The sequence below is a fragment of the Drosophila willistoni genome, chromosome 3R (assembly GCF_018902025.1).
Source record: "Drosophila willistoni isolate 14030-0811.24 chromosome 3R, UCI_dwil_1.1, whole genome shotgun sequence".
In the NCBI taxonomy this organism is placed as follows: domain Eukaryota; kingdom Metazoa; phylum Arthropoda; class Insecta; order Diptera; family Drosophilidae; genus Drosophila; species Drosophila willistoni.
In genome coordinates, this window is record NC_061086.1 from 16,069,580 (window position 1) to 16,172,990 (window position 103,411).

At 34.8% G+C, this 103,411-nt stretch overlaps 7 protein-coding genes across 12 annotated transcripts; 2 read left to right on the plus strand and 5 right to left on the minus strand.

Annotated features, from left to right (window-relative positions):
• The first annotated feature begins 1,387 nt into the window (after positions 1-1,387).
• Positions 1,388-69,095, plus strand: LOC6650922 (5'-AMP-activated protein kinase subunit gamma-1). 6 transcript variants are annotated; one of them, XM_023179949.2, is made up of 12 exons: positions 1,388-1,538; positions 1,608-1,789; positions 30,961-31,076; positions 31,144-31,744; positions 31,807-31,929; positions 39,425-39,461; positions 57,418-57,551; positions 62,549-62,597; positions 66,675-66,965; positions 67,030-67,208; positions 67,639-67,842; positions 67,925-69,095. In XM_023179949.2, the coding sequence occupies exons 1-12, from the start codon at positions 1,403-1,405 to the stop codon at positions 68,723-68,725; spliced, it is 2,853 nt and encodes a 950-aa protein (XP_023035717.1). In that variant the 5' UTR covers positions 1,388-1,402; the 3' UTR covers positions 68,726-69,095. The 6 variants fall into 6 exon arrangements, with proteins under 6 accessions (XP_023035717.1, XP_023035716.1, XP_023035720.1 ...); XM_023179948.2 differs by lacking the exons at positions 1,388-1,538; positions 1,608-1,789 and adding exons at positions 3,747-3,933; positions 26,105-27,931; XM_023179952.2 differs by lacking the exons at positions 1,388-1,538; positions 1,608-1,789; positions 30,961-31,076; positions 31,144-31,744; positions 31,807-31,929 and adding an exon at positions 37,906-38,112.
• LOC6650923 (insulin-like growth factor-binding protein complex acid labile subunit) lies at positions 6,980-8,844 on the minus strand. The gene has a single exon (XM_002074106.4). The coding sequence runs from the start codon at positions 8,817-8,819 to the stop codon at positions 7,092-7,094; it is 1,728 nt and encodes a 575-aa protein (XP_002074142.1). The 5' UTR covers positions 8,820-8,844; the 3' UTR covers positions 6,980-7,091.
• On the minus strand, positions 16,626-19,168 carry LOC6650925 (sensory neuron membrane protein 1). The gene is made up of 7 exons (XM_002074108.4): positions 18,989-19,168; positions 18,765-18,922; positions 18,558-18,705; positions 17,865-18,119; positions 17,300-17,806; positions 17,058-17,236; positions 16,626-16,988 (listed from the first exon to the last, which is right to left on the minus strand). The coding sequence occupies exons 1-7, from the start codon at positions 19,097-19,099 to the stop codon at positions 16,736-16,738; spliced, it is 1,611 nt and encodes a 536-aa protein (XP_002074144.1). The 5' UTR covers positions 19,100-19,168; the 3' UTR covers positions 16,626-16,735.
• A 3,937-nt stretch (positions 69,096-73,032) lies between the features above and the next one.
• Positions 73,033-73,734, minus strand: LOC6651731. The gene is made up of 3 exons (XM_002074110.2): positions 73,681-73,734; positions 73,454-73,612; positions 73,033-73,392 (listed from the first exon to the last, which is right to left on the minus strand). Exons 1-3 carry the CDS (start codon positions 73,732-73,734, stop codon positions 73,033-73,035), a joined length of 573 nt encoding a protein of 190 aa, XP_002074146.2.
• A 1,060-nt stretch (positions 73,735-74,794) lies between these two features.
• On the minus strand, positions 74,795-75,519 carry LOC26529196. Its single transcript, XM_015176800.1, has 3 exons — positions 75,466-75,519; positions 75,237-75,395; positions 74,795-75,175 (listed from the first exon to the last, which is right to left on the minus strand). The coding sequence occupies exons 1-3, from the start codon at positions 75,517-75,519 to the stop codon at positions 74,795-74,797; spliced, it is 594 nt and encodes a 197-aa protein (XP_015032286.1).
• A 965-nt stretch (positions 75,520-76,484) lies between these two features.
• On the plus strand, positions 76,485-82,547 carry LOC6651732 (negative elongation factor A). The gene is made up of 7 exons (XM_002074111.4): positions 76,485-76,876; positions 77,593-77,847; positions 77,908-79,374; positions 79,624-80,790; positions 80,859-81,296; positions 81,368-81,523; positions 81,584-82,547. The coding sequence occupies exons 1-7, from the start codon at positions 76,667-76,669 to the stop codon at positions 81,713-81,715; spliced, it is 3,825 nt and encodes a 1,274-aa protein (XP_002074147.3). The 5' UTR covers positions 76,485-76,666; the 3' UTR covers positions 81,716-82,547.
• Positions 82,548-83,393: 846 nt separating this feature from the next.
• Positions 83,394-90,833, minus strand: LOC6651733 (malpicyclin synthetase). The gene is made up of 7 exons (XM_047012708.1): positions 90,779-90,833; positions 85,460-86,581; positions 85,234-85,401; positions 84,394-85,165; positions 84,232-84,322; positions 83,986-84,161; positions 83,394-83,918 (listed from the first exon to the last, which is right to left on the minus strand). The coding sequence occupies exons 2-7, from the start codon at positions 86,556-86,558 to the stop codon at positions 83,594-83,596; spliced, it is 2,631 nt and encodes an 876-aa protein (XP_046868664.1). The 5' UTR covers positions 86,559-86,581; positions 90,779-90,833; the 3' UTR covers positions 83,394-83,593.
• Positions 90,834-103,411: the final 12,578 nt, after the last annotated feature.

Genomic DNA, 103,411 nt, shown 5'->3' on the forward strand with positions numbered 1-103,411 from the left:
TTAAATATAATGAACAAATTTGAGTCCCCAAAAGCAACTTTAGAATAGCTAATCAATTTATAATTCAATTTATCCTACTACTGAATATTAAAAACAAATATGATGGCGCACTTGTAGATTTTTTTTTTATAATTGGTCGACTTAGGCCTGGTACTACTGTAGCATCATCGTTAATTTGCCACTTGCTCAAATACTAACATAATTGTAGCATTGAAAAATTCAACTTCGTTTTGTTTTCAAATATTTATTGTGCATTTTGTCTTTAGACTGAGTTTTTTGTTGTTAAGTTCAATATATCAACAATTCCCACCAGAAGTTAATATCTTAGCGTTTTAGAGTCTAGAAAAAGATAGCAAAAAATATTAGTTTTAAAAAAATTGTGGAAACTGTAAAAATGAGCTAAAAGTTACTAGAAAAATTATTTAATACAAGAAGGTGATTTGGAACGTTTTAATTGATCGTCGAAAGGTTGATAAAGAAATATGTAATTTAATAATTGTTAAAGCAAAAACATTTCTTAGATAGAAATTAATTCCTTTTTGATTTCATGCCGGCTAATTGTCTTCTAATTAAAAGAAGTAAAGTATTCTATGTTAATCAACTTATGACTAAAGTTACTTCGGTTGTGTGAAATTTGCTTCCAATTCAATTTCTTTAGATGTTTCCTTCTAGTCGATTCGATTTGATGGGCTTTGAAATATAAATTTTTGGATAGGGTTAAATTTATTGTACATTTTTAGTATCTAATAGTAAACATTGCCTAGCAGATTCTAGTCTTAAAGTTCTGTTTCATCTTTGGTCATAACTATAACGTATTCTCATTGTTTGTGTATATCTCTATATGTATTTCTCATTAATTAGCGTTGTTATGGTTCTGGGAGTGCTTTGATTCACAAAATGCTTATAATTAGTCATCATAAATAAACAGAGACAAAAATATTACAAAGAATAAGGCCAAAGCGGTAAAAAGATTAAATCAAATGGAAGATGAATGGAAGAAGAGCACACAAAACGTTTCAATTGACAACGCGGAGCATTAAAAATAATAAATTATTACACATACGCCGCATTGTCGCGTGGCCATGCAGTCTCACTCACTCTCCCGTGCTCTCCCTCTCTCTCTTTTTATTTTGCTTTCTCTCATTTGCATTGGATTCAGAAATGGAAAAAAAAGTGTTGCATGCTTAGAAGGGTTCATGAAAGAGTTCGCGTGCAAAGGCCCGAGAACTGAAGTTGGTCATTTCTATTGATTTTACACGCCCCCTCTCTTGTCCTCTCGCTATCCCCCTCTCTCGCTGTTCCTTCCCACACTGTAAGTGTCGCTCTCTTACGTACTCTGTCTTATTTTCTTGCTATCTCTTTCTTCCATTGCAGTTTAGTTTTGAGTTACTGAATAAGTGCAATGCACAGCAGCGCGGGTGGCGGTGGCGCCTATGAAGATGTGGCTGCTGCTCGCCGTGGGCGGTTTCGTGTCACATCGTCTAGCCCACAAGGACCGCCGGAAACGACATTGGGACGCTTTCGTCTAATACCCACATGTAAGTCAAAATCAAAATGCTAAAATGAAAGAGGAATATACCTAATTGACAATCAATCTTGCTTTACAGCTAATTATGGCGCCATTTCGCCTATCTTGCAACGGGGTCGTTTTGCCGTCATACCCGAAGAGCCGCAGGCTAGTTCTCCGGCTTTAGGCACCCCGCCGCCTGCTGGTCGTACCGGTGGCACCGGTGAGGGCAGGGCAGAGGGACGTTCACCCTCACCTGAATGGGATTTCGACATCGACCAGGTGAGTCGCATTGACTATAGTTAGAGTAGTAGGAGTTTAAGAAAAGGTTGCTGCTATGTGTGCTGGTGGCGTCACTTCGTGCGGCCTTTGTGCAATGCGCCATTTTTATTGATTTTGATTTGCCTCAGAGTTGGAGTTGTAGTGTGGGCCTGGCACTGTTGGTGTCGGGGATGCCTGAAGGACAGGCTAGCATATGTTCAGCTAAGTTTGTTAACTAACCTTACAGTACTTAAATATAAAACGCATAAAAGAAACTAGAGTAGTTGTTCTAAGGGTGTTTCCTCCTAGTTTTGAAAGTATATATTTCTTTTATTTACCATTTTAAAATTGACTTCTCTCTTTGTTGTAAAAGTTTTAAATATCAATTTAAAATTTAAAATAATTTGAATTGCCGAGGCTTATCGGAATCGATAACTAGTTCCCACCTGTTGCCGCTATTTACTCAAATAGCGGACTCTATTGAGTAAACTATCGAATACTGGTATTCTAGCTTTTGCTGTTTGCATTTTGCCAGTGTTGCCTTTCGATAGCTGTTTGAGTTGGCATCGTCTCATCGGTTCGGCTCATCTGTTGGCCTCAATTGTTCGATGTTCGATGCTTTTGCTGCATTTTCTTGCTCTTTTGTTCCATGTTCGACTTAAATGGCTCGAGTTCGACGTGGTTGCAAGGAGTTCGGTGGTTCGATGTGGCTTCTGGTGGTTCGTATCAAACTCACCGTTGTTGTTTTTTCGCGTTTTTTTTTATTTGTTGTTGTTTTTTTGTTTTTGAAGTGATCGGACGTGTTCGATTTGCGGGAAATTTGTAGGCGCGTTTTTAACAACTTTACTTCTTGTTTTTATCCTATTTGCGCGAAAATGAAACAACAAAGGTATTAATTAATTAAAGAGTGTCTAAGAAAAGTTAACTTTCGGACCGTGAACCGCTGTTGTTTTCGTTGTCATGCAGAAAAGTCGTGATCCGTTATCCATTCGTGAAAAAATCGCTTAATAATACAACGTACTGTGTGTGTCGAGTTTTTTGATCGCCTGTACTGTCTTTTCGCGTTGGAATTTTGTATGTTTTCGGTAGATATTTCTATATAATGTGAAAGCCTATTTGGCCAAAGGAGCGGGCCCAAATTGTAAGGGCAGCGCAAAATAAATAAAAGAAAAAGGCGCGGAAAACGTCTCTGTGGATAAGTGAATGTGAGTGAATGGGAAAGCAAAGGCAAAGGCAAACTGTGTGTGTGTGTGTTTGTGTTTACCTGTTGATATCCTTTTTGGATAAACATCGAAATAAATAAAATCTCTATACCCGCATATAGAGGGGGCAAAGTGTGTGCGTGTGTGTCAATATTATTAACACATTTTTTTTTGTGATAAGCTAACTCTGCTTGGCGTACACAAAGCTTTTAATTGTAAGCGAATACCAATGTTAGCGAGAGAAATTGCTATTACAACTTCAATAAGCACAACAACAATAACAACAATAATAATATTAATCAACAACAATAACAACAGTAATTGCAAAATTCAGTAAATTAATGCAAAAACAAAGTTCTTGTAGTTCATTTTGTTTTATTGAAATTGAATCAGAATCAGCTGCCTGGCGAAATCAGCTGTTGTTGCACATATACATACATGTACAAAGTCTCTCTCGCTCACACATACTCACGCAAAGATACATTCATACAACCAATGGCTAGCATTTTTTTTTTATTGGAAATTTTCCATAGATCGCGACACTTTTATTTGTTGCTGGAGCAAATAATTAATTTTGATGTTTTCGTTTTTATTCATATTTTTTAAATTCTATTAACTGAAAAGGCTGTTGTTGTTGTTGTTGTGCTTACTTGTAGTGAAAAGAAATAAGAAAAAAAGTGTATTTTTTAATCTAATCTTTCAACTATTATAATTCAATTTTAATCTGTATGAAAAAAAAACGTATGTACGCCGACATCTGTACCTAAAAAAAAAAGAAATATATATGTATAAAAAAATCCTCTTCAATGTGTTTGCTGTGTTTCAAAAGTGGCAAAAACAAGCTAATACACAATTCAATTAAGTAACACAAATTAAAAAAAAAAAAAAACAGAAGTACAACAACAACCAAAAAGAAAAATTTAGCAAAGAGAATTGATTAAATACTCTTAATACAACAAAAAGGTTCGTTATTGACATTTATTTGAATTGTTTTTTCCCCTTGTTTTATACATTTGATTAATAATTAATCATTATTTTTATGCCTTACTTTCATTTTGTGTTGATATGAAGCAGATTTATTTGTGTTTATTTCGTTGGTTTTTCCATAAACAAAAAAAAATGAAAAAAAAAAACAAAAGTTATTTGAAATTCCTTTTATTGTTTAGTGTAGAAATGTTTTTTCTTTACTTTTTTTTTGTGTTGTTCTTATCTCTTAATGATTACACAAGTCGTGAAGAGGAGGCACTCAAATGGATTCGGTTAATATCATTTTTTTGTGTGTTCTTTAAACAAATTTACCTAGAGAAGTCTAGCTGGGCTAAATCATAGATTTTGTTTATTAAATTATATGCATCGATCAATAAAGGCGCAAAAAATTGCGAGGTTTTTCATTTTCCATTTTCTTACTACAAATGAAACGTTCGCTTTCTTATTATGTGTATACAAATTATACTTAACAAATTGGTATACTCTTCAAGTAATTGGGGTATATTTATATTTAAGATCACAAAATCCCTTATTTCGCCCCTAACTTAGTTAAAACTCAGAAAAAAAGAATCCCTACTACAGATGAGATCTTAAACTCTTAAAATCATTAAATGATCTACAATTTAAACTTTAAAGAAGCAACAAAAGTAATATTTATCATTTCACAAATTTTTTGAAGCATCAAAAATACTTATTTCTCATTTTACATTTTACGAATTTTATAAACTCGTTTTTTTTCTAACATTTTACTTTATTTTTCAATTCTAAAAATAATCTTATACATAGTATTTTTAGAATTCTTTAATATACTCTTTATTAAGGCTCCAAGGTTTTTTTATATTCCTTTATTGTAACAACAAAAGGAGCAAATTAAACATTTTGAAATGACTTTAGGATAACAAGTGGAGAGTGATTTGAAGTTAAGATCATGTCATGTCATCAATTTCGGTTTCGTTAACTTTACTGGAAATCCAAAATTAGAATATGTAGACCCGAATAATAAGTTACTTAACCAGTTTCACTTGAAAAAAAGATGATGATACGTTAAAATGTTATAAATCAAATACTTATATCTAAATATAGCATGTCATATACATAGACGTAACTTTTTGCAATTTTCTACTGACTCAACCCTTTTGCCATAAACTATAATTGAAACTCGCGTCTTTCATAAATTTATTCCCCTTCAGTTCAGTAAACGCTTTCCACAGTTTTTCTGTCTTTGTTCAAGTCATAAAAGACTTGAGGGCAAAACGAATATTTTAAATCTTATTGTTAGTGGTAAAATTTTAATTTCCAAGCCCCAAATTATGACGTAGTTCTGTAATTTTTAGGCTATGAATATTTATTTACCATTTACTTTATCTATTTCTAAAGTTTTCTTTTGGGTTTTGAAAATTTTTGTTAAAATTATAAGACTCGCACATTTGAAAAGGTATAGGAAAATCAAATGTTCTAATACTTTCTGTATACAATGTGTGCACGTAAATACAATAAATTTGTGTGTATTGAGCGATTGGCACGAGTTGTTTTCTAACAATTACCGTTAAACGGAATCTACATACTTATACATACATATGTATATATATATATATAGAATCGATCACATGGTTTTGCAAAAAGTAAATACACGAATAATTTTAACCCAGATGCTAGCTATGTAGATATTGAAGCCATTTGGCCACGAAATGCTGATGCTCTAACGAAACAAGTCGACGGATTTGAAATTGAATTTTATTTGTTTATTTTAACAATTAGTTAGCCATAAATTGCCAAATTGAAGGGTGGAGAGGGGAGAGGAAATGATAAATTTATATTAAAATTATTGTTTATTTTCATAGCCAGCTCGTTTCCAGCATCTTTCCCATAATTATATAGTGATTACATTTAATTTGCCAAGTTGAATGAACCCTTTTGTTTTCTGTCCATTCTGTTTGCTCAGATTTGGCTTGGCTTGGACAAAATCAATATTTTTTTGTATTAAGAAAAATATTTACAAAATGTGCGAAAAAAAAGGAAAATGTTGGTTTCAATTCTTCTTCATTGTTTGTACAGTTGAGTCAGAAGGGATATGAGTCATGGCATTGCCATGTTTAATGCTTTATTGATGATACAAATCGAATGATATAATGCGGATCATGAAAAAAGTGTCTTATTAACATGGGACAAGCCATTGTTATTATAAACTGTTGCTATATTGATATGATGAAGAGGCCTAAATGGTTGATTGAGGTGATAACTCCAAACAATTGCCAGTTATCCAAACTTTTTGCTTAACGGATGGCACTTTTGAGTCTCTGGGTCCTAACAAATCAAAGGGCACTCACGAATCTATGTATGTTCAAAAGCTTCTTTTAAAATCTCTGGAGGATCTGAAAGCTGCATTGTTTGACTCTTAAGACACTGCAAGACTGCAAGAGAGGCCTCTGGTTTGACTTCGGGGTAAAGAAGATTGTAGGCAAAGCATAGAGTGAAATAAGGATAGAGTTAGGTCTACAGGATACAGATGGATTTTACTGGTTCAATAGAGGAGAGTCTATTAGAGAAGGTTGCTTAAAAGAACTGATGATAACAATTAGCTTGTTTGATGGTCTGAGTTGGGACCTGTGTCCGAGTAATCCATTCATTTGGTTTACTTTGCTTGTGAGCTGATGATGAAGATGACGATGATGATGAGGATGATGAGGCCAATGAGGAGCAATTTGGTGACAGTGACGTCGCCAAAGATGAGGAAGATGAGGAGGAGGCAAAGTTAAGTCAATCTGGTCAAGTTTATAATCATTTAATGGGTAAAATTAAGGCCAAGGGGCCGGAAGCAAGTTCGGCTGTATCGTGGACCATCGTTTAACCAGCTAAAAGACAAATATTAGCCTATCAAAGCTAGTATTAAGATGTTTAACAGTTATCTCTAAAGAATGTCTAATCCTTCTAATCAGTCAAGGATCTAGAATGGCTATCTGCTATATATTATGTAAAGATGATAGATAAAAGTCAGAGACACACCCACAGAATTCATAATATACTTTAAAGGTTTTTATTGTTTGTTAGCAATTTAATAATTAAAAGTCAAATGTGTTGCTTATACATGTAGAGAAAATAACATGAATTACATGGTGAGGTTATATACAGAAAAGTTAATTTGAAATCGATACAGTCATATCTTTCCATAGCGTATTATTTATATTCTCAATTGATTTCATTTTAAGATTTAATTGTAGTAATTGCTGAAAGACATTATCGAATTTGGCATCAAAATGTTGCACCACTGACTTTAGCTCCTGCCGCAATTTATCAATTTCCATTTGATCCCGCTCATGTTGTAAATTTTGTGACTGTGATTCGAGGCTAACATATTCTACAGATGAAGAGGATGCAGATGCAGATGCGGAAGATGATTCCGATTCGGTTTCCGGTTCAGTCAGACGATACATGCAGGCTATGCCAAAAACATATTCACCCGGATAATCCGTATCATATCGATCTGGTGTATAGGTAATACCAAACGGACGTATTAGGATATTCATTAGATTATTGAGATTATAGCAATTCCAATTGTTCGCATGCAAATAGAAATGTGTTAGGTGCGAGAGTTCCATAAAGGATGGTGGATCAATTTGACTGATATTATTCGAGGATATGTTCAATTTTCGCAATTGCGGCATGCCCTTGAGGGCATCAATATCCAATTGCTGTTGTCCTGTATTACTTATGTCAAGGTATTGCAGGGCCGGTGTCTGCCAATTCTCGGGCAAGTCACCCAAACCGGGATTATCGCCAACATCCAGATAACGTAAACGTGGCACTCGCGTCAATGAGGACAACTGTCCCAATGAGTTATTACGCAAAATCAAACGTTCGAGTATCTCTGGCTGAGTGAAGTAAAGCTCTCGCAAGCGATTATCACTTAAATCGACATTCGTCACCGAGCCATATAAATTGACACGGTCCAGTGAACAGTTCCGAGCACGCAAATCGCCGGCATTTAAATTCAATAGCAATACATTCAGTTGATTATTGTGCGAGAGATCCACAGCCAAGAGTGGAGGTGAATTCGTGGAACGACGAAAGGCATTTTCCTCAATGGCACGCAAATGATTCGTATTCAAGTTGACGGTCAATAGATGTGAATTCTGACCGAATAGTTCATTGCCCAAGAAACTCAATTGATTATCAGATAAATCAATTTGTTGTAATCTCTCCAAATCATCAAAGATTCCCACAGCTAATTCCGTCAAACGATTTCCACTTAAATCCAAATGTTGCAACTTTCTCAAACCTTTAAAACTTTTGCGATTCAAACGACTGAGTCGATTCCCGCGAAGAAATAGGAATTGCAATTCACTGGCATAGTTGAAAGTGCTCTCATCGATCTCTTCAATATTATTTTCCGATAATAACAAAATTCTCAAATTATTGGCCATTAAGAAACTTTCCCATGTCACATGTTTCATTTGACAATTACGCATATCCAGCTCACTCAATTCCAATGAGTAGAACAAATGCAATGGAAATGTATTGAATGTTGAATTTTGAAATATCAGGACATCCAAACGCGGTTGATTGCCCACCTCATAGGTATCACGATCCGGTGATATACGCACCGGAGTTTGCAAATCAAAAAACGCCACCTCATTCTCTTTATCGAATGTAAAACCACGACAACGTTTCACATTCTGTTCAGTCTCCACCAAAATACATTTATCGGCCATTGTGTCGACTTTAATCAAACGTTTGGTCAAATCCACATCCTGTTGGACATAGTCCTCATCATCGTCCTGCTGCTGATCTTCAGCTTGAACCAGGGCCAAGAGCAATATTATTGCCACCGTATATACAAAATGTTTTTTTTGTTTAATCAACATTGTGTTCTTTCTACTCGTTGGCTCGTTCACGTTTCAATTGCAACTGAAAAGCGATCATGAAATTTGCCAAACGAATTACGAAGCGGAGATAAGCTCTATAATATTACTTTTTGTGTATATATAATTTTCGTATTCTATTCTATTCATGGTGTTTTGATTTCGCAAAAACAAAAACACAGACACACAAACACACAGAAAAAAAAAAACCCAAAACAAAAGCTCATGAAACACTAAAAATAGGTAGAATTTTAAATGCTCTATTGAGAGTATAGAAAGATGGGCATTCCCAAGTTTCTAAAACGATTATGTCCAACCTTTCGTCTCGTTCTATTTGAGAATTTGAATTAATTTTTGAAATATTTAATGGTATTTTTACGTTCTCGCAAGGTAATTGATGCAAATTTTTGTGTAGTTTCGACAAAAATAAAGGATTTCATACAAGTAAAATAGAAATATATATATATGAAATTTTATATTTTGTTTATTGTTTATTAATTAATGTAAAAAACATAGAAGAATCTTCGTTGTCAACAGCTTTTCTGATAGATTTCGAGCCTTAGCTACTGCTGATGGGCAAACATTGCTCTACTTGTATGATCACTTTTGCTCATTGAACATGTTCACTTATTCCTTTTTTCCATTTGAGTAAACTAACTCATTTTATTCAGTTGCTGACTTTACTGCTCAGTAGTTCAGTTGTTTACTGAACTTTACTGCTCAGTTGTTCACGTTATCGCTCAGTTATTCAGTTGGTCCTTACGTTGTTCAATTGCTAACTGCTCATATCAGTTGCTCACTAAAATGTTCACTAAAATGTTCAGTACATTGCTCAGTTACTCATCATAAACCTTCTGAATTTAATTTTGATAATTACATAATAATTTGAATTTTATTCACAATAATTTTTGATTTATAGTTGGTAATCAAAGAACAAGTGAATTAAACAGAGCCAATGAACAATTTAGCAAAAAAGAACGATTGGAAGTGAACCCGTTCAGTTGTTCAGTCTAGTGAACAACTCTTTTTTGTTCTGTCACTCATGAGTAACTCATTTTGGCATTTCTAAAGTCGAATAATAATGGTAGGTTAAATTACACACTAATCAAAAATAGAAAACTTCAAAAACCAAGAAGAAAACTTCATTAACCAAGTCCTAAAATGTCAAAAAAATATTGACTTTTGATATGAATTTCGAAAACGAAAACTGAGCAGTTCAAAAACGTTCTATAACCTGAGGTGAACCATGAAATACTAAATAAGAAAACCACGAATTTAACTTTTTAGAATATTTATATCAGAAATAAAGTAAATAATTATTTCATTAATTTTATTTGGTTTACCTCACTTTAAAGAACGATTTAATAAAATATAGTTTATGGTAAATAAAATTACATATTTCTGATTTATTAAACACAAGCTCAATTAAAAAGTCCATGGACTCTCTCAGTAAATTAGTAAGAGTAAATGAAAATATAGAAAATCAAAATTTATATTATAACTATACATCATCTTCCATGTATAAAGTCATACAAATGTGTATGTGTATATGTACAATATATATATATTTCATTTATTGTTGTCATGTATTATAATTTCATTCATTGTTGTTGTTGTTGTTGCTGCTGCTGCTGTGGATTTGGTCTAGCAGGTCAGGGAATTGCCACTAGCAGCAGTTAATTGAAGCCTCACATCCGCACCATATAATGGATTCTTTGAGTACAATGTCGTTTCAATGATTTCCCAATAACATATGGGCTTAGTCAGCCAGCTGGCCAGAGCCAGTTTGGCCCAAATCGAAAACAAAATCAAAAGCAAGTTCAAGTCAAGTCTTTACGAACGAATAGCAGAGTTTTCTTATCTTTTACTGATGTATGTATGTATGTATGTAGTTGAGAGTGTGTGTGTATTTACCTTACATACACACAAACATTGAAGTAAAACGAACAAAACGCTTTTGTTGATAAGAGAAAAGTAACAACAATATAAAATACATATTATACTTTACCAGACATTCAGGCAAATCTTAACCTTAGAAGTTTTCTGGATTTATATAAGTCGGCATAACGAAGAACAACTAATTTTAGAACGTAATAGTTTATGAAAAATGTTTGTGTTTCATTTCTTAATCAGTTTTTCGTACATGATTCATATGAGTTTTGTTTGACAAAATGTTCTAATGATTAGCATAATATACTAATCTATATATATATAAAAATCGGTAGCCCTTTTGTGTGTTGTTAAATTAAACTGAGTCACTAAATGTTAATTTTCTTTTTGCCAGATCATTAAATACATTCTATGGCAAAAGTACTTGTACAGGGTTAATAGAATGAAAAATCTATGCAAATTGTATACTCTCTCTCTGTCTCTCTTTCTCTCTCTCTCTCTGTCTCTCTCTGTCTATCTCTCTCTCTCTCTCTCTCTCTCTCTCTGCTCAACTTGATAAAATCCGAAAGGGAGCTTAATTGTTACACAATTCTTGACGTTTAAATTAAAATTCTTTACTGATGCATACTTTTCATATTGACTGTGAACAAATTTTCTGCCTCATTTTGCACGCCTTGTTTACGATTGTAAAATTTGATTTTGTTTACGTATGGATTTTATATTTTTACATATTTTTATATGTATAGTAAAGATTTTTGTTTTGTTTTTGTTTCTTTGGCATTTGTTCAACACAGAAGAGAGAAGAAAAGATCCCGGAAACTATGCAGATTTTATAGTTAAACATCGAATTGCATATACCCTTTGAATAAATGTTGCCAAATGGCAAATATATATGAGAAAACAAACTATTTAAAGTGTTTAACCTAATATTACTTTATTCTCAAATCTTAGAAGGTCCTCCGAATTTACGTTTCAAGGTTCGAGGATCACAAGTTGCATATGAATTCTAAATTAATCTTTGCAAGGGTATTCCAATTTATATGCACAATAATTGGCTGTCGAAAGCATTTTACATATAGTAAACAAAAACCATTTTGCCGGTTGTTGTCATCCAAACAACAACAACAACAACAACAAAATCCAAAAAAAAAGGTGCTAAGAAAAATTTTCCATAACAAAAATGCAAAAGTAATTTCTTTATATAAAACACGTTCTACCAGCTTTTGATTTCGTTTTCGATTTTGTTAAACAAACTAACAAAAGAAAGCTTCAAAAAGTAAGCCAAAAATAATTTGTATGCAAACAAATTTATTTGCCAGTTGAATCTAATTAACTTGAAGCCATAAGAACTTTTTAAGCTAAAAGTCTAAATAAGTGGGTAAATAAATAATGGAATTTGTTTTTTGTATAAATCATAATTGATCTACTACTAGTAGTTATAATTGTCGCAGGGTAAATATATACATACTATATATACATATACTGTGTATATGTCTAGATATGTATATATATAAATTTTTCAGTTGGTTTGTTTGTTTGTTTGCTGACGATCAATTGAAACGGCATGACTTCGTTTAGCGATAAATTTTTGTTGTCTTTTTTTTCTTGCCCCTCGTCTTTTCTTTTCAATTCAATTTGCCGCAATTACTTTGCATATACACAACACACAAACACACATACATACATATATATATATATATATATGTACATATATTCTATGTACCCCCATAAAGGGGCAGACTTTGTTCTCTTCGCTTGAACCGATTCGATATTCTCATTGTTTGGTTTTGCCCCTCAACTTGCTGCTCCCTCGCTCACTCCCTCATATCCCTTTTGGCTGGGCAGCCTGCATTTAATTTAAATCAAATTTTCTTCAATAGTTTTGCTGTGTAAACAAATGCGTAGACTCAAATAAATACAACAAATAAGAATATTCTTGATATGAGTATACAAAAAGAATACTATTTTTGCCTGAGTCGGCATCTTTCTCCCCTTACTTGAAGAGTTATGGAACTAAACAAATCAAGTGAAATACATAGAATGAAAATGTCTCTAGTTTATACTTTGTTAATTATATTATTCCAAACACATTAGTTACTCGACATTCTTTCATTTCAATTCATACTTATTTGAATGTATTCGTATTGATATACAATGAAAGCACAAAATATTCCAACTACTTTTTGATGTCTTTGTTTGTTTGAGAAAGACGTATTCGATATATGAATATATGAAACTCCATTTGTTCTCAATTTTATTCTTAGTCCTCTAGAGAGATCTATTAGGTTCATAAGTGATATATGTAGTTTAGTAATATATGTAGTCATGGACAGATCGAAGTGCCCCCCTTCGTTCGTTGTTCAGGACACCCACCAAAATGTCAATTCGAAAATCTAAGACTCTTTTCATCTCTTTATAACTCAACGAGGTCTTCCAATTCTCATACAAAGACAAAACGTCTTACCAAAAATAATTTTAAAATTACTGAGCCAAAAATATAGATTCCCAAAAATATTTTCTAAGTCCGTCCATGTATACTACTTATATTTGGTTTGATCAAATCTTGCTGAATCTTGAATACTTTCAGAGCATTGATAAGTCTTCTATAGAAAATGCCATCGTGTTATTTTAAGAGTATCAAACATTTCAAAATTGATATATAAATCAATTTTTTATGCCCAACATTAAATTTTTATGCGTTTAGATCTTGAATCATAATGTGTTTCTTTCTGTTTCACTTTATAATAATGATAAATTTTCTCAAAGAAACCATAACAACAAAGTCTTGAGACTTTTGACTTGCCTTGGATTGAATATATACACAAATGCATAAAATAAATAAAGAGGAAACAGAAATCTAATGTGATTTTATGCCTAATCAGAGAAATAGAGTCTCAATTAAAATTTTTCTACTACAAAGTATGTCGACTATTGCAATTCATTTGACAAGTATTAGTTATTCATACATTTCAATGGAATTTCTTTATTCTTTCTTTCTTTGTTCTTAGATATAGGAACAATGCATTTGGAAGTCATTATAGTCAGCTTCGGCTTGTTCATCGAGGGGTTCACACACCACTGCCTTGTCTTCAACATATAAATCGTAGTCATTATCTCTTAGGTAAATCTCATGCATATCGTTATGGAGAATATTGAGATAACTCAGGTTCTTCAAGTGGGGCAACATGGTGGAAGAAAGGCTACTTGATATGCTCAATCGTTGCAATTGTTTGGGGAATATGGAGGATAATGGTGTTGTCGATAATTTGTCCATGCCCGTTAAATCCAATTCAATCAGCTGAGTGGCATTCGAGAGAAAATCCAAATTCCTTAATTTCGTATTGGCCAAGTGCAATTGCCTCAAGACCTGAGGTTGCTTCACTTTCAAAGTAGCCAAATGGAAATTATCTTCCAGCTGAACATTGACAACATAACCATCCAGTTGAACTCTTTCCAAATCGCAATTGATGGCCCAAAGCTCAGTTAGATTAACAGAGAGATGAAGATTTTTCAGTGGCTTATTCTGCGATATGGTTAAAAGTTGCATATTGGATGGAATAGCGTTTGGCGAAATTGTCTTCAGACGATTGTTGGCCAATTGAAGTCGTTTGAGTTGTGTTAAACTTGAAAACAATTGCGATGACAGATCTTCCATTAAATTATCAGATAAATCCAATTCCTCGAGTCCTTCTTTGGCCAATGAAAAAGTCTCCTTATCCAGTTTGTCAATTAAATTGCCAGCCAAACTGATTTTCCTTAAAGCTTTTGCATTTTCAAAACATTTTCGATCGATGCGCTTCACTTGACATTCCCAGACTAATAATTCCTCTAGATCGACAAGTGTGTGGAATATATTTAAAGGTAAATTTGTCAAATTAGAAGTGTGTAGAAGAAGAGTTTTAGAATCCTTTATGTCCTTTGTGGCCTTTGCCTCGAAATAGGCCACTTGCGAACTGTTGGGATAATTGAGTCCTTCACAGAAATATTCCTGACATTGCAAACTATTGATGGGAATCTCTTCAAGTGTCTCGAATTTTGCACTTTTGATGAGAAGCATCAAACACAAATTGATATAGAAAGGCAACGACAACATTTCGAGTCTAGCTTAAAGATTTAACTAAAAATCAAATGTCTAAAACTCGTTCAAAGCTCAGAAAAGTCGACCTTCAAAACGCAACCCTAAAATGTGAACAGGTCTTGAATTTGCTTTTGTTTTTGCTTCATTTTGTTTTGTTTTGAATTCACAATCAAGTCAACACCGCCTCGGCACCCGGTTCGAAGCTAATCAAAATTTATGATTGTACTCCATTGAATATTCGTGTCATTTATAGTTCTGCACGATAATTTAGTTTAAAGTTTTTTTTTTTCTTTCTGTCGATAAGCACGTTCTGAACGACAGAGAGAAAGAGAGAGAGAGCCAAATTTTGTTTCATAAAAAGTTTGTTTGTTCTTATGTTTTTTTTTTGCTTTTTATTGTTTATGACATCTGCCGCTGTCTGGTCGAGTGGCTACAGTGGGTCTAGGCTAAGGCCCGATAAGATCGCTACAAGGGGAAAAAATGCATCTTGTATGATGAGTGAATAATGTAAAAGATAATTTTGCCACTTAACTGGGTCAACTTGGCCCCCTAGAAATAACTTTAAGAGTCCATCTGGCAATAGTTTGGTTTTAATAGAAGCCATTTGTCTATCTATATGAATATTAATACGTTTAGTAACACTTGAAGATGCTTTAATTAAGACAATAATCAATTCATTTATCAAAATAGACATGCAAGAGGGTAAATTTTGTATAAATTGACAAAGTTTTTCCAAAAAGAAGTCATCCAACAAATATTTTTTAGATGAACAACTAAATAAAACCCAATTTTGGCAAGTTTTTCTTTTAAAATTCTTATGATGAATGCGTTTGAATGCCAAAAAAAGAGGATTGTAGTTCTAAAATATATGTAAATAAGAATTTCAGTATTTTAGTTTATATTTTTCCATTTCTCAACAATGTTTAAACCCAAGAACTTTATAAATTTTGGGTTTGCAAACAGTTATACAGGTTCTATATACGATTCAATGGGTAAAATACCAGACTAAAGGCTGTGTTTATGACACTAGTTAATGACTGTATGTTTGTCGAATTATCTGTCAATATCATAAACTATTCGCGTCATCCATTTCCAGACATTTTCAGAAAGTGATCTTACTTGCGAACAACGAGAAAATAAAATTTAAAACCTTCTATTAAAGTTTTGTGATTTTTAGCCAAATCTATTCCAGAATCTTTGCCTAGCTTGGTAAAAAGTGTGTATTGTTGGGTCTTTAGTCTCGCTTAAGTTCTGAAAGCAGAATAATGGAAACTCAAAGCAACAACCAAGACATTTATTAATAAATTTAGTTAGTACGTACATATATAAGACCATAAAAATACCTCTAAAGGTTAGTTTTGTATGCAACTTGAAGTAACTGACTGATTTCCTTATTAATATCAAGTTTCCGTTTATGAATCTGACCGTTAAATAAACATTAAATACTTTAAATTATCATAGAATAACCATTAAGATAAAATGCAGCAATATGCTTTAAAGTTTTTAATAATTTATGGTCTGGCCAAGCAATATGTAATATTATTATGTGCCCAAGTAAGTCTTTACAATTGCATTTCCATTTTGAGGACATTGGCCTAATAGAAGAGACAAACAATAGTAAAATGGAAAGCAATTTAGTTCATTTATTGCATTGTCTGAGATGGTCAAGTTGTCGCCAACGATTTCACCGTCGATCAGTGCGATTATTGGTGTCATGGTGGCTGGCAACGATCAGCCATTAGCAATATATAGATCACTCACCCAAGATGCCACTCGAGAGCGAGTTAGTCATGTGCATTGATCTGGGCCTAAACAAGTTTGGCGGATCTTTTCTAATTCGCTTTTATGTCATGTTTCTGTTTTTGTTTTCGTTTTATTATATTTTTGGATTGGACTACAGGTGCGCTGCTACAGAATAATAATAATATGATATGAACCGTATAAACTATAATTAATAGCGATCTTTGTGATGCGATTGATTGGCACCAGGTAAAGATGTTGTTATTGATGAATTCTGTTCAATCGTTTTGCTCTTACTCGACTCGACTTCATCGGCCACCTTATTAGATTCTTTGATAATTTTTGGTGGCATGGTTATATCGAGACTATCATATTGTTGATAAAATAAATAAGCCGTGGACATTAGACCCACCAGAGACATGGTGATAATCGTCCAACGTAAGCCTGAATTAAATTTAAGACCCCTGTAACAGAAAAACGAACATAATGATGATTAAAAGTATAAATTGATTTTCTTGATTTAGTTTACTTACAAGAACAATGTATATTTCACCATATTGGTATAGGTCTTATTCAAATGAACTCCCTCTTCGACCCAAAATAGTGGGAGTATTAATTTTGGTAATTTCTGCATTGGTTCTATGCCCTCAACTGGTTCCATATCTAAACTGAATTGTAAACGTTTAGCAGCCTGAAATGGAGTACCAGACATCTACAAAGACAGAAGATTCAAATTTAACTGAATCCGCCAATTCTATTTGATTTTCACTCTTACCAATTCGAAATCAATATAGACTGCATGATCCTTCTCATTTGGATTAAGACCATCGACAGCTGCCACAAGTTTTGGATCTGCTTTATAGAAATGGGGCAATGAAGCTATCAATGGCCCACCCACACAGGGTGCCAAGTTCATTGTGCCTCGTGGTGGACATGTATCCAAGTCCTCGGGATCATCGCAGAAACAATGTAGTTTCTCATCGGAACGTACATCACCCAAGTCCAAGTTATATCTCACTGCTGGCATGCCATGATACGATGATTTGCGTTGATACATGGCGCCCAACGAGCGACAAATATCCGGTGTGAATGCCCAGAGACCAGCTTCACGCTTAAGACCCGGGGGAAAGACTGTTGAATCGGTGCCCACAAATTGATTACATTCATCACCAGGCCATGCATCTAATTCCGGTTCATCGGCAAACTTGACAACTTTGCCCAATTTCATATTGTTTTTGACACCACGACAAACCGTAAACCGTCCAGCATCCGAGTGATTTGCCTAGGAGAATAATCAGAAATTTTAGACTCATCAGAAATTTTTGTCAGCTCTTTCTTACCTGCCCCATGAATGAGAATAGAAAGTGAGTTTGATTCATTTGCTTGGCCTGTTTCACTTCACCTGTATAGAATACCGTGCAAAGGGCCTTGGCAGCAAATTCCTCTGATGAGCAATCGACATCAAGGCCACGAAAAAATATATCCATAAATTTACCACTATAGAAAGCCGTTGCATCCGGAAATACCAATGTCAAAGCCTTGGAAATTAGTTCCATCATGGCGGCTCTCTCACGTTGCACCGTAATACCGATGGGCTGTCAAAATGTACAGACATTATAAAGTTACTATATAAGTAAGTAAGTTCTATATGAGTAGTTATGTCTGTAATTGCATTTCATTTGCTATTCACTCAAGGAAAAAAAAATGAAAAAACGAAAAAACGTCTCGCTGTAATTCATTATATTTTCTCTTTGATAACTTAATTTCATTGCTATAACATGGGAACTTGGCTCAAGTGATTTGCATAATCTAACAATGGGGTCATTAGGGGTTCTTAAATGTGACTTGTCAAAGGGTTTTGCATATCAGATATTGTGTGAATGAAATATGGAGAAATAATATAAAATTGTAGTTCCATTTCAAAATTACATAGACCTTGAATGTAATATTCTTATTCTAAATTTTAAAACAAGCATATAATCCCTAAGAAAATCCTTGAGTATATCTATTATAGGCTCTTCTTACCCTCTTACCTGCATTAAAGGATGTGGCAATGTTATAATTTCTTCACCTGTCAAAGGACTTGAGGCCTCTTCGTTGAATATAAAAGTATTGCGCATATTATAGGACACTGTATCTTCGACCACGTCATCAATTAAATCAAATTTATCCTTCCATTCGCTAAGAAATATTAAAATATATCAAGAAACTAAAGTAGATTGGCTTCAAAATTTACACACTCGAATACAAAGGGTCCGATTTCTTGAAGTTGTGGTCTGGCTCCTCGGGCTACATCATCAGGATTGGTGACATTGAACACATAGATATAGAAATGTAAGGGAAATGGTGTAGCTGACCAAAGATCTCGTATATCTGTGCCAGGTTTTAGGGTGACTTGCTATCAAACAATTGAAAAATATTAAAATTTTTAAAAGAACACAAACAAACACGCACACAGACACACCTTTGATATCATGAATTTTAGAATTTTGGGAAATATAACCCAACCAAAGATAATGCCAAATAATAGGCCACCTCCCGAACCCATTAGCAATTTCATTCGATGCACTTGCATTGTGTGAAAGTTAATACTAGTTATAGATTTCGAATTTATATATATATCTATATATCTTCTAACGTTTACTGGATACGTTCACAGTCGCGACGCAACTGAATTGTTCTGTCTCAATGCAAAACGCGAATCGTTCAAGCGAATACCAAATGGCATACGTGCGAATTTTATAATAGTCAACAGGCCGGAGAGAACTTGGAAGACATTAAAAACAACAAAAACAAAACGGCAATCTTCAACGCATGGCATTACTTATAAAAATCAATAATTGATTCTACATATATACATTTTCTATTATGTAGTTGCCCAAATAAAATTCTTGTTTAACTTGTTCCAAAATTATAAATTCAGCCAACGATCTGTATGTCATATAATGATCTTTTTCATCCCGAAAATAGTAGGAAACGAAATATAAATGTTCTATTAAAAAGCACAGGGAATCTAATGTATAGATTATTACAGATAAATTTCATATATATATTTCAAAATACCCTGTCGATTCATTCGTGCATTACCTCCCACATGGTTCGGCCCCATTGAACATCTTTCTATATTTGCTACTTAGTTGTACTATGACCTTAACGGCGACACCTGGCTGGTATTCCATTATTATAGAAATGGCAGTTATTTAATTGTAGCAATTATTGAATCAAATAAAAACCTTACCATTGACCCAAAGTGTCGGTAGATGGCTAAATAATGTGAAGCAATTGGAGGGAAGAAAAAACCCATTGTTAACATTTCAATAAGCCAAGTATTGTTACGCCCCTTGGGGGTGGCAAGGGATCATTTGCAAAAGAAAAGAAAACATATTTAGCCCTCTAAGTTATACTCTAGAATAATTTCGAATTGGTGAATTTAAGAAAAGATAAACACTTTCAAGGACTCTCAATATTTAGCACTACGGAATTTTTCATTTATCTCTTAGGGTCATCTTTGTCTTAAAATGATATACATAGTTTTATTGTAATAAGTTTACATATAGTTTTGGATATTTAGATTTTACAACTTTTGATAGGCTTTACACAACTTTAAACTGACAACTTGAGACTTAATTCGACAAAGAACTAAATTCCGACCGAGAACTGACGACTTCTGCTACTGACGCTTGACTCTTTCAACCTCATGGCAACCCACGACCGAGAAGCCTGCCAACTCTTTAGGGATGCCACACAGTCGGTGCATATGTTATTGCCATATAATAATGCAAAAACTAGTTGAGAATTGCAATTGAGTAAAACGAAAAAAGTTTGACAAAGCTTACAAAAACAAATCAACGAAAATTGTTCTTTAAGGGAATAAAATCTGTATTTTTGTGGGTTTAAATGTGCTAATTCTACTGTTAATCCCACAAAACTACAGATTTCATTCTCTTAAAGGACAATTTTCTTTTGCTACTTCTACTTATTATACCACAAAAAATAAATTTATTAAATTTAAAAAAAAAATTCAAAATATTCCACATAGAAAGTCGTTAATAACCAATAGCCATAACCAATAAGAATAAATCAATGTTGATATGATTAATACCAATTGGGTAAATGAGTTTAACTTAAATCATATTGCTATTTCGATTTCGAAGGGACTTGAAGATAATATGTTGTAATATTAAACTTAAGGCTAATAAGATGAATAAAAAGTTGGAATTAATATCTTTTGTATCAAACCAAAAACAATTGCTTTAGTGGACTCTCAAATTCTAAACATTAACAATTGAATTCCCTTTCAATTTTCGTAATGGAAGGGATTAAACCAACAATGTTAGGGTAAGAGTGTGTTTGTGTGTGAAGATGCTAAAGTCTAAAGTATCGTTTCGTATTCGTATTGAATGTGTTAAGAATAGAATAGGTTTTGTAAAAGTAGTAGCCACTATATCATTATATTAGTTTTGTTTATTTGTTGTATTGCTTATAGAATTCATCAATTCATTGAAAGGACTAGTTTGAGATGCATCTTTTGGCATTGTAACTATTCTTGGAACAATTTAATTGAAACAAAATGAATTACACAACGCAGATTCTAATAAGGAGCTCTGTTTTTCTGGGATAACAAAGCATTGCTCATTTATCCTCTTAATTAATTTAGATAAAAAATAGTGTTGAGCAACCTCTAACTATACGTTGCATGAAGCTTTTAGGATCCTCTGCTCCTATACCACGTAATCTGCTCAGCGTCTTCTATTCCTTTTAAAACATCTATCCTCTTCTATTTAGTTCAGAATACTGCGGATTGCACGTCAACGTCTGCTAAACTAATAACTATTGACATATATTAACGGTCACTAATTTGGGCATTGCAACTAGCTTTTGTTGCATTTGTTGTGCCCTTTCATGACTGCAAATTCTGTCTGTCTGGGATTACACTAAATGCTTAAACTTTTGTCTAGTTATTGCATTATTTGCATTAGTTGTTTGGCTACAACAATGTTATATCATGTTTTCTACGTTTGCCACCTTGACCGGCCACACCTCGTCTCGTTGTCTTTATATTTGTATGTATATATCCCACGTTCGCTCTCTGATCTGTTGACATAAACAGAAATCGAAACTGCACATGAAAAATTCACAAAAAAAAGAAGAAAAATGAATAAAACAATAGCAAAACGCAAGACACGTGACGCTGACGTCGACACATATAAAAACAAGTTGAGCAAAAATCCAAAAAACAAAAAAAACAAAAAAACAAAATTAAAATGAGCAGACAACAATTCAAGAGCCAGGTCTTTAAATGACACACGATTTTCTGCTGAGTAAATGAAAATTGCTTAATAATTTCAGTTGACAAAATTGAAAAATTCACAGTAAATTGTTGACATTAAGAAGAAATTGTATTGTAAGTAATGAGTTGAGAAATGAAGATCCTGAACTTGCAATTATATATCGAATCTCGAAAACTTTTCCACCCACACCTAACGATATTTAAATAATTAGCAAGTTTCTGCTAAAAAAATCTTCATTAGATACCGCCTACAACATTTTGTTTCACTTATTATATTGTTAATTTTTAAAAATTAATTTATTTATTGGATGGTGTCACCCACGATAATCTTTAGCCACTCTTAGTGGCATTTTGGTATCTATTTGGCAATGCTTTATGACATACATAGATTAATGAGAGTTGTTTTTGTTAAGGAATCTTTTTTTTTTTGATTGGTATATCAATTATATTTTCACACTTGTCAATTTGACAACATCGTTTGATATAATGAATTACCCTAGTGACATGCCCAGTAGTGTCTCCCTGCTCCCGCCCCTCAAAAGTCATGGGCAAAGCCAAGTGGTGGTGGGCATTTGATTTCAATTTGTGTTGTCACGTGAGAAATGAATTGAAATGAAAAGCGAACTCAAAACGAAACGATACGAAACGAAACCTTAACCATTGCATTCGAGGACAACAACCGAGAGAAGCAGTTGGCATTTATCCTACATCATTTAGCAGCAATTAAAGCCCACTCATTCATTGGATAGACTTGATATCATCATATCAAGTGGGCAAAGTCAACCGCAATTGCATTTACACAATTTCGTATACACTATCAAAACAGATAGGTATGATGGCTACGTAGTGGAGGCACCTTTAGGCAATTTCTATGCATTTCTATATCGATAGAGTATGCCATAGTCGTTTATCTCTTTGGTGTATGGCATTTTAATTGAACTTGTGGCAATTTATCACTTACTGTAATCTCTCCTTAGTACCCCTTATGTCATTTTATGGACTGAGTGTGTATATAAAACATGTTTAATGTATGTATTTGCATTTCATTTAGAAACAGAATTGGTTAGAAAGAGATATTCATATATATATCGACATTTTATATACCCAAATGAAACAACAAAAAAATTGTTTGAATGCCATTTTTATACCAAGCATATGACGTATTTTTGTTCACATTTGTATTGTAAGCGGTTTTCTTTAATTAAACAATCATTTTAATTACGTGATTGTCATTAAAATTATTTATTATTATACAGAAAGTTCAATGTTTCAATATCTGTTGGCCTTTTGGGATAACAAACAATGCAAATATTGTATCTTGAGTGAATTCTAATGAAGAATTTTACTTATAATGTTGAATAAGACTAAAACTAGCATCTATGTTAGTTTGTCGCCGCAAAGTCTAGTCAGCTTAAGCAATTGATATATATCTGCATCTGTATGTGTTAGCTGTATCTGTACATCGGTATCGGATATAATTACAAGTTAAGTTCAGTTTTGCTCTACTGCAGTTTTGCTATTGGCAACAATTTCATATTATATAAAATGAAAACGGCGCCCCAAACGGAAAGACTAACTGACTGACTGACAATTGTATTTACAAGTCAGTCGTCAGTCATATGATAGATAAACTGGAACTTGGAATTGACTCAGAGAAGAGAAACGTGTTCGTGTTGTGGTAATTAAGTGAGCAAAACAAAACGAAACAAAAGTTAGAAACAAAAATTAAATGATTTTGTTATTTAATTTTCCTGGAAAATAAAAGTGCCCTCTGCGCGTCATCGATAAAAAACTATGCTAAACTGAACCTGCATTAACATATATATCTACAAACATACATCTGAAACATATTGTCGGTATTCATACCTAATTGCCATTAATTGCTGCTCACTGGTGGCTGTCTGTGTCGATATCAGTTTGTATATATATAAGTAGATATGTATATATATATTTGGGTGCGTTTTGCCAGCCGCTCAATTACACAATTTGCGGTTTCTTTTTTTTTTTTGATTTGGGAAGGGGTTCACTTCAAAGGGGGGGTTTTTCGCTGTCATATTATAGCTTGTTTCCATGTTGAATCACTTTCTTTGGAGGGGCCTACATATATTTTTTTTTTGATTTGAAAACATCTGAACATTTTTGGTTCTTAAAGATATATAATTTATTGCATCACTTTTGTTCAAGAGACGAGAAATGTTACGGGGGACTTTCCAAAATACCCATTACTCATCTAACAAAAAAAGGTGTATTTTTAGTTTATCTATATATTTTATCAGGAGGTTGCTATATCCAACTCTGTCAGATAATACTGTGATACAAAATGCCTTTATCCGTATCAGCTGCCGCAATGCAAGGGTTTTTTAATCAAAATGGTATAAATATTGTCATATTCAACTACTAGATAAGACTGTTATAAAACAACGCATATTCTGTTATACAATAGTCTATAATTCAACCGTTATATTTAGATTATAATTGCAATGCATTAAAGTATCGATTGTGTGTGTAACTCCTAAACAACAAGTAACAAGAATCAGAATATCCTTATCCGTATCTTTACAATTCTTGAATATCAGTCGATGGTCGATCTCACAATTCCTTTTACGATTATCCTTGACCGCATCTTTTATACTTTTTCGAGTTCAACTCTTATTAAAATCTTTAAAGGCAAAAACTTCAAATTTCAATAACACAATTTCTGAAATACCAATTATCTGCTTGAATTTAAACTCTTTATTCTTCAGTATATTTTTTATTCCATAAACATATACAAGTTGGTTAAAAGTTTAGGGTGTGCCAGTTAAAAACGTCAAACATTTTGATTGAAAAAGGCATAAGACAAGATACATATGTATATCAAGCTATTTGATTAAAATTTGAATTTAAAGATCCTAGAGAGAAATCATTCTAGGATATCGATAAAAAATTGTCAAGGTCGTAAACTAAATTTTTAGTTTAAACTTATATACCTATGTATGCAGTGCATAAATTGCCTACTGATTACATTTAGATCAATTCGTGGTAAGATTTTCAATAATAATAAGGATATTGTGTGGACCCGCTAAGTATTCTGACACAATCGGTCTTATGTGGGACTTCAAATGGAAGTTTACCGGCTGAACGTAACCTAAGATATTTGATTTTCGAATACAGTCACATCAATTTTCAGAGGATACATTTTTTTTTTAGTACAAGGCGCCTACTTCTCATATATTGCAACTTTTGAATATTTCTTTTCCATGCCAAAATGTCAAGAAAGCCATTTTAAAGAATATGTAGACTTTTTTCAACCTTTCAAAAATAATATTTAATATTAGAACGAAATTTTTGAATCAGTTTTCTACAAATAAAAGTGAAAAATGTAGAAATTAACGTATGTATGTCATAAATAGAAAACATTTTTAAGAAATTCCAACTAGACCAGCTAGAATTTGGTTGATGAAGTAATCGCCCTCCTTTTCCAGTGTCATACATATATTTCTCGATTACATCGCCAGTAAGTTTTATGTGGGCATGGCTCCATTTTACATACATTTTACATGTTGTTTATAGTCAGATATAGAATCCTTTGATTTAGAAACCCAAAGCGATCGTTTACTGAAATGTAGAGACAATTTCATTACTTCCAGAATTGACGAACATCATTGTTTAATACAAACTTGGATTTCGAACTAGAAATTAGGTTCAGAGAATATGGAATTTGTGTAGTTTTTGAGTGGTTTTCAAAATCTACTCTATATATACACGTGTTTGCCAGTCGATTACTGTAATGAAACTGTTTTAATGGGCATTATAAGTGTCGGACAGGGAATTTCGATATTGCTGAGCTTGTCTCATACGATGTTTAACCATAAATTTTGCGACATATGTTAACATTGGGCAATGTCTATATATACAAACAAACATACAAATATATGTATGTACAATATTGTGTATATATGTATGTATCCATTTATTTTTTCTCTTTCTGTTTTGTTTGTTGACAACGGACTCTGGCAAAGTAGAGGCATAAATAATTAAATTAGCTTTGTTCGCGTTTTTGTTTTGTTCATTTTTCCACAGTTTTGCCTTCGAGAATCGAATGAATATATGTATACAACCAAATGTATTGAGAAATTTATATTCTCTTTTTCTATTCGCTTCTCTTGAGATGAATGTTTGTCGGCCTTCACCTTCGCTCTATATATTTCTCTCTTCATATCAACACAAAAACCGAAAGCTAAGGGGTATCAAACGATGCCATGGACCATAAGAACTATAAAATCGAATACGAATTTTACATTTTTCCAGGTTATCAGCCAATGTGGACTCAAATGTCGTTCAAGAGAAAATATAATTTGGCTTAGAAAACAAAAAAAAAGAAGAAAACTAAAAGGAAAAAAAGGGAAGTATACAGAAGATTAAGTTCAATTACGGGAAAACTAACCAAAGATGGCCACAAATTGTGAATACATTGAGCAAGGTGGCAAAAAGTCATCCAATGCAACAGAAGCATCATCAGCATTAGCCATGAATAGCAGCCAGCATGATGAGAAAATGGATGAGACTAAAGAGAAAAAACAGCAGCAGGTTTCTTCTCCATCCAATCCGTCTCCAGCGGGCACCAACTCCACCCCCTCCGCCTATAGCCATGAGGATAGTTTCGAATGCGCCTTTGAGTCGACAATGGATGATTTGGAGCAAAATCTATTGGATGGCTATGAATCTGATTCGGAGGCCAGTGCCAATGATCATTCCTCGGCTTCAGCATCGGCGGCCAGTCTCTGTCCCACTATAGACAGAGAAAGGGAGCGGGAACGAGAAGGTCTATCGATTCTTAAATGTGATCAACAGCATATAAATGAGCAGATGCTCCAGTCCATACCTCGCACCAACTCGTTTGATTTCCACAGCAGCAGCAGCGGCACCAGCTCCGACGATGAATTCGACGACGACGATGATGATGATGATGATGCTGAAGGGGATGGGGGAGACGTCTGCCTGAATCTAAGTAGCAAATTTTCAAAGAATTTAAGTGGAATTGGCAGCGGTGGAGGTACTGGAGGCTATGATCTATATCATCCACAGAGATCTGGTTACCTCCTGCCACCCTTCACTGAGCGACGACGTCTCTCGCAATGCAAAGAGGAAGATGATGAAGATGAGGGTGACAAATCGCCGCAACCAGGCAATGGTGAAGCACCCAAATTTGAGTCTCGCTCATCGAAAACTTTGCCACCGAGACCACCAACACCACAGGACGCCGCCTCCAAAGAGAAATTCAAGGATCTGGAGCGTTTGCGTCAACAGTTTATGCATAAAATTGATAGGATAAACACACAAAATATAGAGGAGTCTAAGGCCAAGCCACCACCGCCGCCACCACCCCCACCTATACCGGCCACCATATTACCAAAGGCTCTCAAAGAACTATTGCACACAGAAGAGCAATCAGCCCCGCCGGTGGCAGCTGCAGTTAGCTTAAAAATACCGTCTCCAAGTCCTGAACAAGCAACAGCAGCTCCTTTGGCCCAGGATACACCTGTTTCACCCTTGCCCCGACCGAATGAGCCACCATTGATTATCAAGGGCAAATTCAAAGTTAGCCTGGCCCAGGAAACTCCCGAGTTGCGTGTTGAGGCCAAACAATTGAGTCAACTTAAAGCCACAACGAATTCGCAAACCATTAGTTTCCCCTCAAGTTTCGGTGGCTATTCCTCGGTCCAGGGCCTTTTCTCTCAACGTTATGGCTCAAATCGTCATCCCTCGGCTGCTCCGCATCTTTCCAAGCAGTTCTTTGACACATCCCTTGTCCAAATACGCACTTCGGATCAGAGTAATAACTCGCTAAATATCAGCAACAACCAAAGTCAAAATGAAAATTGTGATACAAATAGCTTAGCCAATAAGCCCAAGACACCCAGCGAACGTGAGCTGGATGAGATTTGGATACGACGAACACCACCGCCAAGCAATTCAATCGAAAGTCCATATGAAGGACTTAAAGCGGCAACTTTGCCAGGAGCCTCAACAATGCCACGTCTAATGCAGCGCAACGAGAGTGAAGCGTCCACAAATACAAGTCCTTCGCAACAGTTGAGAGCTTCCGGTTCGATATCGGTATCCGTATCGGAAGATGTAAGTAATAAAAATCGAAAATGGATCCACTAACACTACGAATCTAAGAAAATGGGCTCTGTTTGGGCAAATAATTTGTTTAAAGTTCCAAATAAGTTAGGTACATTGGAACTTCTAAAGAAATTCGCATATATTTCACATGAACTTGATAACTCTTTGACGTCATAGCTAGATTAAACAAATTTGAATGTTTAGTTTATTGAAAATCCTTTCTTTTTCTAAACATTTCAACAAAGACTTTTTTGTTTGTTGATCTGCTCAATGATTTTGACTTTCTCGTATTAGCTCTCTTGAAGCGTCTACTCCAAAGTTGTCTGTCTAAAGCACTTGCACTTAAATGAGGTCTGTCTATCAGGTCATGTCTGACTGTCGGGTTTACTACAATTACATATATATATGTATGAACATTTTCCTATATAAGCACACATATATTTATTTATAGCCCCACCAAAAACAAAAGCAGAAAAAAAACAACCAAAATCAGTTGGGTGTTTTCGTATTTCTCTTCATTCTTTTCTTTCCTGCCTTTTGTGGCAGCAAAAGGTAAACAAATAAAAAGCAATGACTCAATTTTTGCCCTATATAACGAAGTTTCTATACCCTTAAAGACTCACGTATTTAAATAGAATTGTTGTTTTCTTATAAACATTTTTTAAAAATATCATTTGATGGTTATAATTATAATTGTAAAGCCTTTTATGAAACAATCTTATGAGTCTCGTGGTTTATATTTATTGAGTTAGACTTGACTTAATATAAAATCAAATAAATCAACTCCGTAATTCTATTTGTTTTATATATGTTACGTCGTTTTTATCGTTTTATGTAAGGAGTATAATAGAATGCTAAAATTTCATTTAGCTCTGAATCTGTGTGAACTTTTTTTTTATCGGCTTATATGACATGGAGGAGTGTGGAGGAATATATATGTATGTACGTACTTATATATAGAATTATTATTGCTATCGTTTGTTGGCTTGATGGGGGTTTATTTTACCATCTCCCTCTCTCTCTTCCACTCGTTGATTCCTTATCTTGACACAGTTTGTCAACAGGCTGGCCGCCTTTCTTATTTATTTTGACGAAATGCCGTTATACTATATAAAAATTTCCATATAGATATTTAGTTATATTTAGTAAAAAAAAAAAAAATGAACTCGGGTTCTCGAACAAACAATGACGTCAATATTCTTTTATTTTCCAAGACTCTAGCCACACCTTAGGAACATCAAAAGCCCCTTACACACACACACACACACACACACACACACATACTTGCAAATCACTTGGTGTGCGTTTGTTGTGCTTAGACAAATATTGAACTAGACTATGTCGAACAGCTGATGACCAAAACGAAGAGCTTCTGGTTTTCTCCCATTTACACTTTTATCCCACTTTGTCTGTCTATTAATCTGTCTTTTTGTTGTTAGCTCATCATCCATACATATATATTCCAACAATAGATATACAGACATCGCCCCTGGGCACGTGACTTGGCGTTTTGGTAATGCAAAACCACACATAACAAAAAAGAAACCCATCATCAACCAACCTGTTGACTCTGAATTTGCTGCTAAAAATACATCAAAATAATCAGATATACCTACATTTAGTTGTCTATTTGGTCTAGGAGCTTTTGTTTTCCAGTACTCGCTTAAAGTTGTGAAAGTTGTTGAGATCAAAGGGCAAAAGCAATTAAAATTCCCATTCCCAACGCAAATCGGACTTGGAATAGTGTTTTAGTGCGAAAACAGAATTGGATTAGAGCACTAGAAAAAACGCAAATAATTCGTAATTTAAATATTTTTCACTGATTTGATTATTTACTAGGAAATTGTTGTTTGTTTGGCAAATGTCGCATATATAAGAGATTAATTTATATATAAATATGGAATACATTTAATCTTAAATAATGATGAATCAAAGACAATTAGAGTCCATTTTGTTTGTTTTACTAAAGTTCTTTAACATTGAGCTTCTACATTTTAAACAAACTAAAGTGTTTAAGTCTCTATTTGCATAAGGTTAATTAATTAATATGTATGCACTTATTTATTTAATGTTCTATTTGCATTGTTATCAAAGTGAAATTGAATTTACAAGATTAGTTATAGTTAGTTATAGTTTCTAAGTTCAGGACCGCATTAAGAGAAAGGCAAGCGGGGTGTTAGGAGCTTCATATAGTGAAGACGGTTTTTAAGAAGAGGTGAAATTGCAACAAATAAAACAATTTTTTGCACTTAATTTTAAATGTTTTTTTAGAAACTTTTGGAAAATATTCGCCTAAAATTCCATCTTAAGTGAACAAAAAAAAAAACGAATTAACTTGTGAATCTCTATAATGATTACAGTAGGTTTAAATATATATAAAAGAAATATAGAAAAATGCAAAATAATGAAAATCATAATATATAACAAAACTTTTTGTACCTAATAGAAAAATGCTCTAAGATTTCCATTTACTGAGGGTAATTAAATTCTGCGTAGATCTGAAAGATGCGAATGTATTGTATTTCATTCGTTTTAATTGAATTTTAGGCTGTCAGAGGAGTCAATCTATCCATCCATTCGATTCCCTTAGTTTTTGGAATTTTTGCGTAATCATAAATTAATTGATTACATTCGATTAAAGACGCCACAGGATCAGCTGCTTCTTGAGTTCAGTTGGCCAAGTGGCCCCAATTAAATTACAATGGAAACGCATCGGGGGCGACGATTTGCTAGTGCTTCTTTTTCTCTGTTACGCCATCCTGTCCTGGGTATAAATTGTATTTGTAGACAATTCGGCATAATTGTTGGGATATAAGGATAGAATAGAACAAAATAATCGACGATAGGTTGATGCGATTGGTTGGTTGATTGGTCGGTCGGTCGGTTGGTTTTGTTTTTTTGCCTTACATTTAGTTTTTTCTTGGCTCTCAAAGAACGCACAAACAGTAGCAACCAAAAAAAAAAAAGAAGAAAGAGACCAAAATTCAAAAATGCAAAATACTGAATCACAAACTCAAAAACGTCATGTACGATTTCAGGAACAAGATGGCGGCAGTGGTGGACGTATTCCCGGTTCTCGACCATCAAGTGCACCGGCAGAACCTAATGCCAAGGCAGCCAAAAAGGCCTACAAAAAGATGGAGAAAGAACAACGGTAAGTTCAGCTTATTAAAACTACGGCGGAAACTCTATTAACTATCTCTTTCTCATATTCAATTAAGGCGCCAGGAAAAAGAACAAACACGTCGAGAAAAGGAGGCTCGCAAATTGGAACGTGAGACTGCCCGTCGTATTGAGAGAGAGGCCGCCAAATTGGAAAAGTTCAACCGACATAGCGAGAAAATATCACGCAGCACTGAACGGATGGCCATGGCCGGTGGTGGATCACGTTCCGGTTCCCTAGAACGAAGACGCAGCGGTGAAGATTCACCCGTACTTAATCAGTCAACAGTTCATGGAATCGCCTCACCAAATCGACGACCAACCATATTCGATGTGTTTAGGCCCCGAGCCAAATCGGATGCGAAACGGCATAAGGATAAACATTTGTTGGATCCATCATCGGCCGACAGTAGTGCCACAAGTAGTACATATTCGGTATCGGGTGGCACTGCCCCACATACAACAGTAACAGGTGGCGCAGCGACCATTACGGCTGCCGGAGCAACTGGTGGCATCATGAACTCTATGAAAGTGGCCATGCAACACTTTGGACACCGGCAACATCCCGCTGTAACGATAACCAATGCCGATGGCACTGTCTCGGCCAAAAGCAAGTACAAGGATGGCAGTGCCCATTTGCATCAGGGCAGCGATGCGCAGGTAAAAAAAGATAATGAAATTCTCTTTCAATTAGTTCTTAATTGAATTTCTAATCATTACAGTATTACCACACGGTGACCGCAGGGCGTCCACATGCCACACAGCGTTCTCCAATGACCAAAGTAATGGATCTATTCCGGCATCGTTCAAATTCGGCTGTCAGTGAAGCGGATAAACGTAAAGCGGTAAGTGTCTATGCTAAGTCAAATTCGCGAGCTTTTCATCGCAAAAGCTTTTTATTAACGTCATTTTGCATTACGTTACGTTAAAATAGATATATCTGATTTTGTATATTTCAATGCTAAGAAGGTTTTTTAACTTCAAAAACCAATTAGAAGGGATTAGGGTAATTATTAAACGAAAACCGATAATCATTTCTTTTAGATAATGGTTAAAAATCATATCATTGACCGATCCATATGTCCAGATTGGTAATTTCAAGAGTTACAAGAGTGCTTAGTGACTAGACAATTAAATCTGTTTTTGGCAAAGTATGGTATAACAATAAAGTTATTATTATAATCGCCAGATAAGGATAATGACTTTGCTAAAACCAAAAATGTGTCGTGTTGTCTATCATTTCCAACAGAATGACTTTACGGAGTTAATCATTTCTTTTTTATTTTTCAATATTTTCATACAAAAACATATTAAGAAGATAGATGAGTTTTCTCCATTGAAATGGTATTGCAATTTCTATATTATTAATGATGATTCAATATATTAAGAGAACTCATAAGATTATAAACATTTGACAAGCCAAGCAGTCTAAAAAGAATGGTAAATTCCATTATCATAAAACTTGATTCTGCAATCAATCGATCGTCATTAGTAATTACCCATATTCAATTGGCTTGCTCGCAGATGTCTATAAATAATTGTGAGCCATTTTCAACGATTCGCAAAAAGCGATAACAATAGACCCTAATATATGGGATTGATATGATTGATAACCAAACTTGTTGAACCACATAAACCACCAAATGTCGGGGTAAATGACTCTAATATACCCTAGATGATAAAATCGTTTATTCATTAATAACTAATTTGTAAAATAATTCATAAATCCTGGAATGATCCGTCTACCATTTTGATTTAAATAAGAGCAAATATTTAAATAGATTTCAGACCGGTTTTATCATAAGTTTTTAAACCATCAAATGATTTAGGACTATCCAATTTCAAACTATTTAGCTTTATTATACGAATCAAACTCTATATTTCTTAAAAACTTTCAAGTACTTAATAGATTTCAATTATCTTAATCTTCCCCTTTAACGACTAATCTAGGGTATGATAATATTGTTCGTTATTCCACACACATGCTGAAATACAAGAACAATAAAAGGTGGTAAATTTAGTGACGCCATATCCTTAACAAGGCCAAAGAGGGAAAGAATAGTACTTAATGGCCGTGTGAGAGAGAGCAAGAAAGCTTTCAACGAAACAGGTGATCGACAGCTGTGCGAATACAAGAAAGCTTTCTCTCCTCCATGCCTCTCTTTCTCTCTCTCTCTCTCTCAGACACACACACATCACTAGTCTTACAGTTTTTGGACTTTGCGGAAAAGTCAAAAACACAAACACATAGAAATTACGTATACGCCACAGTTGTCACTGTTGTCGTCGTTCGGTCGTCATTTAATTTTTTTGTTTTACCGTTTTCTGTTATTATTTCCAATTGCATTTCCAATTGAACACAAAGCGCGCGCGTCTCTCTTTTTGCCTTTTTTCATTCCGTTTATTTTTGCACCGGTTTTCTGAAAATTTTAATAAATACAAAACAAAAATCATAATCAAAACACCAAAAAGACAAGTGAAAAAATAAACATTAATTTATGTGTTTATCTTAAAGAATCGAAAAGTGTGCGACAAGAAATGTTGAAAAGCAATTTGAGATTTGAAGCAGAAAAATACAAGAAAACACGGAAAAACCAAAGAAATAAATAGTGGACAGTGTTGTGAATGTTTGTGATATCTAAATAAATTATAAAGATGAACAAATTATTGGGCAATACCCCTTTGTAGACCGTTAGTTAATTTGTTTGGCTAAAGAATAAAGTTTATAAATGAATAGATTTGATAAATTGTTGCCAAAAATATAAAATGTCGAAATGCATTTAATAAATTTTTAGGTTTTCATCTTCTTTCCTTTGCCTTTCTTTCGTCATTCGTTTTAATTTTCAAGTTCATTTACTTAATAAAATTAATTTCTTTATAATCCACCTACACTTCTATTTATTATATTTAATTAAAAAATTCATTTTGCATGGAAATGAGTAGCAGCAACAACAATAAAAACAAAACCCAAAAATAATAACAAAAACAAGCCAAAATGCTGTCGGTTAAATAAATGGCAGGCATGTGATGTGTCAGTTTTGTTGCTGCTATTCTTTCGACTCTATTATCGCATTTATTTATGAAAATTTGTTAAATTTGTTTTTGTTATTTCTTAAATTCATATTGTGTTGTTTTTGTGTTTTGTATGCCCATTAATATTTTAAGCCATTTCTTTAGTTAGTAATTTGTTAAGTGTCTAAAGTAAGACTGCGGCCAATTACTTTGCCTTTTCCGAAAAAAAAAAATTAATATCTGATATGCAAACTTTTTTTTTAGACCCTCAAGAAAACTTAAATTCCAATTGATTTACGTTTTCAAATGAATTGTAATTTAAATTTTCAAATTTTGTTCATTCTAATGAAACATTTTTTTCGTTTCTATTTAAAATACTTTTTGTTACTTAGTTATCTAATTTGCCAAGAACATAATTATCCCATCTCAATTCTGTCAAAATAATTCGACATCTTTTTCGTGCGTTTTTTTTTTTTTTTTTGAAAACCCCACACAGCTGTTGGAAAATTTTTAGTTTTGTTTGCTCTTTTGTTTTTGTTTTTCTTTTTGTTGAGCGATTATTTAACTTTACATTGGCTGGGCTGGGCCCTTCGATAACAATAAGATAAGAAAATTTATTTACCTATTTTTGCAAAACTGCAAAAGAAAACTTATCAGGAAATCAGGTTTCATCAGTTCAAGGTGTTGGGAAGGGGATGGGGAAGTTAGAAGTCTCTGTCGAATAATTCCCATCTAGGCAACGAAATTTAATTTACAGACTGACGATAAGATAAGAGTACTCATATATATATATATGTATGTATGTTCGTTGAAGAGTCGGCAAAACTCTGAAACAAATTCAACTAAACAATAACAGTGACAGATAAATAAGTTGCCAAATCTATTTCTTCATACATATATTAAATAAATATACTTTGATTGGATACAGCTAATCGAAAGTGAATTCTACTCATCTCAGGCTCTTTAAGGAAGTGAAATTCCACTAACAATTTTGCCGGCCTGTCTCTTTGTATTCTATTTAGGCATTGTGGATTTTCATTTTGTGCTTTTGTTTGCTAATTAATCATTTGTCAGCTGTTCATAGTATTTTTTTCACTCTTATTTTGGTACAGTTGAATATTATATATATAAATAAGATATAAATATATGTATTTATATAAGGTCAACCACTTGACTTTGATCTAACTATAAACAATGTGGACTGCTACGAGTAGCAGTTGATAGAATGACGCATTTTATTAAAGCTCTATGGATTTAAGAATTAACAAAAAGAATGCCTAAAAAATAAAACAAAACGTAAACATAATTTGCACTTGTTAATTAACAATTAAAAAATAAAAAACTGGTTGTGGCCATATTTATTGTTGAGAATCGTGGAAAAGTATTTAAAAAACTTAAAGTGTCGCATAATCAATCAATTTTGTATTATTTTGTTTTTTTGTTGTGGTCCTTTCTTATTTAAAGGCAATAAAAAATAGCTAAATTAGAAATTTGTTCTTTAAATTCTGACTTTACTTTGATTCAAAAACAGGTTCGACTCTAAATTTCAATGTTCTATATTTCAAAAAAATTTTAGAATGATATTAAGTATGTATATTAATAACTTTCGCATTGTGTGACTTATGCATTTAAAAATTTCAATTGAAAGTGAATTTTTTGTGGCAAATATAGAATATTGTTTGTAGTTATAATTAGAAGTAAACAAACTTTTGAGTTTTATATACATTTAACTAATTATCTACGTCTAAGTTGTTACTAAATCTTGATTTCTTTATATACGTACATATATCTAAACTGTTAAACATGTCTCAGCTGATTTTCATTTTTATTACCCTGATAATAATAACTCGTGTTTTGTTTTATTCTAGATTATAGCTCTTACACATTTCTTTCTCTTTCTATCTCTCTCGCTATCTCTCTCCCTCTCTCTCTCACACTTTTGAATTGTTTGAAAAATTCTCAAGTAGCTAATTGGCGTTAATGACTTTTTCATTTTGTATCTATTTGTTTTTAGCTGCGCTGTTTATATATATTTTCTTTTAATTTTTTTCCTATTTCGTTCATATATTTTCCAACTTTTTTGCAAATATTGACAATAAAATTATCTAAATGTATGAATTTGTAGGCCCAGCGAATGCAAGTTGCAAGTTACAAGATACAAAAATATTACAAACAAACACATAAATACATTGAAAAAACATTGTATATAATATAATAAATGAGTTGAGTTTATTTAAGAGACATGTTTGCTTAAAATATTACACATTCCATGTATTTATTTATCTCTAGAGATGTAACTTTAGTTTAGTTTGTCGTATTAGTTAGTTTAGACAGCGATATAAATAATCGCAAGTTTTGTAATCCACTGTAAAATATCAACAATCGTTCCGCTTATAGTTTAGCTGCTTTTTAAACTTTAACTAAACTTAATAGTTTTCGAAAATAATTGAGATTTAACAGATTATTTTATACCCTTGCAACAGGGTACTATTAAATTGTTCAGATATCTATATTCGTCTGTTTCAAATAATCTTATTAGGATTAAGTTTGCTATTTAGACTTATTAATTGTTTAGGTAGATTAAATTCATAAATGGATTCGAACCACTTTAAAATAAAACTGCCTTTTGAATAGTCAATTGGAAAGAAGTTGTAGAAAGGAAAACCTTTCAAGTCTTATGTCTATCCTTTTACCAAGTTTTGTTGAGATCGGATTACTACTTATGTTATAAAAGCAGCTATAAGACTCAAAGTGGCGACTAGAGGACACAAAATGGAGGCTGTAGAATCGTTCCAGCAGCCCGTATGGCTTCTATGTATATACAAGATGGTGGCTTAAAGACTCAAAATTGCGGGTAGAAGACACAAAAACATCTAAAAAAAAAAAAAGAAGTTCCTTAAAAGGTTTAAAATCTTTTAAGCCTTTTCATTCTATAATTTTAGCTACTCTCTCAATTAAATTGTTTCTTCCTTTTTGTTAATTTAAGTTTTAGAGTCAGCCTCTTATTGTTAGTCTCTTCGTTGACCTTGGCCGCAATTTGTGAGTTTTCCTGATTAGTTTTTATTCAATTGTGTAATTTCTGTTTTGTTTTTCTTGCTATTTTCTTTCTTATATATATATATATATATATGTACTTGACTACCTTTCAATCAGTTTTTGTCAATTTCAATTTAACTGCAACACGCCAAAATCAATCAACAATTGGTAGTGATGGAGGGGCAGTGACACGTTCCAACTAAGAAATGACTGCGTCATCATTACCCATCATCATCATCTTCATCTTCTTCATCGGTTTATCAATTAAATGCAAGCATCTTGCTGGGTGTTCCGGGTCAAGGTTTAATTTATGCGGGCTACATATTTCTTGCTATTAAACTTAATGGCTCTGTTCCATTTTGGAAAGGAAAATCAACCATATTATTCATTTCATGTGTACATATGAGAAAACACCTTCTGACAGTTAAGCAACAATAATTATTTCATTTATAAATTTATTTTTAAGCTTCCTTAAACAATAACAACACGGCGTATATACATAATTAAAAAAAATATACATAAATTTTCTTTTTAAAACTGAAAAGAAATTTACATAATTATTGCTTCATATCGAATGAAAAGTGATAATGAAATTGGGTTTATGTCTAGGCTAAACGAAAGCTTTAAAGTTTCAACTACGTTCTCTGGCGTTGAGTAGCGGCGAAACATTAACTGTGAAAAGACTGAATAAACTATGAGAAATTAGACTGAACAACCCCTAAAAAACAAAACAAACCAAAAAATCAAACAAAAAAACCACAAAATTATATTAAAAAAATCGTTAAAAACAAAAATCCAAAAACAAAATGTCAGCTGTTAAACGTTGGATATATCGTCACACGCATTCTACAAATGCCTCGTCAACCACATCATCACCTCCAACATCGCCAACAGTGAAAACCAATCGTGGTCGTAGTCATTCCCTCGATGTTCAATCATTACAAAACAGTGGCATAAGATCACTGATGTTAAGTACAAATGTAAGATATGTATCTAATCCAAGGGATTCAATTAAAAACTATTTCTTTAAAGACAATCTGAAGCTCAGATGCGGGAAACGATATATTTATATATATACAGTGCCGGTGAAAAAAATAGCACCAAAACAAGCAGCAGAATTTTTGTTTGCAGTTTCTTTTCTCTTGCCTTACTAACAGTCTCTCTGATTTTGGAGACCAAGAAAAGGAACAAAAATGATAATGGTTCTTCTGAGGAGAAGCACAATCGAAAGGAGACTTTATTTATAGTTGATGAAAGAAATCGGTTGCTTGCTATGATTTTAAAGGTCTCCGATTTGAGGAATTTTTAGAAATTAATAAGCCAGAATATTTAGGTTAAGGGTCATCCGTGCCGGATATACATATAAAGCTATAGCAAAGTTATCAAATGCTACGGTTTATTCATTGTTTATTAATTTACCAAAATATAGTTCTGAGCAAACTAGTTAAACTAATCAACGCTTCAGAAAATTCTTTAAAAACTTCCGGTATCTGTAACTTGGCCAAACTTTAACCGATTTTCGAAACCCATTTCTTATATCGATGCATTTATTTTAAATTTTTTACTAGAATCTTAACCACGCTAATAAAAAGATCAGCAAACTATTTGAGTAAACCTGAATTTCAGTATATTATTATTATTATTATTATTATTATTAAAGTATAGGATATAGTTATAAACTATCAACCTAATTATATTTTACAAGCAACTAAGGCCTTCGGCTTAGATGAAAACTACATCCGTACACTAGCCTGGGATTTGAACCCCGATCCTGAAATTTCAGTTGAAATTTCAGTATATTTTTTGAGTATTTCATTCATAAAAAAAATCATGTTATTATTTTAAAAAGTAATGCATTGAAAAACACTCCGAAATCGGCGAAAACACAGTGGGATAATCGACATTATCTTTGCGAATCGCTTTTGACCGATATTTATTCATGTTCTAACTTTCACTTTGGAAAGTGATCTTCTAGTTTGTAATAAGACACCGAAAACTTATATTAAGGTTTTTGGATTGATATTTTTGTACTATTACTCTTGACAATTTTTGGTAGTATGTTAAGAGAGGCAATTCATAAGCATAAAATGATCTATTAGTTGTTTTGTGTTACTTTGGTATTAAGAATATTTTCGTAAACAAAAGTTATGGATAAACAAAACAGAAAATAAAAACAAAACTATTAATTAGGCAATTTTACCTTTGTTTCGATTACACTTTCTTCTTCTACAACTACAACTGTTTAAATATTTATCAACTAATATTACATATTTCCCGTTATTCTATTTACAGCGAGCTGTGGCACACAAACAACAATTGGCTGTAACAAGTAAGTAGAAAAATTCGTATTTTAAACGTTTCTTTTAACTCTTAAAACAGCAAGTACCAGTGTTAATCTATGGTGAATTTCTCCTTTTTTTCGATATCATATGTTTAACCTTGACTTTGAAAAAGCATAACAAAACCAAAATACATAAAAGCACAAAAACTCATAAACATACACACGGACAAAACAGCAAAGTAAATATGCGAAAAGTAAAACAAACAATAAAATAAATAAATAAAATGCCATAGGTGATTTTGTTTAAAAGCAAACGCAACATTTTTTTTTTGTCAGCAGAGCACGGGGTAGACGGGAGGAAAGGTGCTCAGCAAATATGTAGATAAACAACATTTTTATGTTTCTCAGCTATTTGTCATGCATTTTACATATGTAAATACGAGAGGTAAATAATTTAGAATTGTTTTTTTTTTGCTTTGAATTAATTGACACTTTTGAGAGCGGAAATAGTTTGTGTTTTATTCTATGAGGATGAGCAGGAGAGACTAACGAGAGTATTTTGTATTCTACTAGTAACTTTTGTGGATATTTTCTTTGCCTTTGTTGGCCGGAAATTCAGTTTTTAATACAAAATTTCTTTATTCTTCAAATGATTGTCATAAAATTTATGATTTTATAGTTTTTCTTAAGTATATGAGCTATTTAATATTGCAAATTCACCCTTTGTTGATTTCTTGATGTAAACAATTCAATAAATTTATTTATCCTTCTATTCCACCTACACTTTGTTTACCAAAAACATTTTGGCTAATTTATTATTTTCATCATTTGTCCCCATTTTCTTTTCCTCATCTTCATTATGTTCTCACAATTTGATAATTGTTACAAAATAAACAACAACAACAACCGTATACACATTTATATAGAATTTGCAACGACATCAAAAAGAGAAATACAAATTTTTCTATCCCCCGATCTCTCGAGTGTGTCAATCTGAAATAACAAGAAAACAACTTTGAATGAATTAAGAGACAACAACTCTTACAACAACAATGTGAATAAGACGAGCCCCAAAGACAAAATATTGTAATTGTCAAAGACTACAAAATACCCTTTAGGAACTGGGTATATCCATATTTAAAATGCAAGTGTTGATATAATATTGGACGTAATCAAGAGATAAGAACATTTTTCTACAGCATTCAGATAATTAGATATGCCATATAACATTCAAATTGTTGCTCTTAGTTAGTTTTCGTAGAGAATAGACTCTCTCTTATCTTATGAGTTTAGGGTATAATAAATTGTGTACGCTTATGCATGATGCATAAGTGAGAGCAGAATGTGCAGTGGCAGCAAAGAGAGTGAGAGTAAGTTTGTAAGAAACAAACTGTTGCTGTGCTTGTACATGTATGTGAGGACCTTTTGTTTTTAGTTGTGTTGAGCTTACCCTTGTTTTGACCTTGAATTCTTTGTACAGGCTGCAGTTTGCGCTTCTTGTTATTGTTGTTGTTATTGTTTATGCTGAGCTGCATTTTCAATGTCAAGCAAAAAAGAAAACAAGAACAACCACCACCAATGCATCACCTGGTCTCTTTCTCTCTTCTTCTGTGTCCAGATCTCTCGGACTCTCTCTCTCTCTCTTGTTTTGTTCCTGCTTGAGCCTTGCATTTTTTTCTTGTTTTTGTTTCTGTTATTGCTGCTGTTGCTGTTATATCAAGTGTCTTATAAAAATGACGTAATAAGAAAGAGAAAACAAGTAAAGCCCACAAGCGACATGGCATTGATTTTGAAGGGGTGGCGGAGTGATAGACGGGCAATGGAGCAGAGGGGGAGCAGATTGAGGAGGCTCAGCCTTGTCTGTAGCTCTAATTTGGAATTTGTTATGACTGCGAAAAATGCCGCCCACGACAGCAACAACAAGCCGCCAACAAGAGAGTGTATACATATACATATATGTAACTGTAAGTGGAGCAACATAACAGAGAGAGAGAGGTCGAGAGAGAGAAAAAAATGCGTAAGACAAGCGAGCAACTGACAAGAGGGCGGTTAATGTTAAGGGCGAATTTGGGTATTGGCCTACGTGAGCAATGGCACACAAAAAACAACAAGAACAACATTAGAACAATAACACAACAAAATGTAAAATGTTGAAAAATTTAAAACAAAACTCTGTTTGTGTGTGTGTGTGTGTGTGAATGTACATATATGAAAATGTTCATGTAAACGTTGAACAACAAATACATAAACATAAATCAAATTATTTGAACAAAATGTTAACACAAAATGTCTGATTAATTTGCTAATTAGTCAGCTGATATAGCCATATCATGCCACGCCCTTACAAAAAACCAAAAAAAAAAAAAAACAAAAACAAGCCGCCCTTTAGTTTGGTGTGTTTTTTTTTCCTACGACGATTCGCGCTGGTCTTATCTATCGCTGTCTACGTTTTGTTAAACCTTTCTCTCCTCTGATTTTTTGTTGTGCTCACCTTTTTCTGTAATATTTACACACACACATACACACTAAAGTAGACCCACCTTGCCGGTTTCTCATACACATTGAAATAAACGTTTTATATAAACTCTCCCACATACACACGCACATTTTATATATACGACATGGGTACCCAGTTGGAAATGGAAAGCATGGCATCCACAAATCAAAAAACAGCTCCTTCAGTAACCTGAAATTATATGTCATGCAATTTGGTATATTATTTTTGTGAATTTTCTATAATTTAATATAAAAATTGAGGTGTCCAATAACCCCTTTAAAATTTCGCCTGACCAAGACAAAAGCCTTTGTGTGCCCTGCCCCCCCATCCATCTAATGATATCATCTCCAACTGGGTACGTTCAGTCAGATATTCACTCTCAAGTACTTTTGTATTGGCCACATGGTGCTTGCTGTCGCTGCCGCCGTCGCTGTCGCTATCTCTGCCGCTGCTGTTGCCTTTTTAGTTCAATTCCAACTGCCGGCTGATTCAGACGTTTATTCCCTCACAAAAAACTTGTCGTTTTCCACGTGATTTTTGACGCATTAATTTTAACCAAATTCATTCAGCAAGAATACAAAAAAAAAAAAGAATAAGGTTGAACCAAAGAATTTCAAACCAAATGATTAAGAAATTGTTAAAGAAAAAAAAAAAACAAACTATAATTATAAGATTTGTGAAATTATAATTAACCACAACTCAAAAAACAAAAAAAAAAAAACGTTAAACGGAAAACAAAAATATGAACAAAAATTTCAAAACAAAGAAAAACTGGATTTTCAACTGAAATATTTTTCGGTTTTTTTTTTCTCATGAATTTTAACTATAAATATGCATGAGGCATTTGATTTAAAACAATTTATAGTTATCAACAAATTAAAGCTTAACAAAATCGCTCCGAAATTTTTTGGTGAAAATTAAGGGAAAACTTGAAAATAAACAGTGTAATTTTTTAATAAAACGAAATATTCATTAAAATTACAAAAATAAATAAATGAAGAAAAATAATAATAAAACAAAACCATGTGATAAAAAATAAAGTTATAAATAAACTGATGCCCCCGACACACACAATTTCTGTCATCTGGCTCGAAAACCGGCATAAAAAACGAAACGAAAACAAAAAATTTTAAAGAAAACAGATTAACAGTTTTTTCGGCAACGCCGAATTTTTTAATACTCTTGCAAAACTGTATCAAGTGAATAAAAAACAAGACCAAAGTTAATAAGCCAAATAAATTTTTGCTATAATTTTTTGCTTTTCATCTTATTGATTAATAAAATAGTTTTCATTGTCAATATTCTCCTTCTATATATAATATTAAATTGTTTTGCAAGAGTCTTAAATATTTTCAAGTAAATTCTTCATGGTGAAAATTTGTTCTGGTGGTATATTTGCGATTTGGAACAATCTAAATTTAAATGAATAAAAGTAAAAGATTTGATTTATAACACAGACGAGAAACAAAAAATACGAGGCGCCGCTAATTTTAATATGACGCAAGCCCCAAAACAATCATTAAATTTTATACATACATACAAACATAAATAAAATACATATACTCGAAGTGCTCTTTCAGTTTTGAATAGAAAACCACGGTACTTTTGACGGGTGTTGTGGTTGTTATTGTTGTTGTTGTTGATATTTTGTGAATCAAAGTGCGCCAAATATTTTATATATACACATGCATACATACTCATATGTATATTTGTTTAATAAAACCCATTAAAATGCATAAAACCCAAATGATCTGGAACGGGGAAACGGGTCTTTTGGTCTCAGCTGTTTTCTCTGTTCTGTTCTGATCATGATGATGTGCGTTGTGCAGGTGTTTTTTTTTTTTTGGTTGCTTTTTGGTTTGTTCTTCCTTTCATTTGTTATTAAATATTTTTGGCGTTGATTTTTCTATCTCCCTCATAAAAGAATGTTTTGCGCTTTGATTAGTTATTGTTGTGTGTGTGTGTTTTTTTTGCCATCAATTTTCAGTGATTAGATATTCGAAATGACTTAATGGTTGAATAAATTTTGATTGAAATTTATTTCAAATAACTTTACATTTGATATTTACGATAAATTAAGGTAGAATATAAATTTTATTCGGATATTTATGTTGTTTATCATTTGTTTTCTGGTTTTAGTAGAATTTTACTCGCATAAGATCTGACATTTACTAGTTTGACATTTAATCAAGAAAATTTCTGGATGAATGGGTTTAGTTTTTATTTTATAGTTGTCTAGGAATAGAGTTTTTGGTAACATTTAGCTGTTTATTAGCCTTGTTATTAGCTAACACAAATATTGTAACAGAAATTAAGCATCATTTTTGGGCCAAAATCACAATTGCTATAAAAATATATGTATATATATTTTTAAAATTTAGTAAGTTTACCTTCCACTTGTTATTTTCTTATGTATAACCTTTTTTCATACTAAACTCAGTACTGAATTTGTAAATTTTCGAATATTTGCATACATGGAATCCTTTAACTATATATATTATAACAATAAGTAATACATTTGATCGAAGAGTAATACAAAACTATATAGAAAATTACATTCTAAGTAATACTTTTGATCGAAGAGTAACCCTAAACTATATAGACAAAATTACATTCTGAGTAATACTTGTGATCGAAGAGTAACTCCAAACTATATAGACTAAATTATACTTTTGATCGAAGAGTAAAATTTTGAGTTTTAGAATCATATTTAAATTTAATAATTGTTTGACAATTAAAAAAAAAATAGCTAGTATGCCTAATAATCATAAAAATTGTATGTTTTTCCATATCTTAAAGTTACTAGAAGTGAATTTTTGTTGTGTTAAAAAATGAAGCCAATTATTATCATCATTTGCAGTTCTTTTTTATGTTTTTTCTTCTCAAAATACATGCATATTGTATTTTATTTTTATACTTGCTACAAACCCGGACTTTTTAATGATGATAAGGCTCATGTGTATACTAGCTTTTGAAGACTAATCTAACCCACATACATACAAACATCTATACTATGTATTAAATATTTTAATATGCCTCGATTCCATTCAGTTACTAAATGATAACAGCCCTATTACAGGCTATATATATGCATAGATTTCTAGTATTACAAATCAGTTTCCCTAGAACAGAAAACGAAAAGCAACTTGTTTTGTTTGAATCCGAACTCTATGTTTGTATGTTTGTGTGGCTGGCAATTGAAATTCGCTTGGAATAGGTCAGTGTTTCATTATGGCAAGTTGTTGTTGTTCTCTTTTATAAGACATAAACGTACAAACATACAAACATACATATATATTTCCAAGATTAGTGAGCCAAAAATTTGTGTATGTGTGTGTGTGTGTATCTTTTCTTATTGCTTATTGTTTACCAAAAAATATAATGGAAACATGGAACATGCCCTCAGCACGAAAAATTGTATGCAAATGTATTTGAGAAGGCATTAGAAAAAGAATATCTATATATTTTCTAGCTAATCCAATTTAAATTTATGCCCAAAATTGTTTTCAATTGTTTGTCCATGTCTAAACTCTTCCATTTTGTTTTGGTTATAAAATTATTTCTTGTTTTTTTGTTTTCACCGGCTACCTACCGGCTTCCACTTCCTCTTCGCCTGCCGCTCCCTTAGTGAAATCAAAAATAACAACAAACAACAACAACAACTAGAAAGAGGAAGAAGGCGGGAGGGGCAGGAGCAAACTAAGAAATTGCGCAGCAAAAATTCTTCTTTGCCGACTGCGTTCTGTTGTATTTTTGTCTTTCTTTTTCTTTTTTTGGATAAAATCTCACACAGATACAAAACACACACACACACACTCTCCCAGAGAGCACAAAAATTCTGTTGGCCTCTTTCACGTGCGACGCAAAAGACACAAAAGATACATTTTTATCTGCGTGTCAAAGAACATGGTTAAAAAGTGAAAGGTTTTTTTTTTTTTTGGGCGTATAAAACTTAACAGGATTGAAATTTAAGTCCTTTTATGTTAAGTTTTAAAATACCCTGCAGTAAAGAAGTTCCTTATGCAATCCCAACTTCCAATTGAAAAACTTTAATCGGGAATTCTTCTGGAAACATTTCTGGAGAATTCATTAACATTAGGAATATATCAACGATTCCTTTAATGTTTAAACTTTGTCAAGTGATTTTTGTTTTTGTATTTTTGCTCTATTAATTTTTCTAGTTTTCATTGGGAAAGTCCCCAAAATCAAAACAAAGTCGTCAAAAAGTTTTCCAATATTATATTATCTTGTTTGTTAGCCAATCAGTTGCGCCTTTTAGCCATGAATGGATGTTTGTGCCTTAATTGCAGTCATATATTTAATGTGTTTTCTTCTAGAATTTTCTATTAGATGTTTTTGTTTTTTTTCTAAATTTTTGTTGCTAGTTTGTTGAGAAGAAACCTGTTATAACAAATGCAAGGTTAGTTAATAAATTTTTTAGTTCATTGAACTTTTTACTTTGGAAAGTTAAGATTTTGTTGTAGTTTATTCGTTTTTTTCTCTCCCCTCCATTTATGTGCAGTTGAGATTGATGTTTTTCAATGTCATAGAAAAATAAAATATATTATATAGACACGGAGATATTTCTCATGATTTTCGATTGTTGTTGATTCAAATACAATCAAACAAGTCGAATGGTTGTTGTTTTTTTTTTTGGGGTCACTTGTTTTTGAGAATTGGGTCAAGACGAGGAACTTTACTTTAAACGGCAATTAAATTTTAAGTTCAATTATAAATTACCAAATCAACAAAAAGCAAAAACATTGTACATACATATTTCATATTGTGTTTTGATTGACGACTGTCTGATTACAATTGTTGTAGTTGTCGTTACTTTAATTGCAACTCTTTAGGTATAAGTTTTAGTTACTGTTTACAGGGTGTTCGGTTTCCTTTTCAATTTAAAATTTTGCCAATTAACTAAAGAATGTAAAGAGAATACAAAATTGCATAAAAAGATCAAAGAGAATTGTGTTATAATTGAGTTTATTTGCCATTTTGGCTTATTCTCCATGGTAGTTTATTCTAACTTAACATTAAAGCCAAGTATCTCTTCTTAACATTTGCCCTCGTTCGCATTAACCGCAAACTATTCTTAGTAATATGACTACATTACAGTTGAAATATATATATATATATATATTCTTCTTCAATAAATGCCACACCCACTCACACACACACTCGCACACAAACTGGCGTCTTAATGACACCCCAGGCAGTGGCTGGTTCTTGGTCCTTTTGCAGCTGTTATAAGCTTCTCCAATAACAATGACAAACATCCACGCCCAGTTGAGAGGCTATAAAAACTTTCCTCCAACGTAAGCAAAAGAAAACCAATGTCCTTGAACTGCTTTATAAAGCTCAATCTCAACATACATATAAGTAGAGAGAGAGGGAGAGCACAAACAAAGAGTGGAAGCTGATAATGAACCCTGTAAAATATATAATATATAGATTAAATTTAAAATGAAACACCAAAACGTGCCTTTTGTTTTTTTGCTGCTGCCCGCTCGACAATGTGTTTGTATGTATTTTTTTTGGGTTTGCAAATTTAAATTACAAATTAACACAATTTTAACAGGCAGTAAGAAAAAAAGTGCTTATTGATTTATATATAGATAACTTTATACCTAAGTATATACAATATAGAAAATGTCATATATATCAGAAGGTAAACACACCCACCTTAAAAGGCAATAATTAGCATTCACGATTCAATGGCCAACTGACTTGAACAAGATGATAAGCTATATAACCTTGAGTACTAACCTAGTGGAACAGAAAATGTCGTAGAATAGAATCGAAAATGGGTAATGCCTTTTAGAACCAAACTGAATAGCTGACCAATTGCTCAAGTTTTTGTTTTTGCGGCGCACTTGAATGGGTAAACACACTTATTCACACACGCACACACACACACACAATGATTGGCAATTCTAATGTAAATATAAGTGTGTGTACCATGTATTATGCAAAGTAAAATGGTGAATATATAAAGATATAGATATAGTTCATAGTATTTACTTAACAATCAGCCGGTGGCACAACTTGACTTGGAAATTCCCTTTCTCTCTATGATAACGAAAACAACATCAACTAATAGATATACCACATAAATTCTAATAAATAACAATAATAATAATAGCAAGAAACGACTAATAGTAGTCAAAGCTGTTTGTTTGTTTATTTATCGAACGAACCACAACAACAAAAATAGCAGCAGCAACCACAATTGCAACAAACAAATTAATTAACTAAACTAGTATCACACAGTCCCTCATACTAACTCTCTGTCTCTCTCTCTCGCTTTGTCTCCCTCTCTCTCTCTCTCTGTGCAAATGTGTGACTTTGCCTACAACTTTTAATTGCAAAATATAAAAGATTTTGTAAGTCTTTTTTTTAGTGTCTCTACTACTACAAAAAAATTACATAAGTATACAAATTTTTATAGTTTTTAACTTTAGATTTTATTTTTTCATTTGTATTAGAGTTGAATTTTAACTAATTTCATTAGGACTATGGACCATTGCAATACATATATCTACAATAAAGTAGAACCAAACTGTTTTATACTTTAGTCAGTCTACTAGCGGATCAAGAGCTCTAAAATGGGGAAACTTTGTACCCTTTGGAACCCCTAAAGTATGCAATATTCAGTTCAATAATTGTTTTTTTTTTTTAAATGCATAGAAATTCTGAAAAGCATACGAAAACTTGTAAATTTGGTTAAAATAGTCAATAGTTTTTTAGCTTGTTGCATTCATTGAGAGCCTTTGCCCCCTAAAGTATGCAATAGTCAGTTCAAGAATTGTTTTTTTGAAAAGCATACGAAAAGTTGTAAATTTGTTTAAAATAGTCAATAGTTTTTTAGCCTGTTGCATTTATTGAGAGGTAAACCTAACCCTTGGTGGATATTTCTATATATCTACTCAATGGATCTTGTCTTTACAACGATCTCTATCTCTTACCACTAAGATTCTAGATTGTTATCGAAAGGGAATATAGATAATCGAGGAACACTCGAGTTTCTAGATTTAAGCCTTCCATGACTGACTCATGCCCATCGCGTGGCCGTTTTTGTTCGCCTTTGATTTCACAAGACTGAGCGTATTCACAAAATATAAAAAATACATCTAGGGACCTTTGTCGCCCTCTATAAATGACTCGACACCGACGACATCCACAACGATGACTACGTCGTTTGTCGAATCGAAACACTCGCACACACATTCTCTTCTAGTTTTCAACCTCTTATATAATCCCTCTTTCTATATATACCCCACCTATATATGGGGGGGATATAGAGCTCTCTGCCTCTATCTATCTATATACACATACATAGATATATCGTATGTTTGCATTAGCAGCAGCAGCAGGAGGAGAAGACAAAATAAAAAACAAAACCGGCAACATTTGCATATGGAATAAGCCGGTTGCGTTGTTGCTTCTCCTCAGGGCGAGTACTTGAGTTGAAACTGCTTCCTCACGGCAACAAAACAGTGACTTCAATATCAATTAATGGGTGCAAGTCGAACTTAAGAATATATATGTATGTATAAACAGATATTTCTGTACATATATAAATGTATAATTGTGTTTACCGTTCTAATGGGCGAGTTGACATTTGACTTTGTTTTTTTTTTTTTGTTTTCTAGTAAATACACAAATCAGTTAACACAAAGAAAGATAGTTGAACCGGGGGTTCTTTAAACCATATTCTTGAAAAATTAATTGTTCATATTATTATTGAAGCTTTCAAAAAGACCATAACAAATGGGATTCACGCGCCCCGAAACTCGAGCAATTTGCCCCCGAAAAAAAATCTTTTGTTCGTTGACGTCACACCAAAACCATTTATCAAAGACGACGAAGAACAGAAGAACAGGCAAAGAAAAAGAAAAAGTAAAATATTAAGCACTATACGAACAACAACATCAATGTCTAATGATGAAGAAAACGTGAAAATTATATAAGTGAAAGGAAAGGAGCCTTTCGAGCACTTTTTGTGCACACTGTCGAATTTAAGATACCCTGCAAAATAGAAAGATGGACTTTAGCTATGTAGATAAAAGCTAAATGACTTTTAGCAAAAACTTGTAGAAATTTGGAAACATTTTATATTAGTTTTCTTACATACTTAGAAGCTAATGAAAATCGGAATCAGATCAGGACTGATCTTAACAGTTATTTGTCCATTAGCTGATCGAGTATATATCTGATCTTAACACTTCTTAGTCCATTAGCTGATCGAGTATATACTCTTCTTCTTCATTTGGTTACTAGATAATCTAAGTCCAACATGTTTTCTGTATTTAGTGATTTTTATCAATGATTTTCTTGTTCTTTTTGTTTTCTTGTTTGCCTTTTCTTAGCCGTCATGTGTAATTTTATATACTTACTAGGAATATTTACGTTTCTTCATGCTTTTCTCCTTGGCTTTGACGTCAATGAAAATTTATGTAAATATAATTCACACTAAGACTCAAAGTTGTTGTCCTTTTTTTCCACAATGTGCTAATTAGTTTTTACGAGCCACATTATGGTCAATATTTATTACGTATATCTTCATATACTTGGTGATTTCTTGACTTTTATTGGGGCTTGGCCAAAAAGAAATACATGAAAAAAAAAATGGCAGATAAGAGAAAACTACTTTAGAGATTGCCAAGTGTATAGTATAAACAGGCAGAATTTTTTTTTTATATTCCACAGTTAAGCCTCGAGCAGTTCGTCAACAGTTTAATCAGAAAATCTAAACAAAAGAACTAAATGAAAAGGGTAGGAGAATAAATAAATGGAAAAATACAATAGGGGACAGCAATCCTAGTACAAATGATTTGCATTCCAGTTGTGTAATTAAGAAACCAAGTACGTGTCCTTTAGTAAAATAAATAGTAATGGCTATACATATTGTATATCCTTCTTCTGTTTAATACCTACTATTGATTTTCTTGGCTTAGTTAGAATTTCATTTTTAAATGCGCATTCAAGTTTATTTTTGATTTGTCTAGCATCTCCCTTTCAATCCTTTTTTCAGTGGTTCAAAATACATATAGCCAACTATTTGGATTGGCTTTTGAATATATAGGCAACTTGTAATGAGACTTTTGGCATAAAATGTTGCTCGTTCGTATAAAGTCAATAAGAGAGTTGAAACTAAACGACTTGGGCTTTAATGTACATCGAGATTAAAGACTACAAAGGCTATATGAATACAAAACTGATAAACGATATTGGTATAATAGTTTCATCTTGATTACCAGATCATTTGACATTCCATTTCTTGGCTAAAAACTAAAGCACAACAAAACTACATATGCAAATGTTTGTTGCCAAAAAAATAACGAAACGAATGCCTCGTCTCTCAAGGACCTATTGAATAAGTATTCTCACTGATACATACGGATAAATATACAAAAACTGCCTCAAGGTATTCCCCATCGTTACAAAATTCTTTCCTCAACTAATTAACGGATGGCAAATAGTATTTTTTTTTTTTTGTTTTGTTTCGTTCGTTTTTGTTGTTTCAACGAGAATTGTTATGTGTGAGGTACAGTTGCTTCCGGTCGCATGTAGTAACCTGACATATGCATTTGTTTAATTGCAAAATTCTAATGATGCGGAAATAGAGAGGAAGAGAAGGAGAGACTAAGAGAGAGAGAGAGGGAGAGAGACTCACAAACAGAGAGGGGCACCGCCCCTACACATTTTCTATGGATCGTAAATCATTTAAAATTTTTACTAGCTGCAAAATTGCATTTAAGTGACCACCACCAACTTAGATGACAGTTTTATGGTTTTGTTTTGTACTTGAACGTAAGTTCGTGGCGCATTTGGGGAAAAACAAAGTTGCAAGGACAGAGAAAGGTTCAAAGTTTTCTGTAAAGGTCATGCACCCATTTTTGTTGTTGTTGGGCTATTTTCAAATCTAGGTCGAATTCAACCCCCAACTGTCCTTTCGAGTTCAGCGACTGCATTGAAGGTCATTTGCACAGTGCACTGTGTGTGGTGGTTGATTTTTTTTGGTCAAAAGTCCAAAGTTCTATAAAAATAATTATCTCTCTCGCTGTCTTATTGAAAGTGTTTGACTTGAGTTCAACTAACAAGCACTTAATCGATAGATAAAGTGCTGCTATGCTATGAAAGTTCACCGAAAGTACATCGATTTATTGGTTTTGATTTCATTTGGAAATTTGTTTTTGTCGACATGTCTCTAGTTCTCAAAAGCTGAATCATCGAGTTATTTGTTTTTCGTTCCATTTAAGTGCTCTTTCTACACTTTTTGTTTTTTAATATTTCAACAAACAAAAGTCAGCATAAATTTTGTGGGTAATTGGAATCCAAGTGCAGGTCCCCCGTCTCTTTATGGATTCTAATTTCCCTTCCTTTTTACCAAGCCCTTAAATCGCACACCTTAGCACATTTCTCAATGTTCACGGGCATTGCCAGTGTAATGGCAATAAGTATCGATAGTTATACCCAATCACGTTCAAGGTGAATGATGGCCAAAATCAAAATTGTAATGCTCAGCAACATAACATAATTCTTGTTTTGCTTAACATTCAGTAAAACCAAGTAAGGCAAATATCAAGTATACGACACATGCACCCATATGGTGTTTATGTGTATAGAAATGTTTGTATGTATTGCATATTTGTTTTGTAAACACTTTGAGATAAGGTAGACAAGCAAACAAATGAACCATGGAGTATTTTTAATCACAATATATAGAGTATAGTATTTCGTTATCGTCTATGGGTATGTGTATGTATTTTAATAGGGGGGGCGCCTGGGCTGGGCTTGTCTACCAGGGGGTCTGGCATTAATTTTTGTTTTCTCTTCAACTGATTGTCTTATCGTGTTATTAAATTTTTGGCATATAAAATGGTTCGAAATAAAAAGGCAATAGCAACTACAAAACGGTAGACGGTAGACGTTAATCAAATCAAATATTTTGAAATAGATTTCGTACACTTGACCTAAATGCGCAATTTCTGGAAATTGGCAGTATGTCGATTTTAAATAAAGTATGTTAGCCTCTTTTCGTACATATACTTTCACTTTTTAACTACGCATGCGTTGTCCTTGAACCTCCAAATAGGGTGTGTGTGTGTTTGTATAGGGAGTTGTTTCGGCTCTCAGCTAATACCCTGAGCTATCATGTTTTTATCTTTGCCTACTTTTTGGCGTCGCATAAGGCTCTGCGGGGGCAGGGCAACAACAACAATAAGAAAAAATGCCAACACGTTTCATTTTGCGCCTATCTTAAGTTAATATTTGAGAGTTTTGATAAATTTACGACCTGCCAGTTGGGTGTTACTTGCGTATTTATGATCCACTAGGGGTTTGTCCTTGTCCAGATATACATACATATATACATATGTATAAAGTTTTGCATTAACCAACCGTTTCCTTTGCTAATGCATTATCAATTTTCGTACTTATTTAAGATAATTGTATTTGTAGGTGCTGTTTTTTTTTGCTCTCTTTGCCAAGGTTGTTTGTCTTAACCCGCCATAATATGGACGCCCGCCACCTACTCACTGTTAACCTTAACATTTCGCTGTTAACCAGCATCAATTGTTCACTCTCTTTTAAGCTCTCTCTCTCTCTCTTTTATAAGGGGCACTTGTTTATGCGTAGCATCGATGGCGGCAGCACGTGCAATATTCTTTCATTTCATTTTCATTCTTCTTTCAGTCTCTCTTGGCATTCTTAGTCAAACGGTTGTGTGTGTATGTGTATTTGTATGTGGGGGAGAATCTCCTGCACATTATATTTATGTCTGTGTGTTTGTGCGTAAAAATTTGATTACGGTAAATAAGTTGACGTGACGAAAATCATGGGCAGCTTTTCGGGCATCAAAGGAGGAGGACAGTGGGTGGCTGGGCCACAACTTAACCTCAATTGAACTTGGTGTTTCTCTCTCTCGCTCTGTCTCTCTTTGTCATTCTTTGTTCTTTACATGGAATTAAATTAAATAATTTTGTTTGTTGAAATATGTCACCGAAAACAACTTGGAAAATATAATCAATAAATTTGTTTTTATATTTTTATTGACGTTTCTTCATTTCTATTTCGTGCCCTGAGTTATCAGTTATCACATTTTACCTAGTATTTTTTTTTTTTTTTTTGATAGTAAAAATAGAACTTTGCTGCTTTCTTTGCTTTTGCTTTGGTTTTCGTGCCTCCTCTTCGACCAATCGCATTTGCTTTGTTGTTTACAACTGTAAAGATAAAGGCGGCCTCTTCCTATACCACTTACAAGTGGGGCATATGGCTTTTAACCAGAGCTTTGCCTTAGATTATGTAAATAAATATATATGCACATATATATTTTGTCGTAGACAACTTGTAAATTGCTTTAATTAAGTTGTAATCATTACCATTTGATTTCCTTATAAAATCATTTAGTTATTCACTCGACAAATCAATCTGAAATCAGTCTAAACTGCTGATTTAAAGTTTTTATGAAATTTAAACATTGTTTTTTCATAGCTAAAGTCGAAGTCTTTTATTTTCTTTTTGTGAAAATTTATCATATTGTTTTTAAAACTTTTTCGCAACGCATTTGTAATTGCAGTTTATGAAAGTGATAAAAGTGTTGCCACTTTTATGATAATCATATGTATTATTATTCTGTCAATTTGATTATGAAATTTCTTATGCAAATTCTCGCTATTTTATTTGTTTAGTGCATTCATTCATATGCAACATCAGAAATAACCGCAGCACCAATAAGCAATAAAAACAACATGAGAAACTGCAACAATAAGAAAAACAGCTGCGACGTCATAAGATAGGTACTAGAATCGACTTTGAAATACCCTTCTAAGCGTAACATATTCAAAAATCAATTAACCAGAAGACCTACGACAATTGAAACGTTATTAGGGTTTTCGTGCTTGTCCGGGTCCTTAAAAACAGTTACAGTTATCCATAGACCATTGATATATATACTTGAAACGCCTAAGAAAGTAATGTACCTGTATTACCCTAGTGAAAATAATAATAAAAAAAAGCTTAGCGCACATTGACTTTGCCTTGGCTGGCGGTGGCTTCGACGTCGACGTCGACGTCGGCGATGGCAGTGGCAGTGGCGGCATGTGGTTGTGGGGGTGGTGCTCTGAACTTGTTCAAGTGCAAGCCTGCGGCTATTGCTGCTGCTGCTGCGCAGTTGCTGCAGTTAGCTTCTCAACAACAACAACAACAACAACAACAACAACAACTAAAAAACATTTTAAAACCTCGTGAAGTGTCAGTCGACAATATTTGTGTTTGCTGCTGGCTAAAAGTAGTAAATGTGGCGTTTTTTTCTCTATCTCTCCCTCTCTCTCTCTAAATATATATTTAAACAAATCAAATTGTGAAAATGTTTCGCACAATCGAGCAACAATAATAAAAACAACAACAACAACTACGGCGCACGTCTGTCTGGCTGCTGCAGCTTTGACTTAATTTAAGTGCGTTCAACTAAGAACGCGGGAGAGCAAAGTAGAAGAAAAAAAAGCTTTAAACATAAAAATTACAATAGTCTGTGTGTGTGTGTGCTTGTTGTGCTTTTTATTTACAGTTCAAGGATTATGTGACTTTAAAAATATAAAACTAAAAATCCAACTGATTAAAGTGATTAAATATTGTTAATTTGACGAACCAATTTAACGACTTACACTGCATTTAATAAAGTGTAACCAAAAAAAGGAAAGTTGACAACGGAAAAGAAAAGAAAAAAACAACAACAAAAACTAAAATATAATTCAAAATGCATGGCATAACGCATCTCTATCGGCAACATGCCGTCGAGAAGCAACTCAGTGCGGGCGGAGAAAGCTGGTCCCAGCACACCAGCAATCGGCATCATCATCTATACAGCGGTTTTAGTGGCGGCGGCACTAGTGAGACCTCCCAAGGCAGTCAACTCTATAGTGTGGATTCATCGAGCAGTTCCAGTTCAAATTCAAATAACTCTAACAATTCTGGCGGCGGTGGTGGTGACATGGGCGGAGTCACTGGCAGTGCCTATGCTCAATGGCAATCAGATCGTCACTTGCATTCACAGCCGCAAGCGGTGCCCGATGCAAATAAATCGTTGGCGAATCATTATCGTCAGTCACCCACCCACCATCAGCATCAACATCAATCAGGCGGTGCTAGCGGTGGAGGAGGAGGAGTAGGTGGTGCCAGTGCTGGAGGAGGTCACCGCAATTCATATGATTCCTCATCGGGTTACATAAGCAGCAGTCTCAAGCGTACACCATCCTCGAAACGTAGTTTCTTTGAAAGATCTCACAGTCCGGCTATCTATGGCGTAAGCAGGAGTTTCATAATTAAATCAGAATACAGTATTTTGGCAGCAGGTTTATAGAGTATCACAGAAATCCATTTGAAAATTTTCGTAGATGTGTAGAGTTTAAATATTCAAGTTTCATTTTGAAAGTTATATTTTTTTGTTATTCTTTTTTGGCTTTCCTTTTTTTGCTTCTTTACCGTACATACAAACATCGATTTTTGCACACAACACCCACTCAATTTTGAGATAAATCGATCAATCATGTTTTTTTTTTTGTTATCGATAATGAATAACAAAAGACAGCTGACCACCGTGTTGAAGGAAAAGTAAATCAAAATAAAGGAGAATCAGTTCCTTTCCCGCTCTTTATAAACGTGCTGCTAAACTGTAGAGTTTTCCATCTAATTGTAATTCAATCCACCATCACTTCCTCTCCCGACCCCAATTACAGAGCATGCGTCGCGGTGCACCAGATTTTGGCTCACCGCCACCCACTGCCCCAGTGGGTGGTTACTTTCCACACGATCTCGATGATATCTATGAAAGTCAGGCTGATCATCAGTATTTCACACACACCGGCGCCATGGGACAACAGCGTAGCTGTGAACGTCCCACGGCCATCTCAATATTCCATCGAGTCTCGGCAGCAAACAGCTCGTTGGACGATTACAGTGGTGGTGGTGGTGGTGGCTCGCGGCAGTCCGTTAATAGCATGGACAGTGGTGGACCACGGCAACGGTTCGATAATACATCATTTGCCAAGAGTCTCAGCATTGATGAACAGGAATTGCCCAGTCAGGGATCACCACACAAGGAGCCGAAGCATAAGCATCATCATCATCACCACAATCATCATCATCATCACTCCATACAGGAGTTACTCAAGCACTTTGGCAAAAAGATGCATGTCTGGCCGCGTAAACATCATGATGCCCAAAGTGTTTGCACCTCGCCACAGAATGATCCACAAGAGAATTTCCGCACACGTTCAAAAAGTTTGGATGTCAATACTCTCAGTCGGCCAAATCGAATTTTGGATGATTGTGGTGCCACCTATAAGATTTATGATCGCATTGTTAAAGAAGGTAAATGAGATCGATAGACAACTGTTGAACTGGTACTTGCTGACTATTTACTATAAAATATGAATAATAGTGTATTATTTCTATTTCTTACTAACTTTTGTTTTTCTTATTTTCTTTCCTATTGTAAATCAGGTGCTCATATGCGTCGTGCCTCTGCTGACTTGGAGAAACGACGAGCTTCAGTTGGTGCTGCCGGTCGAAGTTTACGTGGCGATGGCACCTTAGATCCACATCATGCAGCTATATTATTCAGAGATTCAAGAGGGGTAAGTAACATAAGAAATTATACGAATGGGTAGAAATAATGGTTTGTTTGCTTAACAAGCAAACATAAGAAATTTAGGATTATAGGAAACTCAGTTGTTAATTCGTTTAATTTTTACTGCAACAGATCTCAAATTGATCTATCAAGATTTCGTTGCATCTTTTGGGGGCATATGCAAAAATTTTTTATTGCGTGCAAATGGGGATGTATGCAAAAACTTTATTCCCATTCTGTTAGGCAGCTAACAGCTTTCAGTTTAAATTAGCGGATAAATGTAAAAAATATATATAATTCTAAACAAAGTAAACAACATCTTACTTTTATATTTAAACTATATATGTATATATTCATTTATATATTTAAATTATATTTTAAAATGACTTAGGGATTTAAGAAATCGAAACAAAACTTTACACACGACTTACTATTTTGTAAGATAGATAAGACCGTAGCAAAAAACACGTGATTCAATTTACAAGCAAATACTGCTGAGGTGTAAATTAGAGATATATCCAGAGACTTATATTCTATCTGGCAAACCATTTTCTTTTTAATTTGTGACACTCTCTAGGCAAATAGGGTCCGAATTGGTATATTTCTTGATTGAATAACGAGTAGTCATTCAATTTCATAAACTAAAACTAACTGCTGTCATGGCTTTAATAAATTAGTTAGTCAAGGGGCGGGCAAAGGTTATTTATTCATTAGGTTGACTTTTTGTCAAGTGACTGATAAGTGATTAATTTAACCATCATGATGGGTTTTACTTTTTTTTTAATATTTCCTATGTATATTAATCTATGTAATGGTTCTCACGTAATGCCTTCAACTGACCACAGCAAGGTCACGTAATGCTCTTACAATTTTGTGTCTGTTGCTAAAACTGGTTTGCCTAATAGCAACAACAACAACAACAACAATAACAACTATTACAATCATTATTATTTATTTTCTGTGAGCAATTCTTGTCAGTTTACGTCAGAGTTTTGCGTCGGTGGTGAAAGTCCCAACGCATAAAACAATATATGTATGTATGTATATATAGCCCACAGTTGTTGGCATTCCTTTTGCTTATTGATATATTCTTGCTAATGATGATTAATTAGCTGCGTACATTTCACATCATTTCACATGATTTCCAATATATTGCCAAATGCCGAGTGCCTTAAGTACTCTTTTGTATCTTTGTGTGTGTGTGTGTGTATATATAGTGGGATGTAGATATAGCTGCTGCTCTCTACCTATTTCATTTATAATCTTTTGTATTTGTAGCACAGTTTATTTTGTTTATCAGGCATATTTACACAAAAACCCAACGCTTCTCTCTTCTTTTGCTTTATCTTCTTCTTCAATTCACTCTACTCTATTCTGACTCACATTTAATCATGATGGTCATGTTGATAATAATGATAATTAGCACGGAGAGGCCACTGGAGGCCTTCTTGAGCTTTTCTTTCATTCTCAATGTCGTCGCCATCGTCGTCGTCGTGTGGGTGCAAGTACCTTCATCCTCCCCTCTCTCTCGCGCTCACTCTTTCTCTTCTTTATTATGACAACTTATCCCACATATTGCTTCTCTCATTCTCTGTACAAATATTTGGTAAAGAAGCGGCAAGGCAAATGCAAACCAATGCGCCATGCGCTATCGGTACAATACTCTACTATTGATTAGGGTATATGAGAAATTATCAACAATGAAAACTTTACTCGAAATTTGTATTATTTATATGCAGATATCCTGAAGAATGTCCTTTAATGTTTGAGTTTGAAAGATATTGTATATAATTTTCATTGGTTCTTTCTCTTATCTCTTTCTATCTCAACTCTACTAAACTAGTTATGCCTTTGAAAGTGTATACTAATCTTCGTTGATGCGTGTATCCACTTTTAGGTTCTTGTATTTACTTAAGCTTTAGCACTCTCGCACAAACACACACACACGCACACGAACACAAATAGAAGACTCTCTTTTGGCTGATCAGATGAGTGAGTGCCATGTAAAAGTATAAGTACGTGTGTATGTGTGTGTGTGGGGGGTTCATCTACGCTCGCCAAAACTCTTAACCAGTTTAAGTTTACATTTGCAAGCGCGCAGACGTGCCCGGAACAGGAAAGCTAGCGTAAAGAGAACTGCAAAAAAATACATAAATAAGTTTTAGAGAAAAAAATTAAAAATAATAAAAAAAAATAAAGCAAGAGGCAACAAATCGCGCTCTGATAACTGTTTGCGCGTAATTCTTTATTACGTCTTCATCATCTACGTAAAGTGAAGTGTTGTGGGTGGTGTGTGTGTGTGTTTGAGTGTGTGTGTACATGTATCGTCGTCGGTATTCCGCCTTTGAGTCAAGCGCACCGCGTGTTGGTGTGTTGCCCTCGCCTTTCGCAGCAGCAGCAGCAGCAGCAACAACAACAACAAGGAATGCAACAACCAAATTGCCCATCAGCAACAACAAAAATAGTAACAACAACAGCAACAAATTAAGCGTACGCTTTGACCCAAATTTACCCGCCGACAATGACAACAACAACAACAAAAATAGCCACGACAATGGCAACAACAACCAAAATGCAAAATCTTCACGCAAAGCTCGCTCTCTGAGCAATTCTCCGCAATATCATCGAAAGAAACGTTATAGCAATCTGCCAGCCTTAATGTCAAACAATGGACCAACAGCCGGTCTCAACTATCAACTATTGAATAGTGCAAATCTCAAAGATATTGTCGATGGTCAACGCCAATCGCATCACGTAAGCAGACGCGATGATAGCACCAGCAGCAGCAGCAACAATATACCAAAAACAACAACAAACATTAGCAATGGCAAAACTAAACAGCAAAAAGATTGCAAAAAGTTGACGGCAACTTTAACAGCGGCCATGTCGTCGTCATTGTTGCGTCGCAAGGCCCACAGCAATAGCAATAACCAGCAACAGCAACAACAACAGCTACAACAACAGCAACAACAACAGCAACAACATGGTCGAGTGCGCCACTCTGTAGGTCATTCACCGCTTCGTACAGAGCTTCCTACTAGTGCGGCTGCAGTTCAACAAACATTGGTCTACGAGAGACGGCATATTGGAGGTAGTTTAGTTGGTGGCACTACCACCAAAAGCAGTTTCAGTGCCCACTCCTCACCGCATCGCCATCATTCGCCGAATGCAGTGCATCAATGTCTCTTGATGCGACGACGAAGCGATTATAGTGTCGAACAGATTGAGCAATGGAAACGGCAGCAGCAACTGCAACCTCATTTGGGTCGAAAGATTAGTGTAAGTTAGAATTTTTGATGATCCAGGTGAGGTGGGACGCCATATATGAACGTGGAGTGTTTTTACATCATTTATAGACCACCCAATTAAATGCAATTTCGGTTTCAATTTCGTGGAAAGCTCTTTTCTTTAGGTGGAAAAAAAAGCTTTTCAACCCAAATGGAAACGTTTTATTTTGATTTCAATTTATTTTGTATTGTTTTGTTTTCTATTTTAAACCACAAATTGTTTCGTTAGTTTAGCTAGGCTATTTATCAATTGCCTGCTAAATGCCTAAGAGAAAAATACAAAGAGATTTAAAGAGAGGGAGAGAGATAAAAGATTAAGAGAAAAAGAGAACTCTATTGTTGATTGGTCTTGTGAATATTTCAATGCTACCATAATTCAATACTACTTGAAGTCACTTTAACAATTTCATTTAATTGTATTTCACCCAAATAAAAGATACGACATTTTCCACTCATAAATATTTCATTGCAAATGTTATTTTATCTCTGATGACTGCTGCGATTGCACAAACACTTTATTACTACTACTACTTTGTATACATATATAAATATATATACCTATGTATAGTAGAAGATCTGGAGAACTGATGTGCTATCAGCCTATATAGTTTTATACTCTATACAATATACAATGACAAATTGTTCTGTTGTTTACATAAGTTTTTGGTGTTGTCATTGTGACCTATATATACATATATAATTGTACAATTGAGAGATTATTCGTAGTTGTGACTTTTGGGCACACAACAATGGAGAATCGTAAAAGGGAAATAGCTAAAAAAAAATTATATGGATACGTGGGGGGAGAAAATGCATATATGCATATTTAAATCATTTTGAAAGTGCTATAATCATTTACATGGTCTGATTACATGAGAACTGTTTTGAAATCGTCAGTTAGTTGGCTACATCGGCTGTTCTGTACACTTGGATTTGAGTATTTAGATTTTAGATGTTACAAGAAAGTTCGATTAATGATCAGATCATAGATTAATGCTAAATGCTTATGTGTTTTAATATTTTAAAACTATTCTTTGTGTTAAATTCTTTTAAAATATATACAAGATTGAGTTTTTTGAATATAATGGGATATTTTAATTGTTTATCATTACAGTTAACCCAGTTTATCAATAACAATTTAAGTTTTTCTTCTTATCTTTTGATTTGAATAGTTTAGAAAGCCAAAAAAGGTATTTCATTAACAATTGAAAAACCTTTTCTTTTGTGTACCTTTGTAAAATACCTAAAAGATATAGCGCTTTGATCCTTCTAATTGTGTAATCTGTTGTGTTTCTATTGCTTTTGATATGGCAATATATTGAAGGATTCTATAATATTGATGCGCCATATTACGCCAACTTCAAGGTCTCTAGCTTGCCCTATATCAGCTCTTCCAAAAGGCTCTTTCCTTTCTCTGTTTGTAAATGATTTATGAAAGGAGAAAATGGCTTTAACTGATCTTGATTGAAAGTTCCAAACGATTCTTGATCTTTTATATTACGAGGAAAATTTCAGTAAAGAAGATTAAATCATCTTTATCAAAGTAAAATATATAGAAAATAGACAAATATGTATAATTGTATTTTTTTATGGCTTAGAAATTTAATGGGTTTTTAGGTTAAACTATAAACCAAAAGATCAAGTATTTTTCATATATTATAAAATAAAATTCTATTATTTAAATTAAAATATTTTCCATATTTCATTTTTATTGCAGTTGCCCGTTGCCGATCCGTTCCTAGAGAAAGTCAATCTATCAGATTTTGGTGAGTATTAGCTAGAAATTTGATGGGAATTAAGGGGCTGGCTGGTGGACGTGGGGGAGGGGATGAGCACAATTGGCAGTTGATCAAGAGTCTACCTCTGCGAGATGCTAAAAACAAGGCACACGACGCTGTCGTCAAAGCTAAATATTCCTCATTTATACAAATACATATATGTAATATATACCAATATATACGCAATTTGATTAAATGAAAAGATGTGCATATATCAAAAGGATTATAAAATCATAGGCATGCTGTTTGAGAGTAGGCGACAAGAAAAAGAAAAAAAAAACACCAGCACTAATTATATATAAAGATAAGTATTTATATTTATGGAGAATCGTTTCAGTTCTCATTTGACGTAGATCCCAAAACCAAAACCGAAACCGAAAAAAAACACACCCCCGTGTGCAATATAGTTTACCCCAAAAGCTAATTATAAGTTCTCGACATGGGAGAGCTTCGTGGGAGAATTGGAGAGAAGTGCCAGAGAATCGCATTCTCTCAGCATTGAGATCTTTTAATATGTTTGCCAATTTCAAAGATATTTCGTGAACCTCATTAAATGTCCATTCAAAATATATACACACATACAGATATATCTATGGGTATTTTGCGTTGATCTCTCACCAAAGATATATTCTTTTCCGCTCACCAGGCAGCAGCAGCAGCTTTGTTGTTTTTCCTTTTGTTTGTGTTTCGTGCAACACACCGTTTAAATGAAATTTTGTCAAAACGAAACAAAACATCAAAAACAAAGCTACAGAGAGAAAAACCATCTAAAGATCAGTTTATGATAAAATTTCGAAACGTTTAGAACATCGAACGGCGAACGGGGACAAATATTGCGCGGCATCTTTTCCTTTTTGAATATTAAGCGAAATAAAATATACTTTTTGTGCAGTTTTTTAGTTAAAAAAAAAAATAATATAGAAAAATATAACCATATCATCGTGACCACGAAAAATTAGTGTGTTTGTGTGTGTGTTAGTGTCTGTCTGTGTGTGTGTGTGTGCTCCGAAGGTCTCCCTAATTGTAGTTCTTAGTCACTCGTCAAGAATTCAATAGAAGGCGCCGCGACGCCAACTGACAACGGCAACCACAAATACAATAATAATAAAACAAAAAAAGAAGCCACCCACGACCCACCACGATTCGATTTTTCAATTGTTTTTTTTTTGTTGTTGTGAAAAGGAAAAACCAAAACAAAGCAATTTTAATTAACTTATGGGCAAAGATAATACCAAATCGACAAATACCAATCTATACATTTGAAATTTGTTACTTTTTTTCTAAAGCAAAATGAATTATCTTTTGCAATATTCAATAACAAATTCATTCAATTGTCCTTTTTTTTTTTTTATTTGTATACATATATGTATATCCATATATTTTCCAATTTATTTCTACGTTTTTTCTTTCTTCTTGCACTTTGTTGTTGTTTTGCCACACTTTTTCCGTTGGCCTTCTGCGGCGCACACATTTTGTGTGGGTTTCTTTTGCTTTGGTCTCTGTTGGCATTGTCGTTCTCTTTCCTTTCGCCACAGAATTTGTTTAAAACGTGTGCCAGACATTTGGTTAAAACATATTTCAAAAATCATAAATTTTTCGAAAAATTCCAAAAGACAAAGACTAAAACTATTGGGAATAGAAAATGTGAAACCAATAAATAAAAATGAAATCCCTATTTTCCTTTGACAAAGAGTTTTTTTCTATCCTGGCAATGCTAGCTTCTTGAAACTATGTATATTGTCCATTGTAGTCAAAAATTTTAATATATTTTAGTTTTTTAACTGAAAATATTGCAAATGCAATACAAATTTTAATCAATTGGTTTTGAAAATAAGGAAAAGTTTTTTAATTATTCTCGACTAGACTCAATTAGTAGAAATAAGTATTTTAATCTTCTTAAAAATAGCCAAATTTGGTTATTAAGTAGATACTCCTGAGAGTTTCATAATAATCGCAAATTTTCGATTAATCATATAACTCAGTAACCTATTAATGAATTTTGTTTTCCATTATCAGTAATTTATTAATAGGTTACTGAGTTATATGATTAATCGAAAATGTGCGATTATTATTAACGATTAATTGAAGATAAATGAAAGAGAATCTTCATATAGCTTAAAATTTATATTCGATATTCGATATTTGAAAGGATCGGCAATTAGAAAACATTTATTTTCACCAAAACTATCAATGTTTATTTATATAAAGAATATTATAGTGGATAATCTGATCCTCTTTCCACAAAACGCAAGAAGTTCAACTCATCATCGCAAATAGGCAAATCGTCTCTTAGAGTTTCAAAAGTTATTGCTTTTTCAGCTATTTCTTTTCTAATGTTAATAATTGACTCGGTCCAACCGAATCAAGATAATAGGATCTTGCTTTCGTTTCGTCGATTATTTGAGCAATTAATCGATTTACGATTTAATTTATCGAAAGACATTGTATTTAGATTAATCGTGGCTTCAATAGTTCCTCTCTGTGTGGTATATATATATTCCCTTTCAATAAATTTGCAATGACATGGGGCATATTGCACTTTCTCTTAAATATTCAGATAATTAGATAGTCAAAATATATATTGAAAAGAGGATAAATATGAAAAGAACGATTCGTAAAACCCAGGATTAGTTTCAAACATTTTAATTGCCATATTTGCATATAAATCTAATCATATATCTGAAAAGGAGGCGCGTCTTATATGATTCGAAAATAAAATATCATACCACTAAAGAATTTGTATTCCTGGTAATGTTCCCCAAAATTTACGGCATTTTCAAATCATAGAATTGAAAAATGCATTTCATTTTGGTATACATTATTCGAGACTAATGCTCTTGGGATGTCGGTTAATTAATTTCTTGGCACAAATATTTATCGTATAATGACGGGATAAACATTCAATAGCTTTCTCAATGGCGAATTGATAGATACCCTTGAGTTTCATCGATTGCTAATAATGATATAGTTCTAAACAGAAACTTTAATTATGTATATACAGGAGGAAATTGTATTACTTGTATGTATTTTAATACTCGGTATTAAAAATCAGTTTGCAGGGTATCTAAGAAGCAACTAAATGCCGACTAAATGGCAAGGTCTAGTTCAACTAAACCAAATGAATATTATATATATATACATATATTTTAGGTTGATTAACACCTTTGGGCACCGCCTCAATATTTATTTGTTTACAGTTTTCATTCCTTACTGCCTGCCGTCCCTCTTTTCGTTCTCTATCTTACTGCCCCTACCACCTTTGTCCCTTCCGTTTTCCCATTCGAATGATCATCATCCTCATCATCATCATCTTGAACGCAAATTGCCTTCGTTGGCAATTGCGTGAAATGAAAACTTATATTAGATATTTGTATTTTTGGTTCTTCTATGCTAAATTTATTTTAATTAAAAGAAATGTCTTAATTTAATTTATGTTAAGGCGCGCGACAAAAAGAATGAAATATATTTTCACTCAAACATTTGAGAAACATTTCAGCCTATTGTTATTGTGGTTGTTGTCGTTGTCGTTAGTGTCTGTTGAGAATATCAATCAATATTGATTTAGGCAATTCTCATTTGCTCAGTGAGTGAAAGAAGGGCAGCATTCAATTTAGTTGTGAATTAATTAGCAAAGCCACAGGCAAATAAAAAAAAAAATCTATAAAACAAAAAATACAAAAATAACACAAATTATTTAGTGATGCGATATTGATGAATCGAAATCGGTATAGGAGGAGTTTAGCGAGCAAAGTGAAGTGAAGTGTAGTGGAACACGGGCAGAGAACGCAACGCATGTTACAACTGCATTTCTATTCAAATCATGCGGGTCGTTTGGTACTCGGTGGCGGCAACGGCGGACGACCTGGCGATGTTCTCTACTATCCATTGGAGAGTATCAAAGAGTTTGAACAAATATCGGAGGCCTGGAAGCGTCTGTTAGCCGAGCTCTTAAAAAAAGGTTCCAACATTACGTGTTCTCACCAAGCCCTCCCCACCCACATACCCCCCTATTCATGATACATTCCATACTAATCAACATTATTTTGGTTTTTTTGATATTTACAGAGGAGGACGACTCACAGATCTTTGTCAAGTTCTTTCGTTTTCACAAGTGCTATGATCTAATACCCACCTCCGCTAAACTGGTTGTCTTTGATACCCAATTGCTGGTGAAGAAGGCATTCTATGCCTTGGTCTATAATGGCGTTCGTGCTGCACCGTTATGGGATTCGGATAAGCAGCAATTTGTTGGCATGCTGACCATAACAGATTTCATTAAAATCTTGCAAATGTATTATAAAACCCCAAATGCATCTATGGAGCAACTAGAAGAGCACAAATTGGATACATGGCGCAGTGAGTACTTTGAAAACTTTATTCAAATTCAAATAATTGAAATATGTCTTTGTTTTTGATTTAGGTGTGCTGCATAATCAGGTGATGCCATTGGTCAGCATTGGACCGGATGCCTCCCTTTACGATGCCATTAAAATTCTCATACATAGTCGCATTCACCGCTTGCCCGTCATTGATCCAGCAACAGGCAACGTTTTGTACATATTGACACATAAACGCATACTGAGGTTCCTCTTCTTATATGTAAGTTGCACAAAATGAACGAGAGAATTGTTAAGTTAGTCAAAAAGGAGACCATCAGAAAAACAAAACAAGAAAAACCAATTTAAAAAGGGACAAGCTGGTTTCCATTTTGAAATCCTGTATTCTTGTTTAAACAGTAAAGATATGTTTGATGGACTAAGACCATCGAATGCTAAAAGTTTGCTCCCAAAAGTATGCAAAGAGTAGTCACAAATATTACTTTTTAAAATTATGAATAGCTTTTTAGACTTATAGAACATTTTTCGCTTAAAGATCGATCATTTGTTTTAAATATAGCTCATACCAAAAATACTTTATAGTTAAGTTATAGACATTTGAAACTGACAATGGCATACTTAAGGGGGCAAAATTACAACCATTTTTCCCAATTAATTTCTAAAAAAAATGTTTTCTGATTTTTATTCCACAGATTAATGAATTACCAAAGCCCGCTTATATGCAAAAGAGTTTGCGTGATCTGAAAATTGGCACCTATGACAACATTGAGACAGCCGATGAAACGACCAGCATTATTACAGCTCTCAAGAAGTTTGTCGAGCGACGCGTCTCGGCCCTGCCCCTGGTGGATTCCGAGGGCAGGCTGGTCGATATTTATGCAAAGTTTGATGTGATTGTAAGTAAAATGCATATACAGATAGATAGATCTATGAGGGAGAGACTAATTCTATTGTTTTTTATTATGCATTGCATTGCAGAATCTCGCCGCTGAGAAAACCTACAACGATCTCGATGTATCATTGCGAAAGGCAAACGAGCATCGCAACGAATGGTTCGAAGGTGTGCAAAAGTGCAATTTGGATGAATCGTTGTACACGATTATGGAGCGGATTGTACGAGCGGAAGTGCATCGTTTGGTTGTCGTTGATGATCAGAGGAAGGTGATTGGCATTATCTCGTTGTCGGATATATTGCTGTATCTGGTGCTGCGTCCCAGTGGCGAAGGTGTTGGCGGCTCTGAAAGCTCATTACGTGCCTCTGATCCCGTCCTGTTGCGCAAAGCGGTTGAGGTGGAGGTGACGACAGCGTCAGCGACATCAACAACGCCCCCGCCACGCAGTCCTTCGGCTGGTTCGGCTGGCAATCGCAGCCTAATTGAGGATATACCCGAAGAGGAGCCTGTTGTGGCGTCCAGTGATAATAACAAATCCGCCAGTGAAGACAAATTCAATAATAACCAGCATGAGACGGCGGCAACGCCCAACGGTGATAGCCATAACAGTCCAGTTCCAGCTCTAGCCGAAGTGTCCTTTGCCGATGAGGCGCAAGAGGAAGACGATGATGATGAGGATAAACAGAAGTTGGAGGAGGAGCAGGAGGAGGAGCGTAAAAAGGCAGCTGTTGCTGCAATTGCTGCGGCGGCACACACAACAGGGACACGAACCGATGAGGAGGAAGATGATGGGCTAAGCAGCGCTGTATCGGCTGCCTCGGCACTTGGCCAGACACAGTCACTGGCCACGCCCACGGCGCGAGAGATGGGGCTGGTTAGTGAATAAACAACAAATATATATTATATTTTAATTTAATACAAAACAAGTAAAGTAAATAAACAAACAAACAAACAAACAACACACACCCAACACACAACAATAATAATTTAAATCAGCAAAGAAAACTTATATTTGAATATTATTAGTTGTTAAGCAAATATTATTACAATATGAAATATTATTATCTATTTTACAAACAAAAACAACAACAAAAAATCAACCTAAAAATAATACAACAAAACAAAACAAACAAAAAAAACAAAAACAAAAACTGTTAACAATATGTTTATATATATATAAAAAGAAAGAGAAAAGAAAAGAAAAAGAAGAATGATAAAAAGCAACAAATTATATTAAATTGTCTTTAAATTTTAAATTATGTAATTGATCATTATATAGCATATAGTACAAGTCGAAAAAAATCCGAGTTTTCTTTGGTTTTTTTTTATAGAAACCTTTTTACAGAACTACAACAAAGTTTATTTCGAAATCCCCTAATGAATGGCAAGTTGAGACTCAAAACTAAGACTAAATCAGAGAAAAATATTTAAGTCATCTTGCTGACAGCTTCTTAAAATATTTTGCTTTGGTTGATTTAGGCATTTTGCTTGAAGCTAAAGATATTTCAGAGAGTTGACCCCGTGTAACAACTGCTTTAGTTAGCTGTTTTGAAATAATGTTTCATAAAGGCGGGTTTCTGCCTTGTTGAGTCAAAAAACTCGATTTATTTATTGCATTTTCTGTTAGATACATGTTTCAAGAATGTACCTACAAATTTTCAAGTTTATACACATGTTCTCAGAAGGTTTCCGCGTAAAGTAGACTAGAAACATTAAAAAATATTGAAAATTGTTCGTTAAAAACAAATAATGAGTAGAAAAAAAAACGTAAAAAAACGATTATTTTCGAAACTCATAACTTTTTTTATTTTACAACTTTTCTTTTTGATTCTAGTCTACTTTATGCACTATAGCATATAGATTAAGAAAACATTTTCATTTTTGGTTTCAGATTCTCTGTAGAATTTCCGTGACTGGGATAAATCGAGAAATTATCTGAATTTTGGCCCAAAAATTAAAAACCCCCTTAAGAGATTAAAAGTTAGAACTTAAAATCAATATAGTTATTCATTCTTAAATTAAATCAAGTGTCTTTTTTATGGGTGTTAAAGGTACCCATTGGTCAACAGGCAGGGCCGCAGGGAGAAAATCAGGTCCCAGGGTAACCATGTTCGGGCCCCCTACTTCCCTTTAAATAAATCCGCCATTTTCGACTGTGATGTATCGCGGGCCCTTCTGAAAACTGCGGGCCCGATTCGATATCGTGTTGACCAGTTGGAAAATAGAAGTTTTGAGAAAAACGCTTTTGAAATTTTCGATGCCAGGCATAGGTTTAGCTCATAGCAAATCATATCAGCGATATATTTAACTTTTTAACGAGAACAACTATAGAAAATCCTTTTAATCATTTTAATCACCATGAAGACTGAAGATTCGCTAAACTTCAATGCGAGACAAAAAACCAAGCTAGAAGAAAAGAATTTAGCATAGGAAGAGACATCGATCTTGTATATAGATTTATTACATAAACATTGATTACCAGCTTCCCTCACACATAAATTCAAAGTTTATATATCAAATATGGGCAGATAGATTTTCCTTCTCTTCTTATTTTCTGCGATGCTTTGCAAGTTATTTAGGCTTCTTGGAAATTTTTATTGGCTTCATGGCCTGAATAAACCAAATTATATGACCCGCATATTCCATATTCATGGAATAAACTTCAAAAACGGTTATATTAAGTTTATAAAAGCCTAGTGGAAAATTGTTTGGCAAATTATCTTGATCCAAGTAAATGTTTCTAGCAAATATATGACCTTCAAAGGGACAGGAATGATTGAAATTTGTAAATTTCGAAGTAACTCGCTTTATTATTAGGCCGTATGGTGAAAAGTTTTGCCTGGCTAATACGGAGCACATATTTAGTTGAACATCTATCAGAAATGGCTGATATTGGTTGGTATAATCCTTTTTAAAGATTTGAAACCGCACCTAAAAGATTTGTATTGAGTTTTAATTGGATTTGAGAAGCAATTATATACTTGCCGATATATTTTTCATTGGCCTGACTAGATCAACATCCATTTTGGCTTCAGATCTATTCCAATTGATGGCTTTGACACGACAAGAAGCATTTGTTGAATACCTTGGATCGGTGGTACATATAATATTCTTCATTTTATATACCACATCCGAATCACAATTCTGTGGGCAATAGTTAAACAATTTGATTCAATTTCTTATCGAATTGTAAGTATAGAAATTACTACCATTCGCTGAGCCAATCCTAAAAAGAGGATGAATAAAATTGCCGTCATCATGTTTGAATACTGAGCTGGATAGCAAAACATTTGATCATTTCTATATTGAGACTATGAAATCATTTAGAAATGCTAATGTGACTTTAATGGCGACATTGCCTGTACATGGGCGATAATTGTTCCCACATAATCCATCTTTATGGATGATGTCTCCCACACTGAGATTACAATTTTGTAAATGGCTAATGGAAAGTTATTTGGCGAATAGCTTTGATCCAAATAAATATTCCGCCCAAAAATATGTCCAGCATAGGGACACGTATGATTGACATTTGAGAATTTCTTTGCTATTTGTAATCCAATCACACCGTATGGCAAAAAGCTCCTTTTCGACAATATCGAACACATATTGAAGGTGACATTCACAAGGAAAGGATGAAACTTATTGCTGTAGTCCTTTTGATACAGCTGTCCACTGATCTGTTGTATATATAAAGATATTTATTAGTCGTGAATCATATTTTGAGGAACATCTAAATAGCATACTGTTAAATTTTTCAATGGCTGCACCAGATCCACATCCATGTTGGCAATGGTTTTGTTCCAATTGATTGCCTTTAGACGGCATGAAGCATTAACTGCGTATTTCTCATTTGAAGAGCACTCCAGATTTCTGGTCTTATATATTACCGATTCCTCACAATGCTAATGAATCATTATAATTATTTTGCATGTTTAGGCAGATATAGGCTTAAAGAATTTACCACTAGATTAGCAATTGCTAAGCAGATGAGAACTAGAATATTTGCAGGCATGATCCAAACTGGGATTAAAAGATCTACGTAGCCGCTTTTAGTAATCATGAGTAACTAAGCGTAAATTTACAGCTTAATTGATTAATAATTGCTTGGCACGTTATGCTGATAGTTCAGATATCATAGAGCACATTCCAAACTTTTAAAAGTGATTAAAAAAAGTAAACGAAATATCTATAAAAACCAGAAAATCAGGCTAACTTCAGTTTGCCAAAGTTTAAAATTCCTTGGAAAAAAAGGTGCAAAGTAGAGAAAAACCTGTTATCTGAAAAGTCGAATTAAACGAAAGATCAAAAAACCAACTATTTATGACACATAATTCTTCTATTTCAATTGTGTATCTAAGGGAGTGGCAAAATCAGGGAAATTTCCTCCCAAAAGTATGCAGTAAGTAAAGTAAAGTATTTTAATCTTTTTTGAGCGCCTTGTAACTTAAAAAGCAAAAAACAAAGTTTGCTTTGAAGAACAGAATATTCAATTCACAAACTCCTTTAAATGTTTTAAAATCGATTTCTTGGAGTGATTTTTGCATCATTTAAGGGAAACAAGTTAAGGACCAAAGAAATAAAGAATTTTGAGATACCCATAAGTGTTTTCCAGAGATTTACTAGATCTTGGAGACATTTTCTATCGAAATTTAAGACGAAAGGGAATCATCGTTTTATCTACTTGTGAAAGCTGACAGAATTCAGTGATACACACTAATTAGAAATAATTAATTAGAACGTGATCTGACCGGAAAAGTTATGGAATATTAACTGAAGAACTCATAATGACTATTAGTGGGCGAGTAGCAGCCAACTAGGAGGAAATTTACTCCATTTTAGCAGTCTTTACAGACCATTTTTTACCAAATGCGTCAAAGAAGTTAGGGTATTACTGAGTGGAGACTATGTGTAAAAGTGAATTGCTGTTTCCCATTCTAAGCTAAGAAAATTTCGCGAAATTTTATTCGATGTACATAAAAACATCAACTAAATTGAACTATCTTAACGGCTATTGCCCATATTAAAAAAATGTTTTTATCATTGCAAAATTATTGCTTTTTTAATAGTATGTATTTGTTATATTAATATTGGTTTCTAGAATTCCCATTGTATTGCAAACAGATTGTAAGATTTTATAAATACATACATACATACATAGGAATATCAGGTTCAAATATCTTGACTCGTGGGTTATTTGTTTTTCTTTTTAATTTTAATGGGCTCCATGGCATTAACATAGCCAACAACTCCGCCCACATAATCAAGGATCTTGGGATAGGTCTCAAAAATTGTAAAGTTTACCTTATAGTAACCCAAAGGAAAGTTATTTGGCAGAAATTTCTCATCCAAGTAAACGCCCCTAGCAAATAAATGACCCTCATAAGGACAAGAATGATTGAAATTTGAAAATGTTTTTGCTACTTTAAGAAAAATCACTCCGTAGGGTAAAAAGTTTTGTCTCGATAATATTGAGCAAATGTTCATATACACATTGATCAAAAATGGTTGATACTGATTGGTAAAATCCTTTTTGAAGACCTGTAAATGTAACTTTATACATATTTTATTTTAAACTTTAATCATAATCACAATATAGCTTAATATAGCTTACCGATATATTTCTTAATGGTTTTACGAGATCCACATCCATATTGGCAACAGCTTTGTTCCAATTGATGGCCTTCACACGGCAAGACGCATTTGTCGAATACTTTGGATCAGTGTGACATTCAATATTCATCATTTTGTACACTATTTTTGGTTCACACTTCTGTTGAAATCGTTAAAGATTCAAATTAATTTCAAATATATATATGACCATTTTTAATTAATAGCTACCATCTCCTGAACCAATGCTAAATAGCACAGGACGAATAAAACCGTCGCCAACATAGTCAGACTTTAGAATAACTAATGGCATATGCATTATATCAATTTACTATAATATGTGAAATCTACATATGTAATGGGATTTTAATTTACATTTAAATGCTTTGAAAATGTATTTTAATGTTTTAAATTCACATTTCAATGTTGTAAATTAGCATGTTAATGTTTTGCTTTTTTTAAATGTTTGTTTTTACTTCACTTGTGATATTTTCTGGGTGAACTTTGATCAAATCAGTGTTAATGTGACGTAGTTTTACTTAAAAGCATTTACTATCTTTGGATCAGTATTGAAACAGTAATTATTAAACATTTCTCTATATCTAGAAACAACCAAAATATTAATTTCTTAATATAAATAATAAGTAGAAAAAAGATTGATTGCAAATAATAATCATACGAAGAGGGTCGTTGTCTACCTGTTATCGGTGGGAAAGATACGGCAACAATCTCTTTAAGTTCCCTTTATAAATTTGAATGTAGCGCCAAGTTTTTACCAAAAATTTGGTGTCTGGCAGCGCCATCCACTCCACTACACAAAAATTTGGTCACACTGTTTTAGCGGTAATCTGCTACTTTTAGCCCCACTAAAAATACAAGAGTATCGCTAACACACAGTGGCTTAGTAAATGCTTACTTCATTATTTATAAATTTGCAAAGATTATTCGTCGTGTAACTAGAAGGAAATTAACTCTATTCAAGCAGTCTTTGCAGACCATTTTTTTACCAGATGAGTTAAAGAAGTTAGAGTAATACTGGGTCAATATTTGAAGACTATGTGTAAAAGTGAATTGCTGCTTCCCATTGTAAGCTAAGAAATTCTGGGATCGGGAAATTTTATTCGATGAACATAGAAACATAAAATAAAATTGGACTTCAAAGGTATTAGCTCTATTCAAAAGTTTTTTTTAGCATTGCAAAATTATGTTTATTTAGTAGTATGTATTTGTTATATCAATATTGGTTTCTGGAATTCCCACATATTGCAAACAGATTGTAAGATTATATACATACATACATACATACATACATACATACATACATACATACATAGATACATCATGTTCAATTATCCTGACTCGAAGGTATTTTGTTTTTCTTTTTTGTTTTAATGGGCTCCATGGCATTAACATAACCAGCAATTTCGCCCACATAATCAAGGGTAATGGGAGAGGTCTCAAAAACTTTAACGTTTATCCTATAGTAACCCAAAGGAAGGTTATTTGGCAGAAATTGCTCTTCTAAGTAAACGCCCCTAGCAAACAAATGACCCTCATAAGGACAAGTATGATTGAAATTGGAAAATGACTTTGTTACTTTCAGCACAATCACTCCGTACGGTAAAAAGTTTTGCCTCGATAATATTGAGCAAATGTTCATCCACACATTGACCAAAAATGGTTGGTACTTGTTGGTATAATCCTTTTTGAAGAGCTGCAATTGTAACTTCAGACATCTTTTATTTTAAATGTCAATTCTAATCACAACAAAGCATACTATAGCTTACCGATATGTTTTTTAATGGTTTTACGAGATCTACGTCCATATTGGCAACAGATTTATTCCAATTGATGGCCATCACTCGGCAGGACGCATTTGTCGAATACTTTGGATCAGTGTGACATTCAATATTCTTCATTTTGTATACTATATTTGGTTCACAATTCTGTTGAAATCGTTAAAGATTCAAATTAATTTCAAATATATATATAGTTGCTTTTTTAATTAATTGCTACCATCTCCTGAACCAATGCTAAATAGCAGAGGACGAATAAAATAGTCGACACCATAGTCAGACTTTAGAATATCTAATGGCATAGCCATTATATCAATTTACTAAAATATGTGAAATCCACACATGCTAATGGGATTTTAATGTCTATTTTAAGGTTTTGAAATTGTAATTTAATTTTTTAAATTTGTTATACTCTTGCAAAGGGTAATGTAAAATTGGTCAGATGTTTGTAACATAGGAGGAGTAGACGTTTCCGATCGACCTAAGTATATATATTCTTGATCAGCATGACAATCTGGGAGGATATCGCCATGTCAAATCAACTTTACGCCTCCATTTGGAAAGCTATTAGAATGAAGTTTTTGAGGTATTTAAGCTATTTATGACGCGGGTAAGATAAAGTATGAAAAGCAATCGAATCGGACCACTATATCCTGTAGTGATATGCGAAAAATAGACTAGTAGCTGAGGTAAAAGGTTCAAAAAGCTTAACAGGGCAACCCTTTGAAGAAATTTCATATTCAATTATTATAGCCATTATGTCCTGCAGCAGACATAATTAGACAACCAGAATAAGACAACCAAAACTCCAAGAATTTCACAGAATTTTCCATGTATAACTTGATCATTTAAAAAAGAAAATACTTAAAAGATAAAGTTAGACATTAATAGCACAACAAATTATCATTTTAGATTAACACATATTTTGAAATTTGGCTTTGGCCAGAGCAGTCGAATATCGAAATTATCAGGCTAACTTATGCCCACCTAAGTTCAACTTAACCGGTCCAAAATAAGCACAGTTCAAAAAGCGCGCAAAATTAAAACAGACTGGCAGCGCTATAATACAAAAATAACGTTTTCCAACACTAAATCTAGCGTTAGCCGATTTTTCTCTAATACACAGTGGCGCCCCCACTAATTTGAAATAGCTGGAAAATTATCGATAACATCAAAGTTGCATCCCAGATATAAACGAAATTCTCTATCGACCTATCGCGCATCTCTATCGATTTATCGATAGTGCCATCGATGGCTCTGAGTGGAAGAAAAAATTAAATAAAACAATTTACGGTGAACGTCGGGGGCGTGATTGAGGAAAACTTTTTAACAAATAGTGCGGTCGAAGAGTGTCGGAGGCCGCTGATAAGTGAAATTCGTATATGCTACGCGTGTGGATAGGTGTAAACAGTGTCTGAAAAATGGCCAACGTACGGGACAGCGACACATCATTGTGGCTGCATAATAAACTGGGTACATCAAATGATTCGTGGATAAACGGTTCAATATGCTCGCAGCTAAACAAGGAGGTTTTGCGCAATATCAAAGAATGTTTTCCCGATTTGCAAACTCAAGTGAAGTTGAAATTGCTTCTCAGTTTCCTCCACATACCACGCCGCCTGGTGGAAGAGGTAAAAGAAAAAACTAAAAAAAAAAAAATGTTCAATGGGAAAAAAGTACACCATCGCGCACATACACACACACACATACTAGCAAGCGTGCATGCATGCGTTTGTATGTATGTATGTATCTGTAAACTTGTATCACTTGGTGAAATAAAAATAAAACTAAGTTACCGTGATTACAACAAGAAAAAATGTAACGAAGGATAAATTAGAAATTACTTAACCAGGATATTTATATGGTTATTTGAGCCAAGTTGGCAGATGGGAAATATGTCAATGGATGTCTGGGAAGAGATTTCCCGCCACTTCTACTTTCTGTGTATACATTTCTCTCTCTCTCTCCCGCCCTCGCTCTCTTTCTTTCACTGCGTGAGAGTGTGCAATTTGTAGAAGTTAGTTTCATCAACTAAAATAGTTTCAACTAAGTTTAAATGCTTTGAAAATTAAACGTAAACAATTTTGTATTATTTTTTTGCTTCGAATTGGAATTTTTAATTAGATATTTGCTAAGTGGATTTGTTTATTTTTATTGATATTAAGGATTCTACAGTTACAATTATTTGTAAACAAATGAAATTATTTTCCTTTAGTTGGAAATTAATCGGATTGCCAAGAATTTGATCATTTTAAAGTCTACTAGAAATCAATTCGTGTGGGTGCAGTATGTTTTTTCTTGCATTTTAAGTTACTAACCGTGTTTTTGTTTGTTGTTTTGTCTATAGTGGAAGGCCGAACTGGAGGAGGTTATCGAGGTGGCTGGCCTTGATTCCGAACTTTGGGTATCCATGTTGGCGGAGACAATGAAAACATTTCCGGCCACAAGTTCCCTCAATACAGAAATATCCGATTATGAAGATACGCGGCCCATTTTCACGGACATGGTCAATGATTTGCGTAAATTGGTTAATAAGCATTCCGATTTGGGTATGCTGCCACTGGAGTGCCAGTATCTAAACAAGAATGCCCTGATCTCTGTGGTAAGTGCTGGGATTTCAACCATTTTGAAATGATTGAGCTAACCATATTTGTCTCTATAGGTTGGACAGCAGCCGGCTCCCGTCAAGCATTTCGAGTTGAAGCGTAAACCCAAAAGCGCCCAGCTACGCACAGAGCTGCTCCACAAATCCGCCGATGCCCAATCATCGCTTAAGAAGGCTTCAGCGCCCACCATACCATTGCGATCGCGTGGCATGCCCCGCAAAATGACAGACACGACACCGCTTAAGGGCATACCATCCCGCATGCCGACAACGGGATTCCGTTCGGCCACTGTACCGGGCAGCGGTGCCCAGCGTCCCAATCTCAGTCGTACACCAGCTGGTCGCAAAGATGGTGGCATTAAGCTCATTGAACTCTCGGAACAGCCTCTGGGCTATGCTGCAGCCAAGAAGCGCAAACGCGAACAACAGCTGGAGGAGCAACAGAAAAAGCAGGAGCAGAAGCAACAGGCAGCTGCAGCGGCGGCCGCAGCAGCAGCTGCTGCCACCACGGGCGATGCCGAGAGTCCTCCAGCAGATGGGGCAACCGCTGAGACGCCTACAACACCTACAACCAACAATAACAATAATAGTTTCGAAATAAAAATGGAGGCACAGCTAAATCAAAGCGATGGCGGCGTCCAGGAATTGCAGGACGACGATGATTTACAAACATCCGAATTGGCAATCAGCAAGTCTATGCAAAGCGATCCGGAAACACCAGAGTATGCAGCTGCAGCCACTCTCAACTTTACCCAGGCTACGCCGACAACACCCACGTCTACGGTAACTGTGGCCACCAAGACGCCCGAAACTCCAAAGGTCCAGAAGACACCTCGAACTTCAAAGGCCAAGGTGGCTAACAACAACAATAATAACAATAACAACAATTTCATTCAGACGCCAAAGCGTATTAAACAGGAGATTGAGATCAAGAGTGAAGAAATTATTGTGCCAGCCAACATAAAACTGGAGAAGATTGAGTCGTCACCATCTCAGCAGCAGCAGCAGCAACGTGTAATAATTCAGCAGCCATCGTCCGCACAGCGTCTTCTAGTGCGCAGTACGCCACAGAAACGACAGAATAACATCACTAGCAACAACCTGCCAGCAGGAGCAGCAGCAGCAGCGGCCAACTCAACAACAACAACTACAACACAAGTGGGTAATACCACAATCAAAATGGAGAAACTGGATATTAAGCCAATACTACGAGCAACCAGTGCATCTGCCGCGACAAGCACCAGCAGCACGGGAACTACAACAACCATACTCACACCGCAGCAACTGAGACAGGCAGCAAATCCTTTGGCTAATTTACCCAATAATATCTCTGTTAAGATAACCTCTGCCAAAGCCAAGGCAGCAGCGGCTGCAGCATCTGCATCAACGTCTAGTGGCAGCCAAGCTTCGGCCCAATTGCAGATACATCAGCAACAAACCACACAACAGCAGCAACAACAACCCATTTTGATCAACAGTTCTACGCCCGTCATACTGGCCTCATCGCCCAGTACCCCAAGAGCGGTAGGTGAAATTTCAATACTTAATGTACACACAAAACAGATGAGAAAAGCCCAAGAATTCCATAGGGAATTTTCTGCCACTAATGGGGGAATTCCAAACCAATACCATGGCAATGAAAAAACCCTTGAAAAATCCTTATATTATGCTCGTCAAATGTTAAAGAAGCAATATGTTGGGTTAAGGATTTTCTTGCAATTATTATTGCCTTCTGATTTGGTCACTAATTAATTTATTTATTCTATTTAACAGAAACCACAACCCCTGCCCAGCAGCAGCAGCACAACCACCGCCACGACGATACCATCGCAGGCCATCAAAACGATGCCTCTGAGCCAGCTAAAGACAGCAGCCAACAGTGGGCCAGTAATTATCTCGCAGACCATAATACAGCCAGCAAAACGTGCGCAGCAACCGCAACAGCCGCAGCAGCAACAACATCATCAGCAGCAGCAAGCAGGCACTTCAAGTGCTGCAGCCGCACAACAAATCCAGCAGCAACAGCCACAGTTGATTGTACCCCAACAGGCCCAACAACAGCCGCAGCAGCAGCAAACGCAATATATACTGGCTGCTCCACAACAACTGCATCAGCAGCAACCGCAACCCATCTTACCGACATTAACATCTTTTACACAAACACGGGCAGTGCCACAGACTACAACGTTGTATCAGACGACGGCGGGTGGCAGCGGGCAGACTCCTACCAAGATATTATTAAAGACCTCGGGGGCATCCAGTGTGGTGATGACGCCTCTGCGACAACAACAGGGCGGGACTACATTGGTCTCGAGCAATCCACCACCATTGGTTGCCACGTCGGCGGCCATGGGCTTACCTGGGCAACCGCAATCGACGACACTCAACATTCAGAATGTTCAACTGCCCAATCGCCCGGTGACAATACAACCAGCCTCGCAAGCTGCACAGCAGCAACATTTGCAGGCTCAGCTGCAGCAGCAGCATCCGCAGCACACAATTGTGGCCAATACAACGGCCACGCAGCAGCCAAAGCTGTCACAAGTATTGATGCAACCGGGCGGCACTGTAACCACAGCTGGTGGCGTCTCCACATTAAATGTATCGCCCACGGCGGGTAAGAACAAGACGATTATCCTGACACAGAAGGGTGTCATCCTTCGTAATATTGGCGGCGATATGTATCAACAAATTCCGATCAGTAATGTGGGTGGACTTCAGAGTCTTGGCGCTGGCGCCACTCTGATGACAACTACGGCGGCGGGACCGCCTGGTCTGGTGAAGACCACCCCATCATCGGCTAGCCTACAATTGCAGCAGCAGCAACAACAGCAAGGACAGCACAATAAACAGATATTGCCCACTCTGATACCAACCAGTTCACTGGGTGGTCAGCATGTCATTGTCCAGCAACAGCAGCCCGGCAATGTGATTGGCAATGTGAGTAGAAATGAAATAAAATGATCATTGAACTATTTCTGATAATGTTTTTACCTGTTACCTCGCAGACCCCACAGCAGACGATTATACGTCCGGTTATGGCCAATGTTGGTGGAAGCTTGACCACGCTGCCGCAGGGCCTGACCTTGATACAACGGCCGGGCCAACAGCCGCAGCTGGTGCAGGTGCAAGCGGCGCCGAGTGGGCCGCAGCGTACGATTATCACATCGGCGACTACGGCAGCGGCCACCACGGCGCCGCAACAGCAGCCGCGCCAGCAGCAGCAGCAACAAATTTTGGTTCAACAAAAGCCGGCACCGGCCCTGCAGCAACGTTTGGTCACCTCCACGAGCAGTGCCAGCCAAGGGCAGCAAGCTAATTCGAATGCCGGTATTTCGCGTACAGTCCAGGTTCAAGTACAGACCCAGCAGCAGCAACAGCCACAACAGCAGCAACAGCCAGCACAGACGCAACAGGCGCCTCAACGACGAGGTCTTTCGCTTTCTGTAAGAATTCCACGCTGTCTTCTTGCATTCGAAATATTTAGTTTAACATTTTTTGCTTAATTTTTCGACAGAATGAGCATGTTCATAAGGCTCACGAAATGTTCCGCAAGGCAAATCGTGTATCGCGGCCTGACAAAGCTCTCATCTTGGGCTTCATGGCGGGTCTGCGAGAGAATCCGCGACCCAATTCAGAAAACGTTTTGATTATCAAATTAGGTGAAACAGAGGTAAGTTTCAAATTAAATGACTGTATACGAAAAACCAATTCTAATTGGTCTTCTTTATAGGAAAAAGTGCAACAGGATGATGGCAACACGGCCTTGTGCCTTGTGGAATCGCATATTCGTTTGGACTACAATACTGGCGAGTGGAAAACATTCCAGAACTTTAGGTTGCTGGATCAGACTGCCGCCTCATAGTCTACAAGGATTATACGTGTGCGCAGCTCGAAATGAATGTGAATGTAGGGCATCCAGCTGCTTGGTTTAAGCTGCAGACGCGTATATAGAAATTTCAAATTTTGTTTTACGGTCCTACCGTTCTTTATGGGCAGCAGCAGCAGCAGCTGCAATGACGCCACTAATTAGGCAACTATAACCAGCTTCTATATCCCTATAATTACCCGCAACCAGAACCACAGTCCTAATCCGACCTATGCGATCCCCATCCCATCTCACTACAGAACCCTAAGATACCATATGCTGGAAATAATGAAACTATAAAATAATTAACGTAAATTAGCTGTACAGTTGTTTAGTATATAGCAAAGGCTAGCGCTTAACCATTTAGTAAACCTGCCCCTTCCCTTTTTCATACAAATACACATCAACATTTATTCATACATAAATACATACATCCGCAAAAACAACAAACATACATACATCATCTATACATTCATATATCCAAAAACGTGGACAACGCTCGATTGGACATCGGCTAAAGACAATAGCAATGGGATAGTTCAAAAGTGAATAATTGGATATATGTACATGAAATCATTATGCACGCATAGCCACACACCACACACACACACACACACACATTATATTATATACGTATATGTATATGCAAATATATATTTAGCATTGTGTAATTAATTGTCAAGTAAAAAAAGTGTATAATTAACTTAGCAAGCAGCAGAAAATTCGGAGCCACAAAGTACGCTCTGTATTCATTAAAGAAATACAACAAAAGAAAAAAAAAAACACACACACACAACTAGAAATGAATCGTCGAAGAAGATAAATACAAGCAGATATATGTATAAATCTATAGACAACAACAACAGCGATCATCAGCAACTACAGTAAAGGTCACATAAAAATGTTCACTTGTCTCCAAGAATAAAACAAGCAAACGTATTTGTGGCTTTAATGTTTAAAAAATAATTATTTATATCTATGTAAATGTGTCCCCAAATGCTAAAACAGTTTTTTCTTGTCCAGATATATATATATATATAATCAGAAATCGTCATTGTTTAGAGAACAACTTGTTGGTTTATATTTTCTATAGCATTTCAGCACAATTATGGCTTACACTTCCAGTTGATGGAATCTGTATTGTATGTATGTAAAACGTATACTTATGCTGTAATAGGAATATAGACTCAAAAACTTTTCATGTCGAATTTGCAGTTATAAAACAACAACAAAAAACAAAAAAAAAACCTTATATTATGTAACTCTCTTAATCTCTCTCTGTATATATGTAATACGTAATATTCCAATTTTTGTTTCAAATGATGAGCGAAAAAAAAAAAAACTAAAATATATAAGGTCTCCTCCTGCTTAATATTGTAGAATATTTAAAAATTATTCAATATTTTTTCTTGGTCTGGCCAAAATCTAGGACTAACTAACTTGAAATGTTTGAACCTTTAAGTTGAATGATGGATGGCTTGATTGGAATTTCAAAAAAAAAGTGACTTGTTTCAACTTTCCCAAATAAAGTAAGAAAACGCAATTTGCCATTTGATTATTCTTGGGAGAGACAATTAAGAATTGAAATGGAATTTCCAGGCATAATAACAACTTTACAACTTTGTCATTGCCGAGGGTCAAGTAAGCGCCAATCGAAAGAAAAAAAAAAGGAATGTTAATTGTCGATTGTTGATTGTTTAATTGCATCGAAAGCGAAAGCTTACAACTAGTCAACATATGGTTTTAGAAATTTATAGTTTATAGTTATACTATAGTTAAACTATGCCTAAGTTTAATACTATGGGAAATATAATAATACGTGTGGTGCGTGATAAATTCGCTATTCAATTTGTCGATCTGTTGATCTCTCCCACTTCACTTGGCCACTTCCTTCCAATGGACAATGGCGCGCTGATCGTCGGGCGCATCTCCAAATGGTCGACTGCCATCGGAATAAACATATTCATTGACCTGATAATTGAGAAGCGTCTTGTAGTGATACACCTCGGCCAATTGCTGTGTCAGAGGGCTGGTGTTGGTAGTGAAGATGCCGGTGAATTGTTTCTCGCGTGCCACACGCAAAACCTCATGCTCCATGAAATGCATGCAAGCAATATTCTCACGGGGATTCAGTTTCTCGGATGTGCCCATCATAAACGAATGAAGGATTTGATTGAGACCCTTGGGCAAATAGTTGTCTCTGTTGAAAAACGAAGCGGATTAGTTGCAAGCATCTGTATATAATAGAATCTCTAGCTAGTAGTTACCTAATTGGTCCTTCACAGAATTCTAGAAACTCAAAGACAATTAACAACTTGGATTTGATATCTACTTCGGGTTCAGCGCGAGCATCGAAATTCAAAGCGGTGCCAATAATGCCACCCGTATTGCGGTCATAGATCACAAAGCTTAGTTCCCGCTCCACCAGAACAGTCCAGATATCCTGTTTTGGGTGAGATATGTATATAGATTTAACTTAAAGTTAAGATGATGCTTAGAAAAGTCAAGCTTACATTGAGTATATCACTGTAATCACTGCGAAGTACGCCCGGTTTTAGCCACTGCTCCAAGTCGGCCTTGTTGTAGAAACTATCCACAATGATGCTATTATGGTCATAAGTAAATTGTTATTATAGATTTTGTAAACTTGGGCAATTAGGCCATCAGCCACTTACTCAATTACAGCCTGTCGATGCTCCAAACGCAATGGCACTGCCTCCATTTTCAAATGTGGGCAGGCATTGAGGGATTCTTCTTCCAGGTCCACTGCATCATGATTGGCTGCCATTTTTTCAATAATCTCGCCCAGATTCTTGGCCGCAATGAACTCGGATATGCCAATGTTGTAGCCCTTCTCGCGCAGCAGAGTCACCGTGAAAATGGAATTCAACGAGTTGCCGCCCAACTCATAGAAATTGCTGTGCGGAGCCAGGGTGGTACGTGTGGACCGGCCAATTACGCCACCCACAGTCTCAAAGAGATCCCGGGCCGTTAGCTTCAACTCCTCGGGCACTTGAGAGTAGTCGAAATCTAGCACAATACTGGAATCGCCTTCATTGTTGTTTGCCGTCTCGTAAGTCTTCAGCAGAGACTGGCGATCGACTTTGCCATTTACCAGCAATGGCACATGCTCCACAATGATTACCTGTGGAGTCATATAGTCGGCCAGCTTGTCCTTGAGACGGCCCTCCAACTGCAGCTCTGTGACCACCGGGCTGTCATCGCGTAGCTTGACAAAGGCCAAAATGGCCTGATCCACATGACCGGCATGGTAGCATAGAACAATGGCCTTCTCCACCAGTGGAAGTTCGGCCACATTCTTCTCCACCTCCGATAAGTCAACACGATGTCCACGTATTTTTACTTGCGAATCTGTGCGTCCTTCGTACATAATATTGCCATTCTTTAGAGCTCCATAGTCTCCAGTTCGATACAAACGGGCGTATTCTGTAAAGGATAAAAAGAAAATTTGGTTGGATTTTCAACCAGAGGGGATTGAGCGGGGGCTAGCTTACTTTTCTCCACTGCAAGTGGATTCTCAAGGAAGCGCTCTGGGTCACGTCCATTAACATAGCCAGCAGCCAGATTCAAGCCCGAGGCAAAGATTTCACCAATTTCCCCATTCTTAACCGGACGATAGTCCGAGTCAAGCAGATAGATGACAGTATTGGATACAGGAATGCCTACAGAGAGACGATTAAATAAGTAAATCATTAAGTTTTTGAGATCCAATTAACCCACCAATAGGCACATTGTCGTAGAGACTTAATTGCTTCTTGCTCTCGCAGGCAAAGTAGGTCACATCGCCCATAACTTCGGTGGATCCATAGAAATTGTATAGTTTATGAACACCTTCATCGAAGTAGTCGAAGAAACTGCTGGCCAAGGGCACGGCTAGAGGTTCACCAGAGCAGACCCAAATCTGTAGATTGTACAGTAGCTTCTGAGCCGCTCCACCGCCCTCCATTTTCAAATACATGAGAAGAGAACGCAGCAATGTGGGCACCAGAACCAGACGCCTGATCTTGTATTTCTCCAGCAGAGCAACCAAACGCTGGGGATCCTTGGTAACAGCTTTGGGCACCACCAGAATGGCCAGACCACACATCAGGGGACCCCACAGTTCGGCAATCGAGTCCACAAAAGTCAGAGCTGTCTTGAAGACACTCACTGTCTCATTGCTGGTATAGGGGAATGTTGCCCACTGCCATTGCAAGCGATTCAATATGTTCTCGTGTGGCAAACGCACGCCCTTGGGCACTCCAGTGCTGCCAGAGGTGTACAGGACAATGGCAATGTGATCATTGCCACCGCGCAGCATCTCCTCGGACAAAAGATTGGCGCCGCTCAACTGTAGGGATTTGGCATAGAGCTCGGTCATTGACAATGTGGGTGTGCCCTGGAAGCGATTGCAATCGATGTCATCGTCGCGCACCACCAAAGTGGGACGTGCCTCCAATAGAATGTGATGGATGCGATTGGCTGGAAAACTGGGATCAATGGGCAAATAGGCTCCTCCAGCCTTCCAAATGGCCAATAGAGTAGTGACCAAACCCTCTGAAGGCTGCATGCAAACGGCCACAATGAAGTCGCCATCGCTATTGGGTTGCAGAAATCGTCCATGGGTCTCGGCCACCAAGAGACGAGCGGCTCGATTTGCCCGCTCGTTCATTTGGCGATAGCTGCTCTGACTGGGAGCCATTCCCGAACCCCCCTGGGAGATTAATGCCGCCTTGTCGGCATGTCGCAATTGCTGCTCCTCAAATATGCGATGCAGCGCTCTGGGCGCAAAATCCTGCTGTTGACCCTTAACAATCGATAGCTGTGGCAATGAACCCATATCGAAGACTGATATCTCTTATTCTGCAATGTGAAGAGCGGGGGGGAATAAAGTTAGTTAGCCCAGCTCGTAACTGTCTTTTATGATGCAATTCAAATTATGATTAGAATGTGTAAATTATATCATAGCTTTGTATTGGCATGCACTCAACCCTATAATTAGCATAGTCAACTAGTCTGTCGATCGACTAACAAACTAATTAATTTTATTTATTTGCTTTAATTACTGCTTCCAGTGGGCAATTGAAAAGTAATTGCCCACATATGGGATGGATTTCCTACCATCGAAGAACTTGAGAAAAAAAAAGATAAGTACAAAAAAAAATTTGCATTATTATTATGTGTGTATTTTATGTACGAGTAAATCCAGTTTTCTTTTTTTTTTTGTCTAAGCCTAAACTAAAACTAAATGACCGTTTTGGTATGCGGAATGCAACTTGGCAAATATTGCCATTAAAATAATTCAATAAACCAAGCCCAGCTCTGTCCTATTTCACGTGCGTTCAGATGGAATCGCTTAAGTTGTTTGCATGTGTGTGTGTGTGTGTGTGTGTGGAAGTGTTTGTGTTTGGAGGTCTTTAAAAGAGTTGCTCTAGCTAACCAACTAACTAACCATAGTATAGACGGCAAACCGGCCAGCCGGTCAGCCTATTGCTCATTTTCGTTTGGCATGTCATAAAACTCAGTTAATTGTAAGTACAAAATGTCATTGAGCCAACAACTTCTGGTCTCTGTCTCTGACTCTGGTCTGGCTCCAATGTCAAGACACACACACGCACACACAAAGACAAACAAGCGACCATCTAGTTGGAAGAGACTGATGGCAATTAACTTGTTAATTTTATGTTAATCCTTGCTTTAATTTAGCCTAAAGCTTTCGCTTCATATAGAAAAAAAAAACTATAAACACCCTTGCCAAAGTGAATTATTTAGTTCCAGTTCCGTGTCTTTTCTTTTTTTTTGTTTTGTGTAATTCTTTTTTCCTGACTGGAAGTGGAAGTAGATTACTTGAAGGTGGCTCTCAAATGGCGTCAAACAAGTTAAAATTGTATTGCGCAATTTTTTTTTGTAGCTAAATAATTGTTTGCACAGGTTTCTTGTTGGTTGGCCAAACTTCTGGTTTGACATACATTTTCTTGGCAGCCGTCTAAATCAAAAATTATTTATATTTACGGGGCGTATACGTAACGAAGCGTAACTAAAACTAAAAGAACCCAAATTCAAAAACCGTAGCCAAAAGGCAATGGCAATGGAAAAAAATCAAAATCAAATAGGCATAAGCCTAAGCATTTGCTGTAAACTCAAGTGCCTAGAACATTTCCCAAGCGCATATTACGTATGCGCCGTGTGAGTCCAATTAGTTGGTTCATTTCGATGTATGTAATAGATGTTATATCTGCATACAATGCATGATTGCTGAAGTGTTTGTTTGTTCCACATCTCTGCTGGTGCTGCTGTTGCTGCTGCTGCTGGTCGATGTGTGTGTGTGTTTGTGTGTGTGTGTGTGTCCATTGTCCATTGTCAGTTTCATTCTTGAGCTCGTTTATTCTTTGGCTTTTCACATCATCGATTTAATGCATCCGCACAGCACAGGCAAACGGCTTCTGTTCAACTCCGTTGCTTCTGTTGATGAGGTGAAATCTATGTAAGCCTCTAAACTATTATTACTTGTTGTTTCCTTTTATTTTTTTCGTCTTTTAGATATTGTTTTCTGCTGTAAAGAATAAAAAAAAATTAAACCTAAAGCGCCAAGCAAGCGATTGAAAAGCATTTAAGAGCCCAAAGTGTAGTTGCTCTGCTGTTGCTGTTGTTGTTGCTTTTTTTATTTTTCGTTCAAGGTTAGATATTTGTTTCATAGTTTTCAGTGAGTCTTGTGGCTTGGCTTTTGAGAAAATCGTTCCATAATTATCAGCTTGCCATGTAATTTGTAATTTACATAATTATTGATTGCGTTCTGGCTGGGTGTTAGATTGTCTAGCAACCTCAAACAACTGAAATCAAAATAGTTGGGCACTAACTTGGCCTAAAGAAGGTCGGTCATTGCACGTTCTCTCTCTCTGTCTCTCTTTGTCTGACTGTTTCACTAAGGCAGTTGGTCAAAAAATAAATAAATTTGATAGTGTTTTTTGTTATTTTTTGTTGTTGTTTAACTAATTAAAATTGTAGTCTACTCTGGTCTGTCATAAGGTTATGAGAGACTCACTTGTTTTGCCTGCCCGCCTGTCACTGATTTGCTTAATTGAGTCAAAAAGGCATCTAATTTAAGCCAGAGCTGGGCGCACTGCATCCATATGGGGGAGAATCTCTTGTCTGTGGGATTTTTTCTGTTTTATGCTTTATCTCTGTGCTCTTGTGTTCTTTGTCATTTCCGATTGTGAGTCAATTGGCGATGACAAGTTTGCTTTTTCAAAAAAAAAGAAAAAAACCACACACTCTACATACAACTATAAAAAATTCTACATAAGTCGAGCTTTACGTCAATGAAAGCATCTGGCTATATACATAACTAATAATTCACATGTCCATTAAATAGATAAGCTGTTGTGTAAATGCAAATTGTTGGCACTCGCACAAAGTTCTCAAATCAGTTAAGCTTGTATTACAAATATTAAGTATACGCACGTGTACGTGCATAGGTAAATATATGTATCTACATAATACTTAACATAATTAATAGCTGGTCAAGTATGGTAAATGAGTCAATTGCAATTAAATATCAATCAATAGGTGGCGGAATACATATCGTATTAAGTGGATTCTGATACCATCAACATAATAAATCTCCAAACTGTAAAAGTCATTGGGAGTCAGAGAATGGCTTGAGAATGATTGGGAAAGCGGAAGCTATTCAGCCATTCACCTTGAGACTTGAAATTGAAAGGATAATTTTCAGTTGTGTAAGTAAATAAGTAAGTATAATTGCTAGCTCACTACTCATTAGTGGCAACTTAAGACAAATTAAATGTCAATTGTTACCAACATTCATTATGCTGTTTGTTTGCTTGACTAACAAGCCAACAAGAGTTTTGTCAAGTGCGAAATTAATCATTTTACTCCAAACAAAATATTATGGTTGCTGTCTTGGCTAAATATGTAAGCATTGGCAAATCGTTTTAACCTCAATATGAAGTAGATTGGTTTTTCCATACGTTGATTCATTTCTTACCAACGCTAGGAATGCATTTGTAAGCGGCAAGTCGGGGGGAAAATATTCGAGAGAGAGCTCTGGACTTGAGAAAAGAACTTCACGAACTCGTTATGCCACCTAAGTCAATCCATACTCCCTTTAAGAACTCTGAAACCGGAGAAAAGAAGTTCTCAAACTCGTTATGCCACTTCTTCTAAATAAATAATAGTATAAAAATCTCTTGCTGATAGAAGGAATAGTAAACATATTTAAATTTTCTATCATTGCCAAGGCAAATGCTCAAGAGTATAATTAATTCGTTGTATTAAATACAATCTGAACAAGTGTTTAATGTCTTGTTATATTTTAGTACGTTGCTAATTAAAATAAATTTCCTTAGGCAATTGTGTGATTTTTGTATATTTTTATGAGCCTACCTTGCCTTGATTTGTTTTGCCTTTGTCATAAAATCGCGCGAAAAAAAAACAAATTGCAAATTCGGATGCAGTCGGGCAGGTTTTCAATTTTTATGAAGCTAATTACAAAAAGGAATTGAATATAATTTTTTTTTCTCATTATTGTGCACACATTCACTTCCTGAATAGCAGCAAAATTTCAATCTGGGTTGATATTTATTCGATTTTATTTTTGGCATGAAGCTCTCAGACTAAAGTAAGACAGGCAAATTGCCTTTAATCAGTATTAATTTGCATATGTGTATGCTGTAAGACGAGGGGGCACGACTGCTTGTAATTTGGCTAATAAGAGAGGCATATACATATGTATATGATAATAACTTTTCATAGTTTTTAAATCCAACTTAATTATTTTCAATTATTATTCAATGACTTGAACTTTATTACATCAAATTATGCATATGAAATTTTGTGTGTTTTTTTTTTTTAATTTCATTATTAAGAAGTTATTCCCAGATGCAGATGATTTTCATGTAAGTTTTTTTGTTTAAACTTTAAGAAATGATGTAAGAGTTTTTTAAGTTAATCGTTATTAGGCATGCCAAGTTAATTTGCATTGTGGTGGGAGCTAATTGTAACTAAGTAAGGTAAGAGTAATACTAAATCAAGTATACGTACTGTTGCGATTATTTGTAAACTCTTTGCAATGGCAAATAATATTTTGTAGCACTTTTGTTTCAACTATTATTTAATTTTATTTATTTTCTGGTTTTCTTTAGTCTGTTTTCCGTTTAACACTAAGCACGTTTTATTTAATTTAGTCCTTTTTTCTTTTTGTTGATGTTATTTCAATAATTTTCCGTGATTAATTTTGAATTTTTTGTGTTTTCTTGACTTGTTTTGCAGGCTAATTTTTTGGCACTTTGGGGGTTTTCCACTTGAATTTGCCAAAAACTAACACAATTTTTTAACTCTGACACTAAAACACTTTAACGTACTATGTACTTGTAAACGGCGCTCGCAGACTAATCAGAATCCCAGCACTCGACTAACTTTTATATCCATCCGATCTGGGGGCCAGTCAGCCGCGCAGTCGCAGTCGCCGTCGCTGTCGCTGTCATTTCGACGAAGAAGAATGGCAGAGCAACAGCAGCAGCAGCGGTGGAAATACAGAATGACAGAGGAAAAAACTAAAACCAGTTCCTGCTCTTACAGCAGCTGTTGATTGCTGCTCCGTCGCTGCTGCTGCTGCTGCTGCAATTGCCTTCTATGTATGAGCATAAGTACTTGTATGTGTGTGTGTGTGTGTGCTTATGTGTGTATTATTAAGCATTTTGTCTCGCTGTAGTTGGTTTACCTTATTTAGTTAGTCGTTTGGTTTAACTCGCCGGCGGATTGCAAGTTCAGTGACGTAGGAAGTGAAATGAAATTCCTGCCTGTCGCACTTGTTAATTGGACTGCAAATATTGTTGCGGGAGTGGCCTAAGGCCTGATCCCAAATGAATGACTAGTTCTGTTTATTAGAACCATGGAAATCCCTAGACGAGAACTATATGAAAGTGACGCAGAATGCCTCATCTCATGCAGTCGCAAACTTGTATGTATATCTTTGCCTATTTCAATTAATATAGTGGGGAAACCTTTAAAGTATTAGAAACCTCTATATGTTAAGTGATAAATGGGGTTTTAAAGGATTTTCAGACTTCAAATTCTTATCTAGGCACAAGCAATCATTTCATTTAGTTTTATTAATTGAAAATATGTCTAAAAATTTTTGTGAAACTTGAAACAGAAATAAAAGACTCAATTTTTTGTTATTGCATTAGATGTACAAATTTACAAATTATAACCTTATCCAAGATTAACTGCTAAGAATCTCAAGAAAGATGATATTGATCAAGTTCAATTGGATTGTATAATAGGCCAAAAAAGACAGATCAGTTTTTAAACTTATGATTAAAGCAGTTTGTCTACATAGAGCTGTTTTGAGAATTGCCATTTTATCCCTTACAGACTTTCGTTATAGTGATAGAGAAAGAAAAAAATCTATTAGTGATAGTTATAGGGTTCTTTATAACTATAACGCAAGTCTGTTAGTGATAAAACTTGTTGTAGTATAGTAAAACTGTATGCCCAGCCAAAACTAGTTGGGGATCATAACTGATGCTTGGAATGTTTTAGCTTCCCCATGTTCAAAAGCCTCTTAAAGGTAAAGAAGTCTATCTATTTTTAATCCGATTTTTATGGACAATATCTCATTCGACTGGAAATTTAATTCACTATCTTTCATAGATCAAGTGTTGTTATACTTTAGTGTGAGTTAGTGGCGTAAAGTGACGCCAAACAGGAAGGCCAAAAAAATGCATACAAAATTGATTTTTTTAATTGGCTCCAAATTGGACTCTGGGGCCAAATTGACAATTTGTGGTATTCAGTTTATCTTAGTTTTACTAGACCTAAAACTTCTTAGAGTCAACGGCGTACAATCAATTTTACAAGTTTTGAAAATGTGTCTTAATTTTTTTGCCGGGTCCGAATTTTGGGGCTTTTTATCAAAATTCATTTTTTAAAAAAAACGTTAGAGATACGCCCACGAAATTTACAGAATATCATCTCAATAGAATGACCAATTGAACGCTATAAACGCTATTAACATATCAATACTTTTCACTTACATTAAATAACAATCGAATGAAATCAGAATCTTCTTCGGAGATATACCTCAGGAGCAGATAAGTTAAAAGCTAATTCTTTAAGTTTTATTTATTTCCCCAATGTGATAAAAAAAATATATTTGTTAATAGGTTTCTCCTAGAAAACACGCCATTATAATGAATTTCTCCTTTTTCCTACTTGTTTTTTTTTGAAAAGTTTTTTTTTTTTTTTTTTTTTTTTTTACCAATTCTTTTTATTTACAATCTGTCCTTGGACAATCAGTAAATTTGGAGATACATAAAAACATAACAGGAATAGTCGGAAATAGTTTTTGAAAAGTTGAAGTGAAGATCCGTTTGAGTGTTGAACAGTTAAGGTGTTTATATGATTCATGTATGACAACTTTAGGTGGCAACTGTCTTTGAAAGTTTTATTCACTATCAGAAATTGAAGTGGGGGCAATTTGTAGAACGTTGTTGTCAGCTGTCAATTGTGCATCTCGTTTGAAACACGATGCTAGATACTATCTGATTGGTTTTAGGTGAGAGTGAATTGTGGAATAAACAAAGTTAATAACTAATGCTAACATATTCCGATAAGTTGTTGGCATTATGCTCAGCCCACATTATAAAGGCAGTGTGAAATATTTCAGCTCTAAGCGCCTGCCTTCTTTCCAAATCAATCATTAAGTAAAATGAATACAGAATACATATTCACAACTATAAATAAAATCAGTTTTAATTAGTTTACAATTAATTAATAATGTGTAGCAGGCTTGCTCACGTAAGACGGTAGTACCTCTCTCTCATGTCTCAGAGAGAGAACATGCTCGTCTCTAAATGAGAGCGAAGTACGAGAGAGCGTCGAGTCAGTCTGGGTTGAACGAGCTTGCGAATCGGTCGTGCTAACGAGGATAAAAATCATAGATCACATTTACCTTTAATAAATATATATGTAAACAATTCAAACGAAACAGCCTATTACAATATCAGAAGTGGTCCTAACCCAAAACTATGAGTAACGCAGTTCAACTATCCGATTTCACCCTCGACCAACTAAAACAATGGCTATCAACTTTAAACATGCCAACAAACGGCTCAAGAAACGAATTAGTGCTTCGTCTGTATAGTGTGCCAGTCGAAACACGTGGTCTTGCCCCACCTGGTTGGAACGAACATGATAATTCAGAGCATAATTTAGACGACATCCAATTGATGCCTAACCCAGACCAATTAAATGAAGCGTCAATTGGCGACGCAATTCCGAGAAGCGTACAACAAGAAGCGGTAAACTCCAATTTCAACAACAACAACGATGTCGCGTTGGTTCAACAATTACTACAACAACTTCAACTGCTGATTCCTAGAATCGAGCATGGCCACGATTTGGGCAGATCTTTCCAGAATTCGGAAAACAATGGCAACGCCACTGGCAATGTTATCGATAACAACGTAGCTAATGAGAATATCGATGACAGCAGCATTCCCATCAATGGCAACGCCACAGTCGAAGCCACCAACCAATACTCTGGCAACTCAAACGGCGAATCGATGGGTATAGCTTTTTCACTGGCGAAGGAAGTATTGATGGACTTCAATGGCGAATCGTGCTCCAAAAAGTGGGTGGCTCAGCTTAAAAATATCGGTGAAGTGTATAACATAGGCAACACTCACTTACGAATGCTATTCATTTGCAAGATGAAAGGCAAGGCGCATTCATGGCTTCATTCGGAGGTTACACGTATTCGCGAGCCAGTAGCAGTACTATGCGAACAGTTAATGGCAGCTTTTGGAGAGAAGATGTCCAAGTCACAAATGCGTCGTCATTTCGAACAGCGTAATTGGAAGTTTGGCGAAAAGTTTGCAGTTTATCTGGACGACAAACTAATGTTAGCCAACAATATTAACATCGATGAAGAGGAGCTCCTTGATAAAGTTATCGAGGGTATACCTGACAAGGGATTACGCACTCAAGCACGGATCCAATGTTTCGCCAACCCTAAGCAGATGTTAGCTGCTTTCGCTGAGATACATCTAGAGGACATTCGACGCGCAGCTAAAGATGAAAACGAAACTGGCAGAGCAAACAAGCTCCAAGAGATGCGCTGTCGTAGATGTAACATTAGAGGACACCTGGTGAAGGACTGCAACAGGCCGGACCGTGTACCAGGCTCTTGTTTCATCTGTGGATCCATGGAGCATTGGGCGGCCAAATGTCCAGATAGGAAGGGCAGCCGTGAAACTAATGGACTCAACCGTACGAACCAGAGCAGCAACAATTTCGTAAGAGAATTCATTATACATTTTGTAGATTCGCCAAGTAATTCCTTTATTGCAGCGTGCCTCATAGATTCGGGGAGTCCAGTTTCCTTAATCAAGAAGAAACATTTACCTAATCATTCATATCTTTATTCTGTCGAGCAATCTTATCAAGGGCTAAATGGAAGTCCTCTCATTACATTTGGAAAATTACTATGTTACGTTGTGAAAAATTCAATAAAGATTTACTTTTATTTACTCGTTATCCCAGACGAATCTATGAGTCGCGATGTAATTTTTGGAAGGGATTTTTTGACATCATGTAATCTTAAATTAGATTTAGATTCTTTTGAAAAAAGTGCGCTACTTACTTCTCAAAGCCACGATAACGTAAGAAAAGTTAATTTTAAAGAAATTGGAATGTTGACGTCAGAACATATGGAAAATGAAATTGTTAATATAAGTGTAACGGGTAATACAGAAAACGGAAATATTAGTGCAAATGATAAAATTAATACAGAAAATGTTAATGCAGATAAGGAAATTATTGAATACAATGTTATTAACAAAAGGACATGCATAGATAAAGAAATGACTTTAGAGTTTGAAAAGAATATCATTAAAGGTACAAATGAGGAAAAGTATAGGATTGAAGAAATTAAATTAAAGGAACCCCGTAGTGAGTCTGAAACAAATATGGAAGATAACTTTGAAAGGAGAATGTTAGAAATTTTTTACATCGACAATGAAAACCCAGAACCAGAATACGTGATCGGTGAAAACATAGATTATAAAAAGGCTAAGAGTTTTGATAAGCTAGTCAGGGATAGGTATGTGAATGCGCAAAGACCGGATAAACCGAATATCAGATGTGAAATGAAATTAAACCTAGAAAATTGCAAACCATTTAGTTACGCACCAAGACGGTTATCATATTCTGAAAAGGAAAAACTACAGAAATTGTTAGATGAATATATAAGAGAAGAAATTATCAGACCAAGCGATTCGGAGTATGCGTCTCCAGTAGTGTTAGTGAAAAAGAAAACAGGGGACATCAGATTATGCATAGATTTCCGAAAACTGAACAAGATGATTATCAAGGACAACTATCCGTTACCATTGATCGACGATCTATTAGACAGACTAGTCAACAAACGTGTTTTTTCCAAATTAGATCTTAAAAATGGGTATTTTCATGTATTCGTCGATAAAGAGTCAGTAAAATACACGTCTTTCATCACGCCGCTTGGTCAATACGAGTTCCTAAGAATGCCAATGGGGATCAAGAATGCATCACATGTTTTCCAAAGGTTTATAAACCGAATTTTTGAAGACATGATCAGAAAAGGGCAGGTCCTAGTATACATGGATGACATAATGATAGCCAGTGCAAATACAACCGAGCACCTACAGACTCTAGAAGAAGTTTTTGATAGGTTAGTAAGAAACAAATTAAGACTACGAATGGACAAATGCGAGTTTTTCATGTCAAGTATAAAATACCTGGGATATAAAATCACAGAAAACAAAATATGTGCTGACGATAAAGGTTTGGATGCAGTAAAAAACTTTCCAGTGCCAGGCAATGTACACGCAGTGAAAAGTTTCTTAGGTTTGTGCTCCTACTTTAGAAGATTTATAAAAGACTTTTCCATAATCGCTAAACCTATGTACGACCTGATGAAAAAAGACAAAGAATTTCAATTCGGAAAAGAGGAATTAGAATGCTTTCTCAACTTGAAGCAAATACTATTGGAAGCACCAGTATTGGCGATATATGACCCCAGAGACGATACAGAGCTTCATTGTGATGCAAGCGCATTAGGTTTTGGGGCGGTCTTATTACAAAAGAAAGCGGATAAAAAACTACACCCAATATTTTATTTTTCGAAGAGAACAAGCGAGGTTGAGTCGAAGTATCACAGTTTTGAACTCGAAACGTTAGCGATTGTGTACTCCCTGCGCAGATTTAGGATTTATGTCCAAGGAAAGAAATTTAAAATTTTAACTGACTGCAATTCTCTGACTCTTACACTAAATAAGATAGAATTAAACCCTAGGATCGCGAGATGGGCCCTTGAACTCCAAGAGTACGACTACGAGTTAGCGCATAGATCAGGGAAGCAAATGCAGCACGTAGACGCGTTAAGCAGATGCACCAATATCATGGTAATAGAACCGAATAGCTTCGAGCACAACCTAGTTATTTGCCAAGCAAAAGACTTAGAACTAAAAAAAATAAAGGAAATGCTAGAAAAATCAGAGCACAAATTGTTTGAAATGAGAAACGGAGTATTATACCGAAAGTCCAATGACAAGAAAATATTGTTCTACGTTCCAAAAGAAATGGAAAATCACGTTTTATACAAATACCACGACGAATTAGGCCATGTAGGTAGAGACAAAATGTTGGACGCAATAGGCAAAAGTTATTGGTTCCCAAGTCTTAAGGATAAAGCAACGAGACATATAGAAAATTGTCTGAGATGCATAGCATTCTCACCTAAATGCAGCAAAGGCGATGGATTTCTGAACAGTATACCGAAAGGCGATAAACCTTTCGAGTTAATCCATATCGATCACTATGGACCAATAGAAGCTGGAAGGTCTAAAAAACACATATTTGCAGTAGTAGACGGTTTTACGAAATTCGTTAGGCTATATACAACAAAAACCACAAAAACAAAAGAAGCAATAGATGCTTTAAAAGCGTATTTTAGAAGTTATAGCAGGCCGAAATGCATAATATCTGACAGAGGGAGTTGTTTCACTTCGTCTGAATTCGAATCTTTTTTGGTTGAACAAAAGGTGCAGCACGTTAAAATAGCAACGGGTTCCCCTCAGGCCAATGGGCAAGTAGAAAGAATAAACAGGAGTCTAGGGCCTATGCTGGCAAAGTTGACAGATCCAGATAAGGGGAATTACTGGGATACGGTTGTCGAAAACGTAGAGTATGCTTTAAATAATACAATTCACAGAAGTATAAAACAGTACCCCAGTATAATGTTATTTGGCATAGAACAAAGAGGAGTAGTTACAGACGAACTGAAAGAAGAGATTAAAGAGCTAAGAAATACAGAAAATCAAATAAACCTTGAAATGATAAGAAAGAATGCAGCGTTAAACCAACAAAAAGCACAAGCATACAATGAAAGGTATTACAATAGTAAAAGAACAGGGCAAAAAGAATATAAAATAGGGGACTATGTCATGGTTAAAAATTTCGACAGTACAACGGGAATATCTCGAAAATTAATACCAAAAAACAAAGGACCATATGTAGTAGATAAAGTCCTGAAAAACAACAGATTTTTACTGAAAGATGTAGAGGGATTTCAACTTTCCCGTAACCCGTATCAGGGAGTATGGTGTGGCCAAAATATTAAGCCCTGGTTAAGAACTTGAAATAGTTGACTTTAATGTAATCATAAGCTTTTGTTTTAATAATTGATGTAAGATATAAATAAAAGAAAAAATGTATGTAATAGCTTGTAAAATATAAACAAAAAAAATGTATAGCTCGTAAGATATGAAATAATGTATACCACCCAAGATCAGGAGATCTTATTTTGTCAGGACGGCCGAATTGTAGCAGGCTTGCTCACGTAAGACGGTAGTACCTCTCTCTCATGTCTCAGAGAGAGAACATGCTCGTCTCTAAATGAGAGCGAAGTACGAGAGAGCGTCGAGTCAGTCTGGGTTGAACGAGCTTGCGAATCGGTCGTGCTAACGAGGATAAAAATCATAGATCACATTTACCTTTAATAAATATATATGTAAACAATTCAAACGAAACAGCCTATTACAAATGCATATGTATATATGCATGACTGTTACGTGTCAGAAATCCAATGATTTGAAGAGCTCATATATCAAGTAAATTATAGTTTTATTGCAAAAAAAAAAAAAACAAGAAAAAAATTAGAATGTTTGCCCGCATAATAAAACAATTGTTATGATTTTATTAATGATATTATATTACCTATTCATGTCGTGAACAAATATAAAATTGATGGAAAACTTTAATTCATGTGTTAACAAAACATTTGTGGATTATTGCAGCAACATTTTATTTCGTCTAATTGACGGCAATTATTAAAGTTATAAAGTTAAAACTTTAAATTGATTGGCGCCTTGACTGACCATAAAAAATCACTGAATTTTCTACGCATTTGAGTAGAGAATATAATGCACATGCATTTTACTTCCTTTCAGTTAATTGTTTTACCGATTTTAAATGCCTTTTACATATAGACACACATACACACACACATACATACTGTATGTGTGTGTAATAATATTGTAATTTACTCTACAGGAGGGGATTTTTTTTGTTTGTTGAATTTCTCAAGGAATATTGCATCAGAATTTGGGTCATTTGTCACATGCAAAATAATATTGCAAGCCTTTAAATGAATCATTTGGAAAGGTTTTTTCTTTAGAAAAGTCAAGTTAAACCGCATTCTAAAAGTTTGTTTTTTGCTATTGTCAAAGAATAGTTGCTAAAATTAGCAATTAACTGATTATCGATCTAAAATTAGTTCAGCTAAGCGACGGGAATACATTCGCTAACCTTTCTAGGTATTTTTATATGCTTATCAGGCTATTGCCCTGCCTTAAGCACTATGAGGCTAACCATGTATTCTATCTTTGGCAGGAACATTAAGTTATAGGTAAGCAAATCTCAATACTTTTAAGCTTGCCCTCGTACATTAAATACTATATAGGGTGCGGTCAAAATCGGATTAAATTGAAAATATGTGTATGTGTCTGTACAACAATTAAATGCTGGAAGCAAAAGATGATAATCTAACCGCACGCCAAAGTCACGTTTGAGAAGTGCGCTCGTTACTGGGAAGAGACCTGAAAAAAAAACCGGCTAGAGTCGTCATCATCTTGTTGTTTGTGCAGCAGCAGCAGCAGCAATAGCATTTGGCGTTGGTTTTGGAGTTCCCCATAAAAAGAAAGTGTGACGCATCCCGTTTTTGGCGGTAATATATATCTGAGATCTCAGATAGATTAACATCAGTTAACAATATCAATTGTTATTGTTATTTCTGACGTAGCAGCAAACTTGTTTTTTTTTGGTTTTTGTTATGCACAAAAGTATTTCCCTAAACAAGTTGTCGCCAGACAATTTGTTGTTAACAGCTGCAAGCCAACAATTAAACATTTCGACATTTGTGTTAATGATAAATTTGTGATTTGTTTTCGGTGCTGCCAACGGATTAATTTGATTTGGTTTTGTCGATTAGCTTCGCATATTGCGCATACGTCATGTTGGACAATGACAATGACAACGATAGCAACGGTTCTTTTTGTTCCATTATTATTATTATGATTTTTGGTTTTCGGTCATGTCTATCAAATTCCAAAAATCTGAAGCCGTAGCCATACAGCTAATCTAGCTACGTGTATCTCCATGTGGCATTACTTGCAAGAATTCTTTTACTTTGGTTTGGTGTTTTCGTTGTCGTTTTTTTTTTTGGGACACTTGCGGAAGTGATTTGGCGTCAACTGAACCAATTCTCAATATGTAAGTGCGAGCGAGTGTGTGTTGGCAATTAAACAATCATTAGAGAGCCGGTGCAGTAGTCTGTCAGCTGTAGAGCCAATCAATTTTATTAATTTTCAAACCAAGCTATACAACTCTAAGACGGGTTATCGGAACTCGCTTCTAAAGCGCTCTTAATGCAACTCAGCCCAGCTGCGGCTGCGGCTGCTTCTGAGACAACTTTCAATGCAAATGGACAAATCATGCAAAACTGTCACAAAATGTTAATAAAGTAATTAGAAAATTTTATCCACTGTGATATCGTCGTGGGCTATGTACATATGTATATGTATGAGTTGTGGCTGTCTAATCCAGAAGTAGAATCTTATGAGTTACGAGCAGCTGGATGAGTCGAAAGCAAGGCAAAAATCAACTTTCTAGACCAGCCCCAACATCAAAAATGAATGAAAAGCCTGCCAATCCAGCCAGACAACTTCTCATTTATACTCGAACTTGACTCGGTCATAGATAAGCCTAATCATTTTAACTGATTAAAACGTGTATTGTTTGTTTGGTTTTTATTTCGCCCCTTCTCTTCATACTCTTCGATATTGGTTAAGACATTTTGATTTTGATTTTATGATAGTAATAATAAAACAATAAGCCGATTATACATTTTATAAACTGTCAAAATTTATAACTTACAATTAAGATTTGTGGCCACTTTTGTTTATGGATTTATATTTAATTATTGTAGTACTTTAAAGGAAATTTTCAAACTTGAGGGTTTTTGTTTATCACTCAAACACTTTAGGCTTAACATTTAAATAACTTATTTGGCACTTTCGAGTGAAAATTGTTGTAAGCATTTGTTGGTTTTGAGTAGAAGTAGTTATTAAGTGATTAGGTGCTTTATTTATGGGCCACTTAATCAAAATATTGCTAGACACTAGTACTTATTGTATTTCAAAGCTCATTGCTAATCACTTACTACCTGGAAGCCAAACTAAGAAGTAATAATGACTTGTTGATCTCAATATTACCTGGAATTTTATGGTTTTATGAAGTGCCTTAAATATTAATTTGATAAGTTTCTAAAAACTGAATATATTTTGGTAACTCTTGCTATCAATTGAAACGTAAAAAGTTTTAATGGCATTATTTTGATTATTATATCTGATTTTGATATTTGCTATTTTAATCTAGAAAAGGGTGTCAAAATTGTTTTCACCTGCTGCTGGACATTTAGTTACAATATTTAACCAGATCTTAAATGTTTTCATTTATATTTCTTAATGCTATTTAGTATGTTTTTCATTACTTTGATAACAACTTTTGAATTTCCTTTTAAAAGTTCCTTTTAAAGTTTCACAAAATTTTTTACCCTTGCAAAAAAAGAATGTTTCTTTTAACGAAGTGAAGCTTCCCCGTGAAGCATTTCGCATTTCGAAAATTGTTTCATCACCTTGATGAATCTGTTTTAAGTTTTTTTTTCTATGAACAAGATTATTTTCATACTTGATTCAAAGACGAGGCGAATGTGACTCTTTAATGTGCTAAAAATCTAATTTTTATTAAGTAAATAAACAAAAAGTAAGGCTATCGCACACCTAACTCTAACTAGAGTCGAAAATGTCAAAGGTATCATATCCAACACGTGAAGAGGAGTCATAAGTAAGATACCATATTGTCCCAACAAAGTGGTCATTAATAAATGGGCACACTTATGACTACATTAAACAGAAAGATGATTCGAAAAGTATTTGGATATTATCAGAAATTTTTTAAAATTATGGATGGGTCACATTAATGATGGAAGAAAACATCAATGCATCGAAAATCGAAGTTCTATTGGCAATGTTTCGGTTTTTTTTTGTTTTTGTTAATGTTAGCGATTTGTCTATGTTTTTTTTTTTCATTTATCAAATTTAATCATATAATTATATGAAGCAGTCTTCAAAAAGCGTTTTTAAAACCTTACTAAGGTTGTAACTTTAAGCTCATTTCTTTCAGAGTGCCAACAAAGATAATGTTAAGATATAAAATAAATTGAGTAAGCCCTAATCATGTGAACGAAATTTTATTTCGTATGAGTAAAGCCCAAAAATAGTTTTTCAAATGGTTTTTGAGAGATAAGGCTAACCTTAAGAAAGGAGATCAGGGGACCTAATTAATATTTTATTAATTTATTCACTTAAGATTAATTTTAAATAATATCATGAGATCTGTCTGTCAAAATGTATAAACGCAAAACTCCTCCTTTCTCCTCTATTTTTTGCAGGAAATATATGTCTTTTATTCAGCCAGATCAGACCATTATATTAAAAAGCTTCCACATATAGAATTTAACGAAATGGGAATGTTAGATCAGAATACTATATCATAGGGACCACAAAACTACTTAGTTTATTATGTAATAATAACTTTGTATAATTTTGACTTATTTATTTAAAATCGGTTGACTATTTCAGTTTAGTCAGTTTTATTGACTAGTTTAGAAAAATACTTTACTGTTGTCATCTATAGGCAGGGAAAGAGTAACTGAAAAACTTAAAACTTAACAGACTTTCTGTTGATACCACATGTATTATACAGTCTCATAACTATTTCTTAAAGGCAACGTTATCGTAGCCAAATTCAAATAAATTAACAGTAATGCTTTGATTGAATTTTTTCTGCGATTCTGAGTCAACTTTTCCTAACATTTTGATAATCAGTTGTTTGGCACTTATTCGGACGACCATTGATATGACGGGGCAGTCAGATATTCCCAATAAAATTGTGCTTACCAAAGATAATCTTTATTATTTTCTTGTGTTTTGGATTTTCTTGTTCGATAATTATGATTCAAACTCAATTGAAATTTGTACTTTAATGAAACGACGAAAAACGGTAGCAAAATAA

What these genes read in the sequence shown, in the direction of transcription:
- LOC6651731 (XM_002074110.2), bottom strand. Translation starts at nt 73,734, where the DNA reads ATGTTGGCGACGGTTTTATTCGTCCTGTGCTATTTAGCATTGGTTCAG. An exon ending in TAGCATTGGTTCAGGAGATG is followed by an intron (nt 73,613 to 73,680) that starts GTAGCTATTAAT and finishes CGATTTCAACAG; the next exon opens with AAGTGTGAACCAAAAATAGT. An exon ending in AACCATTAAGAAATATATCG is followed by an intron (nt 73,393 to 73,453) that starts GTAAGCTATATT and finishes ATATGTATAAAG; the next exon opens with TTACATTTACAGGTCTTCAA.
- LOC6650923 (XM_002074106.4), bottom strand. Translation starts at nt 8,819, where the DNA reads ATGTTGATTAAACAAAAAAAACATTTTGTATATACGGTGGCAATAATA.
- LOC6651732 (XM_002074111.4), top strand. Translation starts at nt 76,667, where the DNA reads ATGGCCAACGTACGGGACAGCGACACATCATTGTGGCTGCATAATAAA. An exon ending in CCGGCAATGTGATTGGCAAT is followed by an intron (nt 80,791 to 80,858) that starts GTGAGTAGAAAT and finishes GTTACCTCGCAG; the next exon opens with ACCCCACAGCAGACGATTAT. An exon ending in TCAAATTAGGTGAAACAGAG is followed by an intron (nt 81,524 to 81,583) that starts GTAAGTTTCAAA and finishes TCTTCTTTATAG; the next exon opens with GAAAAAGTGCAACAGGATGA.
- LOC6650925 (XM_002074108.4), bottom strand. Translation starts at nt 19,099, where the DNA reads ATGCAAGTGCATCGAATGAAATTGCTAATGGGTTCGGGAGGTGGCCTA. An exon ending in TAAAATTCATGATATCAAAG is followed by an intron (nt 18,923 to 18,988) that starts GTGTGTCTGTGT and finishes ATTGTTTGATAG; the next exon opens with CAAGTCACCCTAAAACCTGG. An exon ending in TCTATATTGATTTCGAATTG is followed by an intron (nt 17,237 to 17,299) that starts GTAAGAGTGAAA and finishes CTGTCTTTGTAG; the next exon opens with ATGTCTGGTACTCCATTTCA.
- LOC26529196 (XM_015176800.1), bottom strand. Translation starts at nt 75,519, where the DNA reads ATGGTGTCGACTATTTTATTCGTCCTCTGCTATTTAGCATTGGTTCAG. An exon ending in TAGCATTGGTTCAGGAGATG is followed by an intron (nt 75,396 to 75,465) that starts GTAGCAATTAAT and finishes CGATTTCAACAG; the next exon opens with AATTGTGAACCAAATATAGT. An exon ending in AACCATTAAAAAACATATCG is followed by an intron (nt 75,176 to 75,236) that starts GTAAGCTATAGT and finishes AGATGTCTGAAG; the next exon opens with TTACAATTGCAGCTCTTCAA.
- LOC6650922 (XM_023179948.2), top strand. Translation starts at nt 26,246, where the DNA reads ATGGCCACAAATTGTGAATACATTGAGCAAGGTGGCAAAAAGTCATCC. An exon ending in AGTCAATCTATCAGATTTTG is followed by an intron (nt 62,598 to 66,674) that starts GTGAGTATTAGC and finishes TGATATTTACAG; the next exon opens with AGGAGGACGACTCACAGATC. An exon ending in ATGCAAAGTTTGATGTGATT is followed by an intron (nt 67,843 to 67,924) that starts GTAAGTAAAATG and finishes ATTGCATTGCAG; the next exon opens with AATCTCGCCGCTGAGAAAAC.
- LOC6651733 (XM_047012708.1), bottom strand. Translation starts at nt 86,558, where the DNA reads ATGGGTTCATTGCCACAGCTATCGATTGTTAAGGGTCAACAGCAGGAT. An exon ending in CATCGACAGGCTGTAATTGA is followed by an intron (nt 84,323 to 84,393) that starts GTAAGTGGCTGA and finishes TGACCATAATAG; the next exon opens with CATCATTGTGGATAGTTTCT. An exon ending in ATTACAGTGATATACTCAAT is followed by an intron (nt 84,162 to 84,231) that starts GTAAGCTTGACT and finishes CACCCAAAACAG; the next exon opens with GATATCTGGACTGTTCTGGT.